The sequence below is a fragment of the Anabas testudineus genome, chromosome 2, assembly GCF_900324465.2.
Source record: "Anabas testudineus chromosome 2, fAnaTes1.2, whole genome shotgun sequence".
Classification (NCBI taxonomy): domain Eukaryota; kingdom Metazoa; phylum Chordata; class Actinopteri; order Anabantiformes; family Anabantidae; genus Anabas; species Anabas testudineus.
Window position 1 is genome coordinate 14,393,825 of NC_046611.1, and position 143,035 is coordinate 14,536,859.

Here is a 143,035-nt window from a genome sequence, read left to right on the forward strand (position 1 = left end):
TCTCACGTGAGTGAGACTGGCAATGTTGAAGAGCAGCAGAATGAAAGAGGTCAAAGGTCACAGGTCCTTCACTTACGTCTAAGTAACATTATAAATGTTTTAAGGAACAATCAGCACATACAATATAAAATCATAATAATAACAATAATAATAATAATAATAAAAAAGGCAGTCACAACATGTGACTGTTGTGTTCACACAGACTCAAACACACACTTCATACACACTTTCTCTCTCACGCTCACACACACACACACACACACACACACACACACGCTCACACACACACACACACACGCTCGCTCACACACACACACACACACACACACACACACACACACACACTGACCTGAATGCATAAACCATTCTATGCATCACGAGGTCTTGCACCTTTTGTAGGGTAACACGTGTTGTCCCCTTTGGGCACCTTTCAAATGTACAGGACAGACAAAAGGCTTTGAGCACCCTCAGATAATCCCCGTCCACACCTGTCACGGGCCCCGCTCCTTCCAAACGCTGAAAACTCGCAGCTGGCTTCACGTCACACCAGATTCCCTCCACCGGCCCCTCCCAGCCCCTGTAGACCTGGTTACCTGAGAAGTTTTATTTCTGAGCCAACCAAAATGCTGTGGTTGAGCGCAGTCAGCCAATCAAATCTCTGCATGCAACAGGCTTCCCTCCTCTGTCCTGACGACCAATCCTGTTCGAGTCCTCTAGGTCTACAATCTCCAATTAGAACTGAACCAAAGAAAATAGAGGACGGAAAATGTTCATGTTAAAAACAAGCGCTGTCCAGTCTTTTCGTGTTTTGTCTTTCACATCTTTCCTCCTGACCTCACTTCCTGCTTTTTGATACACCCGTTGGATCCGAAGGTTTGTTATGTGTGAAGAATAAAGAAAGAAAGAAAAACTAATCAAGAAATGGTAGAAAAACTAAATTTTCAAAGGTTTGCTTTCAGCATTTGTTGTCTAACAGTCACCATGTTCCTACGGGGGTTTGCAGCATCGTAGTTAAAAAAAACAACAACATCCCAATGGTAGGTTGATGGTTGCTCTATGAGGCGTCTGCAAAGGTGCCAGGTCGGCCGATAAGTATAGATCTGAAGGAGGAGTAGAAGGAGACAGCAGGGGGAAGAATGCACGAGGAAAACGGTAAAAAATTTGCGAGAGTAACGAAAGTTGTCGCTGAGGTACCTTGAGATAGAAGAGCATTCACTGAGTCGGGACCTGAATGCGTTTCAGTGTTGGGTTTTCCTGTGTGTCTGCATGTCTGCTTCATTATTTTCTTATAAAAACACACACTCGGTTAAAAAAAGATGCAAGTGACTCGAGACTGGGAGGAAAACGTAAGAAAAACGTGGATGTGTGCTGGTCATATTTGTCCAAAAGGACGAAGAGAGAGGGAATCAAATACCTTATGGATTAAGAGTTAAAAAACACAAGTCCACAGAGAGAAAATAGCAGCTGCTCTCACGCCGTATTTCTGCTTCAGGTTGTAAAATTCCACTGAGAAAAGATGATGTGGTGTTTGTGTGTGCGTGTTACGTCAGGACTCCAAATGTTTGTCTTGTTTTGACTTTTTCCTCATATACTGGACTCTTTGGGTGGAAGGTCCACATTGGTTACCATGGGAACAGGTTGGACTGTGGAGACCAGCAGGGCGTGGTGGTCGGAGGTAGGCGGGGCGATGGTGGTGATGAGGCGGCGGATCTGGGAGATCCTCTCCTCCACGCAGCCAGCCGACAAGCGAGCCTCAGCATCATGGTCCCAGCACTCCTCCACCGTCTCACAGACCTGAGCCAGACCCTGAAGACAGACCGGGACAGAACACGGGACAATGTCAGAATAACACAAAACCGTCCGTTTAGACTCAGATCACAGACTAAACTAAACTAAACTAAACTAAACTAAACTAAACTAAACTAAACTAAACTAAACTAAACTAAACTAAACTAAACTAAACTAAACTAAACTAAACTAAACTAAACTAAACTAAACTAAACTAAACTAAACCAAACTAAACTAAACCAAACTAAACTAAAACTAAACTTATTCTTCTCTTTCGGCTTTTCCCATCAGGGGTCTCCACAGCGAATCATCCTTCTCCACCTAACTCTATCATGAGCATCTTCTACCCTAACACTAGCCAACCTCATGTCCTCTGTTAAGACATCCATATATCTCCTCTTTGGTCGTCCTCTTGTCCTCCTGCCTGGCAGCTTCATCTCCAACATCCTTCTACCAATATACTCACTATCCCTCCTCTGAACATGTCCAAACCATCTCAGTCTGGCCTCTCTGACTTTGCCGCTAACACAGGCAACGTGAGCCGTCCCTCTGATGTACTCGTTCCTTATTCTGTCTAACCTGGTCACTCCTAAGGAGAACCTCAACATCTTCATCTCTGCTACCTCCATCTCAGCCTCTTGTCTCTTTCTCACTGCTACCGTCTCTAACCCATAGAGCAGAGCTGGTCTCACCACTGTCTTGTACACCTTTCCTTTGAGTCTTGCTGACACTCTTCTGTCACACAACACTCCTGACACTTTCCTCCACCCGCTCCAACCTGCCTGCACTCGCCTCTCCACCTCTTTTCCACACTCCCCATCACACTGAACTGTTGACCCTAAGTACTTAAACTCCTGCACCTTCTTCACCTCAGCCCCCTGTAACCTAACGCTTCTACCTTGATCCCTCTCGTTCAGACACATGTATTCTGTCTTACTACGACTGACCTTCATGCCTCTTCTTTCCAGAGCAAACCTCCACCTTTCCAGCTGTTCCTCCACCTGCTCTCTACTCTCACTGCAAATCACAATGTCATCCGCAAACATCATTGTCCAGGGAGATTCCTGTCTGACCTCATCTGTCAGCCTGTCCATCAACATAGCAAACAAGAAGGGACTCAAAGCTGATCCTTGGTGTAGTCCCACCTCCACCTTGAACTCCTCTGTCTGACCTACAGCACATCTCACCACCGTCATACTTCTCTCATACATGTCCTGAACTACTCTGACGTACTTCTCTGCCACTCCCGACGACCTCATTCAGTACCACAGCTCCTCCCTCGGCACCCTGTCATACGCCTTCTCTAAATCTACAAAGACACAATGCAGCTCCTTCTGACCATCTCTGTACTTTTCCATCAACATTCTCAAAGCAAAAATGGCATCAGTGGTGCTCTTACGGGGCATGAAACCATACTGCTGCTCATAAATCTCCACCTTCTTCCTAAGCCTGGCTTCCACTACTCTTTCCCACAGCTTCATTGTGTGGCTCATCAACTTTATTCCTCTATAGTTGCTGCAGTTCTGCGTGTCACCCTTGTTCTTAAAGATCGGAACCAGAACACTTCTCCTCCATTCCTCAGGCATCTTCTCACTCTCTAGAATCCTATTGAACAAACTGGTTAGAAACTCCACTGCTGTCTCTCCTAAGCACTTCCACACCTCCACAGGTACGTCATCAGGACCAACAGCCTTTCCACTCTTCATCCTTTTCAGAGCCTTCCTCACTTCATCCTTTCCAATCTCTGCTACTTCCTGCTCCACAGCATCCACATCTTCCTCCCTTCTTTCCCTGTCATTTTCCTCATTCATCAGCTCCTCAAAATACTCCTTCCATCTTTTCTGCACACTCTCCTGGGTTCTTACAAACTAAAACTAAACTAAACTAAACTAAACTAAACTAAACTAAACTAAACTAAACTAAACTAAACTAAACTAAACTAAACAGCATTATTTCAATATTTAATCACGTTTTCAGTCTTATTTTTCAGCATCAAACTCAAATTTTACTCATTTCAACAATTAATAAAAAAACAATGATGTTCAGTGAAAATCTTTGTACTCAGACAAAAATAAATTAAATAATTAATTTAATAAAGTAAATTAACAAATCATAGATTTTAGTTTTAGATACATGTTAGAAAAAAACTTTTATGGAAAAGCGGATCAAACTTTATCTTTACTAAACTTCATATTATGGGAGACAACGGATCATTTTAAATGGTCTGAACAGAACAGTAAAAAATTAAAACAACAAAAAGCAGTAGAACTCAACAAGACAACAAACTATGGTGTCCTGAATATACTGAATTATTATCTAATCTGATGATTTCAGCTCTTCAGCTACAGCCTTAAGAAAATCCAGGCAGTCAGACGTCTTCACTCTAGAGTCACATTGTTCCAGTTACTCTTTAATTCACAGCTGTTACCTCAGTGATTCAGATGATGAGTTGTACTGTAGGTGAATAGCATCAGACTGGATTCAGCAGGAGGTACCAAATGTTAAAGGCCATGATCACAGCTGAATCAACACCTCTCTAAAACTAGTTTAAGGATTATTACTTCAATGACAGATGGTATCATGACTATTTAAATATACTGTGTGTATTTGCACTCACACTGTGTTTGAGCCAGAGATCTTTGAAGACTGGTCTCATCTTCTTGTGGACAATAATTTCCTGCAGGTCCTCCAGTGATGGATGCTGACCGACCTCCTCCTCAAATGGCAGCATGTACTCATCCACTGGACCTAAACAAACAAAAACAATCCCACACACTGAAACATAAACAAACACCTGAGCAGAAAAACATCATGTATGTTAACATCCCACCAGCTGCTTCATGTGTCGCCTGCACCTGACGAAACACAAGGTGGAGAAAACCCAACACTGTTCTGTTTTAAACACAATCCACCTGTTTATAGAGGAAATAATATTTATTAATGTTTTTATTAATGTTTGTTACCGTCAGCAGCTTTGCAGCGGGACACCAGCTCCCACAGCACCAGGCCCATGGCGTACATGTCGATACGAAGGAAGGCGTCTCGCTGGAAGTTGATGGCTCCTTCTAAAACCTCTGGAGCCATGTAACGCCTGGTTCCTACCTGCAGAGACACAGACACACAGACATCTAGTGTCTGACTGAAGCACTTCTCCTCAGTCTTCAGTCTCAGCAGCTCACCTGTCCGTGAGTCTCTCCAGGTGGTTTCCCCGGCTCAAAGCAAACAGCGAGACCAAAGTCACCGATTACTGCTGTGAGGTCTGAACGCAACAGGATGTTTTTACTCTTGAAATCCCTGAGAGACACAGAGAGAAAGAATAGAAGTCATTATAAACCACGTGACTCCAGAAGAGAACATTTCCTCTTTTGTAAATTTAATATGTGAACAGCTCTGTGCAGTGCAACTTTTATTAATCATAGAAATGAACCTAACAGTGATTTGTTTCCACTGAAGTTTGCGTGAGTTACAAAATTAAGTAGTTACGATACTAGAAGAACTGAATTTCATAATAAATGGAGCTTGATTAAGTTTCTTTCCACTCTGAAGCTGGTTTGTAGTTTTCTGACAGATGTGACTAATTCAACCTCACTGCAGCTGCTCTGCAGTCGTGTGCAGACCTGTGAGCGATGGCCGGTTTGGGTCCCTCTCCTTTGTGTCGGGGGATGTCTTCGTGAAGGTAAGCTAGCCCACGTGCCATCGACTCGGCTATGTGACACAGCTCAGTCCAGCTGATCACGTTTCCCTTCAGGAAGTCTGACAGAGAGCCCTGCAGAGATACAGGTTCAAGATCACATCGAACCAGTCCAACATTTCTGTTCTAATGTAAAATAAACTGTTTCATCACAGTGACACCCTGTGATGTCATAAACAACATTCTTTTTACTAGTCTTTGTAAAAACATTATTAACGTCCTTCCTCTTCATCTTCCTCACCCTGTCGTGGAACTCGCTGATGAGCCACAGTTCGGCCTCCAGGTGACTCCCTCGTTTCTCTGCGGTGATGTACCTCAGGATGTTTTCATGCTTCATACCCGGAGTAGTGAACACGTCTCGCTCGTTCTGCCATGAATCTTTATTCTGGAAGAAGATTTTAAAAAATGTCAACAATCAAAGAGCATCGAAAAATATCAGAATCTGTTTTTAACCACGTGGCTGAAAAACTTTTTTAATCTTTCTTTAAATTTCATTGCTGGAGTTAATATAAATGTTTTTTATTCCTCCACTTCCTCCATATTTGTATCTGGAAATTAACACACTAGAAATGTGCAGATACAAAGTGATTAAATCTGATTGATTTGTACCTGGATGGGGAAAATCTTAACTGCCACGTATTCGTTCATCATCTGGGCCTTCCACACACAGCCGAAGCGCCCCCTGGCCTTCACCTCCAGCAGCTGCAGCGGCTTCAGACCCAGCAGGGGGGAGGCTGGAGGAGGACCTGGATCCTGGAGGACACAGAGAAAAGAGGAAACGGGTTGAATTCTACTAATCTGAGCTGGAACACCAGGAAAATAAACAACATATATAATAAAAAGCTGGAATTGTATTCTGATTTGAGAGGACAGGATTTAACCAAGATTAGTTTTGTGTTGTTTTTGCACAAAGATGATTCATTTGTAAGAAAGAAATGTTTAATAAAAGTAATTTGTACTAAAAAGTAAACCACAGAGGACACAAACTGAATCAGACAAAACCTGCCTACAGTTTACATCCAGAATATTAGAGACACATCATCAAACTGAACATGTAAGTGACTGTAGATGTGATTGAAAAAGCCACCGTAGAAACAAACTAAACAAACTCATTTTCACTGAGTTTAAGTGAATCTCAGTGAGTAAATGAACGCTGCAGTGCTTCAGACGACCACATGATGGTGCTATGAGGACGTGTTTTCACTTAAAGAGCCAGAAAATGTTTCTTCTAAATCTGTGAGTCAATGAATCAACATCCCTCCACATTGAAATTTAATTTACTAAAATATCTGAATCCTGGTTCATTAGATCACCTGAGGATCAGTGTAACAGAATAAAACCATTTGTAGAAAAGTAAATCAAAGTGGAAAAAAAGGAACCTGGTCCCATTAAAAGTCTGTCTGGTTATTAGAGGTTCAAAAACTCAGGACGTCTTTATATTTAAGATCAGGTCAAAGTTACTGTGTGTGTGTGTGTGTGTGTGTGTGTGTGTGTGTGTGTTCACCTCAGTGACGTCCACGTGTCCGTACGGAGGTTTCCGGTGTCTGTATATCCAGACAGCAGTGAGCAGAGTGACAGACAGCATGGTGACGGGCAGCAGGCAGTAAATCATCACATTTAATACACTGATGCTGGGGGGCAGGGCTTTGATCGCTGACACACACACACACACACACACACACACACACACACACACACACACACACACACAAAAATGTTAATTTAAACAGTCATGTTTCATTAAAATGCAAACACATAACAAAATAAAGACTGATTTATAAAATATAAAACCTTTCTACACAATATAAACAGTGTCTGTTCACACAGAGTTTGTCCTTTAGTATGAAACATTAAAATGATTAATTGCTGAATCACAAACTGAGAAAAACAAACAGAGGAAGATGGATGTGACACAGCATCAGATGACACACTTACGTGGCTCGTTGACGTCGGGCAGGTGTGTGAATCTCTCGTTGCAAAAATTTCCTTCACAGCAGCAAAAGAAAACCTGAGGACTCTCCTCTGTGGCCACACACTCCTGTCTGAGAGGCAGAGAGAACGACAACAAAGTCCATCTGAAAATGTCACCAAGAGTTTGTCTCACGCTCAAGTGCAGATTTGAATCTGTTGGTGAAGCCGAGTCAGAAATGACCTGGTGTTACAAACTGTTTGAACAAGATCCAAATGTTCTGGGCTTCGTACGTGTTGAACATGTTTGTTTGAGAGCAGAAAGCTGCAGAGACACACAGAGGTTTTCTAATTGGATTCTGTCAGCAGCTTCATCATCGGAGGCCAGAGGCTTCACTTCAGCACAGAAACTCATTTATCAAGTGAACATGTGAAACACGCTCTGAACTGAAATTCCTCCACTTTGTGCAGCTTCAGGCTGCGTTCACAGTCACCAGCACAGCACCGTGGGATTTCTTCTGAGCTCACACCAGACTGTTCTCGTCTGTTTTACCTGTTTCACCATCACAAACTGCAGCAGTGTCACAGAATAATTCTCTATCAGTCCATGTGTCCACTGCTGCGTCTGCTCACACACCCTCATCCTCCTTCCCATCATCCTCTCCTCCTGTCGGTCCTTTTAGCAACAGAACAAAGGCAGCGCACACTAATCCTGGTGACTACAGTGCAAAGCATTCTGGGACGGCAGAGTTGATTCTATTCCTATATGAACATAATCCTAATCTGTGAACAGGAAGTTCATACTGTGGAAAAACTAAATCAGATTTTTAAAAATCAACATGAAACATCAGTGAATCATCTTTCAGGTAAACCAGTAAAATACTACTACTACTACTACTACTGCTGCTAATACTGCTAATCTTACTTCACCTGTGACAATAACTGCAGTTTCTTACTTTAATACCACCACTATTGATTCTTCTGCAGCTTCACCTACAACTTGTTTTACTTCTTCTACTACTGCTAATACCACCACACCTGTCACTGATACTATTACTGCACCTGCTGATACTATTACTGCACCTGCTGATACTATTACTACTTCACTACTACAGCAGCTTCTTTATCTGCTACTACCATTACTTCAACTACAACTGCTACTGTTAGTGCTACTACTGCATTTACAGCTACTACAGTAAGATCAGCAACATCACAGTCACTCTTTATATTTTGTACTGTAATAGTACACAGTAGTATTGTAGTTTTCTGTGTATTCATCCTTCCACAGATCTTCTATGTTCAGTGATGCTCCACTCTGTCAGTCGTTGCTGTGCTCCAAAGAGCTGAGAGAAGCTAACAGCAGAGGTGTCAATCTAACTGAGTCTGGGAAGGCTGAGTATCATCTCAGTACTCTGGAAACAGTCGTACTTGACCCATATAGCGGGTTTTTGTTTTTTTCTTCTGACGCCTCAGGAAAAATGTGAAACTTGCAGCATATCAGTCGTGTCAGGGGAGAAGCTGCGAGCACCAATCTTCAGCTTCACCGTTTCCTTCTCTTTGGTCTCACACTGATCCTACAGACGTGATTACTGAGGAGAAGTGAAGTAGTTCTGTCATGTTGACTCTTCACCGCCGCTCGTCACTTTTAAAACGTTGGAGCCATGAAATGCAGCTGATTCTGTTTTCTCAATCACTGCATTTTGTTCTGGGTGTGAGGATAAAATAGCTAAATATAAATGTGTTTGATGACAAAACACGTGATTCTCAGATACTGGAGGGAGAGAGAAGATGAACCTGTCCATTTAGAAACAGCTCTTTTTACAGTACAGTTAAATGTAGAGCAATAAATTTAACATTATAAGACTTCCCTGCTTCAATCTGTCAACATAAATACAGAATTTAAAATGAACACAAACAGAAAATGACACCTTCACCTCTAAAAATATCCATAAACCACATTTGGAGTCGAAATCAGATAAAACAAAGGTCTTGAAGGGTAATGACAGAGCTGTTGTCTCCTGACGTCACTACGCTGTTACGTCACCAGCTGAAGCCGCCGCTGCCAAAACAGCCCTGAGCGTTTACACAGCGCCCAGTCACAGCACCTGTCAATCAAAGTGGGGGCAGCGGGGATGCTGGGGAACGGGAGCTTGTCACTGCAGGAAGCCCGAGTCACAAACACCGAGTCAGACAGCGACTGTTTCCCTGCTGCACGATGCTCAGTGCAGTAATAAATGAACAGTAATGTGGAGTGACGGCTGGACGTCCTGAGAACGGGAAGTGATTCATGATCAACTGTTGATGATAGAAGAGCTGCAGGGTCCTTAAAGATGAACCCGACAGGTGCAGACAGCAGGATGTGTGTGGCTTCCTGTGTCTCTGTTAAGTCAACAACTGTGTTTTCTATATGTTCTATATAAGATAATGAATTGTTACATGATGAGAAACAGGACGTTGAGAAATCTGAAGAGGAAATCTTTAGCTTTTAAGATGAAATACTTCAAATACAGTCCAGTCTCCGTTCAGGTCTGACATTCTGCAGTACCTGGTGGTTTTAGGTCTACTACAACATAAAGGTGTAGGTGTGTGTGTGTGTGTGTGTGTGTGTGTGTTTGTACCGGTCGTAGCAGTTGAAGTCGTCGAGCCAGCAGCCCTTCTTCACCAGCTCGATGGATCCCGAGTTGTTCCTCCACGAGGCGTAGCAGTGCGAGCGCTTGTCCTTCTCATCCTCACAGCGCTCCACCCCGCTCTGGTTGGTCTTCTCAATCTCATAGTTGACATTGTAGTACAAACACTCCCTGGTGTCGGCTTCGCCATGGCTCAGTCCTGCACACACACACACAGTGTCAATGAGAAAGGCTTTTAGAAACATTCGACAGGACACAAGGTCGGTCTTTAATAAACCTTCAGAACACACTGAGCTCACAGGCATCAGCTCACTTCACACACACACACAAACACACTCCTGATGTCGGCAGCTCAGACCCTGACCTGCGCTCCCTCCATATTCAAAACCACTCATCACCATCAAAAACACCTTCAGCACTTTCAGATCACACTCTCAGAGAATAAAGATGCAGCCGACTGACTGTTGGAAGCTTTCAGAGACGCTGTTGACACCAGGACAGAAAAACCACCTGACTGACTGTGATTCAAACGTCTTCTCTTCAGGAAAGAAAGAAATAAAACCATGAAGTTATTATTTCCAAGGTGTGTCTGTGATGGAGCAGAGAGGATGGAGCAGTGCAGCAGATGACTACTGTTTGCAGTGACACTGGACGATTCTCACAGGAGGCGTTCGGGTCCAGGACCGAGTGTAGTTCACAAGTATTCTAACAGGAAACACCTGTGTAGACACGTTGTGAGAAGGATTTGAGATGATCACAGGTTGATCTAGAGCATGTGGAAAACCTGCCTGAACCCGACGTGTAGAAATTTATTTTCTATACAGATAGAAATTGCGTTTGGTTTACACTGAAACCGCCTGAAACCACAATCACGTCCTAATAGATGAGAGAAAGAAATGAACATAAAACGTAGTAAAGGCGCGCACACACACACACACACACACACACACACACACACACACACACACACACACACACACACACACACACACACACACACAGACAGCGTGGAGCCACAAACTGAAGAAGCAGTGATCACTTCCTGCTGAGCAGCTCAGCATCAACCCATCTTCTCCAGCTCACCTCCTCTCAGTCCTTCACTTCTATCTACACACACGTTTCCTTCTGTTTCTCTTCTACTTTCCTTATTCTCTTTTCTCCTGTTCACTTCACCCACCACCCCTCTCCCCCCAATAAGAAGAGGAGGGTAAGATACAGTTTGAGAGAAAGAAGAAGGTGAAGGTGTTTTAAAGGTATCTCACACACACACACACATACACACACACACAACCAGCAGCTACTGAGTCTCTGTATGCAAGGAGTTATGGAGGCCAGATGTGACCTTTGACTCCTATGGTTGTATGAGAATGAGGTCATCATCAACACACACACACCCTTAAGTCAGACTGTGACACTGAGCTGTTTCTTCAGACAGCAGTGAGTAACAGTAATATATTTTTCCCCACATAGCTTCACTATGATGTGGGAAACCTCCGTGACAACAACATCAGCACTGGACAGCTGATTTGTTTTTGAACGAGTCCAAAATGGGACTTTCAGGAGTCACACATATCCTGGTCCTGGTCTCCTGAGATAAAGTGCCTCCTCTATTAAAAAGCCTCTGTGCTATGTTCACTAACAAATATAATTCATACTGTCCTTTATTGTATATATTTGTATTTAAATGGTCAGTGTGGAACAGATTTATCTGATGATCATATTAAGTTCATTCTTCTTGTCTTATTCTTTAATGAATAAGTTATTTAGTGTTAAACAAGTCGACTTGTTGCAAGATTTTTTAGTGTTAGAAAGGAAAAATCGGATCCTTATTATAATGTTAAATTTAAAGTACAAGTACCTCAGAAATGTACTTCAGTTACTCTTCAACACTGGAAACAGTGAAAGAATAAAAAGGAGGAAGAGAAGAAGAAGAAAGTGAAGTGAGCAGGAAGAGATGGAGCAGGTTTTGGCAGCGTCCACCGTGACAGATGTTGCAGCCAATCTGTGCATTAATTGTCGCTAGGCAACCGGAAATGTGGGAGTATTCACTGGTACCAATCCCACCCAAACAAACACACACACACACACACACACACACACACGCACACACACACACACAGAAGAAAAACACACGAGTGCTGCACAGCTGTGAGCTCACTGCAGTACAGTAACACAGTAAAACACTGTCAGCGCTGACACTGTACTACTACTACTACTACTACTACTACTACTACTACTACTACTACTACTACTACTACTACTACTACTACTACTACTACTACTACTACCACAGGTCAGGGTTGTTAGAGCAGTGGAGTCCAAAGTAAAGACAAACATCATCACCAGACCAGCATGTTTCAGCTCGTGGACTCTTTTTGTTTCCATTCATCCAACAAGTCCTTCAACATAAACCACGTGTTGCTCGTCTCTTCCTCTGATTTGACCTGTACAGGGGTCCTGACAGATGTATCACATCTTTGTCACCAGGGTAACAACATCAGGTTAATGTTATGAAATTGTTAAAATACATAAATCACACAGCTATCACTCTAAAACTGCAGTCCATCGTGTTTACTCCGTCCACCTGACCTCTGCACTAACTGCATCTGTAGCTACAACACCTGACATCCTTTGCTCATGTCACAACTACAACAGCTGCAGCACGACATCACAGTGGCACATTTAGTAATAGTAATAGTGTAAGTGATGTAAGCAGACTGAAACAGTTTCTCTCGTGTTACTGAAGGAGACAAGCTTGAGCTTTTAATGTCGTCTGCAGCAGAGCACGACGTAGGGAGCTGTGTGACACTACCACTCAATTTCATGTTGTTCAGAAACATCAGTGACAAAACTAAACCTTCAGCAGCATCAGAAAAATGTAGTTAACGTTCAACATGGCTCCAGTGTTAAGACCAGTCTGACAGAGACAGAAGGTTCACTGTGTGTATTCAATACGTGCTTTTAAATTTCACAGATGAGTCGTCATCTTTATCTTAATGCAGAGACACTGTAGCTGACACCAAAGAACTAGCGCAGACTGAGATACGTTAGAAGTGGCTCTGAACTACATTCCTCATGCAGTCATTTGCTGAGCTGAACAGCCAATCAGAACGGTCTCTCCCACTGACAGGTCTGCCGCCAATTCAACACACGGAATCGGCTGCAAAGCCGCCGACTGGGTCCGACCAGTGGCGACGGAGCAGGAGATTCAGCAAGAAGTAAGTAGACGGACGCTCACAGATGGTCGACGTCACTTTCTGTGTTCCAGCTTTTATTTTACTGTTGAAGAGATAAAATCCAAAAATACAGAGATGTGAAGCCTGAAGCACGTAAACGTAAAAATCTGTGTATGTGGAGAACACACAAAGAAATAAGAGCAGCTTCATAACCAGTCACTACTGTCCAGATCCGTTAGTCAGTATTTGTAACTGCAGGTTTCCACCAGCTACTGTAGTACCACACAGTACAGCATAGTACTGTAGTACAGCATAGTACTGTAGTACTTAGCAGTAGCAGTGTAGTACTTTCTTGTCGGCTGCAGTCTCATCAGTATTCTGGAGGTCGACCTTGGTCGCCATGGAGACGTGTGAGCTAATGGGCCAGGCAGCTGTCAGTGTGTGTGTGTGTGTGTGTGTGTGTGTGTGTGTGTGTTGACATTTAGTCCAACTTCTTCTTTAATTAAAAGTTAGGCAGCGCGTTACAGAAAGTTCAGGAAGAGACGAACGAGCTCAGACCGCTTCTACTGATCTACTGAGACTCTACTGACACACACACACACACACACACACACACACTTTATCTGTCATGTGTGTAAATAGAGCCATGAATCCACACTGCAGCAGTCAGGCAAACACACACACACACACACACACACACCACAGGGGGAACATCTGTCGGCCTGTTAAAGCTCGTCTCGTTCTCTGGACAGAGGAGTATTAAAGGCAGAAGTGAGGTAGTGAACAGTTCCAGGAACCATGGACCCGACAGAGCTGGTGTTTTTTTTAGTTTAATGTTCATCTGAATGTGACAGAAATGAACATTAACAGAGTTGTTTTAGTTTAAAATGTTTTACTTTTAATCTCAACTAAGTTAGTGTCCAGCAGAGGGCGCTGTTCAAACTCAGACTGAACTACTGAAGCCCTGTTGAACAGTAACTAAGGTAATTGTTGAGGATGAGTATTGTGTCAATAGATTTCAGGTTTCACAGCTGGCAGAGCAACGTCACCATCACAGCCTCATCTCCTGTTCACCAGACTCATCCTCCAGCAGCAGGAAAGAAAGGCAGAGGTTTACAGTTCAGAAGCTGTTACACACTTTTTGCTCCTCAGCGGCTGTGAATCAACACATTCACTGTGAAGTACAATAACAGACAAGTCAAGCAAAAAGGAACTTATTAAAGAGTAAAAGTAAAGTGTAAAATATAAAGAGAACGGGGCAGTAAAGGCCTTTTAACACACGCAGACCACAGGATGACTATAACACAACAATCCTGTGACATAGAAATGTTGTTTCCCGAGCTTTTTAATTAACAGACAGATAATGGACTGATAACTAAACCTGGAACTAAAGATGTTGCCTGTTTTTCTTCAGGCACAGTATCATCCTGTGGACGTGTTGGTGTAACATGTTAAGAGTTTTACCATCTGCACCAAAACACCTGTGTCTGGACCAGAGCGGTGGATTCTGTAGGACGGCACCTTCTTGTTTCTAACTGTGGTCGCACAACTTGAACGTGTAACATTTCCACCTCTGTCACGTCACGAGCGAACGCCTCATGACATTTCGTCCATATGGCAGCGAGCGTTTCCATGGAGACGGCCCTATAGCGACCTGCGATGGGGACATGAGAGGCCGAGACACAATAACGAGTGCGATCTGATGGTGGAAAGGTCAGACATCTCTCACACTCTGCTGCAGCCGGCTCTATTGTGGGTGTGACACCATCTGACCCCACATGTCAACACACACACACAGTATATACATGCTAATCAGCCGTGTGTGTGTGTGTGTGGATCAACTTATTATCAGAGCAGGTCTCTACAGACACAACAGAGCTGCAGGACTCGGAGGTTTGGGGCAGATGCTCTTTTCTCCTCAGATATTAATGAAATTGACTCTAAATCTTTCCTCCACACTCAGCAGCACTCTTCACCTCCATCTTTGGTGCTGTCACACATAAATCTGGGCCCCGTGTATAAACGGCCCGAGCGGGCCCCTTCCCCACACAACCATTGTTACTCTGCACAAAAAAACAGAATCAATGAGTAAACAGCATCTTCATTATTGGGCTATCAGGATGATCACTAATCAAGTGTTTACATTTTCAAACCCCTGTGTGAAGCTTTCACCAAGTGACCCAACGATAACGTCAGGCTGCGTTTCACAATAAAACACTCGAAACTGGAAACACGTTTAGTTCAGGATATAATTGATGATTAACTCCTGTTTGTTCAACCCTCCAGTGCGAGTAAAATACATGATCCATCCTCTAATTATATCATATATTCTCTGTTTTTGGTTCTTCTTTGGGGTCAAGCTGATCCATCACAAGGTTTAATAATTGTATATAGTGTATACACACATACTATATTACCTCTCGTTGTTGCTCTAGTCGTCTGAATGCTCGTGCTTCACAAGTTGTGAGGACTTGTTTTCAGATTTGAAGTATATATCTCTGTGAGAGTAGATCCTGTTTGTTCTCACGGCCTCTGACTCGGACACACATATTCATATGACAGCCACAGATTTTCATATCATATGTTAGAAGCAGTGACAGATGTATTATTGTTCTGACGCCACGTTTCAGTGCTGAATGTGAGAAAGCAGCAGAGGGAGAAGAGACTTTCACACACATCTTCCAGCTGCAACCACTGCGACACATAATCACATCACACATTAACATGTCTATGCTGCGTGTGTGTGAGAAAGTGTGTGACCTCTGACCTCCTGTGTTTCCTTGATGATATGGAAACAGACGTGTGTGAAATGCAAATCACTCAAAGTGTGTGTGAGCGACTTTATCATGCAAAATGACCACATACGAATTATTAAGAGCCTTTGTGCTCTCCAGACACGAGGGTCAGAGGTCTTGTATGCGCGCGCGCGCACACACACACACACACACTCACACACACACATACCAACATACAGGCATCTGGCAGGCCAAGAGTATGTGTGTGCATATGCTGTTGAGATCATAGGGCAGTATATGAGATGCAAAGCCATGGGAACTCTTAGCTGACACACACACGTCATTAAAGGCCTTTGTAATAGTCACATGTGGAAGTTCACGGTCTGTTCCACTCACACCGACACACAGTGAGCTGAACACATGGCCATTACTACACTACAGAGCTGTGGAGCACAAACAACTCTCAGTTTTCATTTGTCTATAAGCAGAAATCCTGACGTGAGTCAACACAACAGACCAAGTTATGATGATATGAGTACCTGTGCTGCCTTGATTGAAGAATTGAGTAAATTAAAACTTAGAATTTCTAATACTCAGTGGTTTGTTGGAGCAGATGTGTGGGTAAAGAAACTAGAGGACAACGCTGAATGAGAAATTACAGAAGCCAGTAGAAAAGAGGCTGCTCTGCACATGAGGTCATGACTTCAGCTCCGTGCTTCCTGCAGTAAAAGTCATTTATCATCACACAGCTGGAGTCCTTCTACTGCTGGCTGAGGATAAAACTCTCCCAGTTCAATCATAAGTATAGAAGAGGAGCAACTGTGCTGGAAAATATCCAGAATATAAAAAAAAAAAGTCCAGGTAAATATTAACTACAACGTTCAATTGCATCTGGAAACATCCAACAACTGTGATTAGTTTACTTTCCACCCAAGTGTTGGATCATGTCGGGCAGCAGTAACTAATGCTGTCAGTCCTTGTAGCTTTCAGTTCTTGTAAAAAGTATAAATCCAGCTACACACTGCAGTACTTGTATTTCTACACAGCTTTCTGTATGTGTTCCTCTTTTTGTAAACTCAAACTGTCCCTTGAATGTGTGAAATCACATGTCAAGGTTCAATAAGTTGAACTTAATGTGAAAACTTCTGCACATTTCCTCGCTGCCCTGCAACTGATTCCACTGACATGAATTGATTTGGCCTCAGATTGTTGCTGCTGCGACCGTCGGCCTTTTAGACTTTCCCTCTCTCCTCTATTCATTTCTCCTCCTCCTCCTCTCAGCCAAGTCCTGGCGTTCATCCAGCTGGATCCCAAAATGGGCTTCCCCTCCCCAAACTCACTTACACACACAAACACACACACACAGCCTCTATTTATAGCCACTCACAAGTCAGCCTCAACACTGCTGAACTATTCTCTGTGAAAATGATAAGAGGAGGGAGAGAGCAGCAGGAGGAGGAGGAGCAGGAGTAGAGACAGAGTACTAGAGCTCTTCGTTAACCAAATCTCGCTGGTTCTGTGCAAACACACACACACACACACACACACACACAGAGCAGACATAAGTGCCATCAATCACAGCATGGTCGGTCCTGACCGTGCAGAGAGCTCCAGAAAATAGAGCTGACCTCCAAGACAACAGGACTCATCAGTACAGATGATGAAGTTTTTATTTAATAACTGTACTTCAATGTCAGTTTCACTCAACTGAAATAACAGATTAATCATCAATTATACATAATTATTAGTAAAAACACCAAACACACCTAAAGAGTGTGATGTTGAGTTATTAACTAAACAACTAACAGTGGAAAATATGTCATCAGCTATGATACAATATGATATAAACAGAACACTGGAGGGTTTTTCAGGACTACTTAATGTTGGGAGGTTCCTGAAGATGTTTCAGGACTGTCTGAGGATATTTGACAGGTGATTGATGGGATTTAAGGGCTTCCTTAAGGGGTTCTGGGACAACATGGTTCTCATGTTCATTTCTCTGGAGTGGAGCATCTCACACGTCGAAGCGACTCCATGTGGGAATTAATGTGTCACTTCTTCTTGTGGGGTGACGTGTGTTATATGACACATCGTTTTCGTTATACGACAGTGCTCAGGGAGGTTCGTCAAGATTGATACTGTTGAAGCTCTAGTACGATTTACAAATTCAGGAGCAGCACAGTGATGTCCGTGGATCTTGAGGACACTCCAAAGTTGTTTAAGGGTTGTTTTAATGATATCTAAGGTCACTCACCGTCGACTCATCTTTAGAGCCTTCTGGACTTCAATGATTGGGTTTGAGGGAGTTAAAAGGACCCACAGGAAGATTCTTCTTGAACTCCACTAGGTATTTATAGGTTTAAGCCATGAGTTTAACTTAAGTATTCCTGTTGTCCTCCAGGTTATTTGTAGAGTTTCAACATGTTTAATTCGGACGTAGCTTCTACACCTTTAATTTTTTATTTTTGTTTCTTGGCTCGAATGTGACGGCTACTGCCGGACTCACAGAGCTGCAGCTGTTTGCAGCTCACAGGTTTACAAACATACAGATGTCCACTGTAATTCAAACGGCAGCACAATGAGCATATGTGCAGAACGTGTTGACTGTTCCCATGTGAACAAGTTAACAGATGGCTGCTGGTTTAACGAGTAATCTGCAAAAAGCATATGTAAAGAAAAATACACCGAAAATCTAAGAGGACACTTCATCATCATGAAGAGTGAACAGGAATTCAGGGTTTGAATCATTGCTAGACTGTACAAATATATATTTCCAGTTGTTGATGTAGAACTAGAACCCCTTTAAAGACCCCTGGTCCATTTTCAGGGATGTTGTTTTTAAATGATAACCCCAGTGGACCCCACTATGAGCAGTGTTATTTTTGGCACCTAATTTTGACGTTGCTTCAGTGTTTCAACAAACACATAAGACCGAGCAGCTAAAATAACTTTGGACTTTGAACCCTTACTTCCACAGTTTGTGATTTCACAGTTTTGCTTTTAAGTCCATTGACTTTTATTTCAAATCAATGTTGTTTTTATATTTTGATGAAAAATGGGACATTCGTCTTCATTGTTGTCATTTTACTATTATTTATTTTTACTTGTTAAAATCTATCATTAACAAATATTGTTTTTGTTGACACAGTTACCACTGACCATGGGTCAAATGTAAAAAAGAATAGTGGAACTTTAAAATACACAAAGATGCTCCTAAAGAAACAATAAAAGCCCTCTTGTTGTCCTAGAGCCCTTCAAGAACGCCTTGAACCCTGTCGAGGACCCTAAACAGACCTGGAGCTCCTGAAGAACTCCTACAGCCGTTTCAGAGCCAACTGGAACACCGCAGATTGTCCCCTGGAGGATCCATTGCTGCAGACAAAACACCAGACCTCCATTTTTCCACAACACCATATGAGAGTGCACGAGTGAAAGCGTGCACGTGACTGTTTTAACAGCTGATAAGAGGAGTCGTTCAGTCTGATGGAATCCACACAAATCACTGCAGGACAGGAACCACCAGATAAGACGACCGGTGTCAGAATGAGTGTGTGTGTGTGTTTTGTTGTTGTTGTCCAGACAACATCTACCCCCGTCATCTCTGAGAGACCAGACAGGACACACACTCCCAGACTGGGCCCCCCATCCCCAGACAAATGGCAGCACAGAGAGTCATTCCTCTGCTCCTCGAGGAAGAGAGGAAACAAATGAGTGGACGGGGGGCAGTCTGGGCCCCTGGGAGCTGTCAGTTTGTCAATGAAAGAGGGCCGCAGACCCCCTCCAACCCCATCTGTCACAGCAAGGCTCCAAACTTTACAGCCGACCAAACACAATGCAGACTTTACTGTTGTTATTCTATACCTCAACCATGGAGGCTGTTGGACTCTGATTGGGTGGTTTGAAACGAGCTAGACTCATCTGTGCAGCGTGTTTCAACAGTGCCCTGGACTCTGCTGTTCCTAGATAACACTATCTGTCCAGGTACAAACTGCCAAACATGCCTACAGAGCTTATCAGGTGAAAACCAACGTTGTTGTGTAAACCCATGTGACGGACTGAGTTTGTCAGCATGTTTCAATGAGCAAACACATCTTATCCAGTAAGACACATTTAGTTACTAAAGATTTTAACATCTCTGCCTGTAACCTAACACAGTGCAGGAGAAAAGTTCTGAACAAACAATGTCCCAGGATAAACTCAACATACTGGATACTTCAAATGTCTCGTCATAGACAATTTACTCGTTTTCACAGGAACAGTATGAACTCCAGATGATGGTGGTGAATCAGGCGCCGGTTCTGTGCAGTTGTGCTTTCACACGTAGCACAAGATCAACTGAGTCAGACATGTTCTCACATGGTGAGAAATTTCAGTGAGGTTGCCTTTGTATAGCTCGTGGAGAGGGAATGACACACCGGAAATCCCATTCTGACATTACCCAAACTTTGCACTGGCGGCTAGAGTCCAGATAACCTCTGGGCTGTCTTGGATAGACTTGTTTCATTCAAACAAAACAGAAATAAAAATTTAGTCAAAACCAATATGTCCTGATTCAGGAAACCACTAAATTACCCGACACAGTTCCCTGAGGAACTCCTGAGACTGCACATAGGGTTTTAGTATTGAAATGTATTTAACTGTCAAGTTTTACAGGAGACCTAAATAATTTTCTTCAGTTGTTTAAACAAATATTTCCTCTTGGCATCTGGGTCTTGTCTTTTATAATTTCTTTCTTGTCGTTCTGAGTTTCTTGACTACAGCCTTGTACAGCTCACATTCTCTTTCTGCCACTTTGCATTTGACTGACTTTATGATCTGGTGTATTTTTAGGACTTTATTATGAATTGTGTATCTAATGATTACTCTGAGGAAACTCTTACATTGATGTGGTTCTACGTGTTAAAGTGCTGATGAATGCAGGTTGAGGACGGTCTCCTCATTTCTCTAACTGCTCTCTTGAAAGTCTGAGTAAACACAACATCACCAGCTCTCTGCTAACGACGTTTATGTGTTTCCCTCTGTGTGTTTTGTATGTTTGCCAATGAGCATGTGTGTGTTACACAGAGAGTTATGATAATGGTACTTGGCCATAAAATTAGTTTTATAGTCATTGGCAGAGTGCTCACAGCTCAGCGGGTCTGATTTATGAAAAGTCTCTGGACGTTCAAACTGCACAGAGAGGATTCACTGAATTCATATCAGGAAATATACAATTCTAAAAAATCAGCGATGATCACTAATGAGCTCTGGGTCAGAACAAGTGAACAGATTTAGAAGTATAAAAACTATTTTTACTTTTCAGTAATGATCATTATGTAGTTAAATGTGAAACATGCTGAAGAATCCAACTTATTCCACATAATGAGCAGGTTAAAAGTATCAAAAACTGATGTGTAAAACCTCCTCTCTCTGTTTCTCTCTACTACCTACACATTTTCCTTCCTCCCCTCCCTCTCATTTATCACCCCGTGTCTCCACCATTCCTGATCGTAAAGCTCCAGTGATGCTGAGCCACTTCCTGCTGCAGGTTTTGCACATCTTACTGCTATGTGAACTCCGGCTGTGCTGAAGCACTAAATTCTGAATGCAGGAACCGCAAACCACAAAACGCAACATGCCCTGAATCCTCTAACTACAAAGGTATCTGACGACTTCCCAAAGAACTCTTTTAAATCAGTTTCTGACCCTGTTCAGATCTATGAAGACTGTGTTTATAGCAACAATATGTATTAAAAGCTCTAGAAGTTAACTTCATACAAATTCATCCTTCACCAGTTTCAGAACTTAGCAAGTATTTAAACTGTGGCTTCAGAAAATCAACTACAGAGTCAGATCGAGAGTCTTCATTTCTTACACTGGTGCTGGGAACGAGCTCCATGAAGCAGCACTGAAACCAGAACAGGTGCTGTTTGGTCTGAGAAGTCTGTCATGAATTTGGCACATTCCTACCAACAGGAAATGCCAGATTTAAGCTTCAGTGTGAGAATTATTCCAACTACCTGCAGGTTGTGACGCTATCTGACACGACAAACAGTAACACAACTTTACAACAACACACAGCAGCACAACAGATTCCACAGGATCCTGAAACACGAGCCGTCGACAGGGTTCAAACAAAACCAGACGAACATTTAAACCGCTGCTGAGAAACCGCGACAAACCCAGACACACAAAAACAGCTCATGTAACAATCACAGCGTGTTGGATTTACTACAAGTACAAACTGTTTACATCCACAGTCAGCTTTTATTTTTATTACAGTGCCGATAGATCCAACTTCCACCTCATTACATGGAACAGCTTAGAGTCCAGAATCAGCCTCCAGCATTTAAATCCTCTCAGGACCAATATAAATCTGATGGTGTAAACACTCATCAGCACAGTGCTGAAGGTCAGGCCTGTTTAAAAACATAATTATAGATGGTTTGAGTCTATTAATGGACATTTTATATAATTTAGCACCATATAGCTGCTGGTTTATGTTAAATCTAGTGAGACTCTTTAGCTGGAACCAGCAGAGAGGAAATGACTCGCACTTTCTGTCCTAAAGTAGAAATGAATCTGTGTCTTAAGTGACATAAAAGCTTGAAGCTCACTTCCTGATCAAAACGTTTCCGTCTGACCAGCAGATGAATACACGTTCCTATTTACAGTGGGTTCTACCAAAAGCAGTTGGAGCGAAGCACCAACATCTTCACTGTTCAGCATCTGTTCTCTGCAGGGTCCCAAACACCGAGTCATGTGACGACTTCTACCTCTGCAGCAGAGCACAAAGAAACGCCTGCAGCCTCGCTCGGGGTTAATGATGTGTGTATGTGTATGCAGAGAGGGAGGGTAATAATAAAAACGGGGTCCCCCTCCACCTCCACCCGCTGTATTGATCGCTGAGAAAGCAGGTCAGCTGAGCTACAGCTGTAGGTTCACTGCAGCTCAGTCGGTGTTAACACACAGCTGGACACAAACTGACTCAAGTACTTTTACTTGAATTGAATTTTTATTGTGTAATATTTGAAGTGGTTCTTTTAACTCAGGATCTGATTTATAACAACGTTAAACAACATCAGACCTGTTCACGTTGACTCAGTGTGTGAAACGAACGACAGCGAATGATGAGACACTGCCACGTTTTTACAAACAGACCTGATCATCACCTGAACTGTAACCTACATCTGTTCTCTATGTCCACATCTGTTTACATCTGTTCACAGCTGCCCAGTGTCTCTGGACTGATGGTCAGACTAACAGCAGGGACACTGATTTTGAAGGCTGTGACTTACTAAGACAAGCTTTTTGTCTTACTGGTTTTATTCTTCTCTGATCAGATATGATGACATACTTCAATGACCCGATTTGTTCGGAGGGGAAAATAACAGGAATTATTGCCCCATGTGTTATGTTCTTTTATTTTTAATCTAGAGGAAACAAAAAACCTGATCACCGATTCTGCAGCTGAACGTTCTGAACGAAACACTGGATCATCCAAATTACTCAACGTGGATTTTGTATCATGTCCTGAGCAGAGACCAGGTTTAGGTTTAGCCTGTTGAAGCCAACATGAGGGGAGAACTAAAGCACAACCAGTGGTTCCTCTGGGGAACATGAACGTCTGAACTAAACTGTGACAATCCAGCCATTAGCTGTTGAGATGATTCAGTCTGGACCAGAGTGGAGACAGAAAACCACGTTGTTCTCAGAGTAAAACTAACTTTACTCTCTTTAACGTTGGACGTCTGTCGTTGAACTCTCATGCAGATTTATGCTTCTGCCAAACGACTAAATGCTGATGTTTGCGCTTTAGAAGCTGTTGATGCAGGAGGATAAATCCAGCACTTCTGCAGCTTTCACTGAATCTAGTTTCAAATCTGTTTCACCCTCTGGGTCTGCTCTTGACCCAGTACCCCCAGCACCCCACCCCCTCCCCTCTCATCTCCTCCCCCTGCTCTTGACCTCATGTCATCAATCTTAGGGGAGCTGCACGAAGAGAGACGAAAAAAAAACAAAAAAAACAGGCACTGCTCCTTTAAATCTTGCCACTAGCTTTGGGCAACCCATCCCCCATCACGTACCCCCCCTTTCCACCCCACCCCCCGTGCTGTTGTTCAGGCCCTGCAGGGAGATGTAGTAGTGAGGGGGCAGCTCGCTCTGGTTTCTGTTTCACTCCACAACAACAACAACAACAGGAACAGACACGTTCTCCAGCAACAGACTTTCAACATTTCACCAACACCGGGTCGTAAAAATGATCATCGACACTTTAACATGTTCTGTCAGTTCCGACAGAACATGTTAAAGTGTGTTTTCTAGTAAACAAACGATAAATGCACAACACACACACACACAGCGCTTGAAGGTGGTGGTAAAACAGCCACACTGAGGTTTTATTTACGTTATTTCTCAGTTTTTCATATATTTCCACCCAATGTTAGCAGATTGATATGTTGCTTTTCTGCTGACAGGTAATAAACTACGAGGCAGGCTGTGGTGGAGACGTTCAGGAACCCTGCAGGATCCTGCTGTGGAGAAACATGTCAGGATGTGTCTTCAGACAAGCCTCCTGCCTCCTGGACTCAAATACACTGTCAGGTTTTCACAGTGACTCTGGGACGTGTTGACAGTTGGGATCAGCTCCAAACTAATCATTAATGTGATGATTGGAGACTCGCAACCAGATAAAACCAGAGAGCTGGACTCACTAACGTAGCACGTGTGTGAAATGTACACGTGTAACAACACTCACTGATGCACAAATGTCTAACTCCAGCCCTGAACCAAAAACAACTAAAACAATCTGCAGCATAAAAAAAAACATAACTCAAAAAAACATAGCTGTATTGAGAGCGGGTACGAGCACGAGGACCAGGTAACAGGTGAAATGTAAAGTGTAAAGATTATTCTGCAAACTGGTGAAGACTTTACTTAAACTGACACATGCTGATAATCTACAGTCGTGTTATCGCTCGACTTGCTGATAATAAGTGTATCACTGCACTGACGTTTTCACAGTGCTGAGATTTTAATGAGGTCGTCAGTGAAGATGAATAATGCGACAGCTGGAGAAAACAACCGCGCAGCCAATGATCAGAAGTTTTAATCGTCAACACTGATATCGATCAGAAATCTTGCATCAGTTCACTTCATCGTCAGACAGCTGCAGCGAGTGTGTGTGTGTGTGTGTGTGTGTGTATTGATCAGGAGATGAAGCTGTGAGCGGGAGCAGGAGATAAACTTTGTGTCTGTTCAACTGATTTATATTTTATATATAAAACTACCATAAACTAAACTAACCTCCTCCATGATAAATGGCCACAGTTGTATCATTAGATGATTATTGAAGTGCTGAGAGGAAAATGTCACCGATACAATAATAAAACAATAATAAAACAGAGTGGACGGAGACAAACACAAAAACACAGGATCACACAAAAACCTGAGAGAAACCAAACACAGCACATCAAGCTGCTGTCACAAGAATCACAACAAAGAATTAGAAAAGATAAAAAGATAAAAAAGATAAAAAGATGGTTTAAAATGCAGAAATATTCCAGCACACACACTGAGTGTGTGAGAGATCATCTGTTTATTAACATGTGAACCTCACTGTGAGCTGACTGAAGACACGTGACCACCGACCCTACATGAAACCTCAGCTCACACCTGCAGCCAGGTGAGAAACCTCTCGCACTGACGTCACCGCTTCCTCCCACAACGCCTCTCTAACGTCATTCGGTGGTCGTGCGCGTGCGGGCGTGCGCGATCTGCACGCCACTACCGCGAGGCCACATGACCGAGCTGCTCCATTCATGCGGCTAGTAGTAGTAAAACGCGCGTGCTCGCTACCTCGGAACGCGTGCGGGAGGATGCACGGCGGAGGGAGGGGTCAGAGGAAGAGCCCGGCTACCTGTGCGCGTGAGGCTCACGCGCTCTGCTGATCGGTTATCGATCCGCCTGCACGGCCGAGCAGACAATGGAGCAGCCCGCGAGCACGCGCGTGCACGCGCGGCTGCAGCCAAACACGGTGACAGGAGGAGGGAACGTGCAGCTCACATGTCCACGCACCGACCCGCAACCCGCACCGAAGGCGGGTCCGGCAGCAGCACGCGGGCGTGGACACGGTGAGAACCCCTCAGTAAATCACAGCACGTCACAAAACCCACGGAACCACGTCCCGGAGCAGGTGAGGACACCTGAGGACCTCTCTAATGCACCAGGGTTTGGCTCCTAGTCCGGATTCGAGTCCTGCTCCACCTCCACCATGTGCTGCAGCTGCAGCTCCCAGGAGGAGGACAGATCCCCTCACTGCTCCTAAAACGGATCCGCATCTGAGCCGGGTTCTGTTCTCTGGCTAAAACCCAGATCGACGGTTCATGCGGAGTAAAAACACAATAAACCCGCCTCGAACCCGGACTCTGGAGAGTCTCTGGACTCTGGAGAGTCCGGGTTCTGGCTCTGGATGTTGCAACCTGCTGCAGCCCTTTCACCCACAGAGCAGCACAAACACCGCGCTCGGTCTTTACCTGCACACAAAGTTCCCAGCAGAAGTGCAGCGCTCAGCCACGACGGACACATGTTCCCTCTAGTCGGAGGCGGTCGCTGCTGCGCCGCCAGGTCGAGTCCCGCTGGTCCCCGGATCCTCCTCCAACATTTAAAAGACAAGTTGGAGCGACGCTGCGTAAAAACCGCGACCCGCAGCCAGGCCCGGGCTCCGGGAGGGAGACTCCGTCCACTGGGCTTTTGTGTGTAGTGTGTAATAATCCAGCCAGTAGCCACCAGCACCACCTCCTCCTCCTCCACCTCCTGCTCCTGAACGCACCAGACCCGCACAGCTCTACGGAGAAGTTCCCAGCGGATCCGGAGCCGTGCGAGGCGGCCAGCAGCGGCGGCTCAGTCCGGGGTCACTCGCAGCCACGGTCCGCGGATAGTTCCCAAAGCAGCCCGCACAAATCCCGCACAAATCCCGCACAACGAGGCAGTTGGAGGCGAAAACAGCCCGCAGACCAGCTCTCCTCTGCCCGGCTCTCCCCTCTCTCTCTCCCTCTTTCTTTCTCTCTGTGGATCAGCGCTGCTCCTTCCGCCGTCTCGTCCTCTCTGTGGTCGGAGCTGCTGGGGACAGGCAGGTGGAGGCTGCGTCAAGCTGCGCCGAGCACACCACCTGCTTCCTCTTTCAAAATAAAATGCAGCGCCTCAACGACACCAGGGCTGGTGGAGGAGGAGTTGGACGTGTTTGAAACTGAAAATGATTATTTAGTTTAATAAATGATCAACTAAATAATTTCTAATAATTAATACCTTTAAAGTCTAACATCTAAATCCACAAACAGCACATAGGTAGTAATCTGTCTTTGGCTGCAGCTTTAGAGAATACATCACAAATAACACGATTATTTATTCAAGTTTAAATATCAGACACATTTATCGTCATTTATCATGTCATTAACATTGAACTGGTCTTATCTTGTACTATTTATCAGTAAATAACCTGACAGCCACAGTCAGATCATGAGAATCCTGGACACGGACATTAATAAACCTCCATAGGTGCAAAACCCTAAACTCTCCAGACTGTCGCCATGTTGTGTCTCCTTGTTGTTTTGTTTCTGTTGCTGTTTAGTGTCTTGTTCCTTTGGTTTGGTGAAATATTATATTTATTTGCCTGAATGAACTTTAAACAAACAGTTAAACTGTAGCATAGCTACATCTAATTTCTATGTAAATATTAAATGATTTGTTGAAATAACCTACAACATGATAAAGAACATACTACAGATAAACCACCAGTGCAGAGTTTTACTCGAATAAATCAGTTTCCAGTAATCAATTAAAATAAAGCGTTATTTTATTTTGAAAATACTGGCTGGAAGTGTGGTCTTTTATTTTGACGAGCTTGACGGTGTTCGGTGCAGCCAAGCTGAACTGAGTCCAAAATGGCTCCTAAAGAGGGGGGGAGGGGGGGGGGGGGGGGGAGAGGGGGAGGTCCCGGATGTTTAAATACAAAGACAGGAATGTAATGAAAGAGAGAGAGAGACAGTCACACATCCTCTGCTGCTCCAGCTACATAATTACTGTGTAAATTGAATAATATGGATATTATCATCAACACCAGTGACACTTGGCTCCCCAGAGGCATGATGGGTAATCAACACTCTCATCTGTGAAACATAAAATAAACAGAAAATAGACATTAAAAAACCTGTTAAATGGATAAAACAACAGAAGAATAAATGTTAAATTCTGATGTTGAATATATTGTATATGGATCTGTTTTCTTCGATTTTGTTCTTTACACGTGTTGTTGACTGACCCGGTAACTTATAATTTGTTTGTTCTATAGAAAACAAAACACAAACAGATGTAGGACATATAGGAGGGGTTTGAGGGCCCGGTCTGGTCCCAGAGGCCCCTGGTCTCATCATTTGTCCACAGGCTCCTAAGGTTTAAAGATGTGTGAAAAACAATCTTAACTAACATAAATATAAAAAATAAATATTTGAAATATGTATTTAACCATGTCAAACATGTAAACATCCTCTCGACTGGTCCCAGTTTTCAAAGCAAAATGTGCTAAAAGTTCAGATGCTGAGCTCTGATTGGTCTAATCTCAAATATTCCACAATGGTTTTTGCTGCAGTTCCAGATTTAGCTCTGCCCCTGTTTCAGCAGATGGATGCAGTTTAATCTTTTTCTGTGTCTAATTTCACGTTGACGGTGAGGAGATGCTGGCGGTGAACGCAGCCTGAGCTGGGTCTGGATGGATGTTGTCAGTCTGGCTCTGTGGAGGCTTGTTTGCCATCGTATGATGTTACATAAGTTCAGACAAAAACGCAGACATGAACCAGACAGCTGTGTTATTCTTGGCCCGCGATCAAACACACATCTAGAAACAGAGCAATGCGAGCGTGTCTGAACACGGCACTACACACACTCTCACACTCATACATATGCAAAAGTACAAAAGTAAAGTAGTGTTAACGCTCCTCTCATTGTTTTAGCAGCAGTCGACTCTGCAGTCACATCATTGATCCATCATATAGCGCGTAGAAAACTGCACCCACACGTTTCACAGTGAGAGCGCTGCTGGGGCGGCCGGCTGTCTGCTGCTCAGAGCCGAGCTCAAACATCTCCACCAACAGAAGCTCCATATAGAAACAAGATGGCAGGATGAGCTTCTGCACTTATTACACCAGAGGCTCCTCTGTCGCTGCTCTGCTCTTGAGAAACAGAGTTTAAACTGATAAAATGTCCCATGGAAAACATTCTTGTTTTCAGTTTGATCCCTGACGTGTGTAACAGTGTTCACAGATCGGCCATGCAGCTCTAATCCACAGCTACAGGAAGCTGGTTGGAGGTTATTGCTGTCAAAGGTGATTCAGCCACTTTTTAAATCAAAGCAAATCATCACCACCTGAAATGATTCATTATTATGGTCAATAAAGACACGAGATGTTGTATTTCTGTGTGTTTCTCTCTTTATCGGTGACCTAATGAAGTTCACATGTCATGGCAAACTACTTCACACTGTGAAGTTTAAAACTGTTCAGGTGAACTGACAGATAGCGCTGAGTGTCATCAGCGTAGAAAGACAACAAGACACCCTGACGCTGACATCATAAACAGCAAGACTGCTATTTCCACTGGACACAGGAGCTGCACCTGCTCATACAGGAACAGATCAAAATATTCGGCCCTCCCTTGTTTGACTGCAGCTCCTGACCTTTTTGTGTCTCATGTCCGACTATGATCACGTCTGGGATTCACAGTTTCTACTCCTCAGTGCAGCTGTCAGTGCTGCTACAGTAGTACTACAGCTACCGCTACTGCTGCGGGACACACGTTGGTGTTTAACACGCTGTGAGAGTCGATAGACAGAGAGACAGCAGAGCCTGTGAGTGTGTGTGTGTGTGTGAGTGTGTGTGTGTGTGTGTGGTCCAGAGGGGAGATAAAGTATTTCTGTCAAACAGTAAATTTAAAGCTCCAACAAGCTTTTAGCAGTGATGGAATCATTATTATAACTAACACACACACACACAAACACGCAGACACAGAAACAATAAAAACACAGGCTCTCAGACACCCTGCAGGCATTTTACAAGACAAAACAGCAGACACACTGTAGCTCCCCCTCATGCACACACACACAGATAAACACACACAATCCTACATGCATTCAAAATGTTGTTCTTTCTAATTCACAGAAAGCTGCTGCATGTACACACTGTGGGTGGACTGTGTGTGTGTGTGTGTGGTTTATTATTTCTTCAGCAGACAGCAGCTCTTTTTTTAATAAACTCAATAAACTCATCAGTTAACATCAGCTAGAACATTTTTCTCCTCCAGTATTTGTAATCAACTCGACGCGTCAGAACCCGGATGTTTTTTCCCGTCACTGAACCAGCTCTGATGACCTGAGCGGCTGATGACACGTTCCAGTTTTCATTTTATTATCAGATAGATTAATAGAATTAATACCAGACCAAGATCAGAGTATCATGTGTGTTGTAAACTGGGTCCACATCGAACCTTTATGTTTTAAACACCCTGTGCACATATTAAACAGTTATTTTTTACTGTGCATCAGCAGCTGTCACTGAATGACTGAAGACATCACTGCTGTATTATTAACTTTACTTTAGTAATTTTTGTGTTTCTACGTTTGATCTCTAGTGAATGAAATGTACTTTTTTTCATCCAGTCAGTACACAGCAGTACTTTTATCACCATCAGTTCTCCCCAGCAGGTGTCTTTTCCATCCAGAATGAAAATAAAATCTCTATTTTACATCAAACTGACCGATTAAAAGGTAAAATAAGAAGTGAATCATTCCTCCAGTTCAAACTGCTGAGCGTCCCTCATCACATGATACATTTGTGGATATGAAACGTGAGATCACCCACGTGTTTTACACCTTTGAGAAAAAGGTTGAATGTGGCGTTTTATTGTGAAAACACTGCTCCATCTTCAGATGGAACGTATTAACTGCGCTTTCCTCACCGTGTGTGGTGTCGGAGTTCGTGCTGCCTTCAGGAACTCTGCCCTGTGGGAGTTTTGTTTGACACAGTGGAGAAAACTTGATCGTCTTCATCACGGACAGAGGAAGACGAGCAGTTAACAGCAGCCTGGTTCGATGCTTCACTCTGATGAATCTTGTTGCCTCCCAGATGGATTCATTACAGTATGGAAAGTGTCTGCTCACACACACACGTATATATTCCCCTGCTCGACATACTGTTTGTCTTTTTGGACCGCGCACAGTAGAAGGTTTCAGACACTAATTGGAGCAGCAGCTTGTGTGTGTGTGTGTGTGTGTGTGTGTGTGTGTGTGTGTGTGTGTGTGTGTGTGTGTGTGTGTGTGTGTGAGTGTGTGTGTGTGTGATTAACTGGAAAAGTGCCAGAGCTCCTGGAGTTTGGCTGCTGATCGTCTCCATTCTGCTCAGTGTTGACACATATTAAACCACTCTGCTGTTCTCTGAGGACACGTCCTGCTGTTAGCAGCGAGCCATTACGTAAAAATACTAATACAACACACAGAAAGTACACACACTCAAAGTATCACCGGCAGAAGTATCATTATTGTACTTTGAACTATAACTGATATATTCTCAGTTCATTGAGATGCTTCAAGTTCAGCAGCATTTCTAAAGCAGGTTTCAACAACTTTATATGCAATAAAATAATTTTGTTAGTAGTAAAAGACCAGGGTTCAACCCAACCCAGGGGTTGAACTGGTAATTCACCGATCTGTTGTCGGGATTTGGACTGTAAAGCTACAGTAACTGTCTTTCAACTGTTTTTCTTTCTGGAAAACTGCTCCAGCACATCCGAGTGTGGAGAGATGCTGTGATCCAGACTCACCGAGCATCGACAGCAGTTCAGAGACATTAATCTCAAAAAGTTTTGGAGTGAGACTCACTCTTCTAACCAACCAGAGAATTGAAATAATATCTAACTTATATCTAACTCATGTAACTTCTGGCTTGTTCTAAATCAAGAGGACTGATGCCTGAACGGTCCAGATCAGGATTCATTTTATTGTCTCGTTCGGAGAAATTGAGAGTCTTGCTGGAGCAGCGTGGGAGGATTTCGAATGTGAGGCCTGGTCCCCAAAAGTTGAATTGGAGGTTGAGTCTGACGCTGCAGCAGTTTGGACTGACGAACACAGAACTCACTGTCTGAGACACTGTCCAGCTGTTTCAACACAGCTGAAGCAGGTTTTCATATCATAGGTGTTTTATTGTGTCATCATTCACCCTCCCAGTCATCAGAACCACATCAGTGCTGATCCAGTTTCTGTCATCAACACCTAAATCATTCATGTGCTCCCTCTCCTCCTGTCTATAAGACACTGATAATTGGATCTTATCTGGTTTGTGATTCTCAGTAACTTGAACGTGTCGTTGTTCATCCCAGACTTGAGGACAGAGAGCCGTCAGTCACTGTCACGGAGAAACTGCCTCATCTGATTTGATTGACCTGATAAATAAAGAGACTGAAGCCGAGTAACCAGCTGTGATCTGATCTCTGCAGAGGGAAAATGGCTTCCCTGCAGCCACACTCAGTCCTGCGCTTCACCCCGCGCTCGGCTCGTTTCAGGGTGATACGAGGTGACTACGGGATCACGTGGGTGCAGCTTCGCCTCGCTAACCTCCATCTCCGTGGCCTCTCCTCCGTCTGTCTGCCGCCATAAAATGCACAACGCACGGCGGCATTAAGATGAAGGAGAGGGCGGACGTGCGCACACACACACTCAGTCAGGGCTGTTAAAGTGAAAGGGAGCATTAAGAGACACAAATGGTGATTGGAGCATTAGGTTTTCTCTCAGTCCCCCTGGAGGAATATATTTTCTAATAAAGTAGGTGAATTAAAGGGTAAATTTCTGTCTGTGTCTAATATAGAGGATAATTTACTGTCAGAGGACTGGATCCCCCTCACACACTGAAACACACGAGACGAGCTACAGCCGGAGACACACACACACACACAGGTGTTCTGCATAAGTCACATTTCCTCTGCAGTTTCGCTGCTCTGCACATTAAAGATGTGTAATGATGTTTCATCTGTATTCATGTCTCCCTCTGTCTCCCCGTGTTTTCTTCTCACTGGCCTCAGTCTATTGTTTCTTTATGACTAAACAGTCCAGACCATCACTCTCTGACAGACACACACAGACTGTGTCACTGGCTCAATGACATTATTCACCACACACTCTGATGTCAATACAGACTGAACTCAAACTGCAGAAGGCATTTTACATATGGAGAATCACAAACTTTCACAGTTCCTGTCCTCGTCTTGTTAGTCTGGACCCTCTGTCTGCTGCCAGTTAGTTAGTGCATTTGTTTTTTTCCCTCTCCTTCCTCCAAATGCCCACTTGGTTTTGTTGAGCCAATCAACTCGACTCTGTCGTAGCAGCTCCTGTTTCCATTTCACTTGCTGCACCTACAGATCTACGACCTAGTATCTTCATTCACGTCCAGACTGACGTGAATTTGATTGTCCAAACTTGTTTTCCTTGCTCAGTTTTAGACGTTCAGCCTTGAAACTCTTTGGACTCTTTGTGTTCTGACTATAAATTACTCAGACCTGTCTCCTTTATCTGCTTTTGCACATCCCTGTCTGGTCTGTGTCACCTGGACTCTGTGTAAACGTGTGTTTTGTTCTCATTAAAACTCACCTGTTTGCTGTATCCACCTGTCTGTCAGAGCGTGTCTGTGTTTAGGTCCCTCCCTACCCGCTGGTCTGTAACCTCATGATACCGTACTAACCCTGTTCACGTACATGACGAGTGATGATGACTGTATAATCCACCTGCATGTCTCTTACGATAGGAACATTAACTTTCCAGTGTGAGTATTATCATACTGCTATAGTAGGTTTCAGGTCAGGTGGATGTGGGGGTGGGGGCGGTGGTGCTATGTTAGTGATGTTACATCAGTCGAAGCTGTGAGCTGAAACAGGAAAATCAGTGCTGAGCTGATAACTAATGCATGATTCTCCTTAAAGCTGCTGATGGAGACAAACACACTGAACGCGCCTGGGGGGAGGAACTACTCACATTTTTCCTTTCGCGCCTCACTCTAAATTTGCCCTGGGATGTAGACGGCGAACATCTTCCTCCACCCACACACCCACAAACATGAAGATGACAGCGTAAACACACACGGCAGACAGTTCCCACAACAACAGATGAAGCAGTAATTACACAGTAGCGAGCAGCAGAACCAACATGCGCTTCTCTTCATGGAGCATTTTCTTCTTCTCTGTGCGGATGTGGAGTCAAAGTAACTGGACTTCCTGTCAGTCCAAAACGTTTCAACAACCGTGTGAACACAGAGTACAGATACAGACCCCAGGCTAATACCTGGAGGAGGTGTGGCGTGAGATACTAAAATCAATGTCTGCATGGTTAGAGGTGAGTTTACAAGATGGAAAAGAAAGCAGGTTCCTGCACATAAAGAACCAGTGAATTATCTCCATCCCATCCTTTTCTCTCCACCTCCTCCTCGTTCTCATGCGTCTCCCTCTCCTACTCAAATGTGTCTCCTTTTCTCTCTCTCTCTGTCCTCATCCATACTACAGCTCGGTCGCCCTGCCAGCCTGTTAGCTGCTTATATAACAGCTTTATGTAACCGTCTATAAGACGGACCCGTGGCCTCTGCAGAGATGGAGGAGAAGTTTCCCCAGCTCTGCCTGTGTGCTGAAGATCCCGTCAACTGTCAGGAGTCGAACTCCACGCTGGGAAAATACAACCTGAGCCAGAACCAGAGGTTGGTGGTGGTGCTCACGGCGAAAAAGTCAAGAGGCAAACATGAAAATAGATGTTGGTTAAAGATAACAGTGTCATTTCTTTAAAGCACCTTAGCACCTTTAATGGTCCATCCCAGAAAATCGTAGTTTTCCATTACAACCATGAGGTTACACACCGTTCTCATGCTCCAGATTTAAAAAGGAGCACAGAGGAATGAAACACAGTGTGAGAGCGACTGTAACATACAGTAACTAAAACATTTAAAAGGAAATTAAGTAATTGCCAAAAACAGAGTCTAATTAATTTAATTGATCAAATATAATGTTGATATTTATCCAAACGAAAACGGTTAAAAACTTTTTAATGGTAGATTTAGTTCAGAAGTTGTTATTACCATCGTACATTAATATTTTTTCTACTTGTTGTTTAACATTTTTTTAAAAAAATTATATTTTAAGGTCAACAGACTAAACTATGAAAAACTTCACCACATGCTGAGAGATTTATTTGCCAGAGGCTGAAAAAGTTGAGCTGAATAAAACTGAGACTTCACTAAGTCTGTGTAAAGCAAAGCGCCTCATTAAATGTGTGTCAGCGTTGTCGTGTCTGTGATGACGCTTCAAAGGAGAAAAAACTGCAGCTACCAGGAGGACAGAGGTGGATAATCATCCATATGTGTTAGAGACAGGTGACTTCTAGTGACTGTAATTTTGACAAAGCAACAGTCACAGAGATGCTGAATAAACGTCAGCGACACCAGTTGTTAATTTTCCCGCTTCATTGTTGAGAGTCGCTGTTGTTCCTTTAGTAACATAATCTACAATCTTTCACTCAACTGTGGAGCCAGTAATTCGTGATGATGGGCATCATAGAAATGAAACACTCTGATTGAAACAACAACACGTCTGTATCACTCATCGTTAAAGAGTCAAACACGTTTCTATGATCTGAAGCAACATCCACTGTGTGAAAGCAGAGGAGCAGATCAGCTGATCAGCTGTTCTCCTGTCTTGACCTGATTAGCAGCAGTAACTCGGCGTTTGCTGTGAATATAAATGTGAAACAGACTGCGTGTTTAAAAAGGAGCGAGCGTCTTAATGAAGTGCTGCAGATGAGACACATGACGGGAGGCCCCCTGCTGTGAGCGCCAACACGGAGCTGTAATCTGAAAAAGCTGAATAAAGCATCAGCCGCAAGACACACACACACACACACACACACACACACACACACACACACACACACTTAGCATTGATTTACATTAATCTTCTGGAGACATAAAACTTTGAATACTTTTTACATTAAGAACCAAGGTCCTAGTTTTAGTTTGCACCACGTTGTTATGATCAGACAAGCTCTGCTCCACAAACCGCAGAAAGATCCATTAGTTAGAGAGCAGCTGGTGAATGTAAGCACCACTTAGCGGCTGAAGCTTCAGATATTGTTGTAGGAGTTGATAATAAAAAAAAAAACCTAGGCGAGGAAATATTTACAGTCATCACAAGGACACAAGCGCCAGTTGACATGAATACTAGATGTAGAAATAAGCAGCTGTTTGCTAACATGTTGCTGTTAAAAGGTGAAAAGTTGTTCTGCTTTTACAAAGATCACGAAAAGGAAAGATTCATGCAGCTAAACAAACGGCTGCAAAGTCAAAAACCCCTCTGCACACAGGTGAAGACCCCACAGCTGATATAGTGAACAAACACACAAACACGACACGTTATTAGAGATGTTTTGTTTCAACTGATGAAGAGTTAACATGCACATGTCAAATGTCTGTGAACAATGTGCACAGATGACCTCTTAGTGTTTTTATAATGACAAAACCTGTGACTTCATTCAAGAATCTTCCTCCAGATGAAGAAAGTTGAGATCAATCTTAACATAAGTGAGTATTTGTTCCCTTTCACCTGTGAAAAAGTGAACATCAGTCTGTTCCAATCACGTCAATGATCCGTTTCTGTCTGAACATCTGCAGACAAGAAGAAATCAAACATTTGATTTTTAATTTTGGTCTCATCTTGAATCTCTGTGACCTCATTGATCACAGGCCGCGTCCTCAGGATCAATGTGACGGTAATGGTATTTTCTGCCTTTGCTGAAATTTGGGATCTGTAAGAGAATTGGTGCGAGTGAGCTGAGCCTCATCGATCCCCGATAGATGAAAGCAAAAGAGAAAATGATTGAGGTAAAATGTGAGAGAGGAGATTAAACAGGAAGAACAGGAGAAGAGGGGATGAGCGGAGTGTAAATGTCTGTTCAGAACTACCAACGTATGTAGATAACAGAACAAACAGGTGTGAATGAGCTGGTTTGATGGTAAAGATAATCTGAGCGGTATTTCAGTCACAAGCATGGCAACACACTCTGACCAAACATCTCTGACCCCATTTGCACGCAGCATGAGCAATCAACTGCACCAAAGACAAGTGTTCAAAAGTAATTAAAGCGCCTCGGCCTCTCTTTGGGTCCACATCATTCAAAATCCGTTACACACCCCGAAACCTGAGAATAATTACACTTGATGGGGTCGACCCGAGCAGACACAGAGCACAAACACTGGCTGCAGAATGATGATGAATTGGGTCGAGTCTTAAGAAGCTGCGGCGAAAGAGGTATAATTAAAAACTAATAATCCATCCATCCATTGTCCCAACAGCTTCTCCTGTTAAGGAGATCCACCTGATCCACCATCAGCAGAAACAGACCTCACTGCAGACAATAGAAAGGACGCCTTACTCATTTCTTCTTTTCTATACTCATGACGTAGTTTTCTTGTCTCTTTGTCTTGAGTAGGAGAGAAGAAACAAGCAAACAACGCCTGTAAGGGAAACGTGGAGGAAATGAATTATACAATCAGATATAATGAAACAGTTCAGCTTTACTAGAAAGTTTCTACAGACAAGTAAATGGATGAAGTTCGTGTGTAGGCAGCAGATAAACAGTCACAGCAGGATACTGTCAGCTGAGGCAGGTGAGTGGGAATGGTCACACAGGTGGAGGTACGTGCAGAGTGGGTGGATGTGGGTGTTTGCACCGACTATTATTTACTGCCGAGTTACCGGACTATGACTTTCTGTGCCTTCACAAACCATTGACGTCTTTAACAAGAAGCTAGTAATGAAACCTACTGAGTCAGTAGAATACTTTTACCTTGTCATTTCGTACAAAGTACTTGAAAGTACTTGTACTTTATGTGTCACTCACAAAGAGTTAAAAACCATCCAGTTTGTGATTGGATCAGGACACGTCCTTGTGGTCTTTCGGTTAATACTCAAACAGTATCTCACACTCCTCTCTGTCTCTTTGTGTCTATCAATGGAAAATAAAAGGTGGCAAATGTCTTCTCTCAGTGTCTCATCTGTGATCTACTGTCCAGTGTATTTGATAAGAGTGTGTGTGTGTGTGTGTGTCAGTGTGGATGATTATTGACCTTCAGGTAATAAAACAGCAGCGCTGATCTACATACTGATCACACACATAAACAGCATCAGACGTACTCATGGCTTTGGCTGATTGCATTATAATATTCAGTTCTTATTTAGTAACACTTGACGTCGAGAGGTAAATGAGTCAGGAGCAGGCGGCACAAAGGAACACAGACAACAGCGGGAACAATCAGCTCAAAGTTTATCTCCTGCTTCATTCTTCTTACTACACGTGTCACTGCTGCAAAAAGAAAAGTCGTGATGGATTGAAGGGAACTTTATCTCATCATTATTGACCACGTGAGGGTAAAAATACAGTGTCGTGGCAGTAAAACACTATTTATATAACACTTTAAATTACATTTAGGTTTAGATTGTTGGTTCAGTAAAGTCTGTTCAACAATTCTGTGTGTTGGAGCGGGTTTCTGTCGGACAGCCACAAAACCACCACAAAGACATGCAACACCATCCCAGAGGGTTACACAAGACCACAAAGAGGCAGCACGACCACACAGAGATGAGAAACCGCCGCACACAAGAAGACACACCACTGAAAAGAGACTCCAGGGATCCGGAAAAACTGCAAGGTCTATGGGTTTCTAAAGAGGAGTCATAGTGTCCACATACCTGGTTCACACCTGGATAAACAGCAGTTCACTGACGGGTAGATCAACCTATTTATAAATGATCAATTAGTGATTTAACAACTTTGCTAAAATAGACTTTGGGCCACTGAAAGCATCATTCTGGTCACAGCTGAAGATGGTAACTATAATGCATTAAAAATTTTGCATTTAACATTTTTGTTAAGAAACTGAGCCAAACAAATGATTACTTCATATAAAAGTAAAGATATTCAGGGATGCTCTCAGCTTCGTGCATCTTACAGGTGGAATTTGGTTTGGGAGTTTCGAACTCCCACAGCAGCTCATCAGACCGGCTGCAGGCTGGTTTTCAGCGCTGCAGATTACCTTTGGTTATCATCACAAACACGCAGTGAGCCACACTCTCATGCATTATACATGCAGCAGGGATTTCGAGATTAGTTCTGCATGTGCGACCTGCTACCTACCAGGAAGTTACTGAAAAACTGCAGCTGAAAATAAGAACAGCAGCAGGAACGTTGGTCTACAACACAGGCTCTTTGATTCAGATCAGACGTATATCTTCTCTGTCTATGTGACTTGCTCAGCTACAGATTCTCCTCTGCATGATGTATGTTTATGTTTATGGTCAACAAACTCCAGCAAACACGACCAACGTGAAACGTTGATTTATTCTGCACCTGTTTTCCGAGCTCCCCCTCTTTTATAGATTGTGTTTAAATGGTGTAAAGAGATGTTTAAAGGCAAAAAAATAAAAAAATGCTAATTAGAAAGATGGATCTCATGGCAGCATTCATATGTTTCAGTAGCTTTATTAAACTGTGTTAAGTAGACGCATCCCTGGAGTGAGATGTCAGTCAGCCAGGAAAACACACAATGTGCCAGGAAACCCAGAATTCAATGAAGCAGCTCATCAACCACAGAAAATAACAACATTCCCTTAATCTTCAATCTTCTGTATTCCAGGAATCCATGCATAGATTATTATATATTCATATATTAATGGACCAGTTTTGGCTCATTCAGTTTACAGCTTAGTCACAACCAGCAGTTATTCCCGTGAGCATGATTGTAACTTAAACCTGCTCGCAATAATCAATCTGCAGTTGATCTGCTGGTCCAGTGTGTTGTCTTGTGTGTCCTGTTTAACTAAATCATGTCAAAGCAGCATTGTCTTTGGTTCTGACCATCGTTCCAATGACTGTGGTCAACAAACAAACCAACAGACATGTCAGGTTTAGCTCTTTACTGTCACAGGACCTTACAGTAATAAACATGGTTAATGGTAAACAATCGTGGATGAAACCACTGAGCATTAACACCGGAGTCATAAGTCAGTATCCTGGGGAAGGTTTTAGGTTTTGTGGGACTCCAACATCCTCCTGTCGACTGTATTTAATAATATGTACTACATCTTCTAACTATCGCACATTACAGTTGATCATAAAAAAACACTCTCACTATCAAAACATGGACTGCAGTATGTAAAGAGGAAGCTGACACATTTAGCTCTTTTCCACTATAAAGTGGTAACTATCTTCAGTGATTGAAAGAGAGGGGCGAAAATGAGCAGGAACTACAATCATACTTGACCATCTATGATGTATAAAATGATGTTTACTGTGTTTGAATTCTAGTTCATCTCTCCTAAGAGAAATCCTGTCTTTCCACAACCTTACTCATTACCTCCATCTCTTCTGCCCAATGTCAAACCCAGCTGAAGCCATTTCCCTTGTTTGTTAGAAGCATAAAAGTTTAATGTGGCGTTCGGTTATGTGTCACTGCAGGGCTGGTGGAAGGACGGAGAGAGACAGAGGAAAACACAAAGACCAAAGAATGAGATGAGGAAATGGAGGAGGAGAGAGACATTAAACATGGAGGGAAAGTAAAAACCAAGGGAAACACATAATCAAAAATATGATGTGTATCAATGAAAATGAAACTACACCCTCTCTACCTGTGTTTATCCTCCTCCACCTGCTCTGTTATGTCTCTGTTGCCTCATTTTTCAGTATTCCCCATTTCTTCTCTGTGGTAAAACACCAAAGAGCAAGAGCAGCCCGATGGCTTCTTGAGTTGTTAAGAAAGTGAGTTCTTAGCCCTGAACCGAGTCTCCCAGGCAGTGGTCTGCCACCTCCAACCAGCTGTGTCGATGAAAATGCTTCAGGTTATAGATGGTTAAGGTTATCGACCTCTGCAGATGTCAACAGCAGAAGCCGAGAGTAGCAGCTGAAAGGCTGCCATCCGAAAAGGTCATGTTGAGTTGTACACGTAGACACATCTCCAGGGCAAAAATGTCCTCAAAAGTTCAGGAGATGCAGTACAAATTCAAAATGAGGGAGAAAGCAGAACTTGGATTGATTTTTGTTTCCTTGTGCCGCTCACTGGTCCGACTAGTTGGGTGTGAGGTCACCAGAGAGCAGAGCAGATCATCAATCTTGAGGCCGTTCTGTGTGGAGTTTGTATGTTCTGCTTGTGCCTGTGTGGCTTCCCACAAGGAAGACATGTTGTGGGGGTTGTACAATAATCTTCCAGGATCTTAACCCAGGACTTCCTGTAAGTGAGAATCATATCCCAGATAGTAGAACGGGTATCAGCCTTCACAGCCTTTATCCTCCTAGAAAGTTTCGAGACACATGTCTCAGTTGTTTTCTGACTGATGGTTCTGGGGATTGTGGGATGGATTTTGTCTTAAATGTAGCTCGAAGAACGGCACACGTGGTTTGACTGTTGCAGCAGAACAACACCCAACACCTTTACATTCATCTGAAGCTTTGTGGTGGAACAGAAGAACCGTTCTTGATCTCAAATATGATTTATAAACACAAACAGGAGGAAATCTTCAGTACAGTAATGTTGACTGGCTGTTAAATTATTTTTCCATGTGCAAACAGAAGAAGGAACGCCTTTGGGAACGCTTGCTGACAATAAGAGGAACAAAATCATTTGAACCTATTGTTTAAAAAATCTGAGCAAAAGCAATTAGGTGAATATTTCTCTCAAGAAAAAAAAAAAAAATTGTTTAGCTCAAGCAAAGTGCAGCAGAGGTAAAAGCCCCGTCTCACTCATCACTCTAATGCCTATTTGAGGCACATTAAGAGAGTTTGATTAGAAAATTACACTGAAATTAACTCTGCAATACATCAAGGCTTTCAAAGGAAAAATGATGATTAACCCCCAGAGAAACCAACACGGGAGAAGAGGAAGGAACAAAAGGCTGCGGTAAAAAATAGGCCGAATGAGTGAAGACAAATCTGACTCCTGCTCTGACAGAATGACTGCCAGCAAGAAATTAGAGCTCGTTATGATAAGTGAAGTTCATTTGCATTGCAAAACAGAGTTTATGTGACTAAATATTAAAAAAATAAAAACTCTCATTTTGCAGGATAATTGTTCTGTAAAATGGTTATTGGCCAAAATTAAACAAGCCAGGACTGAGACTGGGTTTTATGCTCCTGTAAAAACTAAATAATTCACAGATTGTTTTTTTTTATTATTATTATTTAAATGACACTTAAAGAAAAATCCCAGTTCCATCACTTAGAGTCTTCGTCAGATAAATAGACATATCAGCTCTTTAATGTGCTTTGAGGTAAATTCAGATCAGAAGCAGAATGAAGGCAACGAGAGTGAATGGAAAGGAACAAGGTCAGACGCAGTGATTAGATGAAAAATGTTTCTCATGCTGTGGTTTAATTAATCTGCTTCAGAAGCACGACGAGACGAGAGGATGAAAGAGAAATATCTGAACTTCCTGATGAGTCTGAGCTGAACACAAACACACACAGTCAGTGTATCTGTTTCTAACTACAGTATCTCCGGCTACTGTCGGTACAGTTTGTACAGTTTGGGATGAGGAACTGCACAGAAGCTCGAGACGTCTGCAACATGGCTGCACCACCAACACCACCAACACCATTGTCATCATCATTATGGAGATTATCACAATCAATTTAGTCTCACATATTTAACAAAAGCTGGAGTGTGTTGGAGTGTGGCTTCAAGACTGTACAGTGCTCTGTGTGTGTGTGTGTGTGTGTGTACGTTTGACAGTGTGTGTTGTGTGGCATCAGCAAACTATAGGACACAGATTTATTGTGGTGCTGAGCTGTCACAGCTCCCGCTGCACAGTGTATTCATGTATTAATTGTGTGTATGTGTTCATGTGTGTGTGTTATTGTCACGGCGACATGCTAATCTAGTGATTTAAAGCCAAAGTGACGGTGTAATTGATGTTCCAGTGAGCTGCTGCAGAGAACACACCTCGAGTTATGATGCAGCATGTGCACGGAAGTATCTTTACGTCTCTGTGTGTGTGTGTGTGTTTGAATGAGTGACAGATTGCAGAGCAGCACAAAGAGAAAGAGATAAAGGAGGATGGAGTGAGAGGACAAAGTGAATCTTTCCACATTTCTGTCTTTAAATAATTACTATTATCATCACAGTCTCCTTGGCAGCAGCGGAGCCTGAGGACTGGAGGTGAATGAGACGCCGATAAAATGACAGAAGCAGCAGCACTATAGTGACATTTCAATGAAATGTCAATTACTCTAACGGGCCCGGCGCCTGTTGTTACGTTTCATTTTCTCGCACACTGAATGCACCGCGGGAGAAAGACAGGAAGAGCATGAGCTGCTGGTCCAGCTTCATGTCTGGAGAGTTAGAGGATTATTTTAGGAAATACTCTTGTTCTTTTCAGATGATCAGTTTTATCAGCAGTATTCAAGATTGAACACAAATAAAATGGAAAGAGGTCTCCAAACACCAACCGAACTCTTGAACATGTGTTAATTTAATTTATAGTGAATATTACAGCTATGTCTACTACATTTTGGTTCCTTAAGTCAACAACTGAACCCACGGTGTCCTCAACCCTCTCCACCCTGATGAAGTGATTATGTTCTGTTTCCTCTGTGAGGACGAGGACGTCAGGACGAAGACAGACTGAAAGATTTGTTCCACATTCAGGACAAACTAAGAAGGTGAAGAACCGGTCAGAGTGATTAGTCCGTCAGGAACAACAACCCCGAGCACAATAACACTGTTTAAAGCCTGGAGGTGATTTAATGTTCACGGTCTGTGGTGTCCAGGTTTAATGATCAGTCGTTTCTCAATGTGTCTTTCGACGGTGGCTCGAATGGAAATCAGGCTGAGAAGAAACTGAAGCGCTCTAAATCTTCAGCGTGGAGGTCAAGACGTTCACAGATGTACTACGATCACAGATCTACTACGCGCAGCTGTGCATTCTGGGAGATCGTAAACCCTTCGTCCTGCTGTCAGACAAACTCCCCTCAGTGTGTGTTAATCAGTTAATTCCTTCAATTAACCTCAAGCGGCTCTTCCTCCTGTTTTTAAATGTCTGTGTGTGTTTGGCAGATGACATCCACCTAATTAGACCCCGCCACCCCCATCTCTGCCCCCTAGATGATCAATTAGCACATGACTTAATTGGACAAATGAACACAGGGTTTAATTGACTAAATTAATGGTGTCCTAATTGACTGAATTAGCAGCTGACTCTAAAGGCTGCAGGCTGCCGACCGGCTGCTGTGGCATTTCTGCCTCTGTGGATGAGGTGCAGAACATGTGTGTGTGTGTGTGTGTGTGTGTGTGCAGGGGGAGCATGCAGCAAGTGGTTGTTGCTAGGCATCCAGAATCCCCCTCTCTCATTGACTCACTCTCATTTAGACTGTAATTTCATGAGCAGAGGTCTGATGGACTGTAAAGCAAAAAGCCCAACAGACGTTAGAAAGCACAGGCAGAGAAACACTGCAGACGCACACGGGGTGCGTTTTTAATAATAACAGTAAATATTCTGTGCCATTTCTCACACAGGACTTCTGCTGCTCTGCTGCCCGAGGACAAGCCTGAACACATCAGACTCAACCACTGACTTCCACCAACTAACTGATTTGTTTCAGCAGTCAGGAGTTTTATCAGGATTCAGTCAAGACCAAATCCAAATCGGTTTGACATCAAGTCAAGAGCGAAAGAAACTATGCTGCGCCCACTCAGTTTTCTTTGTCCTGTTGTGCTTTAGGAGAGAACGTATCAAATGTCACAGGAAGTGGAAACAAAATTATATATAAGTCCTCCTACATGATGCATTATTCACAAGAACCCTGCCTGCAGCTCTGAAAATGTCTATAATTATGTTAGAAATGAAATGTTCTTCATCAGTGTCAGAGCTGATGAATGTGTGATATGAATCCAAACTGTGGTCCATAAAGTCTTCTCAGGGAGGAGGAAGAGACGCTAAACAAACTAGAATTAGTGCTACTAGTGAAGTTTAGTCAAACGAGACTGAGACAAGTCAGCGATGGAAACGTGCTGTAAATGTAGAAATACCTTGAAAACAAGTAGTAACAAAATAAACTATGAGACGAGTGTCAGAGAACGAAACACGTGAGAGTGAAAGGTACCTGGAGCCAAGACAAGTCAGAAACGGAGACAATAAGACTCACAAGGCCAAGATGAGTCAGAGTCAAATCCAAACGGCTGAGACGAGTCAGAACCAAAAGATCCGTGAGACACACACGTAAGTCAAAACTCCCAGAAGACAGAGACAAATCTGAGTCAAAAGATCCACGAGCAGCATGTGAGACTCAGACAAGGTCATAAATCAAAACATCCACATGACCAAGACTGGAACTGTCTGAGGCAAAACAGATGGATCAGGTCAGGTCCATAAGTATCTGGACAGCGAAACCATTTTCATTCATTTGACTCTGCACACGTCCACAGATCTTAAATCAAACTATCCAGAACTGCTCAGGTTTGGAGGGAACACAGTGTGAACTGTGTAGGAATTAAAACCATTTACACACACAGACTGCTTCCTTATTGACCTGGGTGATATATTTGGATTTAGAAAGTCTGTCTCAGTCCTAAGGGATCACATGTTTGCATGAAGCACCGCTTCATTTCTCACCTTTCTTTGTGTCGTAGCTGTGGACGCTCTGCAGATATTTCCTGTGGCTGCCATGTGACTCAAAGGACATGGGACTCATGCCTGATAAATTACCCTGAGCTCTGATTAGTCACCACGGTGTTGACGACACCACAAACACGGGAAAAAAAAGCGGTTTTTATGTTTGATTATTGCCTCTTCAAGATTATATAAGAGCGGCGAGGTCAGCGGTTGAAAAGGGCGCGAACATTACAGACACTCTTAATGAAAGTAGCAGACACAGTCTCTCAGGGCTGATATTTACTGTTATTAAACCATTTCTCATCCTCATGTCAGGAATTTCTGCTTCAATGTTTTGGAGAAATTAACAGGCAGAAGTTTTAAGCAAAAGACAACAACACACAGATAATGTTGATTCCATTGATAAGAAAGTTAAACAGAGACTTTTACTGGAATGTTGACTGAGAGGCTGATTGACGTATGCACAGCTCCAGCTATTCATGCTTTTACATTAATAGCTCATCAATGTGAAACGACCCTTTAAAACATGGCATGAATCCACAGCACTTTTCTGCTTTTAAAGCCGCAACAGGAAGGAGGTGAAGAAGGAAACACGAACATAAATATGAGACACTGTGAATGACCTTCAGTGGAGGGAACGAAGCACAGACCATTCTTCACTGTCGTCCTCCTTTCTCACTCTCATTTACCTTCCTCTCGGGCGCTGCTGGGAGATTCCGAGCATGTTGACCGAGGCGTCCTGCTCCTCTCTCTGTGTCCATCACAGTAACACGCAGAGAGTCGCTGCTTCACTACCTGAAGGAACTGTCACTTCTTCCAATCAGCACGAGTCCACAGACAGAAGCTTATTACAGTGCTGTAGTCTGGATCCTTAGCAAATACAAACACGCTGGAGACGTGTGAGATGTCAGAAGGTGTTGAGGGACTCAATCTAAATTCAACAACTTTTTACCAATATAACTCTCTTTATTCTCCAGTGTAGTACCACCTATAATGTAAACACAGGAGATACATGCACAAAACCTCATAAATATTTCCCAGATGTATCTGCACATATCAAACAAAACCAGCTCCTCTGGAAACCAAAAACTGAACTTATCTGTGAAACCTGTCGGTGAATAAGCTGCTGTTTATTTAAGGAAGCGTCTCTTAAGGAGTCGTTATCATTAAATCTTCTGCTGTCAGTCACGTATCCCTTTCTCTAAAGCTCAGTTCTCTTCTTACATTTGGACTCTTCACTCAGAGTCTGACAGCGGGTTGCCAGGTTTGAAGCATTCAGATGAAATGAAGATACGTATTTCATCTGTCGGCCTTTGAAGGTAATTAACAGCTGGATTACTATCAACCCAACACACACACACACAGTTACACAGATATGTAAATGGACCACACAGGGAAGGCTGCTCCTCCCTCTGTCTGTTTTAGACCCATGTAGAATATGAATGTACACATTCTGTATGTGGTACAGTATGTTTTGTCTCTCTACTGTTCAGTCGCACTGTTTTATTCCTTCTGGGATCCAATTATATTCAAACACAAACAAAATATGTGGACGCAGCGCTCAGTCCTCCATCATCAGAGCGGCGTCTTTTAATCAGTCTAATCACACAGGCAGACGTGCCATCAGAGAGCAGCTCTGCAGAGCACATCTCCTCAGCTGAACCTATAGGATGACTCACACGCCTGCTGTCTTTCTACTCGTGAGGACATTCGATAGGCTTCAACATCAAATGCAAACATTTTATCGTGGCTCTCCAGAGCCGAGTCTAATTTTAACCTGGACCCTGAAATGAAACTGAGCACAGATCAAACGTGACGCATACGTGCCGTGGTTGGCTGCTGCAGCGCCCCCTCCCTGCCCAGCTTCACACTGCAGCTGGTGCCATGTGGTGTCACGTGTGAGGTCACCTGTGTCTGTGAGATCAGCAGAGCAGCTATTTAACATCGTGGTTTTGGCCACATTGATGCTCCTCAGCTCAACACCTCTCTGTTCTAAAGTCACTGTTTACACTTCTGTCTCCAATCCAGAAGTTACTTTACACTTCCTTATGTTCAGACTCCTTCAGACTGATGTTCTCTGGCAGCGGTTGGTTCTGTGTGTCACAGCTGTAATTGTTGGATTGATTTTCTCCCTGGTTGATTTCTGCAGTAAAGACGTCACAGATGCAATGAACTTCTTTTCATTAGCGATGAATTCATTTTCTCTGTGGCAGCAAAACAACATCAGAGGAAGCTTCAGAAGATGCTGCAGGTTAAACTGGACCAAAAACACTTGACTCCAGCAGACTCATTACAAAGGAAATGAAAACTCTTTCTACTCTAACAGCATTAAGGCGATGCATGTAAACATCTCATTTACCTCATGCTGTGTTCAGGAAAGATTTAAAGCTGAATTCTGCCACAGAAGCTAATTAATGAAGACAGACGGCTGACTTCACTGTTTCTTCACATTCTAATGAGAGCGGCAGCTGACGCCTTCACTGACAGTCTGTGAGTCACTGCAGCTGCTCACGTCTGCAGCTACGCTCGCTCCCAAACTACGGGAAAGTTCCAGGAACCTGAGCAGAGCTGACAACATGAGGATCTACATGGTTTTCACATGACAGCGCTGATTTCCATTCACAGTAATCTTACACACACAGAAATGTAAAATACACACAGCTGGAGGTGAAGCGCTGGATGTCTGAGAACAACTGGCAGCTCCACACACAGCAGCAGCAGCGGCAGCAGCAGCAGCAGCTCTCCTGACTGTGTCATCTGAGGACATTTCCGAGCTCCCTCCCCTCCCGATGCTGTAAATGCAATAAACTGAACACGCACACACTCACACACACACACACACGTGGCCCATTCTCTGCAGTAACCTTTTCCTCACACGAACCCATTCACTCCTGCTGCATTTCATACACGTAGCTGTGAACCTTTACCCACCTCTGTCCTGTGATCTGATAGCGTCACTGAGTCTAATGGAAGTGGAGGAGAGAGACGGAGGAGTTGGAGGGGTGGGGAGGACGAGACAAGAGATGGATGCTAAGAGAGAGGCTGTACACAAATTAAGAATGTGCATGAAATCATAAACACACTGGGTGACAGATTGTTCCCCTCTGCTGTCTGACACACTGTTCTACATTCATCTGTGTGTGTGTATGTGTGTGTGTGTGTGTGTGTGTGTGTGTGTGTGTGTGTGTGTGTGTGTGTGTGTATGATGCAGCACAGAGAAAAAGTAATCCAAAAGTTCACATGAGGTGAGGGGCTTTAGTGTGTGTGTGTTAATCCATCAGAGTAGTCACACAGAAACAGGCCCTTACCTCATCGTACACACTCACACACACTCACACACACACACACACACACACACACACACACACACACACACACACACACACACACACACACAGCTTCTTCTCACTGCAGTACAATAAGTAGCATTACAACAGCTGACGATGATGAAGATGAAGATCTGGAGCTACTGATCTGTGAGACTGTTGATCAGTTACAGTTTCAAAGGTCAGGACTCAACGTTAAAGCCAAAGCGGATGAAAGTTATTAAAGTGACAGCTGGATGAGTCCCTCACAACGTGTCCACACAGCTGGTTCAGTGAAGGCAGCACGAGACCAACAGCTTCACCACATGATGCGTTCAGTGTCACTGCCTCTTCACTCATTCACTGCTCAGTTATTCAGTCAACAGTCATTAGAGAATTTACATGGTGGACTCTTACTACAGCTGCAGAGCTGTAAAACGAAGCAATGCATCGTGTGGTCGTCTTTGTGGCCTTTTTGTTGTATTGTAGAATTTCTGAATGCATGAAATAGTGGTCAAATTTAGTACATTATATAGCAAAATGAGTGATTTCAGTCTATTTTACTCTTCATTTTGGTTTTATATCATTTACACTGAGCGGTTTACAGCATTAACACGTGAAGAAGGTAAGAAAACAGAACTTGAACACTGACTCACTCCTCTCTGAAGGGACCTGTTCATAAAAGATAAAACCACGTCAACTCAAACAGCACAGGTAATGATTGATGTTCTACCTGAGACCTGCAGCGGACTGACTGACAGCTTCTTGTTCATCGATGATGAACTTTTAAAAATGCAGCAGGTAACTTTAAACTGTTGACTGACAAAACGAGAACACGCGTCTCACCTGGGTCTTTAATATTTTATACATATTAAATGATGAATTACAGGGACGGGTTCTTCACCCGTAATGAGGCACATTATTCAAATGAATTCTTCGAGTGATGAATTTTTTTAGCTGTTAAACCTCATTAATTAGTGGAATGAGCCTCGAGGCTGCAGGTAATTATCATTTAGCAAAAAGACAGAAAAGAAATAAATAACATTTATTTATCAGATTAATTAGTTTGTGGCCTCACAGTGCTGTGGGACGCGGGGGGAAGTGGGGGCGTGTTTGAGGATCAGATCTATGAAATGCAGCACATAAGACGTTTCGTAAATGTCCATGCAGAGACAGTAATGACCAGCCAGGTGTTTATAGAGACAACAAACACTACAGTCTCCTGCAGTTTCAATGCAAGGCTGGACACATGATAACGTGTCCACACGAGACAAGAACACAGAGACAGAAATACCTGTTGAAAGTCTTCATGTCCACAACGATGGACTCTCTTCCTCTAAAGCATTATTTTCCTGCTCTCGACACTGATTTTGTCTTTTCCTCATCATCGCTGGAGAGACGAGTGTCAGAGGAAACAGATTTTTACTGAAATAGAAACAGTCCAACCTGCAGCAGCTCAGTGTGGAGGAAGTGCTGACTCCAGTGTTTAATGCTGCTCAACAGTTCGCTGTCAGCTCGGTGCATTAGGAGCACGACGAGGGGCACAACTCACTATGTGCTTCTTCAAAATCAACAGTAATATTATTGCAGGACTGAGTTTTATTTCCAGCTGCTGGAAAAGCAGTATCTGAAAAAAAGCTTCAGCTTTCATATTGAGACATATTGAGTAAAAAATCCAACAGTACACATCTGTGATGGTATGAGATGTGCGTCTGCAGACTGTTGACCCCAGTTTGAACCCGAAATTGGACACGCTGAGTTAGTGTCACCATCATGTTCACCATGTTCAATAATCAAACAACAAAAGACTCATAAAACCAATCAATTCTGTTTTATCTGACAGACGACGCATTGGAGAGAAAATTAAATGCTCACTTTAACTTGTCATTAAGCAGAGAACATGAAATCAGTTTAGGATGTAATTCATTCATTCAGATTCACTCGGTAACCACAGAAAGTGACTCCAGCTCCTGTTTTCTGCTCTGAGTCAGAGTTAGAAACAGCAGAGATCAAAACATCTGGAAACAAGTTTGGACAAAACAACTGTGACGTCATCCAACAGCTGGTTTTACAAATTAACCTGTTGAACATCACCTGGAGCGACTAAACCGACGATCTGGACTGATCAGGATCTGCAGCAAAACTAAAACCTAGAACACCAGCTACTGTTTCAGCCCTAAAGCAAAATCTTGGCCGAAGATTTTAAAAATGTTCAGCAGCTTTTTAGTGAAACTAAAGTTTTCAACCCTGTGTTAGTTTGCTCTGTTTAATTCAAAACCAGCTCCTGGATCAGACCTATATAATATTCATTCAGTGCATCACATTTTTAATACAGTTTGATTTTTACTGACAGTAGTAGCTCATTATTACTAAAAGGTCCAGAGCTTTTCAAACATTTTAGCTTTCACCTCAACTGATTTTACTGAGAATCAGATTTGGACTTTTGCTTTAAAAAATGTTGTCCTATCACGTTTTTTCCGTACAGCTGCTGACTGGTCGCTGTGGATCAGCTGCGGCTCTCCTGCAGCACTCTCTCCTCCAGCCGGGCGTAGCGCTTCAGCATCTGGTCATAAACCTGTTACACAAAAAAGAATTTATTACCCTCTGATGTCTAACGGATGATGCTGAGTTTCAAACTGGAGTTATGCTTTCAGAAGTTCGTCTGCACCAACAACTGAAGCTGTGATTTACATCACGTCTGTTCATTCAGACTCATCAATCCAACTAGATGTTTGTGCCAGATGTCATGAAATTCATTCCAGGCGTTTCTGAGATATAACGTCGATGATGATGGGACATACATATAATCAGAGTGACCTTGACCTCTGACCTTTGGCAAGCAAAATCTAATCGGTTGTTTCTGAGATATCCTATTCACATATATGGAGCGTACGTACCGAGGCATCAAAAGAAGAAGATGAGGAAGTGTGGGACTAAATCTGGTGGAGTGGATGTTGCTGCATGAGTTTAGAAAGGAAACTGTGAAGAAACACGTTTCCTCAACCTGCTCTGAGAGAAAAATCCTCAGTGTGTTTTCAGTGTGCGAAACTTCACTGACTGTCATATTAACATCCCGCTGTATAGAGAGAATATTCATTCACCAACACCTCCTCTGTGTGTTTGTGTGTGTGTGTGTGTGTGTGTGTGTGTGTGTGTGTGTTCATTGTTTATTTATAGGCTGTTTAATTATGGACGATGAACATGAGCGAGAATCACTTCAGAAAACATCCTACATTAGAGTCACATGGAAACCTGGAGTGTGTGTGTGTGTGTGTGTGTGTGTGTGTGTGTGTGTGAGTTGAGGAGGTGAAGAGGAGTGGACGGGTCGAGCTGTCAAACTTTTTAAAATTAATTACATCAAACACGTTAAAATGAACACTGCTCTATCTGTGGTGACCTCCTCCCCGGAAGCTGAGGAGTGATTGACAGAATAAAAATAAAAAAGAAAGTGAAACCCCTCCGACCCTCGTCTCCTTTATCATCCTGCGTCATCTCGCTGCTCCCAGGTTGTTGTCGGACGACTTTACTCCGTCTGTCGCTCCTCCTCTTGTTTTTCTTCATTGTGACTTTAGTTATTCTGAGTTTCTGTGGAATTGTTTCTCTCCTCTTATCTTTGAAGCGGGGGCCTGTTTTCGTATTCCTCGTGTTTCCGTCTACACACAGATACACACACGTGAAGCTGTGAAGTCCAAACAGCATCAGGCTGCAGACGCAGTACCGAGCAAGAAACCACAGTCAGAGTTTGTGTTTGAAGAACGAGGAAACAAACAAGAGTCGAATCTTACAAAAGGTTTTTCTGACGCTGACTGAGGACGAGGAGTCAACTGTTTGTCTCAGTGTGTTCGAACAGCGTCGGCTTCTTGTGTTGAAAACATCTTCAATTTATTGTCAGTACAGTTTACTGAGCTGTTATTGATATTTGTTTTACAGTTATTGTCTTAAAATTTTAAAAGACAAAAAGAGGAGAGGTAATCTGGGCTTTATCTCTAATTTGTCCGTGGTACAGTACAGTAAAAGTACTATATATACATATATATATATATATATATATATATTTATATATATATACTAACTATAGTAGTATATAGTATATAGTAACTAGTAGCTATAGCCATTAAATTAATGTAGAGTGGAGTAAAACTACAGTATTTACCTGTGAAATGTAGTAAAGTTGAAGCAGAAGGTAAGAATAAAAACAAATACTCAAGTAAAAATACTTGTACTTATTGTACAGTACACGTACCTAGATACTTTCCACTACAGCATATGCAGATATCCTGTTGCAGGATATTAATATTAGCATCCAACAAATTAAAACATTAACACACGTTAGCTAACTAGTTAAAAGCAGAATGAAGGTTTTCATGAACAGCTGTCAGAAAAATATCAAATTCATTCTTTGACAAAGCTTCTGGACGTCCTGTTAAAGATATCTAGATTAGACCCTAATCTGGTTTTGTGGTACAGGTCCCTGATCCACCTGTGCCGCTGTGGAACTGGTTTCTACAGCAGCCCTATCAGTCAGGTTGTATCTGTTCACATCATTTCCATCAGCAGCTGTGTTTACACCAAAGTAACCTGGTGACAATCAGTGAGGACATGAGAGACGGGGGGTGTAGCAGGCTGATAAATCCTGGCTGTCACACTCCTCCCCCCTGAGAGAAGCCCGACCTTGGGAATGCTATTTCCTTTATAATCCAAGGTTAAATATAAGCACAGCACACTCCTTTTTCCAAGGTTCGTTCTTTTCACCATATTTCTATCGTGTTTCCCTGAAGGTTCAGTGAACGGCATCACGGAAACGACATCCTGCATTTACATGTTCTCCGGTAACGCAGTCGTTCTCCTGCAGCTAATTTATCATGTAGAGAAACGCTGTGACTGAAATCAGGGTCAGGGGACCAGAGAAACCTGACTCCCCTGCCACGTACACGTGTAACTAAGTTTCCAATTTGGTTTTTACAAAGTCTGCAGGCCGAGACAGTAGTGTCCCGGTGAGAGGAGGGACCATTATATATAAACCTGAATCCAGCACAGAGAACTGTAGACGTCTGAATCAATCAGTGTCCACTGTGAAAAGAAGTCAGGCAGTTACAATCTGTGAGCCATGCTTTCAAAATCAGCCTGGGATAGAGGAGACACCTGATTACTGATCTATTCCGTGTAGCTCTACCTGGTAAATACACCGTAGAGGCCAACAGACCTGATCCTGGACCGGAAACAGAGACTGTGTGCAAAGACAAAGCAGTGGAAACAGAGTCTACATGAAGAGCAGCAGTGTTTGATGCTGCTGCAGCTGTCAGTGTTTCTCTGTGTAACTGCTTGTAGAGGTCTCTCTCTCTCTCTCTCTCTCTCTCTAACTCCTTTACTTTCTGCAGCAGCGTTCTCCCTGTGCGGCACGTTACGCCATGTGTGTGAAGCCTGTCATGTAATTTTCATCACTGCTCTTCCATAAGGGAACGTGCTGTTTAAAGAAGAGGCGGTGAGTCATGAAAGTAGGACAGTGTGTGGAAATGTACATTTATAGCTGTGTGTGTCTCATACATTCTCCTCTGTCTGAGCTCAGCTGCAGATCTGCAACAAAACTGATGCGTTTCCCAGTCACGCTGTCACACAGACAAAAAGGTGTAAGCGAGGGTTGGTGGTTCAATTCCCACAAGAACGACACACAGCCTGCTCTAACTCTGCAGGCAACCAACAAAAAAAAAATGCAGAGAAAATGCTCTGAGACGCCAGCGTCCACCACCTGCTGAGCAGCAAACATTAGACAGACACAGCTAGAAAGCAGCTGGTGAACACAGCGAAGATTTTAGCAGCTAAAGAGATATAAGAGGTATTTCCTGCAGGAGGTGGTGGAGACCAAAAATGGAGCTAAAAGAGAAACACCACTGGGCTACCAGTGATTTCTGGCTGCCAAAAAAAAGTGTTGTAAATCTTCACTAAGTCATGTTTGAGCCCACAGTGTACTAAATAACAGAAGGTATCTGTCATGATTGGTTCAAGTTGATGCTGCAGAGGAGGTCACATAACGTGGTGCCACAACCAGAGGTCCAGAGATTCATCATTTATGTATGTGCCGTGTATTTTATTGGAATAATTGGGCTGCGTGGAGCGAGAAACATCAGAACACTTTGAACATCAGCTCACAAATCAACATTGTGCAGGAGCATGAAGTGCGGTGTATGCTGAGGGCAGTGAACCCCAGGAAGGCTGCGGGACCGGACGGTGTGACTGGGAAGGTCCTCAGGGAGTGTGCAAACCAGCTGGCTGGGGTCTTCACCAACATTTTCAACTCCTCACTGTCTCAGTCCTACATCCCACAATGCCTGAAGTCAGCCACAATCGTCCCACTGCCTAAAAAGACCTCCATCAGCAGCCTCAATGACTACCGACCAGTAGCTCTGACACCTGTCATAATGAAGTGTTTTGAGAAACTGGTCCGACGTCACATCATGTCCTACCTCCCACCCACACTCGACCCACTACAGTTTGCATACAGAGCTAACAGATCGACAGAGGACGCCGTCGTCACAGTGCTGCACACCACCATTTCACACCTGGAAACACAAGGGTGTTATGCTAGGCTGCTCTTCGTCGACTTTAGCTCTGCCTTTAACACAATAATACCGTACAGACTGTCAGCAAAATTGTTGGACATTGGACTTCCTCCCACCACTTGCTGTTGGATCAGAGACTTTCTCTCTGACAGAGTACAGAGAGTCAGAGTGGGTCCTCATCTCTCCACAGCCCTGAGACTAAACACCGGTTCCCCACAAGGCTGTGTGCTGAGTCCTCTGCTGTACACCCTGTACACGTATGACTGTGTCAGCACACACCCAGACAATGTCGTCATTAAGTTTGCCGATGACACAACTGTGGTGGGGCTCATCTCTGGCGGTGATGAAACGGCATACAGGGATGAGATCCAGAGGCTGGTGGGGTGGTGTGAAGACAACAACTTGGTCCTAAACACCTCAAAAACAAAAGAAGTGATCGTGGACTTCAGGAGGAAGAAGTCAGATCTGCAGTCCATTGTCATTAATGGGGAGTGTGTGAAGAGGGTGCCAAGCTTCAAGTACCTTGGTGTGCACATAGATAAAGACCTCCAATGGAGCTCCAATACCGCAGAGGTAATGAAAAAGGCTCAACAGCGTCTTCACTTCCTGAGGATCCTCAGGAGGGTCAACCTGAAGAGAGAGCTGCTGGTTGCCTTCTACCGTTGCTCCATTGAGAGTGTGCTAACATACTGCATCTCCGTGTGGTTTTCAAGCTGCACCATGGCACAAAAAAAGGTTCTACAAAGGGTCATAAACACTGCCCAAAAGATCATTGGCCACCCTCTTCCCTCACTGAAGGACCTCTACAGCACCCGATGTCTTAGGAGGGCACGCAACATCCTGAAAGACTGCACACACCCGGGACACCGGGTGTTTAAATGGTTGCCCTCTGGAAAAGACTCAGGGTGCTGAGGTCACGGACAAGCAGACTCAGAGACAGTTTCTACAATAGAGCAATAGCCCTCATGAACACACACACACATCTGGTTTAGTTTTTCTAGAAGAATGTAGATTGTATATTCTGTATATACAGCTGGTGTGCATGTGTATATTTGTATATATAATTGTGTATATATATATATATATATATGAATATATGTATATATATTTAAATACTTTTTGTATGAAAGGTAATTGTAAGCTGTTTTATTATTATTATGTTGTTTTCTACTCTCTCCTTGCACCAATGTGGGACAGTTTGCAATTTCGTTGTACTGTTGTACCAAGTGTGACTGTACAATGACAATAAAGCTTTATCTTATCTTATCTTATCTTATCTTATCTTATCTTAACATATCCTGATGTGATCAGCTGCTGGATGTTTGTCTCTCACGTTGGTTCTCCACGCTTCACTTTTTAGATGATAAAACCAGTGAAATGTTGATCACAAGCAGCAGATGTTAATTTACACATCACACTCACACATCCTGTCACTGACGGAGCTGTTTGTTCCTCAGGTAACTCACGTCGAATATAAGCTTCTGCCAATTGACTGAGTGTAAATGTAAATGTGATCCCAAGACAATTAGACAAACTCCATCTGCTGAAGAAGATCAGGTGACACAATCAAAAGCTCCAGAACAGCTTCCAGACACAGCGGCTGCATGTTCAGGTCGGTATGGTTGAAATTCATATGTGACCTAAAGTCAAAATGACACACAGGATATATCCTGTCAACGTCAAACTGGTTTTAATCTGTGGATTTTTCTTTTCTTTCTCTGTTTCCGTCTTTGACCCTTTGAGAAATTTCAGAAATCTTTACGAGTTAAAAATCAGCAGGATTAAACGAAGGCAGAACTAAAGCCCACGAGTCTCTCTCATTAACACGTTTAAGGAGGCTAAAAGGCCTGCAGATCATCTCCACCCACACACACAACACTTCACAACCTCGCGAGTGATGAGCCAAGCAAAACGCCAAAACAGAAAGAGTGTGTGTGTGTGTGTGTGCGTGTGTGTGGGAGAACACACCGTAGGGAAAAATGAAGTTTGCACACTCACACACACTATGACTAATTTAATAAATGCTAATAACACTGCTGAGGAACAGCACCAGTGTGTGTGTGTGTTTGTACCTGTGGTGCTGTAGGATGGGGGGTGGCCACCAGTTGTGGCTCTGGTGCAGTTTTCAGCACATCGAAGAAGGAAACTCCAGATTCTGCCACCAGACCTGAAAACACATCCACCAATCAGAAAATTAGGTTTCTGCATCATTAACTAATCAGATGTTTGGGGTTCATTAGTTAACAAGTGCACCAGCATCATTAGAGGATCGTTAACCAATGAGAGCTTCTGGTTTTGTTAGTTAGCATGTAGGTCTCAGAAGTCGTTAACCAATCAGAGGTTTCAGCTGAGGAGCAGTAAACAAAGAACCCGGACACAAAGCCGTAAGTAACTACACACAGGTCAGATCAGAACCATTGTTAGTGAGGATTTTATGTCATGACATCACCTTGACAGCACCTGAGGGTCACGAGAACATTTATAAGGTTTTTTCATCCATTATGTCCTAATTTACTATGACAGAAACAGTTTTGACTGAGTCAGAGTACACAAAATTAAATGTTTTTGCAACTGACATGTTGTGTTTACACAGAGTTACACATCCACACCTCTGCATTTGGTTTCTGATGTGTGAAAAAGAGTGTGTGTGTCTTTATGTGTGTTATAACCTGACACAAGATGAGATTCATCTTATTGATCCTGCACAGGGAAATTAAAGAGTGGCAGCAGCACAACAGCATTAATATGAGGCTCTAATGCTCATTACACACCTCACGCTGAAACTGGATCAATGAAGGGTCGACACCCGTGACAGAGCTAAACACTAACATCAGCATGCTAACAAGCTCTCAGTGATATTTTCCTATTTATTACAAACTGCAACGTTACTGTCACCAAAATGAACAAAGAGGGAACCGGCCACTAAAACCACACACACAAACACACACACAAACACACACACAAACACACACACACACACACACACACACACACACACACACACACACACACACACACACACACACACACACACACACACACACACAGAGTGAGAGCAGTATTTACCTCATACACTGTGTGCAGCCTGCAGATTTAAACAACACACCAAACAAACAAACTGATCAGTCTGATATTACTTTATCAATAACCACATAAACAATAAACACACACACACAAGCAGAATTTGTAAAAGGTGACGAGATGTTAATACTGACGGAGACAGAAACGTTTGTAGCACATTTTATAGTGATCCAAAACTTGTAAGGACATAAAACGTCGTGGTCCTCTGGAGGTGAATGATGTCGCGCTGCTTCAGTTTAATGTTGTAATGTTTAATGTGTATGTAGTGCAACAAAAAATCATGACAGCTGACAACAAAGAGACATGAAGAAGCACAGACGACACAGCCATGTTGTACATACTGTCCTACACTGTACTACTACATACTACGAGTACTCATCAGCTGACTGCTTCCTGCCTGGTTTCTCTCGACATGAATCCCTGTTCAATTCTGAGAAACTCAGATGAATTCATGGGAAACCTGGACAGGGTTCGAGAGGAAACACAACATCTGAAGCTTTTACAAGGACACCGAGAGACAAAGAGCGTCTGAATGCACTGATGCGTATGAAAATGAAGAGAATCATTTGCGCTGACCTTGACAGTCACTACATCTCAAACCAATAAATAATAATAACACTTTTTATTCTACAACATTAATTAATCAGTGTGATTTTTTTTACGTGTTTTGAAAAGGCCGCTGCTGACAGTGAGGCTACATTCAGGGTGTTTTCCCACTACGTTGTGTAAACTCCTTTATATCACCTTCACTGCATGTTGAACATACGACGATAGTTTATGTTGTTTGTTTTTATTGGTTTGATGATGTCCTGCTGCCTGAGTGCTCAGGTCTCACCTCTGAACTCCCACCAGGTTACTGAAGAACCAGCCAGCAGCAGCTTCAGCAACACGCTGACCTGGATGACTGAGAATCTCCACAGACATTTTGAAAACGATAATTCAGGGTTGAGCTGGCTCCACGCAGCTCTCTCCTCCTGTGGCTCCTGTAACACTGAGGAAACGATTGCAGCACCAATGCAACATGCAGAGGATTTCTCAGAGTCCAGCTATGTTGCAGTCAAATTGCGTGAAGGTCTGCTTCCCTCCGGTCGGCCCACCCCACCCCCCTCTCCTCTCCCCCTAAATGAAGCGGCATTGACATCAGGACGTGAATTTCATTAAGTCTTTTCAGGCCCAGGCAACTGACATCAGGTATCTGTGGTGTAAAAGCAGACACAGACTCTCACGCTAAAGACTCTCCATGTTTGAAGCCGAGGGTGGCTGCTGCATCTCGCTGAGGAGGGTGAGGGGGTCTTTTTATTTTATCTGGTTTTATGAAGACAGGCTTCACGGCCTCCTCGCCCAGAGACACTGTGACGCTCCGTTTATCTGTTATCACACAGGATGAAGTGGACGATTTTATCGGCATCAAGTACGAGGAATGACGAGACCAGTTCCAGCTCAGACACTGAGACCGTTACTGTGAGGAGAGACTGAACTAATCAGTGATCAACTGTAACTTCACCTGCAGCTCTGAAGAACAGAGTCTGTAAATGTTTCATTGTTTTATAAATCCTTCTTTCCTTACTGATCTCATTACTGTTTCCTTTATTCTTTAACATTTTCTATTCTTACTTCATTGAACTGATCATTTTCATCTCTTCTATATTCCTTATTCTTTTTACAAGAATAAAACTGAAGATACCAGGTTTTGTTTCCACAATAAAACTAATCTTTACTCCCTAACATATTAAATATTTCAAAATAAAAGCTCAAAGTACCATATGTCATGATAAATTGAATTAACATATTTTGATTTATGGCAGCAGAGATTCTCTGTGATGAGAGCTCTTTTACTACTGTAGTACTAGTAGTAGTAGTAGTAGTAGTAGTAGTAGTAGTAGTATTACCGTGCAGAGCTCTGTAGGCTGCACCCAGACAGGCAGAGTTGGACAGATCGATGGTGTAGACCGGAGCGTTGAACACATCAGACAGAACCTGAGAGGCAGAGAAATGAAAACGTCTCTAAATCTCCTCCAGATTTCAGATTTACAGCATCAATTAATTAAGCAAACAGAACGGAGCGACGGGGGAACATCCAAAAATTAAAACTCATCAGCAGGTGCTCGTTTGTTTCTCAAACGAATGAATCAATTAGACAAACAGCCCGCAGATGAATCCCGTTATCCCCGATGAATTAGATCTTTTAAAGGCTTTTGTTTGATGTGTGTGCACTCGCTTGTTATTTGACTCTTCGGCTCCGACTCTAATGTTTCTTTCTATGTTCATTTTTACTGAAAACAGTGTTTTAACTCTGTTTCCGTCTTATTTTCCACACATCTATTTAATGTTTAGCAGCTGCTCATGTAAAGATCACAGAACCAGGGTGGATGGTTTAAATTAAAGGAAACACTTGTTCTGTTTAGTATTGAAGCATAAATTATTCAGTGAATCATTGTCCATCAACATACAGTAAAATTTTACATTTACATTTTTTGATTCCTCAGGTTCTAGTCTAAGTGAGTACAAATACTCAGGCTGAGTACTGGAAAAGGTTTAAAAGGTTAGTAAGCAGGTTTCCTAAGTGTCTTGGATTGTTCTGGTACATAAAAGAAGGCTGAAATGTGATAATGTTATTAAGAGGTCAGTGGATCCTTGAGGGAAGAAAAATCCTCAAAATCTCTTTAAACTCTTAAAAACATCATTAAGGTGAAATATGACTTAGGTAAAACTACCGTCTTCTTTGTCTGTATTTTAACAATAAGTAATTAAGTAATTAATTATTTTATTGAAAAGGCTTCAATTTAGACAGCCTCCTCATATGTGAAAGACATTCAAGGGAAAATAAATTACTCAGTGTTTATTTTCTACCAATAACATGAATTACTATCCATTTACATTTACATTACATTTTTTCTTCATTTGCAGTCTCCCTAGTCATTTGGCAGACGCTTTCATGCAAAGCGACTTACATTTCCTGTAGTACAGTAAAATCACTCTACATCACATCTCACCAAAGCACCATCATTAAGCAGAGTTACCAGTGACAATGAGATCACAGCTGTAACACGATAAATTACTGACCTGTAGAATCTCTGTGTTACATGAAGCTCCTCCTGTTGCCAAAACTCTGGTTCCTGGAACTGAAACCACAACAAGATGCATTAACAAATTTCTCCTCAGAGTTTAAAGATCAACCTGCGACTAAACATTACTGGAGCTGCACGGGATCAGCCCCCAAAAAAGAGTCAGTGGGTTTGTTTGATTGAGTTTGTTTGAGTGTGTCGAGAGCAAAAACACTAAATATAAATGAACAAAACATCAAAGACTGTAACAGAGTTAGAATCTGATCTGAGAACTTGTTAAACTGTTTATTAATGTTTAGTATTTTACATAAATCCAGACAAATAATAAAGATGTATGTCAGAAAGTAGACCACAAAAAAACAAAAAACAACAACACAAAAACTGCAAAAAAATGAAACTGTAAAAATTTTCACAGATCACAAAAAAACGAAGAAGATACAAGTTGAGATCAGAGAGAAAACCAGGTCTTACTGATGGAGTAGCCCAGACTCTCAGCGTGAAGTCTCCTGGACAGAAACTGACCCTCCACCAGAGCGCGAACCTCCACCTGAGAACTTAGCGAGGACACCTACAGGACCAGGACAAGTGAGACAGGTGAGACAGGTGAGGTCACATTATAAAGCCTGTACACAGACTAACACTCTCTCTCTCTCTCTCGCCGTGTATGTGAATGTCTCTCGACTGACCTCGTTGTCATCTCCGTCAAAACGATAGACTCCGACGGCAGGAGGTGTGATCTCCATGGTGTCAAAATAAAAGCCTGGAAACACAAGAGACAAACAATCAGATGGAGAAGGGAAGAAATAATGACTGAATGAACAAAGAGAGGGAGGAAAAAGATGAAGAAAAGAATGAGTGAGGGAACAGATGAAGAGAGAGAAATGGAGGAGGGAAAAGTCGAGGAAAAGACTGAGGGAAATGATAGAAAAGAAGGAAAGAGCAAAGGAAGCAAAGAGGGAAACAGAGGAATGAAAGAAAGGAAGATGTGGAAAAAATTATAGAAAGAAGGAAGGATGGAAAAGAAAATGGACAAGACAGGAAGAGAGAAAATCAAATGAATGGAGGGAGGTTGGAATGGAGAAGGAAGGCCGGAGCAAATGGAGAAAAGAAGCTTGACCGATGTTCCCGTTGTTTCCGAGCGGCGTGTTTCTCAAGGCTGCAGAAAAAACTTCCCAGGATCCTCCAGCACACTCGTTCCTGATCCGCTCCCTCGTCAGAGATCCGTTCTTGAAGCTGCGACAAAGAAAACAAACACATACACACACACTCATGTTTCCATCACTTTACAGGACCTGATGTTGACTTCCACTCATTTACACACGTCAGTCCACACACAGACATCAGCATCACGTTATGTCCCTGGTGCTGTTTTAAGAACCACTTTACGTAAATCAGACACTAATTTTTCCTAAAAGCACATTTAAGGAAAAACTATATTATATAGTTATTGATATCAGATATTGAATGAGACCCAGAGTCAGTGAAACTCAGTGTTGGTTTAGAAAATCCAGAATATTCACCAAATGATTCTTGGTCTTTGGATAATTTTCCAGATATAAGGCGACAGTTCAGTTCAGCAGCATCAGAAACACACTGAAGGTGTAAACGGTAAGAAGTGATGCTGCTTCCTGAGGCTGGAGCTGCAAACGGACAAAATGTTTCTTCCTCTTTGTTGTTGAGCGAAATCAATAAAGCTGAGGGTGGTGTTGGTGATGGGGGGTGTGAGGAGGGTCTCAGTCTCAGTGGATTTTCACTTTCACAGCCTCTGGCCAGCCTCCAGGTCAAACCATCCGTCTCCACCTCGCTCTGTTTTTAATCTGTGTCGATCGCTCTCTTCTCCTCCTGCTGTTTGTTTCCCTCCATCTCTGCCTTTAAACTCCAATTTCCTGCTTCAGTTTCCCACAGTGAACTAACTTTTTCTTCATTTGTAGTCTCCCTTCGGAAGACACTCGCACAGCTCCGCTTTAGAATCACTTACTTGATATGCAAGAAAGCAGCAGATGTGAATATATTTGATTTAATTTATTTATTAAAAAAAATTCATTGGGGACAAACTAATTATTTGCTCTCGGTTTAACGATGTGTGCACGTTGTTCCAGCGCTCTGGGTTTAGCGAGACGTGTTTTAATAAGAGAAAAGTCGACATTTGTTCAGAGAATCTGTGTTTACTCAGAGTAAAGAGCAGCGAGCTGAGGATATATGGACTGAACCATGACTGGGAACATGTACGATGATAAAATTATAACATGGTCCGATTAGTTAGACAGTATAGTGTTTCTATATGTGCTCAGCTGCTGCTCAAACTGGAAGTTGTGTAATTCTGGAAAAAGTAAATTGGACTTGTTCAATGTGATTTTTACTAGTAACTGTTGAATTATTTGTTTAATGAGGCAAAAAACTGACTTTGTAAATATGATTGATGCACAGACACAGAGTCACTGTTCACATATGAAACAAATCTTACCAGGAAAAACTGTAGCAAGTAAGTAATAACAAATAAAAGTTTACTGAAAATTAACTCGTGAAAATCAGACACAGCTTTTGAGTTGTGGTTTAATAGAAGTAATCAGAAAAAGGTTGTTGCTTCCAACTCGTAATTGGTCATTCTGTCTATTTAAAGGGTAAAAAGTGGTCACTGTGGCCTTTGGTGTCATGGTGTGTACCACACTGAACATTTTTCCGCGTCAGTATGTTAACACAAGTGAACATTAAAATGTTGTTTGTAACTATAACTATTTTAATGTTTTGGTTTCATAAGAATCTCAGAACAGACATGTTTAGTAAATCAGAGTTACTGTGCTGTAAACTAACATGAGACTCAGACGTGAGTCAGATGTTGGGGACGAGTGGCAGAAATGTAGATAAAACTAAAATAAAAACATTTTGGGTCCTCGTCCTCTTTTCTATCAGCTCATATAAAATATATATTTTTAATGTTTTGGTTTAGTTCATACTTGATTAACCTTCAATTGTTTGACAAATACTTTGACATTTCAGGAAATGTTGAGTCAATAACATCCTGGTATTTCTGCTGGTTGCTTAGCAACTGGTCCCAGCTGATAAATAGTCCAACAAATTCAGTTCTTATGTGGATCAGTGAGTTCCAGAGGAGCTGGCAAGTGGATTTTGTTTCCTCTGGACAGAACCACGACAACCTCCTGTCTTTATCCTAAGTTGTTTTCCTTGTTTTGTGTCTTTATGCTAAGCTAAGAAAACAGAAAATATTGTGAAAGTTGTTGTAATATTCCTTTAAGAAGGAACTAAATAGCACAGAGCCCCATGTATGATCTGCAAACACACAGACAGCAGCAATTACACACCTGACAAACATTTATATTTTTACCTGAGGCCACAGAAACAATAAAACAGATGTGTCCACTGCAGTCTGTATCAGTGAGCGTTCATGCTGCTGGTTATTATGGGATAGAAGCGCCTGTGTGTGTGTGTGTGTGTGTGTGTGTGTGTGTGAAATGACATTTATTCAACTATGTGACGGCAGGTGACGCTTAATTTAAGATCATGAACACAAGCAGCAGAAACGAGGTTCCTCTGCAGCAGAGTCAGGCTCAGGTTTAGAGATAAGATACGATTCAACAGATGTTACCTTTAACTAAAAACTAATAAAACAGCAGAGAAGAGATATGGAGATGAAAGACACTGAGACAACTGCAGGTTAGCAGTGGGAGGAAGTGAGTCCATGTCCATGTAAGACACCTCTGTTGTCAACAGAGAGACTTAGAGTCTCGTGGGTCATGTCTGACCCATGTTCTTTATATTCTATTGTTTTCTATCACTCTGCTACATTTCATTTATTATTTACACTCCAACCAGGTAATAATTTACTGATTTACTATAATCAGTAGAAGAGAAGGTGTGTGTGTGTGTGTGTGTGTGTGTGTTCGTACCACAGCAGAGCCATGTACGCCTGCCAGTCGACAGGATTACAGAAGACGTGACCCTCCAGAGCTGGACGAGGCTGCTGGATCCACAGAAACACTGTATCACTGGTGCCCAAACTCACCTGGATGGACACACACACACACACACACACACACACACACACACACAGACAGTGTTACACACAGCTACACACTCAGCAGGACAGATTAGAGACTGGTTGTATGTGAACTTACAGCGATGTCTCCCTGCTGCAGCCTCATTCCTGCCAGGGACGCTGAGAAAGACAAAACCAACATGTTGAGTGTTCAGCTCTCTTCTGTTCACCACAGGTTCAGGTTTTAACTCTTCACAGGTTGTTACCAGCTGCTTTCTCTGGGTTCTGGGTCTGAGCTCTGGAGTTTCCAGATTCCACATGCACCAACTGAACTGGGCGTTACATTTATATTTTCTTGATGATCAGCATTTATTAAAGTTGCAGGTATCTAATATTTAAATACAATAAATATAAATATCATTTAGTTGTTGGTAAATTTCTGTTATTGCAGCTAAACGTCCACAATCAAGATTTCGAGCTCTGAGCAGCTCCAGAAAAACAGAAACCAGGTGAATCAGTTTCTTTCATGAAAACACACAAACACATACATTTATGGAGGAGAAAAAAAAAATCAATGAGCTTCTTCAGCTGGAGGAATCCTTCTTCTTCTTCTTCTGTTCTAAAGGTCGACTTTCTACAGATAAGAGGAGCTTTTAATGTTGGTATTTGGGCCTCCAGGGATTGTCTGTAGCTCCACGTGACACATTAAAGACATTTCACAGTTTAATAAAAGCAGTTAAACACAGCAGAACCTGAGCTGAAGGGAACATTCAGAAGAAGATTTCTACAGGCCTCACATACATAACAGATGCTGCAGCACCCCCTGCTCTCCACACTGAACTACTGTGAAATGTATTTACTATATAAATTTAAAATCTCTGAAATGACTGTGATGATTAAACATGTCTCTGTGTCTCAGAACCACAAAGTGAAGTGAAGACAAAGCAGATTTTTTAGCTTCACTGGATGTAACTACTAAAACGATTCGGGATACAGACTGAGATCAGGATCTGAGTCTGGGACATTTGTGGACTTTGGAGGAGTTTTTATATTTATTATCATACTGATAGAAAAGGTTACAGAACAACATCAGATAGACAGTAAAAGCCAGGTGACACTGTCATGAAGAATAAAATGAAAGAGAAACAGAAACAATTCAACAGGACTGAAACAGGACAGATCCTCCTGTTCAACTTCCCTCAGTCGTTGTCATGTCTGAACAGATACGTGTCTTTGAAAGAAGAGAAATACAGCAAGTAGGGACGTTTTCCAATAAACTGAGCTTAAGAGAAAAAATGTGTGTCCAACACCGTCCACTGTTGTAAACACTGACAGCACAGAGAGAGAAAGAAGAGGAATGACTTGACTTTTGCTTTGTAATTTCCTTGGAAGCTTTAGGCGTCACACAGACAAACATGCAGCATAACAGCACCACCAGGTGTTCAGACACCAGAACTACATCACACCTGTGGAGTTTTACATGGATCCGTAAAACAAAACCAGAGAACAAATCAAAGTCAGTCAGTTAGAAGTACAGAGTACAAACAGAGTTTAAAAATCTAAACGCATCACAGCAAACTGTTCAAAACTATTTTTGGGTTGATTTGAGTATTTCTAATATTTATCTGCATTAACATGGAAATTGACCATTGATTGACAGTCTCTCTGTCCCCTCCTGACGATAAAACCAAGGAACTACAAACCCCACAGAACCCTGGTTCAGCTATAAGCACCTGTAGGTTTTCAGAGGGTTTTGATTCAGGATCTCACCTGGGTTGTCTCCGGTGAAGGCGACCACTCTGCAGGTCTCAGAGAAACCGTATCGATGCACAAAGTAGGACGAGACCGGACCCTGTAGACAGAAAGATAGAGCTCACTTCACAGCAGATATCAGACCATGCGTCACACTAGACCACTATACACCAGTCCTACCAGTACAGATGTGGAGGGTAGTGGAGCTCCCAGTAGCTGGTCCAGGTGAGGAGCGGTGGCTTTCAGGCAGACCTCAGACCAGCTCCTGGTCCGGATGTCCAACAGATTCATCCCTGAGCCTGAACACAGAGCCATCAGTTTATTATCAATTAATCAATCAGGCAGTTCAACGACTGTTTCACTTCCTGATGTCGTATAACCTTCGTTTAAAGTTTGAGAACTGTAGAAGAGTTTGGTTCTGTACCGTCACTGTAGTCGATGGCAGCGTAGTCCCCGAGGAACAGAGAGGCAGCAAAACTACTGACCAACGAGATCCTCTGAAAACACACATACACACATCAGTTTAACTAATGAAACCATCATGTTAAATCACATGTCTCAGTTTATTCTGGGGTCAAAGTTCACAGTGATGCTCTGACCTCAGTGTCCTGGTATGCGTCTGGTCGGGTCTGTCGCAGTTTACAGATCTGATTTCCTGTGAAACGCTGCAGACAAACACACAGATTCATCCTTTGAAGTCTGCAAATTAAACCTCATCACACAGTTTATATCACAACATAAATGTTACAAATAGAGGACGAAGTGATAAAGATGAACCCGACAGGATTATTAATGTTTTTTAATCAGGACCAATACAATACATTTATCTAAAACCAATTAAACTGATGTTGTTTTTTACTTAAATTACTGTCAAATACAGACAGCAAACTAATGACTGCAGCAGAAAAACTACATTATAATTATATACCGATGAAAATAACTAATTCTTCAGGAAAAAATATTAAGCAGCTGAGGAAAAAAACTTAAATCAACCAAGTCTCATGGCAAAACAGCTCAGAATATTAAAAATATTAACTATTAGATTTTGGAAACATGTTGCTGAATCATTTAGCTGCTGCCGTCTGGTTACACACATATGAAAGTGTGAATTTATGTTGCTGTGTTTTTTTAACTGTAAAATAGATCATCTGTGATTTATTTTAACTGTCTGAAGTCTATCGATCAGTGAATACACGCAACATGTTTTATTTAAAGGAGCAGAAGTTTTAATCCATCACACAGAGACAGGCTGAATGTGTAAGATGATGAATTATTAATGTTTTCTGTGATTTATAGTGTGAATGGAAAAAGAAAAAACTGTTGCAGGACTGAATCATGTTAAATGTTAAAAGTCTGTAATATAAATTTATTTCTTACATATTTCCTGAGACACAGTGAAATTAAATATTTTACTGTTCTATTGTCAAATTTTCTGTGATTATCACTAAATATTTGTACATTTTCATTTTATTTTACAGCCTTACAGTCTGAGTCAGTTCCCATTAATTTCTATTTCTGACGGTTTTATACTTTGTTGAATTGATAAAGTTAGATGTTGGTGTTATAATGAACTTCCTGCTGAGCAAACAACACAAACAGATGATGGATCAACGTGAGATTTTCCAGTAGTTAGTGGCCCAAAGGCTCAGAGAAAGAAACTCATCACTAGATAAAATTTTCTAGTACTCAGGAAGAGTCCTGCATTAGGAGATGCAGAACAAAACTACTGAAATTAACCTGAAGGAAAAGGAAAACGAAACGTGCCCAAAAAGACAGACAGGAGACAGTCAGTGTAGAGACAGGAGAACAGAGAGACCTCATAGGCTCTGGACCCGGTGATCTCTGCCAGTCTCAGGGCTCCTCCTACTGCTGCCTGCAGGTCCAGACACTGCTGACTGCTGCTGGAGTCCATCCACACAGGAGAGTCCGATACGGAGAAACTGTCCTGTTAACACAACAACATGAGCAGGTCCTGAGGTCCACATACACAGGGAACAACACCATCAGCAAACACACAGACCTGCAGCTGCTGGAACAGATCCTGGTCTGGGCTGAGCTGGTTCAGAGTCTCAGACGCTCCTCTTTTCCAGTAAACGCTGCCATGTTGCTGAGACAGAGAAGAGACGGTTTCCAGCAAACTCTATTCAACTTTTCATCAAACAATCTAAAGCTTCAGCACTTAATAATATTTTAACAGAGCATTTTTAAACTGTTCTCACAGTCTGTTGCATGAAAAGATGTTGTTCAAGTGTTCTTGTCTCACCTGGCCGCTGCCTGACAGCGCCCTGACACGGGAGAAGTCAAACCCCGCCCTCTTCATCTTGTCCAATAGCAGGTCCAGAGCCTGGGGATGGACACAAACAAACAACCAATCACATTGCAGGCTGAGGACGATCACAGAAAAACACAAAGTGCAAAAAACAAACTTCAGCAACTTGAGGAGCGTTTGTTTAATGTTTAATGACAGGAGACCAAAAACACGAGGACCATCAAGTGGTGACAGAGGCTTTGTTCACATACGTCTGGTTGGTCAGAGGTCAAAGGTCAGATGATAAACCACCACAGTGAGATTAAACTTTAACTGAAGTCTAGTGTCTAGTGACTTTAACAGAGCAGAGAAAAAACATCTGGTCCCACCTTGACCCACATCAGGACAGGAGAGGTGACGGTCAGTCTGTCAGAGTGGATGTGAACTCCTCCCTGAGTCCTGCAGACAAAAAGCTGCTGCTGAGTTTCAATCAAACACCTGAACAACATAGATCCCCACCCAAATGTGTCGTTTTTCTTTAGTGTATATAGGACAGATCCTGATCCTGTTATGTGTTTGTTGGAAGTTTTAATCCTGTATCTCTATAGTAATATATGATATACTGCAGTTTGTACCACAGGAGTATTACTAATGCTACTACCATCTACTGGGAAACGTTACCTGAAGTCTGACAGCTCAGAGTCAAACTGAACATTGTCCTGATGAAGTACGTTCAGGTTTCCATCGATCACCAGAACCTTCAGCTGTGGAGGAAACACAGGAAGTTACAGTACTGAGCAGAATCTGAGCAGTAAATGAGAGTAACTGGTAAAATCACAATAATACTGGCTGTGGTACACAGATGAAGGATTAGGATCCTTTAGTTAAGAAAAAGTATTAACATTACACCAGGTACTACACTACAAGTAAAAGTCCTGTTTTAGAAATCTTACTAAGTAAAGTTAAATAAAAGTTATACAGTCAAAGTATCAGCGCTAAAAGTACAGTACAAAGTATTCTCAGCTTCATGTTATAATACTTTATATAAGTATTGGATTCTTAATAATGATGTAAGTGCATTTACATTTAGGCTACATATATTATGCTATGAAACTACCTGATATGACTGACAACACATTAATAACGAAGTGTACAATAGTAGAGTAACAAAGTTCCTAGTACATATTCTAGTAATCATATTTTATATGAATTAACTATTCTTCTTTGACCAATAAGTTATTTACTTACGTTTTCTAGTTAAAAACCTTCTATTAGTTTTAATGTTTACAGTAACTGAGTACCAATACTTTAACACTGTACCATTTTGATGTGTACTTTCCTAGAGTATTTCCATTTTACATTACTCTGTGTACCTGACAGCTTCAGTTCAGGTTGTTCACTGAATTGATAAATGTTTTTTACTGGATAAAGTATCTGTCAGGACATAAAGGGTTTAAATCTGCTCCACCTGCTGCTACATCACTGACGTTTCAATAGGTACAATTAAGTACTGTGACCACTCTGTGTGATTACTTTAACTGTTTGAATACTGTTGTTACTTCTCCCAGTACTCTGAGTACTGCAAGTGTACTCAGTGACTGTCTGCACTGCGAGTCCAGAGTCCAGCACAGACCCGGTTCAGTGTGTGACAGCAGCTGGAAACTCAGATTAAACCTCACACTCGCCGTCATCATCATCATCATCATCACACTTTAAATTAATAAAACTGTGCAGAACAAACAAATAAACAAACAAACAAACACCCGCCGACTGCTTCTTCCGCTCATGCGCGGTAAGCCGTCTCTCCTGCACGCCACGCTCGCGCAGCCTCGACGTGACACACGTCATCAAACCAAACCAAACGTCAAGCAGGTGAACGACGGACAGGTGAGGTGCGGGTTTACCTGCTGGGTGCTGAAGTCAAAGCCCAGGTAGAGAGGAGGAGGAGGTGGAGGAGGAGGTGGAGGAGAGACCTGAGCGGCGGCCATGAGGAGGAAAGAACCACAGGGAGGAGGAGAAAGGGTTAAATATTTAAAGAGACACTGAACTTTGACCAGCGACCCAGTCAGAAATCACATCTTAATAAAGTGAAGGAGCTTTACTCAGTTTAAATGAATAGAAATGTTCAATATGTTACGGTGAACTGCAGGAAAATCCCTGTCAACTAAAGTGTAGATTAAAAACTGTCCATGTGGTTCTGGTGGTTCTGCTGTGTTCATCACTGGTCCTGGTTTTCATGCAGACTTCTCTGATCCTGACCTTTCACTGCAGTCTGGATCCTTTCTGTGTAATTCTCTTTGTTCAGATAGTAACTGAGTAATTTATTGCCCATGTCACACTCAGTTTTTCCCTGGTCTACCTGTGCACAGGTGAGCGTCTGTTCCTGTTATATAATGCTGTTGAAGGTGTGAGTAATCGTGAAGCTGTTTGTTCTGCTCTCCTGTCAACACACCGGTGTGTGATTGTGGAACGGAAAGGTCGACGCTGCACATTGTCCTCCACTGTTTACACACCAATCAAAGTCAGAGACTGATGCGAGCTGCGTGTGTGTTTCCACCAGTGCAGCTTCCTGTCGACAGGCAAACAGCACACACACTCTTCTCTGGAAGTTTTACATGCAATGTAACACTCTGGGTCCACTCTGATGGATTTTAGCTGCAGCTTTTGGTTTGTCGGAGCTTCCAGGCAGGACCTTAAACGCATCCTTCCATGTGCTGCAGGAGCTGGTTTTTATTGAGGGGAATAAAACACCTGCAGCAGGTGTGTTACTGCTGCTGCTGCTGCTGCTGCCAACAGGATGTCCTGCTGCTGCTGCTGTGAGGCTCTCTGCAGGGAGCTGCTGGAGGGTAAAACCAGCACACGTTTACAACTTATAGTATTTACAGTTTTCACACATCACACACTTAAAGTACACGTCACACACCTGTTGCACAAAGTCAGCATGTGAAGTGATACATACATATTTACAGCCATGTTATTTTCTATTTATGTAGAAATGTTACCTGAATTTTCACACATGTTTAAAGCAAGAGTAATATCAAGATTAAGAAATGAACTTAATCACAGAAACACTGTCGGAGGAGCTAAAATCTAGGGCTGGGAACAAGTGACTAAAAACAAAGGTTCACTTACATTTTTCAGACTCAAATATTGATGATTAATTCATTCAAGATCATTTTCCACAATAAATGAATTAAATAATATGTTACATAATAAGTTATGTTTCGTTTTACCTGTTTGCTTGGGTTCATTTTATTCGTTTTTTCCATATGATCTTGTTTTAGGTCACATTTAAGCACAAACAGTGTTCAAAGACTTTCAAGCACCACAGTATGTTTAATAATAAATAAATAATGTATGAGGTATATAAATGCTGTGCCCTGAAATAAGCATGATAATTATCATGAGTCTGTGTCAGTTAATAAAACCATGTAAAATAAACACAGAAATAATAATTGTTTATAGGATTTCTATAACATTGAGTAACTTGTTAGTTGGTGCCCAAATTTTTTTTTTTTCCTAATTAATTGTGATCATGAGAAAGTTGAACCACTACTTCCTGAGTATTTGTCTGCTGTTTGTATTGTGTACTGTACACACAGTCGGTACTGTGAATTACACTAATGTTGACCTGTTTTGCCTTTCACAGTTCAGCATTTCATTTATCCGAAGCCACAAACAGTAACCTACAACCTGTGTGATTCTGCTGCATGATTCATGGAAAATCTAATAATCCACTACACAAACAATCATTTGATTTATTACAAATAAAATGTGAAGGCAGGGGTTTACAGAGTTCAATGAAACAGAAGTGAAATAATATGAACATGAAATGCAGCCAGATGTCTTTTACAATGTGACTGTGAATTTATCTTATCACAGTAATAAAACTATATTTAGTGAATGAGATGAAGACAAGCTGACTGAAGGAAAGACACTGACACACGTTTAACAACAACATTTACACATAAACACATAAATATCTACACTTATCAAATGAATGGTGTAAAGGTACTTTATTACAGTAGGCTACTTACTGTAAAATACTGCAGTTACTTTCCACTACTGCAGAGTACCTACCAACAGGAAGTAGTGAAACATCTTAAAATGAAATACATTCTTTGCAAAACTGCTTTTTAAAGTTCCTCATACCAGCTGTGAACTGGGACAGACTAGTTTCTGTAGCACTGGACTGATCTGGACTGACGTGCAGCAGCCTCAGAGTCGCTCATTTAAAACTCAGGTTAGAGCAGTAAAAACATTAGTTACAGTAGTTTTAATTAATGTGTGTGTGTGTGTGTGTGTGTTGTACTGATCTGTTCTTAATTTGTCTGTATTTACTGTGTATGTGTAGTTTGTTCCCAGGTCTCAGGTCCCAGGACAAAGAGGTTTTGGTCTCAGTGATTAAATAAATCTTCGCCCACCTTTAAACAGAATCTGGATCATCAGCTGCTCTGTTAATGGTCATTGAACTAGTAGACCTGTGTTTATATTTTAGATAGTGTGTGTGCGGGTCAGAGGTCACCGTGTGTCCTGTGTGTCGTGCAGGGATCAGGAAGAAGGAGCGGCTGCTGCCAGAGGAGGAACCAGCAGGAGGAGGAGGAGGAGGAGGAGGAGGAGAGGCAGAGAGCAGCAGGAGGAACATGGACATTTCTCTGCTCAGAGAACAGTACAGGAGCAGCAGGGAGAAACAGAGGAAACAAACCCAGGTGCTTCTCTTCAGGACAGGTGAGCGGAAACTGTTTGTTTTCCCGCGGAGGAATCTGACGCATGTCTCTGTGAGCGCGTTTGTTAAACCGGAAACGGATTAGTTTTAGACAGAAAACGTGAAAATGTTGGTGAAAAGGTGAAACGTCTGTGGAGAAAAAACGTTTAGTTTCCAGGACTAAGTGTTGGTTTTAAACTCGGTGAAATGCGCTCAGTTTTCTGTTAAAGGAAACGTCAAGTTTACCTGCATAAAACACGGACTTCCTACTGCGGGCTTCAAAATAAAAGCACTACTGTTGAGTTTTGCAATCAAATGGTTCATGTGTTATTTAAAATAAGTAATGAATAATTAAAAATAAATATAATGATACAGTGGAGCGTGTCAAACATGTTCAAGTACATGATGTAAATGTGCTGCATTCGGGATTTGATGCAAGTCATGTAGAATTGAATCCTTTTGTCCATCCACAGAAAATTAATCAGCAAATTCTGATAGAAAATTATGTTAGGAATCAATTATAATCAATTATCATAACAGGCCTTTTAGAGACGAAACCATTACATTGATAGTGAAAATCCTCTAATCATCAAATGCACCTGTATTTAAATGTTTTACATTTTTACATTTGTCAGTTGTGTATTTGGAGACTGTACAGTCAAATATGATTCAGATAGACTCAGTTATGAATAGATTTCTGTCTCTCTAGTGTCAGAGGAGCTATCGGACGCTGTCAGCATCGTCCCCGTCACTCAGGATTTGACACCGTTGCTGCCAACCATAATCTTTGACCCTGACCCGACAGCCTACGACCCCTGGCACGTCCACCTGGACCACCACCGGCGGTCCCACACCGTTGTAGCTGTCCAGCTCCCAGTTTCCTCCCCAGAAACAAACACTAGCATTGACAGTTCCTCCAGGTCAGTTCCAGTTCAGGTTGAACTTCACGAGCACGATAAGCACCTAAAATATTTTAATTTACTGTGTTTTATTTAAGAAACCATCACAATTACGTCTTACAGACCCTGTAAATATTAGAGAGTCCCATGGGTCCAGACTAGATACATTTAATCAGCAGCAGAGAAAAACTAACAAGGTGTAAGGAGGTTTTTGTCAGACTGTATTCTCTTTACAGATGTTCAGAGTCTTGTTCTTTGGAGACTGGCAGCTCCCAGCAGGAGTCCAGGTCCAGAAAACTCTCAATGGACTCGACACGAGATTCACTTAGCAGCTGCAGAGAACAGGAGAACCACTACGATGCAGGCAGGTCCAGAGAGGATCCAGACTCTGAGATTTCCACAGGAGATTGCTTCAGCAGCTCTGAGGTGGATCCAGCCCAGGTTTCCGTCACTGGATCCTTGAGTCCTTCAGAGCAACAATCCAGAGGTCCTCCAGATGGCTCCTTCAGTTCGTCTAACGAGGATTCAGTCTGCAGCTCCAACACTCTTTCTCAGGAGGGTTCTGTCCCTGGCTCTTGGACCAGCTCTGATGAAAGCTCTACACCTGTTGCCTCCATTGCCAGCTCACCCTGCAGCTCCAACACCAACCAGCACGAAGACCTGAAAGAGACCCGTTCTGCAGATACTAAATCCAGCAGTGGTGTCCTGCAGACCAACAGCACTCCAACTCAGAGGGGCTCCAGGAAGTTCTCACCTGCAGCAAACAGGTTCACCAGGCAGCTGAGTGTAGGGGGGGAGGGCTCGTCCACAGGGGTCCAGCATAACCAGGACTACTACCCCTTCCCCAACAGGAAGACCCCACGTATCTCTGAGGCCGCCAGGAGGCTGGGAATGTACTCGTCCTTTTAAGAGACTTGAGTCATTGTAGTCACCTTCAGCCTGCTAAGGAACAAATGACTGATGTTACAGAACCTTATCTTCCTCTCTCAGAACATAAGTAACATCCTGTTATTCTTTTAGGTTACTTCCGTTGTTTTTAGTTAGTTGGATCATGGAAGGTCAAAGTGACTCCAAACCCCGATCTTGTTTAAATCTAGAAACCACCAGAAACATTTTTGTTTGACAATAGAATCCTTTACCTGTAACTTTTCAGAGCTTTCAGCTGTTTCACAATCTTCATCACCAAGTGGAACCGTTCAGTTGTCAATATTTTGTAATGTCAGGTTAAAATTGTCAATTTTAGTTTGATGTTTGTGTTTTCAGATGAAGTCCTTATGGTGGACCTTGGACCTTGAAGTAGACTTTGAGTTACAATTGTTTTGTTAAACTATATTTCTAAAGTGAACAATGATCTTTCAGGTGGATTTAAATTGACTTGGCTTGACTCTATGTTATTTAGCTTCAACTTCTACACTTCATATTCTTTATGTTTGGAATGGGTCTGGATATCTGTTACAGAATCAGTTAAACTGGTGATGGATCAGACTACGTAATATCAGCCCAATAATGACAAGAAATAATAATATAATGGGTAAATTAATGAAAGAAGACAGTTTGGACTCTAGTGGTTCCTGACCTTAAGCCTAGTTTGTTTGAACAGTTTTCAGAGCCCTAAAGAGGCAAACATTTTTAGTTTTATTAAAAAGTGACAATTCACTTACTTTTACTTTTCTGTTGCTCTGAGATTTCAGACATTATCCATTGGTCTTCCTCAAAGAATGGATCTCAGATTTTGCTCGTGTGAAAAAGTTTAAATCTGTGGAAACTTTTTCACCTTGTGGGAATGTTTCATCGCAAATATGTGTTTTCAGTGTCTAAAATTACCCTTCACTGCAACTAAATATTACAGTTGGTGAAAAGCCAGATGTTTTTTTTTTCTTGTGAGTCCTCAGACAGAGATTTTTTTTTTTTCATGGGGAATGGAGCCTTATGTCTGGAACCACTGGTTTCAACTGAAGCCCAAAGTGTCTGCAATGCTTTCTACAATTGTTGAAATGAGAAAATGGAAATGTGATGAACGTTCACAGTGGTAATTGCACCTTTGTTAAAGATAGTGAAAACTAGAAAATAATTGTTAAACAAAAACAAATCTCTCTTTTGTATTTCAGAGACCGAACAGTGAGCATTTCTTAGGTAGTAAAACATTCAGTGAGTCGACTTTTTGATCTCTCCTTCTGCTGTATTAAATAAAAAATACAAGAAATTGTAAAGAATGTACTTTGAATGCAATTACTAATTTTTCTATATAGCACTTATTTTACAGAAGCACTTTGATGGGATATATGTGCCTGTTATTGTTTCATACATCATTCATTCATCATATTCACTTCAAAATAAAAGTTTAAATTAGAGAACTGTAGTCGTCTTCTACTTTTTCCACTGACACAGAGATAAAAAAAATCATTCAATAAAATCAATTACAATAATACCTAATAAAATCCATCCATTCTATTTTTGGTTGCAGTAGGCTACATATAAATGTGATTATTCAGTAAGCTTTATATTATTTAGTTTAGTTTTATTTTACCTTTTGCGTTCCTTAAAAAAAAAAAGCATTTTGACATTTGAGCCTCGTATGGCACCGTAGAAAATCAAAGATCGTCTATTTTCACGACACCATTCTCTGTTCGCTGCGACGTGCGGCGATATGTTGGTTTGATCAAGATGGACGTAAGTTGTGTTAACTGGATTCCGAAACGTGCTCAGAGTGAGACCTCACTCCTCTGTTACTCTCCTCTTTCCAGAAACAACAAAACGACCAAAACACCATCGTCACTGAGCAGAAGTGGAGTTTAAACCGAGGTTTAACAGACATTTGTGACCAGGAGACACTTTGTCACCGTGGTCTCTGACATCGAGGTAAGTCACGAAACATTTAACAACACGTTTTGACATATTTAAAGAATAAAACCAGAAAACAAACGTGTTTTGTTTGGAGCTAGCAGCTGTGGTCATAAACAGCTAACTGAGCTGTGCACACTGGTTTCACTACTGAGGAAACGAGTGTTACTGAACATAAAGGTCAACTTAATGTCTCTAATTACACGTTAATAGACAAGTTAACATTAGTTAATATCACAGTCTAAAGTGACAGTCGATTAGTGACTAGCTTTCTCTGTGTTTCTTACTGTCACCTGTTTGTGTTGTACACGAGTCACAGGTTAGTTCATGTTACCTGGTTTAAACTCAGTTCAAATATCAGACAGGTGTGTTTTAATATCTACCTGTGTGAGTCGAGCTCTAAACAAAGACACGTCTCTAGTAGTTTGTTTCATCTTTGTAACTTTCAGGATGAATCTGAGAATTACTCAATTGAGTAGTCAGACAAATACTTTCACTTCCATTTTATAGTACTTTATACTTCTACACCTCAGAGACAGACATTATACTGTACTTTACATGACAGTTACAGAAGCACATTTATTTTTTGCTCTTTTTAACGTTTTTAAGCTGCTGTTACTTCACAAAAGATTTGAACAAGTGCTTAAAATCTGATGCTTTTATTTTATATAAAGTTCAAAGAACAGGATAAAGTAAATCCAAGTGTGAGACACGTGTTTCTCTCTGAATGAAGAGATGAATCAGCTACAACTTCAATGAATTGGTTGTTAATTTGAGCTGAAGTTAATCAAACAGGGATCAGCTTTTTCTTATTGTTTCATGCTACAGTGGCAACACTGAGACTCCTGCTCTTACTTGAGTCATGTTAGAATTTGATCAAGTTACACACTCAACATCGCAGCAACTCATGAAACTGAGCCTACGTAGCTCAAAGTCTTCGTGTTTGTGTACTTATTTGAATTATGTTGTGAGCCTTAAGTTGTTAAGGACAGAAATACTTTTATAAAAAATAATAATAATTTTTAAATAATTTGCAGAACCGTCTCTATTTATGTTTGAGTCCTAATTTGAGTTTGTTCTATTTAAAATGTACAACTCAGTTAAGTTCTGGTACAGGTTCTTTGAGCTTTGATGAGTAACCAAACAACACTCCAGGGGAATTCCTCCAACCGTCCAACACTTTCACTTTCTCCTTGTCTGCTTTCTTGTTCTCTCTCTCTGTCGTTTTCAGAGGCGATGGAGGAGCAGAACACAGAGGCGAAGCTGAAGAACCTGCTGAAGCAGGAGAAAATCCAGCTGTGGAATCCTCCGTACACCAGCGACAACAACCAGCCGGGACAGCAGCAGATGCAGGTCAGCTCAGACACACATCACTAACAGTGGTTTAGTGAGATACACTTATGTGTCACCATCAGGTTACTTTAAAAATGTAGTGCGATATTAAATGTTACACGTGGGTTTAAGAATTAACAGGTAGCACCAACATACCAAAGAATTCTGGGTAAAACTGAACAGAATTGTACTGTGCTAAAAGTTTTCTTTAAAAAACATTATTTATATCTACAATAAGTAAGTAGTTAAATTATGACTAATTATGGTAAAGTTACCGTCCTGTGTAAATACATAAAGAATCTATGTAGAAATGTGACATTAGTTATTATAATGTAATGAGGAAAACATTGACTTACTTTACATTTACTTTTGTTTTTAATCATCAGGAGCTGGCAGAGCGCTACGCCCCTCAGGTGTCTCTGTCAGTGCCGGAGGTGGGGGTCGCTCTGGAGTCCATCAGAGTTCAGGCGGTGAATCGAGGGAAAGGAAACAAGACATTCAGAGAAACAAACGTGGCGTCGCTGGAGCTGCTGCTGCCCAGAGATGCCAGGAAGGTAGAAACACAGAGAAAACCCAGTGTTTGTCACCCGTTCACTGCTTCATATATAACAGATATCAACAACAACATATAACGTAATCAACATCACTGACAGACAAAAGTATAAAATACATTATATTTAAAAGCTACATAAATACATAAATGGTTAAGAGATAACATTATTAACAAGGGGTTAATGTTGACCAGTTCCTATTTAACAGGGTGAGATCTGAGGCAGAGCTCAGTGTCCATGTTGAGGCTTCGTCATGCTTGTTATACTTTAATCTCACTGGGTAAAGTGAAGTAAAACATGTTTCCTTTTTCTTAGGATCTGAAGACAAAGAACTACATGGAGACGAGGCTGGACGTGTTGGTTCAGGAGCTGGTGGACAGGTACACACACACACACACACAAACACACACACTCATCCCTGCACCTCATCCACAGAGGCAGAAATGCCACACCAGCTGGTTGGTAGCCTGCAGTCTTTAGAGTCTACTACTACTACTACTACTGCCAATGTAGTTAATTTAGTCAATGAAACCCTGTGATTATTTGTCCAATTAAGTTTTATGCTAATTGATCATCTAATATAAAATGCAAATTCCAATGAGCTCTGTAAATGTCAGAGATGGATCTTTAAACCACATAAAGTCAAATATTTCATTGTTCCAATGTCCAAGTATTTATTATTCATCATACAGTAGAATTATGTGATCAGTTGATATAAAATAAAAATTATTGCAGCCTTTGTGTGAGAGTTAAACGAACTCAGTGAGTGTGTTTGTTTTTCTGCTGAAGGATTGGGGAGGAGCACGGCCTCAGATACATCAGACTGATCCTCAGTGGGAAAACTCTGTGTCCAGGTGAGTTCACACAAACACTGAAATGATGATCTGATTCATAAATCTATTATCTGTCATCAACAGTCAATCAGTTCTTATTTAGGGACACAGAAGCCAAATGTTCTGTGGGTCCAGCTTTTTTAGGTGGTGATCAAAGATGTAATTGATTAAACTCCCCAAATAGTGGTTGCAGCTTCTGAGCTGTGATAAAAATGTTGTTTATGTTACAATAAAATAAACTTTGGTCAGACAAACGTGAAGAACGTGTGGTACTAGACATTATTCAATTGTTTCTGATGTTTTATAGAGAAAACTATTAATGAGAAAGTGTTCATTAGCTGCAACACTGACATCTGGTGGTTTGTAAAATCAGTTCTTAAAAACTGGGGCTAAGGTAATAAGATACAGTCAAAGTAAACTGTAAATTTTAGGAAACCTGTATGTAACACCTTTCTTCAAATGTAGATGTTACTGCACAGTACAATTATTATAAATATATTTAATCAAAGAAAGAAATTAAGAGCAAATCAGTTGGTTCGACTGTTTCTTCCATGATTGTGTTCACCAACACATTGAAACTTTGGATTAAAATAAGGCTCAGAGCTCATCTCTGGTTGGGATCTTTGTCTTGCTGTAGTGAAACACTGTGTGTGCTTTTCTCCTGTCAGACAAGCGTCTTGACGAACAGGGAGTGAAGAATCACAGCAAGATCATGGTGCTGAGGGTCACCGACAACGAGTTGAAACAGCAGATGCACAAAGAGGAGGAGGAGAGAAAAAACAAGGAGGAGAAGAAGAAGAGCCAGGACAAGAGCCTCCAGAGGACCCAGAAAGGTTTCCAGATCCTGTCTGAGAGAGGTACAACCATTTCTTTATGAGCAGCAGATTGATATCTAGAGCTAAAACAAATCATGCTGTTTGTTTGTTGTTGTTTACTGAACAGGAAAAAATTTGAAAAAGAAACCGTGTGTGTAACTGCTTTAAAGGAACAGTGTCAGTGTCAGAGGCACTGAAATAAATGTCACAAGCATCTAGTTTACATTTACATCTGCAGTCGGTCCACTTGTCACAGACACAGATTTTTGGGCTGCATGTAGACATCCTGCAGACTTTCAGTAACAGACATGTGGATGGAGAAAGTATAAATTGACCTTAAGGGCAATGTGTCTGGGAATTCTTAGACAAGACATTGGCATCTGAACAGCTCATTCTCAAGAATAAAAAAAAAAAAAAAAACACTGAAGTAGTCCTGATTCAGTTGTGAAACCGTCTCTGTCGGTGTTGTTCAGACGGCAGTGAGGACCCAATCACGACACCTTTCCTGGAGATTGCTGACCAGAGGGGAAATCCACTGAAGATCCCTGACAAAGAGAGGAAGGTAGAGTCATTAGTTAGTTTGTCATTTTTAATGGATACTTGTGTGGTTCTCTTCTTTACTTAATTCCAATGTACAAAAAGAAACAGAAAACATTTTTAAGGAGGCCATAACACAATAACATCTGTGTCACCGTATAAAGTTGTTGTCAGGGCTGACTTCCTTTTGGAGACAAAAACGTACATTGGAAGATTTCAGAACGAAGGCTTAAAAAAATGAGCACACGTCAGTTTAATGTTCTCTGAAGTCTGTGGGTGTTTTCAGGCTCTGATCCTGGCAATGGGTTTCCATGAGAAAGGTCGCTCTCTGATGAAGAGGAAGCAGTACGACAACGCTGTGTGTCACCTGCTGAAGGCCGATGGGCAGTTCAGGTACAAACTTCTCTGAGTAAAGGCCAGTTCCTGCTTCTGCATCTTTAATCACACTAGAAATGTATTAGGGTTGATCAGTAAATATGACTGAGACTATAGGCCGTGTTTTGTCTTAATGGTGCCACAACTCCTGAAAAGGATAAAATGGAAATCACAATGGAAATAAATAAGAGATATTAAAAAGAAAGCAGCCTGCTGTACAGGTAGCTGTACATGTCTAGTCACTACCAGTTCTACTTGGACAAGTCCAGACTTTACTTCAGTAAAGTTAGTGACTTTTTTTTTATCAGTTCTCTTTTGACTCAGTCTTTTCAGACTTAAAGAAAGACTTAAGAAATATAAAAAGAGATTGGACAAAGTTTCCAGCAGAGAGAAGACCATATCTGAAGTGTTTGAAATGTAATTTCTCTACAGAAAATGTGACTCGGCTCTGCTCACAGCAGTGGATAACTACGCCGTCCTACAGCTGGACATCGTGTGGTGTCACCGAGCTCTGGAGGCTCTGTCCTGTCTGGACGATGCAAAGAGTCGACTGCAGACAGCGGAGCGATGTTTCCTGCAGTGTTACGGAGAGCAGCAGGAAAGGCTGATGATGATCAAGGTCAGAAACCATTTACAGAAACTCATGAGACTACACCTTTACACCTCTTATTTGGTCCAGTTTTGTCTTGTTGTGGTTTGGTTTCCCCCTTGGTAAAGTTTGTTCGGGAAGGTCTGATCTCAGGTCCAGATCCATTTAACCAATGAGAGAACAATACTGTTGTAGCAAGGATTTGTTTAATAAAAACCAAACCAAGGAAGAAATCAGATCAAGTTCACAAACTGGTTTTGACCAGAGCTGTAACACTAAACGCTGTTAGCTTGTTGTTTTACACACGTGTTTGTGGTTTCAGGGGAACACGGGCAGAGAGCAGGTGTTGTTTCTCCGGCTGTACCTCCTCCAGAGTCTCCTCTCCTACCTGGAAGGAAACGACACTCAGGCTCGAGACAAACTGTCCAAAGTAACTACTCATGTTTCTGTTGTGTGGAATGATGCTGTGTGATTTTTGTAGTTGGACAGTTTGGAAAATCCTGTGGTCCTGTATAATGAAGCTGAGTGAATATAGACTTGATTGAGACTGTTGGTTTCTTCAGGTGGAGTCTCTGTACAGTCGCCTGTGTCTGGACTCAGAGAAAATGAATCAACTCCTGCTTCTGGGTTTCACTGAGAGGGAAGCTCGACTGGCACTCAGAGCCTGTCAGGGAGACCTGCAGGACGCCATCGTCCACATTACCAACCACAGAAAGGTATGTGATTAGGTAAAGCATGTTGTTGCCCATAAACCCCTAACCTGACTCTTTTAGAATAAGGTTGATGCAGGTCTGGGTTTATCTTGTGTAAGACTTCTGTTTGTGTTTTGTGTTTCTCAGGAGAAGGAGGACCTGAAGCATAGAGAGAGACAGAAGAGGAGGACAAGGATGGACAACATCTCCACCCTTACAGCAATGGGATACTCCAGGAGAGATGCTGCCAGAGCTCTGCACCGTGCCGACGGAGACATGAACAAAGCTTGTGGAGTCAGTATCTGATCCTCTGTAGTTCAGTGTGTCTTCACTTTGTTTTTATAGGTTCGTTATCAGAGGAGGCGTTTAGTTGCATCACTGAAGCTGGACGTGGCCGTTTGGCGAGTGCTTCTCAGTTTGTTAAATTCTGTGTGGCACTAGGGCGTCCTCCTTACAACTCGTGTTCATGGTTTGCGAGAACTCTAACCCCTTCTTCCTCCACCTCTTTCGCACGTGTACAATGATAAAATGAGCAACGTATTCATGAAGCCCAAAAATAACATAACATCAAGCTGGACAACATTTACATACAGGAACTGTATATTTAAAATCAGACGCTCCACTTGCCAGCAGCCTCCTCCTACAGCAGCTTGTTGACTGATGACATGCTTGCATGTACTTCTCTGCAGGAAGCATGTTCCAGGCTAAACTGTTCTTAACCCTGTACATAAATCTGCAGTCTTGTGATAGACAATGGTTTTTCCGATGCTGTGTCGTCTTCAGATCCTCCTGGACGCCAGTATGGCTGCTCGGGCCACCAATAACAACACAGAGGGAGTAGTCAGTCCAGAGAAGGTGGAGCAGGTACGCCCTCGAACTTAGCATGTTCATCTTATATCGAGGTGGATGCGAGTGTAAACATGACTGAAATTAAATAGAAGAAAGGTTATATTCATACAGGTTAGTGCTCCGTGAAGTGAACCTGCTCGTTCATAGTTTTTCTAGTACAAACCTCCTGCTAAACCTAAACCCCGCGGTGTTTCATTTACTCATTCATATATAGCACAGAACGGAGCAAATTAAATTTCAGAAATTTACGCCAGAAGAAAATAAAAATCCTGGTTGGTAGCAGCCCATTTATTTGCTACCCACGTTACTGATTCGAATCAGTGTGTCACCATTGTAAAGAGAGCGACAGTGATCTGTTCCCAGAGAAATATTCACTGTTAATAAAAACAGTTGGGTGATGGTTGACATGAGATGATGATCTGTGACGTTCTCATGTCATGATCGTTTCTTCTTATTGATTATATTGAAGAAATGTGAAGTTCACTTCCTGGTATTTACATGACGCACATTTTGAGTTGAGCAAAGGTTTGAAGAGTTATCAAATTAAGTAAATTTAATATTTGTTTGCATTTCCTTGCTTACAATAACTGCATCAAGCCTGAAGTCCAACATGAGCTCAACGTGGATTTGCTTTTATAGATTTTTACCACAGGCTGCTTCAGGTGTCATGTTTTTGGGGGTTTCTCCAAACACATGTTCAGTTCGAGGACACACCTGGGAAACAAGAAACACCTGTCAGTCACGTGGTCAAATACTTTTGGCCACTTAAAGTTTTAAACACAAAGTGCTGCTGTTTTACACATGAACACTAAATAGCTGAAATAAATGTACACTCACTCACTCACTTGTTTTTAAAGTCAGTCAATATTCTGTCAATAAATGTTTTATAGGTTTGATGCTACAAGATTCATGTTCATCCATGTCACACATTAACAGCTGAGTTCAGTTGGATTAAAATGGACCCAAAATTAAATAAAAAAACGTTGGTATTTGGTAACTGCTATAACTTTGTTTAGTTCGTTAAACCTGCTTTCTGTTAGTTTTAATGTTGTCTTTACACTACCGTTGAACTGACTTCTGTCCTCTGTGTCTCTGCAGTTGTTGTATTTGGGTTTTGAGAGGGACGCGTCTGAAGCGGCTCTGAGACAGACGGGGGGAGACGTCCAATCGGCGACTCAGCTGCTGCTGGAAAACCGTGGCGTCCTGCCCTCGGAGCTCCTGCCTGTGTCCCCACCGTCAACCTCCCCCTCCACTTCCTCCCCCTCCTCTGAAGAGCCCACCACCTCCTCCACCTCCACAGGTAAAACACCAGCTCTGTTAAAACGACATCTGTAGAAGCTTCATTCAGACATGATCACGACACAGAAACCTGCTCTGCACACTTGGCAGAGTAGCAAGCAAGTTTTGTTGGTGATAATGTGACATATTGTGAATAAAGAGGATTATTAGGTCTGAAAACAAAAAGCAGAACACAGGTCAGTCGTCATACTGGCTTTGGAGAGATGCACTAACACTGGTTTGGGTCTGAACGTGAGAATTGTTGATAAAGAACATGAATACAGACAATCACCAGACTTTTATTTTTGTAATGTGAGCCTTTGAAAAGAGACATTTTAATAATTCAGAGGATTATTCAATTAATTAATCAGTTTTCACTGGTCTCTCCTTAGAGGACGATGAGCTGGTAAATGAGGTGTTGGAGGACATCTCTCGCCACGAGGAGGATTACCTGGACTTGACACTGGAGGAGGAACAAGAGCTCATTGGTGTTATAAAGTCCTACCTGAGCAGAGGGCCCGCACCCACTGTGTGAAGCAATAAGTGTTATTTAAAACTTAACAACACATTATCTGAGCAGAGAGGTGACGTGAGGCTTCGCCTTTATCTGCATCTTATGATCTAAATCACCAGTTGAAAAATATCTAATACACTTTTTCTTTGTTCATCAGCAATAATTCAACTAAAGGCAAAAACTCACATAAAAACGTCTATTATCTTGAAAATTTCAGCTTGTTATTGCACTAGATCGTACCAGGTCTGGTACGATGATTCATTTGTGACTTTAAAAGTCATTTAAACCTTGTTCACAAAATCTACTGGCTGCTTTTATAGAAGCACAATTGTTACTCATGTAGCCTGAAAATTCATGTTAAACTTAATTTTCTTTGTCCTAAGTTGGCAAAACAACATTTTCAGTTTATAAATAAATAAATATAAATTTTTTCTTCAAAATGAATACATTTCCTTTTTTAAATTTAATTACCAACACCATCAACAGAGTGGTCAGTGCCCACACTGAGTCTACAACAGCTGGTGGTTTTATTATTTGGCTGATCAGTTTGTATCTGTTAACTTTGTTCAAACATATGATGTGTTGTTCTGTAAAGAGCTGCTGCTTTTAAGATAAAGTTCAGCCTCAAGAAACTGACCTTTTTTTTTCTGACAACTAGAAGTCGATTTGTGTTTTTGTCAAAGCAGCAGTTTGTTTCTAATCTGAAGTTTGATTTAAATTAACTTGATGTTAATTAGTTCATGTGCATATTTGTCTCTTATGTTGATGGAGCAAATAAAGAAAATGAAGGATGTGTTGATTTGTCTGAAAACAAAGTCCTTCCTCTGTGGGTCAATAGAGCAACGTCAGTTTGAAAGAATGCAAGATACTAAATAGGACAAGGAGTCACAGAAAGGACATGAGTAGAGGAATGGGCCTTGGGTCACAAGGTTGTAAAAAATGTATCACCCGTCTTAGAAATTTCTCCTCTTCTTCTAAATCATGTAAAAATTTAGCAGACTTAAAGGAAGAAGTGAAATGAACCATCTCAATTTAATACATGCCGACATGGAGAAAACACCACAATCATGTAAATGTCTTCTTCTCTACCCCCATAGGTTGACTGTTTAGACCATTCATTTTCACTACAGGTCTGTGTTTATCACTCGTAACAACCCTGTGACCCTGAACCCATCTCCTACTCATGTCCTTTCTATGAACCCTTGTCCTGTTTAGTAACTCTTGCCTTCTTTCATACTGAAGTTGCTCTTACACACATCCTTCCTGAGTCCTTCCTTCAGCTGCTTTAGTTGAGTCAGGAAACAATCAGACCTGATGATACACTATGAGTCCAAAAACTTCAGCTCACATTCAGATGATGAGAGAAGCAGATAAGACGTTCGATTTTCTGGAAATGTGACTGTTAAAATAATACAGTATAGTATATATGTATAGTTACATATATTTGGTGGGCAGAAGGACATATTGAATAACAAAAAAAAATCAGATCAACTGAAAACCAAACGCAGACTTCCACAAAAAGAACATCACAGCTTTTGTCAAGTGTGGAGGTGGCAGTGTAAGGTTGTGGGGATGCTTTGCTGCTTGAGGACCTGGACAACCCACCATAATGGAGGGAAACATGACTTCTGTTCTCTACTAGAGAATCGTAAAGAAAAATGTCAGATCATTGGTTTGTGAAGCTCAAGCTCTGGGTTTTGTAGCACGATGTTGATCTCATGTATAAAAGTGATTCTGAAATGCTCAGAAGCAGTAAAATGAAACTCCTTGAATGGTTAAAGACCAGACCTGAACTAACTGTTAAGTTCAAGGTTGATTACTTTGTTTTCAAAGATAATATTTGGCTTTATTTGAGGGCATTAGTAAGGGAACACAGGAGAAGATATAGGAGTTTGACATGCAGTAAAGGTCCTCAGACAGACGTGAACCAGGGATTTTTTTCACTGCACTGGACTTGGCACAAAAACTGTCGGCCAACATCCCTAAGAAATCAACAAATACGTTTTATAGACTCCAGACACTGGAGCAGAAGAAGAGTTGATTTGCTCATACAATAAACTGTGATGTTGCGATGTTCAGGGGAGTTTGTGTGTAACAATGTAAAATTAATAGCAAAAAATAATTTCAGGTATAATAAGTAATGTCTTCATGTTCAAACATTGTTCATCTTTATTCTACTTACATCATCCAATAGTACAGTAGAAAATAGAGAGCCATTCCCGAGTTGGAAACTGTTTCACTACTCAGCAATTTTGTATGATTTATAGAGAGCATTATAAGAAACAATTTAACATTTATTTTTACATACCTCCCAGTGACTGCATGTTGTCTCCCTGCTGTGTGCCAGCAGCTTCCTGGTGCAACAAGCCAGCAGGACCTGGAACATTCAGCCTCCTCCCATGAAACTGTACGGAAAAAGGAAAAAGGATAAAAAGCACCAGAGAGAGAGACAGAGACAGGCAAACAGTTAATGTCTGAATTAATGCTGTGATCTCGTCACAGATTTTTGATTTAAAAACCTCTACAGAGTGGGACTGTCATGATTTCAACAGGGAGGTTATTCTAAAGTAGTGGGGCACCGTAGGAAAAGGCCACATCATTATAATTTCCGTGAACCACTGCTTCAAAACTTGCTTTGGTGGGGATTCATTGCTTCATTTGCACATCACTACAAATTCAACGATAGTCCAGATGAAAAGAGTGCATACAATTAGCATACAAAGCCTGTAAAAAGCAACTAAAGTTACATTATAATGCAGAAGATAATCAATCAATCAGACAGAACAAGAAACAGATCTCACGCAGCTGCAGGAAGCGAGTCACTGAGGGTAAAGAAGGCAGGAAGTCAATTGTTTATCACCATTCTTAAACTGTTATCTGATCTGGTAAAAAGCGCTTTTTGTCTATGGCAAAACCATAATTAGGATTATTTTGGTCAATGTCATCACACAATAAGTAAATAATTTTGAAAACATCACGAATGTATTGCATTTGTTAAATTGTTATAACAGTGGATTTTCTTTAAATGGCATTTAAACTATTTTAAATAACTCATGATTCAACTGAAAAACATTATTATTTGATGTATTTTATTTAATTATTTTATTTAAGGTTTACTATCAACCTTTGGACCTTTAAAAACTATTTTAAAGATTTTTTTCTAACAAATCCAGAAGTCAGGTTAGAAATAAAAAAAACTGATCCTCAACAAACGCTGCATCAGCAATCACAGACATAGCAACAGTAACTAAGAAGGGAGGAGCTTAGCGAGGCAGCAAGTTCCCGCGAGACTCTGTGAGATCTCGTGATATTTCAAGTGGCGCGCTGCTGGTTTCATTCAGAACCGGATCGAGGAAGCAGCAGAGCCACTATCAGGAATGGAGAAGCAGAACCAGGACCACCGGAGCAACAAGACCGCTAAAAGGAACAACGCAGACTCGTCCTGTGGTTCCTCCCTTCATAAGGTCAGTGTTGATGAGATCAGCTGTAGAAAACCGTTCACGACGACACTAATGTCACTAACTAGTGAAAAGTTGTTCCGTATTTCTGCAACATGAAGGAGGAGAAAATGGCGGAATGTTGTCTGTGTATCACCCGTAGACTGAAACAATGATCATTTTACATTTACATCATACATAACTTGATTCACTGCCAACTTTCAGTCAAACAAGCTGCTTCTTTGTGTCGTTTTCGGCAAGTTTGTAATGTTTTCTTCCAACTCCTGTTAGCTTAAGAAGCTACGTTTAGCACATAGACAAACTCAGCTAGTCTTAGTCTCCTGTAGTAACTTATTAACTCACTTCATGTATTACTGATTTTAGTTTTTAAAATCTGACCGAGTCAAACTTTATCCAGAATGTTTTCCTTTAATAAATAACATCCGTTTTATTTTAAACATGCCCTTTTATCAAAATGTTAACACTGAGTGAGGTATAACATAGAACAAAGGATACTTGTGTCATTAAAAGAGTTGAAGTCCAAAGTGAGAAAACAAGTCCCCAAAGGTTTATATCACTGTTTTTAATGTGACGCTCGCTTTACATTATCTCACTAATGTCTGTGTTCCCACAGCACAACAGCTACAGTAGACTCACAACATGTTCTATGTGGTGAAAGTTGTTTAATTCATGCTGTTCCTCTTTAAAAAATTCTGAGAGCAAATTGTGCTTGTCTTTGTCGTTCTTTATTCGTCACCTGGGGGACATCTCATTTTGCTCCTATTAATGCATTGTTGCAGGAAGAGGAAAGTCGCTTGTATATCTTATCAATTTTCCTTGAGTGATACTACTCACAAACTACAATCACTAATCTTGCTACACAGAGCTTCTTAAGTTATATAGATAAGAGAAGAATAAGCGTGCTTCCTGGGGGTTGGAAAAAGACTGCATTTCCGTTAGGGAGGGGGGCTGGGGAATTAGAGAGGGAGAGATCGGTGGGGGTGGGGGGTGGTTTACGTTCTGCAGCCTTGGCTGCCTCATCTGCAGCTGCATTGCATCAGATCACATTTAGTGTGTGCCTGACATTTGCAGATAGCTATAGCTAAAGGTGGCAAAATGGCACCAAGAAGTGCCACAACCTTAAGTTAATAATAGCTTTGCTAGCCTGTTAGCTAGTGTCTCAATGCTTTGCAAGTGAGCCAAAGTGTACTTTTGTCTCTCCAGTTGTCATTCAACGTATTAATCAGCTTCTAATGGCATATTTGTCTCTCAGCTTTTGTCTGGTTGGTTTTCAGTGTTATACTTGCAGTGAGGAGAGGGGAGGCCCTTGTCTGCTGAGAACTGAGATTTATTTTTTTACAGCTTGCTCCACTATGAGATCTAACTCTCTTTTTCTGTTTGTCTATCACTTTAGAAACAGAGAAGAACAAAGAGAGCGCAGTTTCATCACTGTGATCAGTGTGACAAAGTCTTCACAGCACTGTCAAAACTGAAGATTCATCAGTTGATTCACACTGGAGAGAAACCATACAGCTGTGACCAGTGTGGTGCAACTTTCACCACATCAGGTAATTTAAAAAAACACAAGAGTATACATACTGGAGAGAGACCATACAGCTGTGACCAGTGTGGGAAAACCTTCAGTAGAGTTGCACATTTACAATCCCATCAGCTCATTCATACTGGAGAAAGACAATATAGCTGTGATCATTGTGAGAAAGCTTTCGCCACTCCAAGTACTTTAAAAATCCACCTCCGTGTTCACACAGGAGAGAAACCTTACTGGTGTGAATCATGTGGGAAAACGTTTGCTCAAAAGGGTGTTCTTAAAGTACATCAGCGTATTCATAATGGAGAGAAACCCTACCAGTGTGATCAGTGTGTAAAGTCATTCGTTGACAAAGGGTCTCTAATAAAGCACCAGCGTGTTCACACTGGAGAGAAACCTTATTGGTGTGATCAGTGTGGCAAACGTTTCTCAGTGCACAGTAACCTGAAAAAGCACAGGAGTGTACACACTGGAGAGAAACCTTATGAGTGTGGTCAGTGTGGAAAAACATTTTCTCGGAAAAGTCACCTGAAAAGCCACCAGACTATTCACACTGGAGTAAAACCTTACAAATGTGATCAGTGTGGCAAAACTTTCTCTATGCCCCATACCTTGAAAAGTCACCAGCGGATTCACACTGGTGAGAAACCTTACGAGTGTAACCAGTGTGGAAAAGCTTTCGCTGATCCCTACACTCTGAAAGTGCATACACGTGTTCACACTGGAGAGAAACCATACCAGTGTGACCAGTGTGGAAGTACCTTCTCCAGCCAGAGTAACCTAGCTACTCACCGGCGTGTTCACACCGGAGAGAAACCGTATTGGTGTGATCAGTGTGGAAAAACCTTTTCTTTAAACATTACCCTAAAAAGGCATCAGCGTAGTCACATTCCAGGAAAACCTTTCAAGTGTGATCAATGTGACAAAACGTTCTCCTTGCACTCATACTTAAAAAAACACATGCATGTTCATACTGGGGAGAAACCCTTCTGGTGTGAACTCTGTGGAAAAACTTTCACTGAGAATAGCAGTCTAAATAAACACAGGCGGATTCACACTGGAGAGAAACCCTACTGGTGTGATCAGTGTGGAGAAACCTTCTCTTTAGACATTACCCTAAAAAAGCACCAGTGTGTTAAAGCTAGCGACAATGTAAAGCTTTAACTATTGTGCCCATTGCAGACTCAGGACCTTTAGAGATTCAGATGTATTTATTGAAAAACATAGGTTCAGACCAAAGTTTGTAAAAAAATACACTGTCCAACTTTGATATTGATATCGAGTAAACTCTTGCAGGTGTCTTGTTACTTTTCTATTTACTTGATTATCTTCTGAGTGGAGTGTCAGTAACTTAGGTGAATCAGACTTTCAAATGGAGTTCCCCTTCCTCAATACTTTCCGTAGATATAGAGCTGCAGATGAATGGCAGACAGTATAATCCGTTGTTAGCTTGTAAGTTTCTGTAGCCAACAACTTAATTACTTACAAACATAATAATGCATATTGTTAAATTTCAGCATGACACAGTATCAATGATATTATGATAGACAGCTCTTAACACAGCACGCCATCAGAATAATGCTGCTGCTGAAAAACCATGAGTACACTCAAAAAAAATAGTTGTTCAATGAACTTAAAAAAATCTTTGAAATGATTTCCACGAAATAAAATTTCTTTCTTTCAACAATGGGCAATTTTGTTGTTCCAAGTTAATATACTTTTTTTGGGACAACCAAATTGATTTAAGTTTGTTCAACTAAATGTCTTCACTCCATTTTGACCAAATTCTATAATGTTTGTTTAACTTCTTTTACATTAGTTTTAGTGACAAGAATACTTAAAGTTAATCCAACTAGATTTGCTAAAGTAAAATTAACATAGCATCATTGTGCAATCTAAACTCATTAGTTAAAGGTTCAAAAGAAGAAACTAAAAAAAATCAGACTAAAGCAAACAGAATAAGTTTGAATAATCCAAAAAGATTTGGTTAAACCCAGTTAAAGACATATGATTCAAACAACTAAATTACTTAATGTTGAAAATGAATAATTTATTAGTTTAAACACAAAATTGTACATCAATGCAGCTTAGTCGAACCTTTGCAAAAGTGAAAGACTGTTAAAAGATTTAAACTCCAACAATGCTTCAAAATCTACAAATATAATACACATACAATACAATACAAAATATTTCTTACAACACTGAAGAAATTTAATAGCAGTTGCAGCAAGTCAACTCTCTTTTAGAGTACATTTCCAAATCAAATAAGTAAAGATAAAATAAAAATAAAATACCTGATATAAAAGATGCCTCTTTTATCGAACAATCCTTAAGTATTTCAGGTATCTGCATAGGCATTTTTCTTAAATATACACAATCAAGTGAAAGATAATTTTGAAAAGTCCTTACAAAAAACTAAAATCAAATCAGTAATTCCTGAGACACATTTACTTCTCCAAAGTCCTGGGTTGGTTACAACCTTCAAAGTGCAACATAAAATCTTTTAGTTATAAAACAGTGGAACAGTGGATAGTGCAACTGCTATTGTGTGCTGCCTTTTTTTGAAGCTTAACGTGCCAGCAATGTTTTGAGAGTTTGTACTTTTTTGGACAGCCTGTTTCCTTCCATTGCCATTATAATTTTCTGCAAAGCTTCAAATGTGTATTTCAAGTCAGGAGGGTAATCAATGTTCAGTGCATAAACGAGTCCAAACAACATGACGATGGCCAGTGGGATGTTTCTTAAACCACTCAGTACCTTGACTCCCTCCAAAGTTATTCCTACATCCTCAGGGTCGTCATCAGGGTCTGCACCCTCGTGTCGAATCAGATATATCCCAAACACTGTTTCTGCCATTTCCTGTTCGATGCCCAGATCATCACTCTGTAAGAGAAAAGGGAAAGGGTAAGAAACATAATACAGATGTTCTTCTTCCGTTTCTTTTACTATACATCACTTTTGTATGCTAGCGTTAACCCTTCACTCAAAATTCCATTGAAAAAAAAATTGGACTAAAAATGTGTCTCCTCAAAAAAGTCAATGGCAATTTTGTGTTTGGATGAAATGTATCAACAACATCAGTGGTTCCCAATTGTCTTTCCTTGTCAAGTCCAGTATAAAGTTCCACTTAACCCAATCAGGTAAATTTGGCATTTATCTGATCTACTGCATAATCAACTACCTCATTCAAAACCTTTTGCTGGTTTAGATTCTAAGTGAACAAAATAAACATAGTAAATCATTAAGGAAATACAATTTTAAAAATGAATTGAAAATGCAAGAGGAAAAAGAAAATAAGACAGGGAAAAAGAAATTGCTCTTAATTCCATGAAACAAAAAGTCATCCTAGGCGAATGTATTAATTGCTTCACTTTTCCATTTAGAAATAGAATTTGAAAAAACAATTACAAATAACTGTATTTTAATACATTTATTTAAATATGCAATTTGTCATTTATTTATAGGCCAAAGCACTGACTGGTACAGGTTGCTTAATGTAAAAAGCCTAAGATAAAAACTACACCGGGAGAGCAACACAGATGCTGTGTATATAAATGTTGTCTTCATTTATTAATATACTGGGTTATTTTATTTTATATACTCCATTAGTTTTTATTTACATTAAACTTCTCACATAATTATGATTGTTCTTTTATTTGTGGATGGTCAACATACCCTGTAATCTTTGATTAACTTCTCTGGATCTTCATTGAGGTATACAGCCAACGCTCTGAGGATGCATTCTCGCCTTATATCAATGCTTTCAACCTAAGAATGAAATTTAGAAATTATATACACACACAAAAAACAAAATGATTAAATTTACCAGCAGACAAGCTGTTTACAAAACTAAGCTTCATGCAACTTTAAGAGAGTGGGTCTAATCCAAACTATATTATTGAATGTCTCAACTTTTATTCATCAGGCTTGTCAAATGAGCCTGTCCTGTGTTTGCTATAATGTTGCTGACAACCTGTCATGGGTACGCGCTGCCTTCATCCACAGACCATCTGAGACAGGTATCCAACTTCAGCAGCTGAGATGTGCTTACAAAGTTTAGAATTTGTACAAAAGGCTAAAGGAGCAATTCTGGATAAATGTGCTCAAGACCTACACTAGCAATATTTCTGAAATGGTCATATGAATTGTAGAAAGGCATTTGCACATCTATCTATATATTGGATCTTCAAAATATATTCCTTGCCAAATTTAAGTCTGGACTTTCATTTTTTTGTTGATATGAATTAATACATGCTTTTCTAGTAACATCTACATATAACAAAGACCCCTGTTCCTTCAATAAAAAAAGTACGGATTTCGCTTAAGTTAACCACATTACTCGATTTAGTTCAAGTTGAAATTTGAGTTTACAAGGCCAACCATGACATTTCTGTTGTGATCTCTCCTTGTGAAGTCATAATTTCTCTTTGCACAGAGTTATGATTATGATAACTTTTGACAAGCTTCTAAAATTCTAAGCTTAATTTTTACATACCTGAGTCACTGGGACCATTGTTGTCTTTATCCTTTTTCCGAGGACTCCTCCTTTTCTGGCGAACACCTTCATCAGTTTTTCAGACAGTGCATCAAGTTGATAGAAGAACTTGGATTGCAGCTGAACTGTGGTTATCCTCTTGAATTCTGCATTCACCTGAATTGAACATCAAGAAAAACAAAAAAACATGACATGTATTTACAGAAATAAATAAAAAAATAATGTTACAATTAGGTTTACTTACTTCCCTCACACTGAGGAGGCCTGGCCACCTTGCTTTGAAATCCGCTACCATGGGTGCATCGTGGACTACCTCCAGACGTCTGAGTGCAAAAGTCTTGCCCATCATCTCGGCCACTTTGTCTTCATTATTTCTGATTTTCACTTCAGAGAGGAGTTTCACTCTTATCTGTTCTAAAGACTCAGCTGATTCACCTGTCGGATATGGCGGACAGTAGTTCACTTCGGCCTTTTTAGGTTTCTTTATACCACACGCAGGACTGCGCCGGTCATCAGCTTTGTGTTTCAGAGAATTCACAGTCACTTCTGGACATCCAACTTGCCTGAGCTTTGATCTGTAGTTTCCAAGTTTATATTTTAAACTTGTCTTCCAGCCACCAAATCCGCTGATGGAACCTGGCTCTTTTAAACAAGGATGTGCCTTTACTAGAGCTTCTGCTACCTCACTGACCTCAGCATCAGACAGATACACTTTGAACTGGACAACTGCTTCCATCAAACCATCCAAGATTGCTGATTTCAGTTTTACATTTGGATTCAATAAGGTTCCTGTCTCTTTAAATGCACTTTTGGCTTTGTCAAGCTGGAGTTCAGTTTCATATGAAAACCGAGGAATGTGAAAAACAAGAGGCCAACAAGATCTTGAAGAGGTTGATTCAGGAGAGGACAGGATATCTGTGTCCACTGAGCTGCCAGATGCACTGGCATCAAGAGAGGTTGCAGTTGCAGAAGAAGAAGGTGGTGGAGATTGGTTGAGATGAGATGTTTCTTGAGTAAAGATTACTCTTAGAGTACTTTTATCCAGAACATCAGATATTGAGTCCAAATTTGTGAACTCATTGCCAAAGTCTGCATCGACATACTGAAGTCTGAAGCTTCTTTCAATTCCACATTGTTTTTTTATGAGCTCTTTCAGTTCACAAATAGACGCAGGAATTCCATCTGGGAGAATCAATTTTTGCGAGTTCCTTTCTCCCAGTATAATTCGCAGTTTTGCCGGTGAAGACATCTTTCTAAACATGTAAAACATGAACATGTCGCACAGTGGAAAAAAAGTTTAAAAAAATAATCTGCCAAAGGGTAGTCATCAACCAGCATATCAATCCTAATCAAGTGAGTTTCAATGGCTGAACATGTCAGCTCAAAAGCTCTAAAATGTTCTCTATACCACCAATAAACTTTCTTCACAATAAAACATGCAAACTGTGTCTAAAAACAGCAAAAAACGTGTTTATAAAGTTCTTCCTTGTGCTCCTTAATCATAATAAGGATACAGAGTATCCTTAGTATGTAAGGATACTCTGTATCTGTAGTAAATGGCCAAGTAATAATATTCTCTGTTTTCTCATTGAAAATGATAATGAAGCGTCACGACACAATCTCACTTTGGTTTTTAACACTAGCAGTACGACAGACGGGTCAAATGACAATATACCTAGGAGCCCGGCAGTGTGGTCAAATGACAACCTGGCCCCCTGTGGACAGCTGCTTTTATTTTGTAAAGACGGTCGTTACCGGCACACGTCGGGGTGGGGACAGATGGGGGGAGGGTTGTCGCTGACTCACCACAAGAGGAAGGGAGGCCGGCTGAAGCTCTGCCTCACCAAGACATCTTATGGAGACATCCACACACATTGTCTTCTTCCTTCTCCAAAGCGGAATGACAAGTCGTCTTTGGTGCTTTGTCCGTTCCTCACATAACACATACATAGAACTAACAAACGCATCCACACAGTGTGACACGGAGCGGGACCGGAGATCTACATCCTCGACTCTAATCAGGAGAAAAAATGCAGATCTCGGCAACTCAGAGTTGCCAAATATTGCACCTCCCTCCCTTATTAATTGTAGCCTAACACACAAAATGCCATTTGTCCATCTTTTAGATTATTTTAGGCTGAAGGTGAAAATTCATTTACGCAAAAGTGTGATGCGCTCAAATCATACCGAAGTTTGCAAATCTTATTAGCAGATATTTTATTATATTGAGCTTGACTTGACAAAGTATGACACATTGATAACATTCATACATTCAACAAACCACAATGAAAACCTTCATTAACCACAACACTACTAATCTGCTATAACATTTTTAATAGGACAAAGATCTGTGGTGTACTTTGTCACACTTTTGCGTATGTGAATTTTCACTGTCAGCCTAAAATAATCTAAAAGAAAAAAATTGGTTAGCATTTGGTTTGGCTATAACGTGTGTTACAGTTAATAAGGGAAGGGGGTGCAATATTTGGCAACTTGGAGTTGCCGAGATCTGCATCCCCCACTCTAATCAGGGAGGTCGGCAGGCATGCAAAACTCTAGTGCAGTGTTATGACAATGTTTCATTGAGGGGCGCAGGGCATGGAAGCCCCGCCCACTTTCATTCAACAGCTGGCGTGGACGTAATGGACCAAATGGTGCGTGACTACAGTCCAGCAAAGAAACACGGCGATGGCCGCTCTCCGTGTTCTATAACCTGATAGACATGGCAGTGCTAAATGCAGAGCTTCAGCCGGCCTCCGTTCCCCTTGTAGTGTGTCAGCGACAACCCTCCCCCCATCTGCCCCCACACCGACATGTACCGCTAACGACCGTCTTTACATAATAAAAGCAGCTGTCCACAGGGGGCCAGCTACAGCGAGCTGGTCATTTGACCACACTGCCGGGCTCCTAGGTATGACCAGAAAAGTCAGTAGTCCTAGTGTTAAACACCACAAATACGTATAAAAACAATTGTCAATCTTAATTTAACACGATGGTCTGCAGTCTAAAGTGAATCATGGGACAACTGCAGGCTAACTAGCTAACTGTAGCCCTCTGTTACATGCGTTAGCCATGCGATGACCGTTAGCCATCTTTTTTTTTTTACAAAACAAAATGGATTAATCAAATAGTATATCAAGATAAGTAGACTTAAATGTAATTAAACATGGCAAATGGATATATACAGTCAGGATACTATATTATATTTGATGACATAGGATTTCATCTTACCTTAGGAGCGCATGTGCTGCTCGTTCTTCCTCCGGTTTATCTGTAAAAAAAAAACCGCGATCTCCTTTTCCCGGTATTGTAAATGTCGCGAGACCGTTCGAGACTTCCACACGTGTTGATTGAACTTGATTCAGTGAAGATGGCTCAATATATATTAATTAAGTAAAAATGACTAAGGACGATTTTACGACATATGTACTGAAAACAATTATGTATATCTTACAAACCTAGTTTACTTGAGTAAAAACCACAAATTACGGATGAGGAACTTGCACAAACAGGCAGTTTCACTTTTTTGAGTGTAGAGTCAGGTCAAGATGAACCGGTACCGTATGGTGAAAAACACTAGAAGTATCACTACTGTAAGTGAACTCACACTGTAAGTGAACGTGAAAATATTATTTTTGCAAACTTTACACAAGTACAGTTTGGTACAATTGTTACATTGTTCTTAACTATTTTACAGTATGTTTCATCATTGAATTGTTTATTGAATCATTCATGGGTAAATATCTCTGATGTTAGAGCTGTCAAAACAGCAAATGTACAATATATAGTATGATTTTTTTATTTATGTATATTTTCATGTACTCAACTTTTACATATTCACAATGTGACATGTATGTACAAATAAAGCATGTAAATAAACATATTTGAGAAACAAACTCACTAAACTGTCATGGATCTATAGTGAACTGACAGTGAACCACATTTACTTCACTTCAATATTTTTGTGTTTTTTGTGTTTTAATTAAACACCTTCTTTTTAAAACAAATAAATTTTAATGCAGAGCTGACTGTCTTAAGATTTAAACATTTTTCATTCTTTATGTTATCTTAGTTGTATAGCCAGACATGCTTCAGGCTAAAACGTATAAATGTGTAAACATTCAGTACCTTGGTTTTTTTTTTTAACTGTTCAAACAACCTGATGTCTACATGTTTGACTGTGGGAAATAGTTTTGGGACCTTTTCACTATTTCTTAAATTACATAAGTAAGTATAAATAACATAACCAGTGTGCCATAGGTTTGATTTGTCTTTATTTTGATGCTGTAATCATCTAATTCTTGACCTTTGTTTAAGCAGCTGAACTCAGCCGTATAAGAGTCTTCACTTAGTTTCATTTTTCAGGCAGTTTACCTTTCATTCAAATATATGGGTTATTTAATAAAATGTCTTCTTCCTTTGGGTAAAAACAAGTCACAAGTTAACATTATTTAAATTATTTTAACATTAGATGTGTCAAACAACATCTGTCAATAGTAATTTCAACACTTTTCAACATTTTTATTCTCATCTGTGTCTAAAGTCTGTTTAAAATTTTGAAATAATTGTCAAGGATGTTACATCCAGAGTTTCTGGGAATAAAGAAGCCCGAACTTTCCTACCCTACAGAGATAAAGGTCTTTTTGAGTCGACTCCAAAAATAGGAAAGTAAGAGTTTTCTCATTCCCCTTCTTCTCTCTGTGTGAGAAAGTCTGTGCTGGAAGAATTATTGCTAATTTAAACTTTCTTAAAACTGCACATTTACTGGAATGACTGCAACTGCTCAGTGACAAAAATAATGAGGGTGAGTAATGAGGAATAATTAGGAGATGTAAACTGAACGCCATAAGAGCAAGAAGAAAAATGTTGTGTTGTGGTTTTTAACAGGTGTACTCTCCTTAATTCTCATGGAAATTAATGGTTTAACTGTTGATCCACACTTTTCCACTTATCCATCGTGGTTAGATGAAGCCTACAGGACAACATCATCCACAAAAAGTCCAAAGTCACTGTCCTCGACTGAATGATGTTACAAAGACGATCAGCCAAGACAGCAACACACCATCCAGAGACTTAAGGCAGAGTTTGTTAACATGTTTTAGAGCAAAGGCAAATGAAAAGAAAAATCACAACGCACACAACCAACAACTGAAAATGTTACAAAATGAAACTCTTTAGTCTGTATTAACAATATACAGTCATTATAAAAGTGTCCTGAATAGGAATCTACTAAACACGTGTTAGCTAGCTTTAAGGGCTCATTTACCTTTGTGGTTCTTCTTGTCCGTTTCTTCGTGTCGTTTCATCCTCGGTGAAAGTAAATCCAAATGAATTTTGTTTTCCTTTGACCTCCTTTCACCTGGGTCTGAATTTTGTCCAAGGCCCAGTTCATAGTCTACATTTTTCCTTTTGTAAAACTTCTCCATCACTTAGTGATGAGCAAATGATACTGAGGCTTCGGAGCTTGTGTCACGTCACAGATGACGTTCTAAGCGTCCAACGTCATCACTGTTTCGTTTCGCGCTTCGTTCCTTCAAAATGTTTCGAAGCTTTTGATTGGCTCAGAGTGTTTCAGTGTGTTTCAGAGTGTTTCAGTGTGTTTCAGAGTGTTTCAGAGTGTTTCAGAGTGTTTCAGTGTGTTTCAGTGTGTTTCATTGGCTCATGGAGTTTCAATTCATTCTGAGCCAGTGACAGTTTGACAGGTTTTACAGATCTGAGTGTTTGATGCTGTACCAGCTGTATAAGATGCTTCATTATCCTTCAAATGAGGTTGTGAGGAGACAGAGAATTGGACAGTGAGAGTATTTTGGCAAGTTTCATGGCGAGCACCACTAATAAGAGACCTTCTAAAGTTTGGGATCATTTTGACAATGCGACACTTCGTATCAGTCATGAGCCAACTGATCCTGCTACAGTAGAAATAATTATATTTCTCAATAAAAACCTGTGAAGACAACTAACTGCTTCTGTAAATTATCATTCCAAATCGACCATACAAGTCCTCAAATGACAAACTATTATTTTTAAAGGTTTTCAGAAAAAACACAAAAAAAAGATAAAATGTTTCTGAATTCAAACACTGATCATTTACAAAGTAGGAAGGATCTCTGATCCTGTTAGGGATAATAAACCCTAATAAACCCTTAACCAACATTTAACCCATATTATAATTTGCATTGATTCTTTGGGTTAATCTGGAATGTGTGGGAGAGAGCATCTGCATATTTTATTGTAATGACTATAAATCATTATTTGGTATGAATCAACAAAACACTTGAACGACCACACAGACTTTTCTGAACTTTTATTGAAACAGTGCCAGTGCTTCAGTCGTGCCCTTTAGAGGTTGCTATGGCTTCAGTTGTCCACCAGATGTGACCGTCACTGAGGTCTTGAAGCTTTGAACCTTTTTCGACACAATTTTTAGGAAAGCCTCAGTGCTTCATGAGGCTTCATTTGCCCACCACTACCATCACTGTCGCTGTAGTCTCTCTACCCACAATGCATCTGACACTGTCACCTGTCACTAATTCTCTTGTCTCAGTACAAGGCAATTAACAGACTGCTGCCATCTACTGGTATAAAAGAGTATTACATGATTACTATGACGGTCAGTAGACAGCACAGGAACTGGACAATGGCATTTTATTTACAGACACTAATAAATCGAAAAATGTTTTTTAGACCAATTAGGTGAAATTGAACAATTTCTCACAGCACATAAGTGTACTGCGGTACAGTGGTTGCCTGGTGCCTTGTCACCAAGGAGCTTGCTGAACACCTCAGGGACCTAAGCTCGGGTGAAGGGATGAAACATTAGATATACACGGCCAACATTATTTCTTTAAAATCCTTTAAAATGTCTGATTCAGTTACACACTATAAAAATGCAGCAAAAGCAAAACAAACAAATACAGAAAACTATTGCAATAAAACAACAGTACACCCAAACACCATTGAAATTGCAGTGTCTCTATCCCAATCATACCACAACTGATTGTACATACAGTATATGGCTGTTAACCTTTCTTCTAAATGCCACTAAATCTTAAACACTGCACCTTAAATTATTAATCATAGAAAGCCTTTGAGTCTCATACTGACCTATGGCACACATATCACCACCACCATTTGCCTCTCATCTAGTAAAAATAATAATCAAAAAAACTGCTCAATATCTCTACAGGTAATTCACAAAGAGCAAACAAAGTAAATGGTAAATCAAACTTAAAGAGATCAGGGTTAATAACTGTAAAAAACTGTTTCAAAGCGAGAACTTTCAGGGCTCTGTGGTTCTCTCCACTGAGCAATGCTCAGGGAGAGATGTAGCACATTTATGACTGCTCACACAAATCCTGTCATTATTTCAGCTGCTCAGTTTTCTTGATCTGGACGCGGCTTCAGTTGATCGTAGCATGACTTCACTTTCTCAAGTTCGGCTGAAACATCTTTAAAACAAAACAAAAACCAAACAAGATTATTGGTAATTTGCCTTTTTAATTTCATTTGTATATAGTTACTGAATTCTCAATGATGGTTTATTTTAATATTTTCTCCCACCTGGGATGGCGTAATCATCTGTTTTAAGCGACACGTCAATGGATTGTCTCAAGGTTTCCGTCAAATTCTTCATGATCTCCTCCTATTTCAATATCAAAGTATTTGACTTGTTATTTCCTGGGATCATTCATTTTAATTTTAATTAAATGTGTTCAGAACTGTGCTGCACTGGTCACTCTTAGATTTAACACCCAGCATCATCACTGTATTTTGTATAATGAAATGTGACAAACCATCAAATCCTTCAGCTGCTCCAACATAACACTTTTGGCCTGCTCAAACATGATGTGCTTGGACTCACGGACGTGTTTCTCAATAGTCTCCCTCATTTTTTTCAAAGTGTCCTTTCCTGATATTTTTGCTGCTTCTACAATAAAACAGAAAACTGTTTCAAACCAATTCTTATGAATGACTTTTATTATCGTACCAGGCTGCACGTCATCTTTCGTACCTTTATAGCATTTTTGCATGTTGTCCTCAATCGTCTCTGTCAGACTGCTGTAGATTTTTTTCTTACGCTCCAGGACCATCTTGTTGAGTTTGGTTTTAAGTTTTTCTTCCTTATAAAGAGCAAAGTAGAGCATATACAGTACATTGTAACAGAAAATTATTGTAATACAAACAATGATGTTGTTTTCTTCTATAACAGTTTTTAAATGTATTTTAAATGTACAACATAATAAAGTAGAGGAAGCTGTCAATGCATTGATCAGTTATTTATCAGTTAAATGATGAATACCATGTTATCTGCATCTTTTACCTCTGTCCTGAGAAATATCAGTTGCAGTTCTACATCTCTGTACATTTCAACCAGCTCCTCTGAACCCAGTGAGAACCTACTGATGGCTCCATTGAATGGTTCATCTTTTCTATCATTTCTGAAATATAGACATGGTTAAACAAAGGTAGCATGGACGCATTTATGTATAAATATTACAATTTACATACATATTGCATTTTTTAACTGTACAGTATAATGAAGAGTGTAGTTGAGAGGTAAGGCAACAAGGTTTCCTCATTAAGTAATTACTTAGGGGAAGGTCTTCCTGAATTCCTCATCAATACTGCCAGTCAAACATGATGCCAACAACACATTGAGGTTTATTTGTTTCCCTCTTTTTGGTTTGTAGACACCATTGTTCTTAACTACACTCTGAAGTATTTTGTGGTAACCCCGACCTGATTTTTTTGCCTGAAATAAAAACAAAAAAAATCTAAAAATATATTCATATACAATTAATAGAATTGTTTTAAAGTTTTATTCTTCAAATAGAGTATGTACATGATATAAAGGGGGCTCCAGGAGCTTTTCACAGGAACGTTCTGATTCTTTTACCCCCTCCCTGAGGTATTCTTCAAAAGTCCTATAAACCTTTTCCATGTGGTTTCTGACTTCATCAAGTTCATTAAGCTTTTTTTCACAGTTTCCACACACTTCAGATTTTTTGCCAACCTGAAAAACAAAAAAATTAAAGATTGAAGGTTTTGATTAAATATAGTAATTACTGTTCCTGTTTTCTTTATGGCGCAACCAAAATGCTGACATTTAGACCCTTTCAGTATTAATAAAGATTTTAATTCATTAGTCCACATTCTGTAAATTTAACAGGGTTTTCACAAATGAATTTAAACCCTTGGCCAGTGAATGGTGCAGTTCATTGTCAATAGTAAGCTAAGTACCCCCTACAGATTGAAAAGAGCCCAGATACAGTCTGAACATAACAAGCACAACCCAGAACCAGTCACCACCTGCTACGGTGCAGGAATTTGATACTCAATGCCAATTTCGATACCAGGCCAAATAAAAATATGGGGGGAAAAATAAAATTAATGTATTTTAGCATTCATGCTTTTCTTCCATTGCAACAACAAGAGTGAAAAGACATTACTATTTTTCATGATAGAGCAACATTATACCAAAGAGAAATCTGCTTTTTTTTAACCTTACCTTTTCTGTGTGTGTGTGTGTGTGTTTGTCTACTCTGCCCCCATCTTTTCTGCTCAGCATTCCCTCTTTTAATCCGATATTGTGAAAAGATAGATAGAAAACTAAATACTTGGGTAAACCACAGATTCTGCTGTACACAGCATACTAATACACACTACTAAATACTGTGTGGGTGTTGATACTCTATAGCAGGGGTGTCAAACTCAATTGCACAGGGGGCCAAAAATCCAAAACACACTTTAGGTCGCGGGCCGAACAGGATAAACATTTATTGAACACACTAAAACTTTTAAAACTTAACTTTTTTTAACATAAACCTTAAATAACTTATACTATTTTGCTCTCTATAAAAATATATCCTCTCTAAATTAAACAAGTTAGAAATAAAGTAAACATTAAAAGAACAAACATTCAAATTTCTTTAATCTTATGTCATTTTATATAAAAAATAAACGTAAACTTTAAATATCCCAAAAGATTTTGCTCTCTATAAAAATATATCCTGTCAAAATTATACAAATTCAAAATATGAACATGCTGCATAACAAAACCTGGAAATATAAATAAAATTTGTGCTTTTCAGCAATAACAAATCAAATCATTCAGTCATTTTATCAGAGCTGCATCTGTTTTTGTCAACAGGTTAATTTATATTTGTTGTGATGTTCTGTGTTGTGGAGATTCTCAGGATGGACTGCAGGTTCTCACCAGTGAGACGACTCCTGTGTGCTGTTTTGTTAGTCTTCATCACTGAGAACAGCTTCTCACTAAGATTTGTGCTACTAAACATAAACAAGGTTCGAGCCTCATGTGGACGGAGCTGGGACATTTCTGCAGGAATGGAGTGAATAAACTGTGCGGGTCCTGCAGTGTCCTACTTTACCTTCAGTCATTACACTGCAGCTCCATCAGCTCCATCTGAATCTGTACAGGTGCAGTTTCCACATCGACGGTAAAATGATTTTCTTGTTCTTCAAAGTCTCCAAAGCTCCGTGAACTCAGTTGATCAGCAAAGTGCGTATTTCTGAACACCGTTGTAACGATATGGTTCAACATTACTTGGCATCCTGAGGACCAGCTTCATAATAACCTGCAGCATCATAAACTAGACTTAATTAACGCGGAATGTGTTCGGCAAGGCAGCTGAAGCGCTGCATTATGGGATCTGTAGTTGGCCCGTCATATCGCCGGGCCATTAATAACAATAATATAGAAATGATCTTGCGGGCCGGATATAATTACACGCCGGGCCGGATGTGGCCCGCGGGCCTTGACTTTGACATATGGGCTCTATAGCAAGGAGCAGCAGTGCTACACCCGGGCCTGCAAATGCTATACTGCGTGTAGTGGTTGCTGTGTTATCTTCTCTTGTCTTTGCTTTAACATCAGACTTATGCTGCCTTTGTCTGTGCTGGAAAACTAACATTCTCCCTGAAAGTTATTAAAATACCTTCAGTACCTTTGGTACAATAGAAAACAAGTTCTGTTGTTTTTTTAGAATTTGGTATCACTTGATACTGAAGTATCTGTGACATCCCTACCATTAACTGACAACTATTTCTTTGTGCACTATTAGAAGGTTGTCATTTGACTTTCCAATGTTTATTCTGAATGAGCTTGTTGATCAGTATACTTATAATTTTCTAACACTCATAGTATATAAATTAGACAAATGTTTGCTCTTACCATTTCTCTACTCTTGGCCCCTTGAATCAAAGAGAGAATGCCACGAGCTCCAGACACATAGTTGAATGTTTCTGAGTGGCTGTCATTGAGTTTTGGCAGACATTCCTTAAATTTGGGTATTTCTCTTGAAATAGATATCATCTTTGTACTTGATCAGAATGTGATTAGTTTATTAAAAAGTGGTTATAGTGAACAAAATGTATAATTGAGCTGCAAGTCTTCCAATATGGAGACTGAACGTACCTGTATCATCTGGCTCCAGACGTTTTCCTTCTAGAAACTCTTTGGAGCTCACTGTGAACACTTCTAAACATTTATCACTAAAATGTTTCTAGAAAAGAAAAAAACGGTTTCTGACTTTATTGTCTTTGTATTTGATTATCAGCACAGCACATATTACTGACCTTGATCTTGTTTTGTCTGTTGAATTGTTTCTTTACACCATTTTTGACTTTATTGTTTCTTGTCCTTATACGTTCAACTGCTGATCTGTAAGAAAATATTTCTATCAAGGGGCACATGATACAATATCGGGTGCACTGAGACCTTAAAGGTCAATATATTTTATTATACTATCATAGACATCAGACTTTTGTTTTTGTTTATTCATGATATCATTTTAAATAAAACAACAGATAATGCATGCATTTGCTAGTGACATTGTAGTTTACATGTCTACCTTTAAACTTGACATTTGAATACAAAATCTAATCAGTTCATTCTTGATCCCAAGTAACAATTTGTTATTGCGTATTCCCTGTAAGCATTACTTAGGTATCACTTTCACTAGAATTAGGGGGTCAAATAGACAGCCGTACAAACAACATGACATCATAATGTGTCCTGGCCTGGTAATTGCTGGCACAGAGGCATAAAAATGGCCTGTAAAAAATTTTTGGTATGCTTAATCAAATATTTTCTTGCTCTACCTGTAGAATCTGGTTTTAGTACCAGGACAAATTATTTAGTCAGGCACTTTAATTTCATGGGTAGGAAAAACTAAAAGCACAGGACAGAGAGAAAAAGAAAAGAGAGAGACAAAGAGGCACACAGCCTCATGTGCTCATGTGCTTGAGGGAGAAAAACAGGGGGTTAGATTATTCTTATTGTTAAATCTTATTGTCTCTGCTTCTCCCATGGACAGAGCAGGCAGAACTCTGCTATGATTCGTAGGTAAAAAAAGGCAATCTTAGTAATATATTTAATGTGGTGTTCAAAAGAGAGACAAGGATCAAATAGGACTCCCAAGATTTTTGGCTGTCAGGCTCTGTGACACCATTGACAAAAGTTAAGGTTAACTGATCACAGTTATGTCGATGTCAAGGTGAGCTGATGACCAGAATCTCAGTTTTATCTGGATTAAGGAGCAGGAAATTATGTGACATCCAGCTTTTCACGCTGACAAGCAGGACTCTAATTTGTTAATCTCAGATGAGTCATCAGCCTTCACAGGAACGTAGTTTAATAATACATCAGAGGGACAGTCCATGTCAGATGTTTTAGAGATAAAGTAAGAGAGGCCAGATTAAGGTAGTTTGGACATGTTCAAAGGAGAGATTGAGAACATATTGGTAAACTGATGCTGATGTTGGAGCTGCCAGGCGGGAGGTGTAGACCAAAAGAGCACTGTAAAACCCGATAAGTTAATATACAGAATACAGAACTAATTTAAGTATAGTTAACTCTTACATATCAATTACAAGTAACAAAAAATAATTAGTTGCTCAGTAATAGATTTTTCAAGTAAAGCGTACATGGTAAATAAAGTTGTATGCACTCTACTCTAACTTAAAGCTTTGCTTAACTAAAACTCAAAAATTAAAACACAATACTTAAAATTTCTTTTGAAACTGATTACATAAGTTTTTTTTAACTAGTTTTAACTCAATTTGTTAAACCCATACACTTTAACAGTAGATTACACAACAGAATAATAGGCCGTTTCAGAACAAGTTACTTCTTTATTAAGTAACCTTCACTCAAGTCAAACATGCTTGACAAAATAGCATCATAAAACAGTGCAAGAAATACTTGTAAACACTTCTAACACATATATAAGTGTTACATATTAACCCACAGTGATCAATGTAATTACATACTACAGTATGGCTAAACTTCTTCACATTTACCTAATTTAAAAATGATCAAATCACAAAAAATACTTCAATTGTTAACTATATTACAAAGGTGACTGTAGTACATGTGTACAATCTTCAAGATAATAAAGTCACATCAGATTACTCCACTGATAAAAGGTCCTTTTTAAGACTCAGCACCCTGGGCCTTAACTTCCCATCATCTAGGCCCATCAACACATTCTGGATAAAGTTAAATGTGTTGGCCAACTTATTTGGGTAGCTCAGATGCAGGGCATAAATGAGTGCCAAAAGCATTACAAAAGCATCAGCCAGTGTGGTGCAATCAACAACTACATTACCCTCAAGCACAACTGAAATCCTATCTGGAGAGAAGAATGTTGCTGGAGGTGGAGTTGATTAAGAGGAGTCCAACTGGTCACCTGTGTCTGGTTGTTCAACCTGTGACAACAGAAGAGAAAATAAGGTTACCTTACTTAACTACCTTAGTGACCCAACACACAAATTGTTGCTTATCTCCCACATCCTCTCATACTGTATAAACATCTAATTAATGCCTCCATATTGATCACATTAAATAAGTAAAAATTAGGTAAAAGTACTTGCATGAAGGAAAAGCCCGACTTCCAATCACTTCTATTCATTTGGGTAAACAAATCTTCAGAAACTCCCATAACATTATACTCTTTTAGTTAAACAGTCCATGAACCAGGTTGGTGGATTAGTCCAATTAATGAGGAAAAAAAAACACTCTTGTTGATAATTAAATGCAACTTTAATCTGAATGTGATGAAAATCTGAAGGTTTAATGATGTGCCCTAATCACACCAGGCCTATTGCACGTTATTCTTTAGCATAATGACCTTTGTTTATATAAATGAACTGTTGCCTAAACTATAAACAATGTGCTAACTTACATCTCACATCTTAAGAAATGTTGAGTCGTCCTCATGCAGATATGCAGGAAGAGCTCGAAGGACAGCAGCACGTCTCACATCAACATCAATTTGATCCTTGAGTGTGAGAACAGAACTTGTCAGCATGGATGGTAAAGGTCACAGCAAAAAAAAAAAAAAAAAAAAAAACGTATAATAATGTGTCTCTTTCATTTCTTTGTGTGGTAAACCTAAGATTCCCAATGTTAGTATGTTCAGGTACCAATTTGTTTAAATAACTTACCTGAAGGTCATAAATCCGGAACAGCTCCAGAACTTCAGCTACTTTTCCTGAACGAATGAAGAATGTATGGTCTGTGTTGAAAAACCACACAAAGCAGAATATTAGAATATATATATTTGAACATTTGTTATAAGTTGTTTAATGTAAAAACTGAAAGATAAACTGCCAAAATATATCTAATGGTGGCTGAAGACATAAAAACCATCTTTATACTAGCACAATTCATATGCGTAAAACTGACCAAGATACTATTGACACAAATAATTACATTTACCTAGACAAATAGATGAACTAAGAACAACATTTTCACCTGTGAGCAGGGCAAAGGTGGTCTGTGTTAGCTTAGTGATCATAGGAAGATTTTTCTCAATCTTCTGAACTTCTCCAACAATTTGCAGTCTCAGTTGTTCAAGGCTCACAGCATCTTCACTTCTTGGGAAGTTAGGAAGGAAATACACTTTGGTCTTTTAATGTTAGTATGATGAGCTTGTTTGTCTGGATTTTTTTCTACTCCTCTTGCCTGAAAAGTAAATATAATCTTTTATCAATGGTGGTAACACAAAGTTTGCACCTCCAAGTCATTTTATCGGTTTCAGTGTTTTGTACTGAAAATGCACACAGCTTACCTGATTGAAAACTCCAGCAAACAGGTGCTTCACTTTTAGATGAATAGTAAAACATTCCAGTTGTCATGACTCACCTTCTGGAAAACTTTACCTTAATTACTGAGAATGTTCATCAACCTATTCTTTATTACTTCCATCTACCTGTGTTGTCAGGCATTGACAGCAACAACCTACATTTCTTCCTGAAGCGTATCAGGACCTCCTAACCCTATTTACTGAAAGCAACTGATGATGGAGGTTCACATAAATTTATCCCACGCAAATGTGTAAAACTGCATAAATTGGGTTGGGTTCTCTTTATCTAGTCCCTGGTAATCTGGATTAGGTCATTATTGTGCAGAAATAGAAAAAAATAGCACTGTATCATTTATTTGTAGGAACGTGTTAACAGTTTAGCATAAAATACACTTATAATAAATCAGCAACTGAATGTGAATAAATTACCCCTGTCCACATTCTGTCTCTGCTCTTGTTAAGGTCCCCACTTCCAGGAAGGTCCACAAGTGTGACATGCTGGAGATCATAACTTGGAACCCTGATAGTCACACACTTCACTAGTGGCCAATACAGTTTTTCTTCCTCACCTTCTTCCTCTTCTGTGGAAGACCTTGTGTATTTGACAAGTTTTGCATATAGTTCTTTAGCCTGCAATTGATAAATCAAAAGTAAGACAGAATATGGTCTAGGTGTTTTCCAGCTTTGCGAATTGGCAGAGAGGGGAGCAGTTTCATTTCAGGGGAGGCAAACATTTGTCAGAGTCAGTGCCAGCATATTACAGTACAATGTAGTTATGTTTTTTTAAATGTAATAATTTTCCTATGTATGATACATTTGTATGTATGAATTACTTACTGATTTACATGGTAAAATCTTACTCTCAGAATTCAGAAATTCAGGAATCTTTCTGAAATGTTTCTTGTTCATTAGGTCTTCAAGAGACATAGTTCCCCAATTCTTTCCATACACTGCTGACAACTTTTCAACAGTGTCATTATAATCATCGCTGTCTTTCTTTTCCTCATCTGCAGTATCTGCCAAAACATAGCTCAATTCCTCTTCCCACTCCTAAAAACACAAAAACATTTAACTTTTTAATTAGTTAGTTTAAATAGCACATAAAGGGTATTTACTGCATTTATAAATTGACAACTAGCATCAACTAAACATGAACAAACAAGCTGTTTTACCTCTTTTGTAATGAACTCAATCTCTGCCTCATACTTTAAGTTGTGCATGTTAGCCTCCAATTTAATCATGGCTGAGGTACATGCACTGATACATTCTGAGGGCAAAAGATTCTTCTCTCCAATGATGGCATTTATCAGATAGCTCTTTCCAGCCCCAGTTTTACCAAAGACACCGACAAGCTCGCTCTTGTTTGTGTCCAGTTCAGAGATTTTAGTCCTGTTAAAGATAAATGTGGTCATTAACACTTGATGGTCATCAGTTTTCCCCTGGCTTTTATTTGTGTCACTGTGACCACATGAGCCCACCTCCTCTATATAATAAGGGTCACTCAGTCTTGCAGTAGGCTAAATGTATTCCCTCACACCTTGTTGTCCAGTTGTCTTCCCTATCAAGAGGGAGAACATTGCTATCTTCAAAAGAGTAGCTTTTCTCATTCAGATGCAGATGGTTTGCTGAATCTCGTCCTGAAAAGCTGACTCTTCTGCATTGTGCTACACGTTTGTGAAGCTGTTGTTTAGTCTCTCCTGTGCATTCTTCACTGAATTGAACTGCAAATACTACATTACTTTGTCCATGGGGTAGACCCGAACATAAGTAATGACAATATTCTTTTTTATGGATGTGGCATGTCAAACAACCAGTGTGCTCCTATTTTAATCAATCCATGCACAACATTTATTCCCGCTGTGCAATGTCTTCTCCAACACTTTAAATAATGCAATGGACAGTTCTTAACCCTGTTTTAGTAATTTCATTAATCTCCTTAGATGTTTTCTTTGCTTGATTCATGTCAATAATTTGACCCTTCTAAATGGATTTACATATTTTCCACGGCCACAGGATGTGTAGTTGTTTTGAAAATGAGAAGCTACTCACTGCATCAGGTAGGGTTAAATAGCATGTTGGTAGCTGAAACATAATAATTTAATCAATAAGAATTTAAATAAAAGCTAAATCAATTGTATTTCATATTGTCATGATTTTTGGTCTTTTTATTTAAATGGCAATTCATTTTACAGTTGATTACACTTTTAAATGAAAGCTAATTTAGTAGCACTTGATTTTGGTCTCTCTCAAAGTACTCAAACTAGTTTTATTTAGTCTTTTGTCACAAGTATAGACTATGATTTGTTGAATGTAGTTACATGACAGTCCTTCGGCAAAACTTGTCCATTAGTCTAAGAGACTAAGACTGCAGCATCATTTAGATATTACTATTATTACTATTATCTCTAAACTGTTCTTCCTGTCCTGAAATGAAACTTTAACAAATCTAAGCATAAAACTGATGGATTCCAACAGAAGAAGATTACACTGGGTCCAGTTCCATTGAGACGCACAGATACTTGGGTCAGAGTTTTGCATCTCTGGCATGAATGGTACTGCTACTTTGTGCCAACACTCCACTTGGAACTGGCAGCTTGTCAAAATGACAAATGACTGAATGAGACAATATACCATACAAAATAAGGATATGAAAAGACATGTAATACTTATACTTACCTCAGAAATGCATTGAAAGCATTGTCTTCCCCTTTCAAACTGCAGTTGATTTTTTTCATTAGTTTCTTTACTTTTTTCAGTATGGCTTTTTCTGTCAGAGTAAATGTACATTACAAAATCAACAAGTATTTTTCTTGTTGTACATGCACCAGTGTGTCATTAGACTATTCAGGCAGTAATGTACAAGGTGGAGAGAAAGAACTCAGACTCAACTTATAACAACCATGAAGCATAGATGTGGTCTAATTACAGAAAACAGATCTGTACTGCTGAAGCTAAATGTTACTGTGTTAAGATTTTAATCTATTATAAACTGCCTTGTAATTACAGTACCTGACTTTGAATCCAGTTCAGTGTTGTGCTGTCGTTTACTAGCTGGTGACTGACTGATCCAACTGAATCAAGAGGAGGATCTAACTTTCTCTTTCCTAATTTTATTTTTTGAAAACAGAACAGAAGCCAGCAACACAAAGATTAAACCTCTGGGCTAATATGTGTTGTTTGATTAAAACAAGATGACACAACATACTATACATCTCACCTTTATGAGTTGTGTTGCTGGTAGAAAGCTGAACATGAAGATGAACATGAAGGACCAATTAAACACTAACAGATCAATAAATCATATTGTGAAATTTGTATCACAGTAAGCACCATACATTGTTACCTGCATATTATTATTCCCAAATTTAGAATTAAATATGTAATGTAATAATCTGTATTCACAAGGAAAATGCCAATACTTTATCTTTCTCAAGTCTCATTTACTTACTGTGTTCTGATCCAAACCAGCCATGTCCAAAAACAGCAACTACAAGACTGGCATGAAACAGTTCTGATTTATTATATTTAACTAAATATGAATAAACACAATTCAGTGGAATGTGCATATACATAAAAAAGCCCCTGCATGATAATATCAGTTACATACAAAGGACAAGCTGCATATGACTTAATTTAAATGTAACATGGTTCCAATTTAATAAAAAAATCCTATTTCATACAGTTCATGTGCCGGTATAGTTGATGTATAGTTTAGTAATTTTACAGCACAGAAACCCAGTACCACGACCACAAAACTACTTCTTTTTCTCTCCACTACTGAATATTTTAATTTGAGTGAGTGATTCATCTTCACAATGTAGAAAACAGAAGTGGTCTTTAAAAGTCTTAGTTCAAGAGTAAGTTTATGTAATTTATTGGAAATTAAATCATCACAAAATAGCTCAGAAGATTTCTGTACAAACATGTTAAACTAAAGTGTGTCCTGTAATTAGCTTCACAGGCATCTTCAAACAATAAACCAGTCAGTTTGCCTATTTTAAGGGTTTAAAGTGGTCACTGTGGTGTTTGGTATCATGGTGAGTACTACACTGAACATGGAAAGTTAAGCAGAGAGTCGTCTCAGGAGATTAGAAAAAAGCTAGAATACATATGAATGTTGCTGTTTATTGTAGTGTGTTAGTTATACATTTACTTATCAAGAGGTTATTTAACTGGTCTGGAATTAACAAGAGATCATATTTCTCCCACATTAGCTTCTCCCCACTGGCTCCCTGTAAAATCCAGAATAAGGTTTAAAACACTTCTCCTCACATTTAAACACTTAATAATCAAGCACCATCATAGCCTTAAACCTTAGACTCAAACCTTACACTGCAAAGTTCCTTGAGAAGACTTCTGTTGGGATGTGGTGCTATTGAATTGAATTTAAAGCAGTAATATCAATGTTTTAATTATGTATTTTTTAAATTTACAAGTTGAGAATTAATTCATTTCAATTTAATTCATAAATTTGCACATTTATATAGCACCAAATCTCAATAACATCTCAATGCACTTCACAGTGTTTAAGGTTTAAAACCTTATAAAATATAACTGTATACAGAATGACATACAAACCTCAACAACCCCACTGAGCAGCACCAGGAGACAGTGAAGAGGAAAAACTCCCTTTAGAGGAACAAACCTCCAGCAGAACCAGGCTCAGGGTGAACATCTCTATCTATTAGCTTTGTTATTTTACATTCAGTCTGTAATTCACAGGAGTTCATGACGCCCGATGACGTCAATCTGAAGTAACTAGAGTTAACTAATGAAGTAATTAATGTTAGACTAACATTAGTTCAGCCTGCTTTAGAAAAAACAGCTGCTCTCTCCTTCTCTTCCCTTCCTCCATTTGTACAAACTAGAGTCTTGACCTCCAACACTTGGTCTCTGCAATTAATCAACTACCGGAATAATTAAAACAAATCGAAAACCTAATGTGATAAACACATAATTTATTGCTACAAGATAACACGAAAATGTATATCAGTGTTTTTATTTTAGCCTCTAAACCTGTTAAAGAGTCAAAGACTGAGAAACAGGAAGTGAGATGTCACACACACACTGATCAAACTAATACAGAGAATTAAACAACTTCACTCTTCTTTCCTTTTAGTCCACAGCGTCTGGTTTTACTGGAATAACAACAATAATGCTGTGTTAACACTCACCTGTCTTAGTTTAGTATATTCAACACAAGAACTTTTCTAACTTCTGTTTCTTCGACACAAAATGGAGAAAAACTAACTACGAAGTTTTTTAGTTTCAGTTTCTACATGACACGACACGAAGCCTCAGTGAGCATGCGCAGTCGACGAGCGGAAACGTAAAATAAATGTTTCATTCTTTATTTTCTAATATCATGTTATCTCTTGTAGTAATACAGTAATACTTTTAGTCATATTTTCAAATGTTTATCCTCTAATAGTTTAAATATGAGACAAAAACACACTGTTGTATGTTGGAGTCTCAGCTCAGTGTTGCTGCAGCAGCACCACCTGCTGTTCAAAGATACTAACTACAGCTGAAGTCACATCATCTGCTTTGAAATCACATATCAGACATCCTTCATGTTCACTGCTGTACGTGTCTTGTTGTTGCTGTTTTCCTACATAGTAAAGTTTTAAACCTTACACTGTAAAGTGCATTGAGATTACTTCTGTTGGGATTTGGTTTATATAAATAAAATTGAACTGAATTGAATTTGATGTCATCTAAACAGCTGTTGATAGAGATTATAAACCACTCCAACATATTTTAATCTTTCCTCTAATATCTGCTCAACAACAACAGGTCTACACTCTGAAACAAACACATTATTTAACAAAACAGGAAGTACTGTACGTTTTAATTGTCTTTCTCTACAAATGTCTCAGTATAAACAGAAGAAGTAGATTCTGTCTCTTCTTCGCTCCAATGAGACAAAATGAATAAAATAATAAAGTTGTGCTGGATCAACTCCCTATTTACAAGAAACCAGAGGAGTGAGTCTGTGATATTTCCAAAGATCTGCTTTAACATTACATCCAAACCCCATCAGACACAGCCCCACCCAACAGCAACACTTCATACTGATCTACCAGAACAACAACTGTTCTACAGTCCTTTACTTAATCAGGACTAAAACTGAAGATCAAAACAAGAACCGTCACAAACAAACCTGTTAAAAGAGTCAAAGACTGAGAAACAGGAAGTGAGATGTCACACACACACTGATCAAACTAATACAGAGAATTAAACAACTTCACTCTTCTTTCCTTTTAGTCCACAGCGTCTGGTTTTACTGGAATAACAACAATAATGCTGTGTTAACACTCACCTGTCTTAGTTTAGTAAATCTGTATAATCTGTTTCTTCAACAAAAAAATGGAGGAAAACTAACTACGTAGTTGTTGTTTCTGTTTCCACTTGGACTATTCCGTCACCCCTCTGAAATGGTTTGTTCCGATCAGAGTATGAGGAAGCTGTAGATCAGTGACGTCAAACTCAAACTACGACAAAATTAAAAACTGGGACAAAGTCGAGGACCAAACTCAATATATATTGAAGAATTAACTGCAATTGTGCATGTTTTCTTATCTCCCCAGATATGTAATGTTAAAGCTTTTCATATAGAAACAAACTTTAGTTTCGCTTTATGGAGTAAACAAAGCCTAATATAATGTGAGGAGCCTCAGAGTGAACAACTCTCTTTTATTTTTATAACTCAGAACAGAGTGACAACAGGTCTCAGTGCAGGCCTTAGTCACCCCCGGAAACACTAAATCTCCTGCCTGTTTCTCCCGGGTTCTGGCGGCGATCCAAAGACCAAGTCGACTGGGGTGCGGAGCTCTCTGCCAAACATCAGTGCAGCAGGGGTGCACTGGCTGGACTCCTGTACAGCAGTCCGGTATGACCAGAAGACCAGAGGCAGGTGCTGATCCCAATCTCGCTGGTGATGGCTGGTCAGGATGGCAAGCTGGGTGGCCAGGGTGCGGTTGAAACGCTCCACCAGCCCGTCGCTCTGTGGGTGAAGTGGAGTGGTCCGTGTTTTCCTCACTCCCATCCTCTGGCACACCTCACTAAACAGCCGGCTCTCGAAGTTACGCCCCTGGTCACTATGGAGCTCTGCAGGAACCTCTGGTGAACATCTCGTCCACCAGTTTCTGCGCTGATGTGATAGCGCTCTGGTCCGGCACCGCATACGCCTCTGGCCACTTAGTGAAATAATCCATTGCAACGAGGACGTAGCGGTTACCGGACTCTGTGAGGGGAAACGGCCCTAGAATGTCCACCCCGACCCTCTCCATCGGGGCTCCCACCAGATACTGCTGCAGCGGACCCCTGGAGCGCTGACAGGGTCCTTTCTGGGCGGTGCAGGTGTCACAGCATTGGACATGAAGCTCCACATCCTGACGAACCTCTGCCTCAGACGGCGAATCGTTTTGGTGTTGCCGTAGTGACCAGCCCCTGCCGTTCCATGGACCAGCTGGAGGACCTCGGGCCGCAGGGCGCGAGGAACCAGAAGCTGCAGCTTGTCCGACCCCTGGTCTGGCGATCGCCACCGTCGGTACAGCACGCCGTCGTGAAGCTCCAAGTTGCCCCACTGGGAATGGAGGACCTTCACCTCAGGCTCCTCTGCAGACACTGCTGGCCAGTCTGGACGCTGCTGAGCTTCCAGCCAGCCACTGTTCCCCAGTGAACAGCTGCTCTGCCTCTGCGCTGTTGATTCCTAGGCGGGCGGTGGCTGCCTCGGGTCCCCGCTCCCTCTCCTCCTGACGCTGGCAGTGACGACACTCCTCTGCAGCGCAGGGTCTCCTGGAGAGGGCATCGGCATTGCTGTGTTGTCGCCCCGGCCGATGTTGGATCTCGAAGTCGTACTCCTGCAACACCTCCAGCCACCTCGCCACCTGACCCTCAGGCTGCCGGAAGTTGAGCAGCCAAGTGAGAGAGGCATGGTCAGTGCGCAGAGTGAACCGGTTGCCAAGCAGGTAGGGTCTGTAGTGCCGCACAGCCAGGACCACTGCCAGCAACTCCCGCCTGGTCACACAGTAGTTGCGCTCTGCTCGGTTCAGACTGCAGCTGTAGAAAGCCACCGCTCTCTCACCTGCCTCTCCCCCCTGGGAGAGGACGGCTCCGACCCCCACGTTGCTGGCATCGGTGTCGAGGATGAAAGGCTGCTGGGGATCGGGGAGAGCCAGGACCGGAGCGTCAGCCAAGGCCGCCTTCAGCTGCTGGAAGGCAGTGGTGCAGGCGCTGGACCACTCGAACCGCTTGCCCTTCTCTGTCAGCCGATGCAGCGGGCTGGCGATAGTGGCGAAGCCCCGGACGAACCTCCGGTAATAGGAGGCTAGCCCCAGGAAACTCCTCAGCTCACTGGCGGTGGTGGGCGTCGGCCAGTCCCGGACTGCCGATACCTTGGCCGGATCTGTGGACACCCCGTGTGCGCTGACCACGTGCCCCAGGAACGCCGTTTCTCTGGCCAGCAGATTGCACTTTGCCGGGTTCAGCCGGAGCCCAGCCTGACGGATGACGGTGAAGACCTCCCGCAGGTTTGCAAGCGCACCCTCAAAGTCTCTGGCGTGCACTAACAGATCGTCCAGATACACCACACAACGGCTCCGGGGAATGTCTTTCAGCACCCGCTCCATGAGGCGCTCAAAGGTGGCGGGGGCGTTACACAGTCCAAATGGCATGACCCGGAACTGCCACAGTCCCTGGCCGATGGTGAAAGCCGTCTTGGCTCGAGCCTCCGGGGCCAGCTCCACTTGCCAGTAACCGCTCCTCAGGTCCAGGGAGCTGAACCAACACGACCCCGCCACATAATCCAGAGCGTCATCGATGCGGGGTAGTGGATAAGAGTCTTTTAGAGTGACGGCGTTAAGGCGTCTGTAGTCCACACAGAGCCGCCAGCCACCCCCTTTCTTCCTCACCATCACCACTGGGGCCGCCCAGGGGCTGTCCGACGGCTCGATGATGCCGTTCGCGGCCATGGCGGTGATCAGCTCCGCTGCCGCTTGGCGTTTGGAGAGAGGCAGCCGGTGGGGTCGCAGGTGGATGGGATGGGCCTCACCGGTGTTGATGTGGTGTTGCACCAGCCCTGTTCTGGTGCAATCTTCATCACGTGCAGCAAAAATGTCCACAAACTCCGCTAACAACTGCTGTAGCTGCTCTCTCTGCTGCTCCCCCAGATGTGCGCCGCTCCGCTGACCCAGCTCCCTCACAGCGTCGGCGGTCTCTGTTGTCGGGATGCTGGCTGATGGAGGTGACGGCTTGAGTGCGTTGGCCTCAGCGCGCCGACGAGCCCGGCGTCCCCGGGGTTTGATGCTCCCTCTCCGGCCCGACTGAAGTGGCACGATCTCCGTGCCGAAGCATAGGGCGAGCCCCGACACGTCAACACGCGCACCCCAGCGGGTTAGCAGGTCCAGGCCGATGATGCAGTCGTCGCGGATGTCAGCAAGCCAAAACTCATGGCTCACCTCTTGCTCCCCCACAGCGACCTGCAGCGCCCGTTTCCCTGGCATCACAGTCTTTTCCCCAGTAACAGTCATTAATTCTGTTGCAGTAGGGGTCCACCCCTCCGGGAGTGGACCGGTTGTCCCCGGGAGAAACCCCCGTCGCAGCAAGCAGATGGTGGACCCCGTATCCACCAGGGCCCGACATTGCTGGTTCTCTATAACACAGTCCACATATAGTCCTTTAATAAATCCACAGCGACCCACTGTGTGAAAGTTCCCGGAGAGGGGTGTGTCTGATTGGAGTGAGTGTCCCCTCACCGCCTCACTCCGCTGCCGTTTCCCTGCGGTGACCCGGCCTTAGCTTTCGGCGAGGGGGCGGGGCAATCACGGGCAAAATGTCCCAGTTCACCACAGCGGAAACAGCCGCTGTCTCTGGTTGTGACGGTTGTTCACCACTGCGTGCTTTGCTCATTTTGTGTAATTGAGGCCTGGGGACACTGGAGCCGTCGGGTTGGTCTGGATCGCGGCAGCCCCGCGTTGGTCTCGCCCGCATCAGTCTATCCAGAAGCAGGCTGCTTTCCAGCACAGCTCGCTCCAGCTCCCGCAGTTCTTCTTCCATGGCTCGCTCTTTCCCGGTCTAACAAGACAGGTTAAATATCCCACTTCTGACACCAATGTGAGGAGCCTCAGAGTGAACAACTCTTGTTATTTTTATAACTCAGAACAGAGTGACAACAGGTCTCAGTGCAGTCTTTAGTCACCCCCGGAAACACTAAATCTCCCGCCTGTTTCTCCCGGGTTCCCTCTTCCCCACCCCCGGAAGCACACCTGACATCACACAACTATATACACTACAAAATAAAAGAACCAATTAGAAGAACCACATAACACATAGAAACTGGAACAGTCAAACACCAACAGAACAAAATGCCCCACCTCTGGGTCGCTACAATAATAAACAAATTAGAAATTAAATTTGAAATAAAACACACATCAGTGATATTCGCTTCTTATCTAAATGAATAAAATAACTTATGTCTCTATCTGTAGTCTTTCGAGTTCCTTTTTAATTAAAATCTTTTTTCACTGTCCAACAACAAAAAAACAAAAACAAATAATAATAATTTAATCTTTCAACCCAACTCAATTTATAAACTCTTTAAAACAGCCTTGGTTGACCAAAGTGCTGTACACAGCTTGTCAAGAGAAAAAGAAAGCAATTAAGACAATACTACAACGATGAATAGTAAATAAAATGACAATAAAAACAAAAGAACAAAATAAAGGAATAAACACAGAGTCTTCATGGTGAATTAAAAGCCAGAGAATAAAAATGAGTCTTCAAGTAAGTATTAAAAATAGACAGTGAAGGTGCCTGCCTAATGTGCAGTGGTAGGTCATTCCATAATTTGGGTTAAGGTTATTTTAAAATGCACAGGCGACCAGTGGAGAGACGGAGGATGGGAGTTGTGTGCTCCCTCTTTCGTGACGAGCAGCTGCATTTTGGACCAGTTGGAGACGTTCAAGGGAAGATTGATTTACTGAAGAGACCAAGATGCACATTGGTTCAAGTCAGATAGCTGACATCTCTTCTTAGATGTCTGGGGTTAGGATCTGAGCTGATGTTCATCAGTGAGACGACTCCTGAGTGGTGTTTTGTTCATCTTCATCAACATAGATATGTTCTGCCGAACATGGAGCATTTGAGCAGGTTGTGCACTGAGTTGGAGCAGTGTGTCAGTAAGGAAACATGGAAACTGGTTAGTTGGAGCTTTTTCCACTTCAACTGCAAACAGATTACTGAGTAGTTCAAATCTGCATTTCTGGTCTTCAAAGTCTGAAAATCTCCGGTAAATTCTGAGTTTTTTAGTGAACTCGGCCTCTTTCATTTGTCCATTTTTGGGGAGGGGTGGATTAAGTTTGTCCGATGTGACTGGTTGCATGGATGCTAAAGATCAACAGAAAAGGAGGGGGCGCTTGGTGGACGAGTTGGTTTACTGGTTTAACAGACTTTAACATTTACTTTAGCTGAGACAAGTTACTATGAAGAATTGTTGTGGTGTGAGGGCTCCATCTTGTGGCAGTGATATGTAAAACATGTAAACTGTATATTCAGTCATGCAGAATGTTAAGAGAAAACCTCTTGATAACAAGATGACATTGTTTCTACCTATCTCTGATTTTGGATTTTTATATTTCTTTCAGAAACAACACAAACACAATTGTTGTTCAGGATGCTGGAATAAATCTTTGCTAAAGGAACTTCTGGTTTCTTTCCTGATCTAACAGTCACTTCAGTGGAGGACTGTGAGTCATCTGAACCCAAGAACATGTGAGAAACCTCAGTGAGCATGTGTGGTCGACGAGTGGAAATGTATAATAAATATGTATTATTTTCTAATATCATGTCAGTTTTATCTACCCAGAAAACTTAATTTTAATTAATAACATAGAAAAAGCCAAATCTGAATCAGTCTGATGATGAATTTATGAGTCTGGGAGGAGCCATGAAGGAAAAGACTAAATCGTGCACACTAATTATTAAATTGAGAGCATACATTAAGTAATGTGTGGTCTTTATAGGATTTGCTTTGAAAAATTAATTAATCCTCTTGATTTATTGTATTTTGCATCCCTCTGTGACAGGTCAAATAAAAAACACTATAAATTAATTTACAGGTCAACTACCTCTTTACCAGATGGATCTTCATCTCACATTGTATAAAAGTAACATGTTATCATAACGTATTCACATTTGTGAATCAAAACTGAACCAACAAACTTCAGGGATGTCAGTGTGTAAAATCAGCCTGAAAGCCTGATAGAGCTCACAGGTGAAGTGTCCGTGTCTGTTTTCTGTGTGTAAGTATACATCATGGTTCATGACTGACAGCCAGAGGTAAACATGACTGAATACACACTGCTCCCGTTCTGATCTTTGAAACTTGATAAAAACGAATTATGACTTTTAACTGGTTTAATTAAGTTTGAATATACTGTCGACTTAGTTTACTAACATTTTGTAATTCAGGATGTGGTGAACAAACAAAAATACAAATTGTGAGTTTAATGCTCATTAGTGTTATAGTAGTGTAGGATTAGGCCGTCGTACAGATGAATTCATTCATGTTCTTGATTTTGTAATTTGTTCACACAGCTCTGTAGAACTTGGAGACTGAAGCTAAGATTATTTTATCTCTTTACCATTTACACATGATACTGTTACATAATTTACACAATGATCTGTCTGAACAGCTGCAGTAAACATGATGACATCACCAACGTACCACCCCACCATATTATTATATCTAGAAATGTGTTGATGGTGGAGAACATACAAAGTGTCATGACTCCAGCTCCTCCTACCTTTCTGCCCCTGATTTCCTTGTTTTCTCCCTCCTCGGTCAGGTGACCTGCTGATCACCTATTGTCTGTACCTGTGTGTCCCCTGTCCCTTTATTAGCAGGTCTGTCAGTCTCCTCTTTGCCAGATAGTCTCACATCGACCTGAGAACAATACTATCCAGTGTTATTCGTCAGACTGCTTATCAGATATGAACCCTGCCTGACCTGAAACCTGTCTCTGCCTGACTTCCCCCTAACTGGACCTAACTTCTGTTCTGGTCTGCCCTTCGGTAACGTGAGTGTTTTCTGCCTGACCTGTTCCTGCTCCCCTCTGCCTCCTCTCCTGTTCTGTCCCTGAACTGGATTTTCCTGTGTATGACCTGGACTGTCTCCTGACATTGCTACCAGCCTCTTGGATCTCTGTTTTCAGTATTGCTTATCAGTGTTGACCTGGATTGTTGTTTGGACCTCTGCTTTATCTTTACGGACATTAGTGCTTGGACGGCCCTACTGTGTATGACCCAGGATTTGTTTTTCACTCTGCACAACTGTTAACTGTGTATTTCACCCTTTGTGTTTACTACATACTATAGCTCATTCTTCAACTACAACTCCTCACAGTCTCCTCACTGGTTCACTTCCCGCTGCCTCTCGACCACCGCTCATCAAGACTTCAGTGAGTAAAATCCAATATAAACATTACCCAACATCCAGCCAGCCTCAATCTAACTCTGTCTCCTCCTCTAGACCACCATACTCACCTGACAACAGCTCGGTTCAGCTGCTGCTTCCTGAAATTCATCCACTGCATTATCTTTATTGTGAATAAACCTTCCTTATTCTTACTCTTCTTGTGTTGTCTCTGGCAATGGAGTCGGATCCTAGGCTTGTGACAACGATGTTCTTCTCACAGACCCAGATACAACTTTGAATAATTTGATTCAGAACATAGCTGTGACCCGACTGCCCTTTAAATAACATCCTGATAAAAATATTCAATCAAATAGTTAAAATCTTTTCAGTCAGTTTGACAATGACATCACTTCATCAGGTCATCAGACCCCAACTTTAACTAATATCCCAGTGATTCTAAACCTCATCATGAACAGTGTCAGTGCACAAAGGGTTAAATATAAATAAAAGTTTTGTTATATATTTGTAAGTAATGTCTGGATGAGGTCAGTGTGGTCAAGTCTCTCTGGGCTGTGGGTAGTAAGCAGGCTACAGTTTCTCTGGTAGTAATATAGCAGTAATTTTGATTTTCAACAGTTTATCCTCTAATAGATAATAACATGATCATCATTGATGTGATGTATGTAACCTTTGGTGTCTGACACGTCCCGTGTTTTGTTTGGCTGCCTCGCAGTGAGCAGTGACATCATTTGTCTTATTTCACAGTATTAGTAGCAATATTATGGATTTTGTTGTTATACTATGAACTATTATCCTGTGGAAATATGAATAATCTTTAATTGTTCATATGTCTGTTAAGAGAAGTCCCGTATATGTGTTAAATTTAAAATTTAATTACTTAGATATTCTGTGAATATTATTATTATTATTATTATTTGGTGTCTTATTATTTACATGATATCTCCATGTGCAATTTCTAGATACCAACAATATTCACTACTGGAATAAATAAATATAACTGAAAAAGCATTTCTGGGTTCTCTTGTGTTTACAGTTTTTCTCAGTCGCTTTAGTACAATTCTCAGATCAGAATTGAAGTTTGCGAAGTTTATGTGTGTGCATTTCTCAAAACAATTTGTACAAACAGCAAAACACAATGGATTTCTTGCAAAAGCCTCTAACTTGCTCAAAATCTTTAGTTCATCTCTCAAAACTAAGTCATTGAACATGTCAGTGCCATCAGAATGTCAAATCCTTGTGTCATTGTCTACGAACAAGACAGATTTAACATTTGACAAATTACTTAGTCATGTTGTCAATATAACTGTGTACTTTAGAGGGAGGTTCTGATGTTAACTATGGCTAAAGTTCTGATGATAATTATTGTAAAATGTAAGTTACACCTTTTTGTTTGATTGCAAGAGACTGGACAAGATTCACATTTACACTTTTATTGTTTATATTCTAATTTGTTGACAGACCATGTCATACCAACATAGAAAAAACCCACTGCAAACAGTAACACAAAGGAAAAAAAAAGACAGGACAATATTCTGTACAACAGTACAGGCAGTGCAGTAGGAATTGGTGTGGTCTTCCTGCACCTCTTGTCGTTCCTGTATGTTAGGCCACAAATTCTCATCCACATCACAGCGAATATCCTCTCTTGCAATGCAGCGTGGAAAGAATCTTTTAGAGTGTCTTATCCAGCCTCTGCAGGCGTCTGCTGTGATGTCATCACACGCTGCATCCATGGCAGCCAGGAGGGTCATTTGTGTATGTGGCTGGCGATCATAAACTTTCCATCTCCATGCTGAGAAAAATTCCTCAATAGGGTTAAGGAATGGAGAGTAGGGTGAAATGAACTCCATCCGCATCCTGTTGTGGGCTGCAAACCATTGCCTGATGATGTTGGAGTGATGAAAACTCACATTGTCCCAAACTATCACATACGTTGGCAGGTGATCTCCACTCTGACCCCTCTCTTCTTCAGGGATGAGATCTCTGTAGAGAGGTTCTAGAAAGGTCATAAGATGTTCTGTGTTGTATGGACCTATTATGGGAATATGAGTAAGCACACCATTGTTACAGATGGTAGCACCCATGGTTATGTTCCCCCCCTGGGCCACAGGGCTACATCCACTGTAGCCCTGTGGCTGATGATATTTCGGCCACGCCTTCTGCATTTTGTTAGGTTGAAGCCAGCCTCATCCATGTAGTGGTTATAAAACTGTCAATGGAAACAAACAACAAACACCATTCACCATGTGATTAATTCTATAGAAATGAACACATGAAGCCTCATGGCTCAGACTGTAAAGTTGGAAAATGAGAATTGGTCTTAATCAGCAGGACATGATGTGAAAATCAGCAGGAATTCTCTTGTCTGATAACAATAAATGACTTAAAGTCAGCTCAGTAATAAAGGCAGGAACAGATCACACACGTTGAAGGAGAAAGTCTGAGTTTTAGTATGTGATGAGAAATGTCTGTGGTTCTGAGCAGGAAGCTGATGAACAAACAAACATCAGACCAGACTCAGAAAAGAGCTGCAAGGCTGGATTCTACATTAGAGATGGATTTGGTTTAATTCTACCAGAACAGAATAATAATACAGTTTCTATCACATAAACATTGTTCATATCCACCATTGTCTAAATATTTGTATCCTCTAAAGGGAAAGTTCACCTAAAACTAAAAGAACAACTACTGTGAACAGGTCTTCAGAGTCATCTGGACTGGATCAACTGAGAAACATGGAACAAAATCAATGTTTTCATTAACGTGTTTATTACAGAACAAAAGAAATTAAACCCATTCTTTGTGTCTCTCTCATATAATTTAAATGTGACATTTTCATAAAGGTGTGTAACAAAGTTTTTCCTCATTCTAATCCAGTGTTGTTACTTCACCAGTTTCAACTCAGACCACTCTACCTCCCAGTAACGTGGTCCAGTCAGAGCCTCTCTGCTGATGCTGCTGCTTCAACATCTGGATCATCATCAAGCATCATCTTCTTCTTTTTACTGTGACCTTTACAAACATCATCACTTCCATCTGTTGATAGAAGACGAAACAACACAGATGGTAAATCAGTATTTAAAAACTAATTTCATCAACTAGTCAGAACATTTCTGATTATCTCATAACTCCAAACATACATGTCATATTTTCACATTCTTGACATAAGATATATGACACACCCATAACGTGGATCGAACCATTTCCACTACATAATATGACTCATTATGTAATGGAAATAAAAAGCACCTCAACTTGTAGAGAGACTGTAGAAGTAGTTAGTGATCCAGAGAGCTACTTATTACTGCACCTCATTACTAAATGTCTTCACTTCATCCATCTTTATAATGCCAGTTTGCTTAGTTCAGAAGGTCTTTAACACCTCACTGTAACTTAATGAACGAGCTACCTTCTGTTTGTGATGTTTGAAGACTCATTTCTGCACATTTCCTTTCCAGTTCCTCAGTACTGGACCTCCACAGGACTGTGTGCTGTCACCTATGATCTACATCATATTTCTATGATATATCTCTATGATTCTACTGAAATGAACAAATTGTTGATGCTATAAGAGAAAGAACGAGTCATCAGATCACCCACCCCCACCACCAATGCTGACCTCAGCAGCTGCTGGTTATTTGAAGCTTTACAGGAAATATTGGATCTTTGACTTGATACTAACTATATTTAGTCCAATACTGCTGAAAGCAGCATTGACTGACTCCAACCCTCTACTGACCTCAAGGTTTCCAGTCTACAATGGGGACTCTCCACAAGATCAGACAGCAGCTTAACATCTGAAACCTGCAGCTTGTTGTTCCTCAGGTCCAGTTCTGTCAGATGGGAGGGGTTGGACTTCAGAGCAGAGAACAGAGAATCACAGCTGATGTCTGACAAACTGCAGGAATCCAATCTGAATAAAGAATAAAACATAGATAAAATAATACAAAACATTTATTGATGTCATCTCCTAAATAAACTTGAGTTGATATAAACAGATAAACTCCGACAGAACACAGACTAGATTTTGGCCACCATCACTTTCATTATAAAGGCTTTAGGAAAGAATCTAGTCAGTATGAACACAACAGAATTAATATAGTATGAATGATTTACAATACACTTCTGTCTCTGTGTTTCCCTGGACCCTTATATGCAGTGAAATGGAGGCTAAGAGGCAAGAAGGCCTGAAAGAAGTCCTCCTAGTTCAGCAACCCAGATCAGGACCAGTCCTGAATGAAAAGCAGCTGAGAAGGAAGGAGTATCAGAACTTTCCACAGCAGCGGAAACAGGTTTAGTTACAGACTGATGTGGTTTGTAACTCTATGAAGAAGCTGTGCTAAAGGTAACTAGATATTAGAGCAAAGAATGTATCTGTTGGTAAAATCAAAGTTCAGGAGGGTAGAAATCTGTAAAACAACGAGTCAAAGCTGAGCAAAGGGTTGGTTTTATTTACAGTGGAGTGAGCCTGTGGTCTGTATGTGAATGGCTTCTAAACAAATGATCTAATAACATATTGGTGATATGTGATTACATATTAATATAGGTACAGTAAGATTCTGTTAGTTAAATGCTCTCATCAAATGTCTGGGACAGTACAATGTAAAGAGAAAAGCCAAGAACCTTCAGAAGAATCAGACCCCAGTGGCTATCAGAGGAAGCTACAAGGACTCAGACAGGACTGATGTCAGATGGGGGACGACTCAGTACCTGTGCCAGACTACTGGGACTGTACCTACTCCTACTCACACTAAATGTTATTTCCATAGAAGCTTTACAGTCCGTACAATAATTACATATTCTGTACTAGACCCTTGACTCAGATAAGGAAACACAACAAAGATCTGTCTATTAATTAATCTCAGTAAAGAACTAAAAATGGTGTCTGACCTCAGAGTCTCCAGTCTACATTGTGGACTCTCCAGAAAACCACACAACAGCTTCACTCCTGAATCCTGCACGATGTTGTAGCTCAGCTCCAGTTCTGTCAGATGGGAGGGGTTGGACTTCAGAGCTGAGGCCAGAGAATCACAGCTAATCTCTGACAACCTGCAAGAAGTCAGTCTGAAAAAAGGAAAAAACATGAAGCTAAAATCAAAAACCCAATCACATATGTCCTAATCAATGAACTTCTGTCTAAAATCAGTAAAGAAGCTTTGTCATTCTCTCACTGTGAATCATCATAATATAACGAGTTGGTGGAAACATTTGGCTGTGATAGTTAGTAATACTAGAAAGTAGTATATGTGACTGTAGGTCGAGTAAATACAAAATGCAGTTTTGAAATGATTATTTAGTTTATTAAGGGGAATAAAGTTTTCCAAACCACCAATCCAGTGGTTTCATAGACAACATAACTGTACAACCAGTGGCTAAAGATAGCTGACAGTGTGATCTCTCTTCAGCTGCAATGATGGCATGAATTTCAAAAACACAACATCTGGTACGCTGCTATGTTGCATTTACCTTCTTATAACAACATCAACAAAAATATTAGTTTTACCAGCAACAACAACAAACCAACAGTTAAAATCAATATTGAAAAAAACACTTGAACTGACCTCAGAGTTTCCAGTCGACAATTTGGACTCTCCAGTCCAGCAGACAGCATCTTCATTCCTGAATCATGTAGCCTGTTTCCACTGAGGTCCAGCTCTCTCAGATGGGAGGAGTTGGATTTCAGTGCTGAGACCACAACTTCACAGTGAGTTTCTGAGAGTCCACAGTGAACAAGTCTGTGATGCAGAACATATCAAGTTGAAAATAAAATAATTTCACAATGAAATGACAAAAATTAATCTATTAATCTAATATTAATCACATTTTGTGTTGAAGTGGACTCAGTGCAGCCCAAAATAGATTGTGGACTGTGGATTGGTCAAACTGTGAATGTACTGACTCGTACATCAGATCATTAAGATGCACATTTCATGCAGGTGTTGATTTCAACATCTATAAAATTGTAATAGTAAAATGGTTTCACATAAACATTTTCATATTCAGTCCTGTTTATAGGATGAGGATAGTGGTTGTATATATTTACATATGTTCATGTGTATTTATGCATCAGTATTTGTATTTCTGTGTGTACAGTATGTGTATGATTTATGTATATGTACAGTAGAAGTATGTTCATGTGTGGATGTTAATATCTGTTTGTATATATGTAGTATTTTCTTTTCCATTTTTTTAAATGTTTTTTTCTCATCTGATTCAACCGTCTAAGGACAGAGGGTGTTGTTGTGGAGCAGTGTGTAAAGTCCACTGGGTCAAAGTTCACATCTGACAAGGTCAGATGTGAACTTATTTCTACAGCAAAACGTTCTGTAGAAATAAAACTGACACTGCTGATGCTTCCTGTGATCATGCCGTCGTGTTTTATATTTTGCATGATGAAAGTGTGTACTTGTATGTTCTCAAATTGTAGTATGAGTAGAAGTACATGTGCTGTACTGCAGGTACAGAGGCTGCAGCTGTGTCTTATCCTCATGTTGGTGATCACATCTGGACTCACCGAGCCTTTCTGCAGTTCCTCACAGCTGGAATCAGTCTCTGTCGTCCCTCCCACGATGTGTTGAACTTCTTCAGGTCCAACTCATCCAGAACCTCCTCTGACATCTGCAGCATGTAGGCCAGAGCTGAACAGTGGATTACAGAGAGGTACTTCTCTGATCTTTTCTCTGACTTCAGGAACTCTTGGATCTCTTGATGAACTGAGTGGTCGTTCATCTCCATCAAACAGTGGAAGATGTTGATGTTTCTGTCAGGAGAGATATTCATCTTCCTCTTGTTCTTCAACTTGTTGATGACTCTCTGGATGACTTCTGGACCGTTCTCTGTCTGACCCAGCAGAACTTCTAAGAGTCTCTGGTTGGACTCCAGAGAGAGGCCATGAAGGAAGCGAACAAACAGGTCCAGGTGACCATTTTTACTCTCAAGGGATTTTATCAAGACTTTCCTAAGGAAGGCATCCAGAGTTAGGTTAACTGTGTAGTTGCGGTATTTCCCCACAAACTCCTCCAGTGCTTCTGTCTTCTTATTGGTGTAACAGTGGAACATGTAGACTGCAGCCAGAAACTCCTGAATGCTCAGATGAACAAAGCAGTAGACTGTTTTCTGGAAGATCACACGCTCTCTTTTGAAGATCTCTGTACAAACTCCTGAGTACACCAAGGCCTCTGTCACATCAAGACCACACTGCTCCAGGTCTTCTTGGTAGAACATGATGTTTCCTTTCGCCAGCCTCCCCAGCTTCAGGAGAACTTCTCTGTCAGCCTCTGTCAGCTCCTGTGGACTCGTCTCATGTCCCTCATCGTACTTGTTCTTCTTCCTCTTTGTCTGAACCAGCAGGAAGTGTGAGTACATGTCAGTCAGGGTCTTGGGCAGCTCTCCTCTCTGCTCTGTAGTCAACATGTGCTCCAGAACTGTAGCAGTGATCCAGCAGAAGACTGGGATGTGACACATGATGTGGAGGCTCCTGGATGTCTTGATGTGTGAGATGATTCTGCTGGACAGCTCTTCATCACTGAATCTCCTCCTGAAGTACTCCTCCTTCTGGACGTCAGTGAAGCCTCGTACTTCTGTTACCCTGTCAACACATGGAGGAGGGATCTGATTGGCTGCTGCAGGTCGGGACGTTATCCACACCAGAGCTGAGGGAAGCAGATTCCCCTTGATGAGGTTTGTCAGCAGCACGTTGACTGATGACTCCTGTGTGACATCAGACACAACCTCCCTGTTGTTGAAATCCAGTGAAAGTCTGCTTTCATCCAGGCCGTCAAAGATGAACAAAGGTTTACAGACAGCCAGCTGCTCTGCTGTGACCTTCTGTAATGTTGGATGGAAAACATGGAGCAGGGTGAGAAGACTGTACTGCTCATCTTTGATCAGGTTCAGCTCCCTGAATGAAAGCAGAACCAGCAGACTGACATCTTGGTTTTCCAAGTCCTCTGCCCAGTCCAGAGTGAACTTCTGCACTGAGAAGGTTTTTCCAACACCAGCGACACCGTTCGTCAGAACCACTCTAATGTGTCTCTGTTGATCAGGTAAGACTTTAAAGATGTCGTGGACCTTGATTGCAGTATCATGGAGGGTCTTCATCTTGGAAACTGTCTCCAGCTGTCTCACCTCATGTTGGGTATTAACCTCTTCACTCTGTCCCTCTGTGATGTAGAGCTCAGTGTAGATCCTGTTGAGGAGGGTTCCACTTCCTGTTTCACTTCCTTCAGTCACACATTCACATCTCCTCCTCAGACTGATCTTATGTTCATCTAAAACCTCCTGCAGATCAACATCTGCTGAAAGAAGAGAAAACAATGGGAGACTAAATATTCAGCAAGAATTAGGTCAATATTATAATTAGTGACATAAAATTTATTTTTTTGATACTTTTTGATTCAATGAACACTAAATATAACAAAACATTTACTGAGTGTTATTTATATTTAATCATTTTTCCAAAGCGACTTACAAGTGAGGTATAAGGCAAAGACAGGGTAAGCATAAGGAGCCCTAAGGACCCCTGCTGCAGGTAGACCACAGCAGAGACCCCAGTCTTGTGCATGGAGGGCGGCGATATTACCTCTATACTATCCAGTCATTGTCATTATTTGTAATCATTTTATATGTCAGTGCTTAGTAACTTAACAAATCTCTGTCATGTCAGAAATGTTGACATCAGCAGACAGATGTTCAGTCTTACTTTGTTCAGTGTTGGTCTGACTGACTCTCTGCAGTCCAGGTCTGGTTCTGGATCTTTTTCCACACTGGGGACAGGAGGAGTCTCCTGATGAACCAGACTGGTCCCAGTATGGGGTGATGCACTGTCTGCAGAACCAGTGTCCACAAGTGTCTCTGTGAAAAACATTTAGTTTAGAAATAAAAATATATTTTGTTGAGAAATCTCCAGATGAGTCCAACTGAGTGAAGAAGATTGAAAAGTCACAGAGAACAGTAAAAGTTCAGCTACTGCAGAGGTAGGAGTCATCCACCAATCATTAGATCAGGGGTTTGATTCCTGGCTCCTCCTGTCATATGGTGACGTGTCCTTGAGCAAGATACTAAACCTCAAGTTGGCCCCAGTGAGTCAGGTGAGCTGCAGCAGCTTCGTCATCGGTGTGAGTTTGTGTGAGCGAATGAGAAGCAAAAATCCTTTGACAAGGTGGATAAGAAATATATAAATACAGACTATTCATCATTTATAATTGGAAATACAAATGTCTTTGTTTAGTTTGTTTTAGTCAACTTGATGTATTTAAGGTCATGAGTAAAAATAAGGGGAAATACAGTAATAATGGAAAACATTTTAAATCATAGAACGTTTCCATGACACAAGTTTGTTTTTGACCTTTAAAAACTAAACATAGTAAAGAAAATCTAAAGTCAAGACACCACCATCAGCTGCCATCAGGTTAGTTTACAGTAGAAACTCTCTTACTTTGTGTTCAATGGTCCAGGTTCATTACTGAAGTATGGATTACTATCTTTGGAGTGGTCACTCTTCATAGACACACAGCTGGATACTGCAGACTCTGCTGTTTCCTCCTCTGTCTTCACACAAACACTGATCTTCTGGACTTCAGTCTGTCTGAGGGTTAAACCAGTAACACCGACTGTGAGCTCAGAACATTAGACGTACCTCCTTTGTTGAATTAATCAGTCTGTAGTGAAGTTTATGCAGCGAGTGAAGACTCGTGAAGTCTTCACTCAGTGAAGACTGAGAGGTTTCGCGTTTTCCAAGTGAAGAAATGATTGTTTGTTTGTTTGTTTTTCTTTATTCACTTGTATTTATTTAGCTGTAAATACAAAAACAGCTGCTGCTGCATATAATTTTTAAAAGTTATTTATCTTTCTGTTAGTTTTTAGATTTTTGTTAGCAAACACATTTTAGTAGTAATTTTAATAAACAACAACACATAGTGTTGACAAAGAAATGTGGAAATGAGCGGTGAACACGTTAGTAGCAGTTCTCTCACTTTGTGTCTGAGGGTCCAGGTGCGTTATTGAAGGTCAGAGGTTCTTCTTTAGACCAGTCGCTCTTTACAGACACACAGCTGGATGCTGCAGACTCTGCTCTGTCCTCCTCTGTCTCCACACACACACTCATCTTCTGGACTTCAGTCAGTCTGAGAGATAAACCAGTAACACTGACTGTGAGCTCAGAACAAGAACCAGGACAAACAGGGACGACAGAACAGGAGTTAAAATACACAGTATCATTTCCTCTTTTTCTTTCAGCGTCTGTGTGAGAACAGAAGTAGATTCGGTGTCTTCTTCCCTCAACAGGACAGTGGGAGACACTGACTCAGAGACTCTGACAGTAACACCACCCTGCCTCAGTTTTAGTTTCCTTCCTTTTCTGACATTCACTCTGAACAAAGTCTGAACTAACTGGATGAAACTAGTTATGGGTCGACTCTGTGTCAAAGTGGTCGAGTCACATGATTGTTTGAAGAAATGTTTCAGATCAGGACGATTTGTCACTAGAGCAGGTGAATCCTGGACACACAGAGACTGACCTGTCTGAAAGTTCAATAAGTTTAAAAGGAGAAGGAGGAAATCTTTTCTACAGCTGATTTTGTAATTACATACATTAAAGAGTTTGCACCTGAGCAGTTGGCAGCAAAGTCTTGTAGCTCCTGAAAATTTTCCCACTTTGTGACATATTCTTTTAATAACTACTGTTGTCTTTAGGATATTGCTGTGAGAAGAATCCACACAAGAGATGACCTCCTTTTATTAAAACGAAGTAAACCTGGAGTATATCACCACATCCCAGCTGAGCTGAGATCGTCGGTGTATTGTAGATTGATCTCTATCTTTTTCTGAGTCCAACCTCATTTCAGTCACTGAAGTTTTTAGCATCAGTTTATCCTTCTGTTTAAAGCTGCCTCCCAACAGACTGCAGCATTAAACAGCACACTGCTACTGTAGTTTGATAAAACATTTGTAGCATCTTCCTGCAGATGTCTAATGACCAAAGTCGCCTTAGGAGGAAAAGACGTCTCTGTAAATCCCTCACCATCTCTTTGGTTTTAGAGGTGTTCAGTAGGAGGTGGTTTTTGTGACTCCAGTCTCTGAAGGATTTTATCAGTCCTCTGTACTCCTCATTCTTTCCATTCCTGATACAACAACTGCAGTATGATCAGAGTACTTCTGAATATGGCAACACTCAGAATTGTACTTGAAGTCTTCTGTGTACAGTTTGTACAAGGATGGAGCCAAAACAGTTTCCTGTGGAGCCAAACACTGTGGATGTTACGAACAGACTAACGGGACGAATGAGTAAGAACAAAAATATATATTTATTAACAAAAAGGGCAGGGGACACAAGGAACTAACACCAACAAAGTATCAACTAAAAGAGACCCGAACACACGGTGGACAAATACCAACAAAGCATAATCGGACATAAAGTAGCAACTAAAAACCTACGCACTAACGCGGACAAAAACCAACTGATAAACTAAACGTACAAAGTAACAAACAAAAATCACTGCACAAGGCAGGAGAACATTAACAGACGGACAAACCAACAGTACAAAGTATCAACTCAAAAAACACTGACTAACAAAAACAGACTGGTGCCTCACGGACAAACGAACAAACAAACTGACCAGATTTACCAGAGGGAGGAACTGTAACAGTGGAGGGAACAAATGGAGCATCAACCCCCATCCCTTTTCAGTTCTTCTCTAAGGATGATTGGTTGGATGGTGTTGAATGTATTTAAAACATCCAAGAACCTCATCTTCACATAACTTTTTTTTTTTTCCAGTTGAGACAAAACAATGTTATGGTTTAAAATGAGACATTTAAAATGACTAGACTTAGGATTTTAATATAACAAAATCAGTTTAACTCTCACAAGCATAAAAACATTTTCTCTTATAAAAATTTAAACGTGGATTGTTGAACGTGTGAGTAACCGAATTGAACAATGATGCCTGTGAGCTGGAAATATAATCATAATAATATAATCATAATCCACCATGTCACACTTCTTTGACTTTCAAGTTTTTAGATGAACTAGCAAAATATTCTTCTGTACAAACAGTCTGACCATTAAACATCACAACAATGTAACAGTTTCAGCTGGTTTCATTTCTTTAGATGTTCTCTTATCTAGGAAAGTCTGGTCCTATAAGTTTTCTTGAATCTGTGCAGTTCATCACGTCCTGGGTAGTGATGCAAGAGCTGCTTTGTAAGTGGGTGATAGATTATACCTTAGACCACCTCCTCTGTTTAACGAGGATTGTTGAACAACCCTTGAACCAAGTTAGAACCAAACTGAATGTTGTTTCTGCTTTTTTGGATCCAAACACTGCAAATGTGATTTGAGTATAAGGTGCTGTCTAAAGTGACTCAGTCTGCAGAGAACTGATGCTTAAATACTGGATTGTCCTAAAATGGACACATTACATTTATGGTTTTATACAACTCTCTCTGTTTCTGTTGTGCTGATGTTAAATGTCTGTCTCTCACTGTAGAAACACAAAAGACAGACAGTTTAACTGGACTGCAGATGATCACAAAGATCCGAAGCCTCATCACAACACCAGCAAAGTCTTATACTGAAAATCCAGTTAGAAGAGTAGAACAATGTAAAACACTTTATTTGTTTTCATATCCATTATCTTGATCATAGATGAGTCACATGTGGAGAAATAGAAGTGTCTGAGTATTAAAGTCTAAACTAATGACACACTGAGGACAGTAGAAATACATAAGGTTTGTAATAAAGAGCAGATGTTTCTATTTAAAAGCTGCAGTGGAGACAAATATAATCTCAATCCAACAGAAGTGACCACAGTCAGAGTTCACTAGTAGTACACTAAACTCCCACAAGGTGGCAGTATTCAGGTAAGGTGAGTGAGAAAATATGGACAGACATTAGCCAGGACATTTTAGCAGGAGTGGGGTCCTTCAACACTGCTCACACATGATGTATCTAGTTATTCCACTGTGGACGGTCAAGGACGTTACATAGTGTGTGTGAAGGAGCAGCTGGAAGTGTTCAATGAACCAGAGCCCTTGTTGGTTGTTCTCTGACACTTTTCACTGAGCAGATTGAAACTGAGAACAAAGAGGGAGATTCAGAGGGAGCACAAGCTGGTCTCCACAGACCAGTAGTGGAAGTAAATCAGTGACAGTAAACAGTCAAATGTTTGAGGAGCAGCTCTAACCCACGACCACAGACTGGAAATAATCACTGGATCTAAGAGTGAAACTAAAGATGGAGCCTCCTCAGTGATGAGAAATGTCTGTGGTTCTGAGCAGGAAGCTGATGAACAAACAAAGATCAGACAAGACTCAGAAAAGAGCTGCAAGGCTGGATTCTACATTAGAGATGGATTTGGATTCATTCTACCAGAACAGAATAATAATACAGTTTCTATCACATAAACATTGTTCATATCAACCATTGTCTAAATATTTGTATCCTCTAAAGGGACAGTTCACCTAAAACTAAAAGAACAACTACTGTGAACAGGTCTTCAGAGTCATCTGGACGGGATCAACTGAGAAACATGGAACAACATCAATGTTTTCATCAACGTGTTTATTACAGAACAAAAGAAATTAAACCCATTCTTTGTGTCTCTCTCATACAATTACAGTCAGAGCATCTCTGCTGCTGCTGCTGCTGTTTCAACATCTGGATCATCATCAAGCATCATCTTCTTCTTTTTACTGTGACCTTTACAAACATCTTCACTTCCATCTGTTGATAGAAGACGAAACAACACAGATGGTAAATCAGTATTTAAAAACTAATTTCATCAACTAGTCAGAACATTTCTGATTATCTCATAACTCCAAACATACATGTCATATTTTCACATTCTTAACATAAGATATATGACACACCCATAACGTGGATCGAACCATTTCCACCACATAATATGATTCATTATGTAATGGAAATAAAAAGCAGCTCAACTTGTAGAGAGACTGTAGAAGTAGTTAGTGATCCAGAGAGCTACTTATTACTGCACCTCATTACTAAATGTCTTCACTTCATCCATCTTTATAATGCCAGTTTGCTTAGTTCAGAAGGTCTTTAACACCTCACTGTAACTTAATGAACGAGCTACCTTCTGTTTGTGATGTTTAAAGACTCATTTCTGCACATTTCCTTTCCAGTTCCTCAGTACTGGACCTCCACAGGACTGTGTGCTGTCACCTATGATCTACATCATATTTCTATGATATATCTCTATGATTCTACTGAAATGAACAAATTGTTGACGCTATAAGAGAAAGAACGAGTCATCAGATCACCCACCCCCACCACCAATGCTGACCTCAGCAGCTGCTGGTTATTTGAAGCTTTACAGGAAATATTGGATCTTTGACTTGATACTAACTATATTTAGTCCAATACTGCTGAAAGCAGCATGGACTGACTCCAACCCTCTACTGACCTCAAGGTTTCCATTTTACAATGGGGACTCTCCACAAGATCAGACAGCAGCTTAACATCTGAATCCTGCAGCTTGTTGTTCCTCAGGTCCAGTTCTCTCAGATGGGAGGTGTTGGACTTCAGAGCAGAGACCAGAGAATCACAGCTGATCTCTGACAAACTGCAGGAATCCAATCTGAATAAAGAATAAAACAAAGATAAAAGAATACAAAACATTTATTGATGTCATCTTCTAAATAAACTTGAGTTGAATTAAACTGATAAACTCAGATAAACACAAACAGAACACAGACTAGATTTTGGCCACCATCACTTTCATTATAAAGGCTTTAGGAAAGAATCTATTCAGTATTAACAGAAAAGAATTAATATAGTATGAATTATTTAAAATACAATTCTGTCTCTGTGTTTCCCTGGACCCTGATATGCAGTGAAATGGAGGCTAAGAGGTAAGAAGGCCTGAAAGAAGTCCTCCTAGTTCAGCAACCCAGATCAGGACCAGTCCTGAAGAAAAGCAGCTGAGAAGGAAGGAGTATCAGAACTTTCCACAGCAGAGGAAACAAGTTTAGTGACAGACTGATGTGGTTTGTAACTCTATGAAGAAGCTGTGCTAAAGGTAACTAGATATTAGAGCAAAGAATGTATCTGTTGGTAAAATCAAACTTCAGTATGGTAGAAATCTGCAAAACAACGAGTCAACGCTGAGCAAAGGGTTGGTTTTATTTACAGTGGAGTGAGCCTGTGGTCTGTATGTGAATGGCTTCTAAACAAATGATCTAGTAACATATTGGTGAGATGTGATTACATATTAATATAGGTACAGTAAGATTCTGTTAGTTAAATGCTCTCATCAAATGTCTGGGACAGTACAATGTAAAGAGAAAAGCCAAGAACCTTCAGAAGAATCAGACCCCAGTGGCTATCAGAGGAAGCTACAAGGACGCAGACAGGACTGATGTCAGATGGGGGACGACTCAGTACCTTTGCCAGACTACTGGGACTGTACCTACTCCTACTCACACCAAATGTTTTTTCCATAGAAGCTTTACAGTCCGTACAATAATTACATATTCTGTACTAGACCCTTGACTCAGATAAGGAAACACAACAAAGGTCTGTTTATTTATTAATCTCAGTAAAGAACTAAAAATGGTGTCTGACCTCAGAGTCTCCAGTCTACATTGTGGACTCTCCAGAAAACCACACAGCAGCTTCACCCCTGAATCCTGCACGATGTTGTAGCTCAGCTCCAGTTCTCTCAGATGGGAGGGGTTGGACTTCAGAGCTGAGGCCAGAGACTCACAACTGGTCTCTGACAACCTGCAAGAAGTCAGTCTGAAAAAAGGAAAAAACATGCAGCTAAAATCAAAAACCCAACCACATATGTCCTAATCAATGAACTTCTGTCTAAAATCAGTAAAGTCGCTTTGTCATTCTCTCACTGTGAATCATCATAATATAACGAGTTGGTGGAAACATTTGGCTGTGATAGTTAGTAATACTAGAAAGTAGTATATGTGACTGTAGGTCGAGTAAATACAAAATGCAGGTTTGAAATGATTATTTAGTTTATTAAGGGGAATAAAGTTTTCCAAACCACCAATCCAGTGGTTTCATAGACAACATAACTGTACAACCAGTGGCTAAAGATAGCTGACAGTGTGATCTCTCTTCAGCTGCAATGATGGCATGAATTTCAAAAACACAACATCTGGTACGCTGCTATGTTGTATTTACCTTCTTATAACAACATCAACAAAAATATTAGTTTTACCAGCAACAACAACAAACTAACAGTTAAAATCAATATTGAAAAAAACACTTGAACTGACCTCAGAGTTTCCAGTCGACAATTTGGACTCTCCAGTCCAGCGGACAGCATCTTCATTCCTGAATCATGTAGCCTGTTTCCACTGAGGTCCAGCTCTCTCAGATGGGAGGAGTTGGATTTCAGTGCTGAGACCACAACTTCACAGTGAGTTTCTGAGAGTCCACAGTGAACAAGTCTGTGATGAAGAACATATCAAGTTGAAAATAAAATAATAATCTGACAATGAAATGACAAAAAACTGCTTTAATGAATTTTGTTGACAAAGCAGATTATCAAGTGCAGCTGTAGCTGAGGTGAACAGTTATTCAGGCATTAGACTAATTCATGTTTCTGTGTCTGCTGCATGATATTAATCACATTTTGTGTTGAAGTGGACTCAGTGCAGCCCAAAATAGATTGTGGTCAAACTGTGAATGTACTGACTCGTACATTAGATCATTAAGACAGATGCTCATTTCATGCAGGTGTTGATTTCAACATCCTTAAAATTGTTATTGTAAAATGGTTTCACATAAACATTTTCATATTCAGTCCTGTTTATAGGATGAGGACAGTGGTTGTTTATATTTACATGTGTTCATGTGTATTTATGCATCAGTATTTGTGTTTCTGTGTGTACAGTATGTTTATGATTTATGTATATGTACAGTAGAAGTATGTTAATGTGTGGATGTTAATATATGTTTGTATATATGTGTGTATTTTCTTTTCCATTTTTTTAAATGTTTTTTTCTCATCTGATTCAACCGTCTAAGGACAGAGGGTGTTGTTGTGGAGCAGTGTGTAAAGTCCACTGGGTCAAAGTTCACATCTGACAGTTTAAAGGTCAGATGTGAACTTATTTCTACAGCAAAACGTTCTGTAGAAATAAAACTGACACTGCTGTTGCTTCCTGTGATCATGCCGTCGTGTTTTATATTGTTCATGATGAGAATGTGTACTTGTATGTTCTCAAATTGTAGTATGAGTAGAAGTACATGTGCTGTACTGCAGGTACAGAGGCTGCAGCTGTGTGTTATCCTCATGTTGGTGATCACATCTGGACTCACCGAGCCTTTCTGAAGTTCCTCACAGCTGGAATCAGTCTCTGTCGTCCCTCCCACGATGTGTTGAACTTCTTCAGGTCCAACTCATCCAGAACCTCCTCTGACATCTGCAGCATGTAGGCCAGAGCTGAGCAGTGGATTACAGAGAGGTACTTCTCTGATCTGTTCTCTGACTTCAGGAACTCTTGGATCTCCTGATGAACTGAGTGGTCGTTCATCTCCATCAGACAGTGGAAGATGTTGATGCTTCTGTCAGGGGAGATGTCACGACTGTTCATTTCCTTTAGGTTATTAATGACTCGCTGGATGACTTCTGGACCGTTCTCTGTCTGACCCAGCAGACCTCCTAAGAGTCTGTGGTTGGACTCCAGAGAGAGGCCATGAAGGAAGCGAACAAACAAGTCCAGGTAACCATTTTTACTCTCAAGGGATTTTATCAAGGCTTTCCTAAGGAAGGCATCCAGAGTTAGGTTAACTGTGTAGTTGCAGTATTTCCCCACAAACTCCTCCAGTACCTCTGTCTTCCTGTTGGTGTAACAGTGGAACATGTAGACTGCAGCCAGAAACTCCTGAATGCTCAGATGAACAAAGCAGTAGACTGTTTTCTGGAAGATCACACTCTCTCTCTTGAAGATCTCTGTACAAACTCCTGAGTACACCAAGGCCTCTGTCACATCAAGACCACACTGCTCCAGGTCTTCTTGGTAGAACATGATGTTTCCTTTCTCCAGATGTTCAAACGCCAGCCTCCCCAGCTTCACAAGAACTTCTCTGTCAGCCTCTGTCAGCTCCTGTGGACTCGTCTCATGTCCCTCATCATACTTGTTCTTCTTCCTCTTTGTCTGAACCAGCAGGAAGTGTGAGTACAGGTCAGTCAGGGTCTTGGGCAGCTCTCCTCTCTGCTCTGTAGTCAACATGTGCTCCAGAACTGTAGCAGTGATCCAGCAGAAGACTGGGATGTGACACATGATGTGGAGGCTCCTGGATGTCTTGATGTGTGAGATGATTCTGCTGGACAGCTCTTCATCACTGAATCTCCTCCTGAAGTACTCCTCCTTCTGGACGTCAGTGAAGCCTCGTACTTCTGTTACCCTGTCAACACATGTAGGAGGGATCTGATTGGCTGCTGCAGGTCGGGAAGTTATCCAGACCAGAGCTGAGGGAAGCAGATTCCCCTTGATGAGGTTTGTCAGCAGCACGTTGACTGATGACTCCTGTGTGACATCAGACACAACCTCCCTGTTGTTGAAATCCAGTGAAA

At 41.0% G+C, this 143,035-nt stretch overlaps 9 protein-coding genes and 1 long non-coding RNA gene across 13 annotated transcripts in view; 3 read left to right on the plus strand and 7 right to left on the minus strand.

The window, feature by feature from the left end:
• Window positions 1–304: 304 nt before the first annotated feature.
• LOC113163542 (activin receptor type-2B-like) lies at window positions 305–27,059 on the minus strand. Its single transcript, XM_026362280.1, has 11 exons — window positions 26,440–27,059; window positions 10,006–10,213; window positions 7,415–7,521; window positions 6,984–7,132; window positions 6,089–6,232; window positions 5,721–5,864; window positions 5,406–5,554; window positions 4,968–5,082; window positions 4,752–4,890; window positions 4,406–4,536; window positions 305–1,806 (listed from the first exon to the last, which is right to left on the minus strand). The coding sequence occupies exons 1-11, from the start codon at window positions 26,489–26,491 to the stop codon at window positions 1,585–1,587; spliced, it is 1,560 nt and encodes a 519-aa protein (XP_026218065.1). The 5' UTR covers window positions 26,492–27,059; the 3' UTR covers window positions 305–1,584.
• Window positions 27,060–50,752: 23,693 nt separating this feature from the next.
• Window positions 50,753–71,663, minus strand: xylb (xylulokinase homolog (H. influenzae)). The gene is made up of 19 exons (XM_026362278.1): window positions 71,538–71,663; window positions 70,315–70,397; window positions 70,023–70,092; window positions 69,649–69,729; window positions 69,406–69,492; window positions 69,202–69,330; window positions 67,985–68,050; window positions 67,810–67,882; window positions 67,566–67,684; window positions 67,404–67,485; window positions 65,773–65,813; window positions 65,545–65,660; window positions 62,757–62,872; window positions 62,326–62,399; window positions 62,111–62,207; window positions 61,638–61,696; window positions 60,464–60,551; window positions 57,566–57,660; window positions 50,753–51,511 (listed from the first exon to the last, which is right to left on the minus strand). The coding sequence occupies exons 1-19, from the start codon at window positions 71,619–71,621 to the stop codon at window positions 51,443–51,445; spliced, it is 1,629 nt and encodes a 542-aa protein (XP_026218063.1). The 5' UTR covers window positions 71,622–71,663; the 3' UTR covers window positions 50,753–51,442.
• A 453-nt stretch (window positions 71,664–72,116) lies between these two features.
• LOC113163563 lies at window positions 72,117–77,316 on the plus strand. Of its 3 annotated transcripts, XM_026362310.1 has the most exons (5): window positions 73,779–73,876; window positions 73,988–74,096; window positions 74,182–74,361; window positions 75,032–75,258; window positions 75,474–77,316. In XM_026362310.1, exons 2-5 carry the CDS (start codon window positions 74,094–74,096, stop codon window positions 76,144–76,146), a joined length of 1,083 nt encoding a protein of 360 aa, XP_026218095.1. In that variant the 5' UTR covers window positions 73,779–73,876; window positions 73,988–74,093; the 3' UTR covers window positions 76,147–77,316. The 3 variants fall into 3 exon arrangements, with proteins under 3 accessions (XP_026218093.1, XP_026218094.1, XP_026218095.1); XM_026362308.1 differs by lacking the exons at window positions 73,779–73,876; window positions 73,988–74,096 and adding an exon at window positions 72,117–72,479 and having other exon boundaries at window positions 75,048–75,258; XM_026362309.1 differs by having other exon boundaries at window positions 73,776–74,096.
• A 652-nt stretch (window positions 77,317–77,968) lies between these two features.
• Window positions 77,969–87,242, plus strand: nub1 (negative regulator of ubiquitin-like proteins 1). 2 transcript variants are annotated; one of them, XM_026362270.1, is made up of 15 exons: window positions 77,969–78,096; window positions 79,310–79,431; window positions 79,797–79,964; window positions 80,277–80,341; window positions 80,751–80,815; window positions 81,463–81,651; window positions 82,083–82,171; window positions 82,433–82,539; window positions 82,954–83,140; window positions 83,433–83,540; window positions 83,674–83,826; window positions 83,950–84,096; window positions 84,586–84,666; window positions 85,750–85,951; window positions 86,322–87,242. In XM_026362270.1, the coding sequence occupies exons 2-15, from the start codon at window positions 79,315–79,317 to the stop codon at window positions 86,462–86,464; spliced, it is 1,821 nt and encodes a 606-aa protein (XP_026218055.1). In that variant the 5' UTR covers window positions 77,969–78,096; window positions 79,310–79,314; the 3' UTR covers window positions 86,465–87,242. The 2 variants fall into 2 exon arrangements, with proteins under 2 accessions (XP_026218055.1, XP_026218056.1); XM_026362271.1 differs by lacking the exon at window positions 84,586–84,666.
• Window positions 87,243–89,798: 2,556 nt separating this feature from the next.
• On the plus strand, window positions 89,799–93,022 carry LOC113163555 (zinc finger protein 665-like). The gene is made up of 2 exons (XM_033326801.1): window positions 89,799–89,907; window positions 91,295–93,022. The coding sequence occupies exons 1-2, from the start codon at window positions 89,821–89,823 to the stop codon at window positions 92,591–92,593; spliced, it is 1,386 nt and encodes a 461-aa protein (XP_033182692.1). The 5' UTR covers window positions 89,799–89,820; the 3' UTR covers window positions 92,594–93,022.
• Window positions 93,023–93,458: 436 nt separating this feature from the next.
• Window positions 93,459–96,721, minus strand: LOC113163569. The gene is made up of 4 exons (XM_026362320.1): window positions 96,169–96,721; window positions 95,925–96,080; window positions 95,105–95,197; window positions 93,459–94,312 (listed from the first exon to the last, which is right to left on the minus strand). Exons 1-4 carry the CDS (start codon window positions 96,658–96,660, stop codon window positions 93,998–94,000), a joined length of 1,056 nt encoding a protein of 351 aa, XP_026218105.1. The 5' UTR covers window positions 96,661–96,721; the 3' UTR covers window positions 93,459–93,997.
• Window positions 96,722–102,221: 5,500 nt separating this feature from the next.
• Window positions 102,222–115,475, minus strand: LOC113164411 (nuclear GTPase SLIP-GC-like). Its single transcript, XM_026363709.2, has 12 exons — window positions 113,711–115,475; window positions 112,207–112,423; window positions 111,872–112,084; window positions 111,464–111,664; window positions 110,811–110,913; window positions 110,394–110,464; window positions 104,519–104,676; window positions 104,245–104,362; window positions 103,936–104,044; window positions 103,718–103,851; window positions 103,485–103,566; window positions 102,222–103,372 (listed from the first exon to the last, which is right to left on the minus strand). Exons 1-12 carry the CDS (start codon window positions 113,767–113,769, stop codon window positions 103,299–103,301), a joined length of 1,539 nt encoding a protein of 512 aa, XP_026219494.1. The 5' UTR covers window positions 113,770–115,475; the 3' UTR covers window positions 102,222–103,298.
• Window positions 107,183–108,986, minus strand: LOC113163600. Its single transcript, XR_003298908.1, has 3 exons — window positions 107,523–108,986; window positions 107,362–107,449; window positions 107,183–107,240 (listed from the first exon to the last, which is right to left on the minus strand). It is a non-coding gene; the product is annotated as an uncharacterized LOC113163600 (long non-coding RNA).
• A 10,464-nt stretch (window positions 115,476–125,939) lies between the features above and the next one.
• LOC113163519 (protein NLRC3-like) lies at window positions 125,940–134,595 on the minus strand. The gene is made up of 8 exons (XM_026362247.2): window positions 134,447–134,595; window positions 133,909–134,058; window positions 133,174–133,325; window positions 130,987–132,769; window positions 130,034–130,207; window positions 129,363–129,536; window positions 128,212–128,385; window positions 125,940–127,508 (listed from the first exon to the last, which is right to left on the minus strand). Exons 1-8 carry the CDS (start codon window positions 134,575–134,577, stop codon window positions 127,499–127,501), a joined length of 2,748 nt encoding a protein of 915 aa, XP_026218032.1. The 5' UTR covers window positions 134,578–134,595; the 3' UTR covers window positions 125,940–127,498.
• A 3,135-nt stretch (window positions 134,596–137,730) lies between these two features.
• The window catches only part of LOC117152800 (protein NLRC3-like), a 7,200-nt gene continuing 1,895 nt past the window's right edge, over window positions 137,731–143,035 (minus strand). The window contains exons 3-6 of the mRNA XM_033326837.1: window positions 141,778–143,035; window positions 140,730–140,903; window positions 138,899–139,072; window positions 137,731–138,195 (exon numbers count right to left, since the gene is read on the minus strand). The exon at window positions 141,778–143,035 is cut by the window's right edge and continues 543 nt beyond it. Coding sequence (XP_033182728.1) covers window positions 138,186–138,195; window positions 138,899–139,072; window positions 140,730–140,903; window positions 141,778–143,035 — 1,616 coding nt within the window. The 3' untranslated portion in view covers window positions 137,731–138,185. The remainder of the gene's footprint in view (window positions 138,196–138,898; window positions 139,073–140,729; window positions 140,904–141,777) is intronic.

Excerpts from the sequence above, each read along its gene's own strand:
- LOC113163542 (XM_026362280.1), bottom strand. The coding sequence starts at position 26,491 with ATGTGTCCGTCGTGGCTGAGCGCTGCACTTCTGCTGGGAACTTTGTGT. Across the intron at positions 6,233-6,983 it reads GACACGTGGACGTCACTGAG|GATCCAGGTCCTCCTCCAGC; the intron begins GTGAACACACAC and ends TGTGTCCTCCAG. Across the intron at positions 5,083-5,405 it reads AAACCGGCCATCGCTCACAG|GGATTTCAAGAGTAAAAACA; the intron begins GTCTGCACACGA and ends TGTGTCTCTCAG.
- xylb (XM_026362278.1), bottom strand. The coding sequence starts at position 71,621 with ATGGCCGCCGCTCAGGTCTCTCCTCCACCTCCTCCTCCACCTCCTCCT. Across the intron at positions 67,486-67,565 it reads TACCCTCCACATCTGTACTG|GGTCCGGTCTCGTCCTACTT; the intron begins GTAGGACTGGTG and ends TTCTGTCTACAG. Across the intron at positions 60,552-61,637 it reads GTAACACAGAGATTCTACAG|GTTCTGTCTGATGTGTTCAA; the intron begins GTCAGTAATTTA and ends TCTGCCTCTCAG.
- LOC113163563 (XM_026362308.1), top strand. The coding sequence starts at position 72,431 with ATGTCCTGCTGCTGCTGCTGTGAGGCTCTCTGCAGGGAGCTGCTGGAG. Across the intron at positions 74,362-75,047 it reads GGTGCTTCTCTTCAGGACAG|TGTCAGAGGAGCTATCGGAC; the intron begins GTGAGCGGAAAC and ends CTGTCTCTCTAG. Across the intron at positions 75,259-75,473 it reads AGCATTGACAGTTCCTCCAG|ATGTTCAGAGTCTTGTTCTT; the intron begins GTCAGTTCCAGT and ends TTCTCTTTACAG.
- nub1 (XM_026362270.1), top strand. The coding sequence starts at position 79,315 with ATGGAGGAGCAGAACACAGAGGCGAAGCTGAAGAACCTGCTGAAGCAG. Across the intron at positions 79,432-79,796 it reads CGGGACAGCAGCAGATGCAG|GAGCTGGCAGAGCGCTACGC; the intron begins GTCAGCTCAGAC and ends TTTAATCATCAG. Across the intron at positions 85,952-86,321 it reads CACCTCCTCCACCTCCACAG|AGGACGATGAGCTGGTAAAT; the intron begins GTAAAACACCAG and ends GTCTCTCCTTAG.
- LOC113163555 (XM_033326801.1), top strand. The coding sequence starts at position 89,821 with ATGGAGAAGCAGAACCAGGACCACCGGAGCAACAAGACCGCTAAAAGG. Across the intron at positions 89,908-91,294 it reads GTGGTTCCTCCCTTCATAAG|AAACAGAGAAGAACAAAGAG; the intron begins GTCAGTGTTGAT and ends CTATCACTTTAG.
- LOC113163569 (XM_026362320.1), bottom strand. The coding sequence starts at position 96,660 with ATGGAAGCAGTTGTCCAGTTCAAAGTGTATCTGTCTGATGCTGAGGTC. Across the intron at positions 96,081-96,168 it reads GCCTCCTCAGTGTGAGGGAA|GTGAATGCAGAATTCAAGAG; the intron begins GTAAGTAAACCT and ends TGTTCAATTCAG. Across the intron at positions 95,198-95,924 it reads CAATGGTCCCAGTGACTCAG|GTTGAAAGCATTGATATAAG; the intron begins GTATGTAAAAAT and ends TTTCATTCTTAG.
- LOC113164411 (XM_026363709.2), bottom strand. The coding sequence starts at position 113,769 with ATGAAAAAAATCAACTGCAGTTTGAAAGGGGAAGACAATGCTTTCAAT. Across the intron at positions 104,363-104,518 it reads GAATTCAGGAAGACCTTCCC|AAATGATAGAAAAGATGAAC; the intron begins CTAAGTAATTAC and ends TCTATATTTCAG. Across the intron at positions 103,373-103,484 it reads AGATGATTACGCCATCCCAG|ATGTTTCAGCCGAACTTGAG; the intron begins GTGGGAGAAAAT and ends TTTGTTTTAAAG.
- LOC113163519 (XM_026362247.2), bottom strand. The coding sequence starts at position 134,577 with ATGAGTGTGTGTGTGGAGACAGAGGAGGACAGAGCAGAGTCTGCAGCA. Across the intron at positions 134,059-134,446 it reads CCTGGACCCTCAGACACAAA|ACAGACTGAAGTCCAGAAGA; the intron begins GTGAGAGAACTG and ends TTTAACCCTCAG. Across the intron at positions 128,386-129,362 it reads TGTAGACTGGAGACTCTGAG|ATTGGATTCCTGCAGTTTGT; the intron begins GTCAGACACCAT and ends TTCTTTATTCAG.